The sequence below is a fragment of the Cydia pomonella genome, chromosome 13 (genome assembly GCF_033807575.1).
Source record: "Cydia pomonella isolate Wapato2018A chromosome 13, ilCydPomo1, whole genome shotgun sequence".
Taxonomy (NCBI): Eukaryota; Metazoa; Arthropoda; class Insecta; order Lepidoptera; family Tortricidae; genus Cydia; species Cydia pomonella.
Window position 1 is genome coordinate 2,104,568 of NC_084715.1, and position 121,940 is coordinate 2,226,507.

A 121,940-nucleotide genomic window follows, 5' to 3' on the forward strand; every position below is an offset into this window, starting at 1 on the left:
TAGATTTATCTAAAGTGCAACATGAAAAGCAAATTATACAACTGTTTCGTTTTAGATACAAACCGGCCTGCTTTAAAATTCACAATCTCATTGTTCAATGACTACCAATTATCCGACCACTGAGAACACTGATGTTTTCACATCACCCATTCAAAAAGAGGCTTTTTCTTCCCTGCTAGGAAATATCAAAGTAGCACTTTTCTTCCCTGCCGGAAGGGATCAAAATGGCACTTTTTCTTCCCTGCTAGGAGGGATCAAAATGGCACTTTTCTCCCCTGCTAGGAGGGATCAAAGTGTAAATTTTCTGTTCTAGGACACGATTTTATTTCTTTTTTGTATATATTTTTCTAGCTTAAATAATATTTTAGAATGTAATAATTTCCTCATAGGCGATGTGAAAAGCACCTTGCTCGATAACACTTGAATTCCTCACTACGCTCAGTATTCTATTCTAGAATTCTTCGCTTCGTTCAGGATTCAATGTCCCCCTCGCCGTAAACATGTCATGTGTATACTATTAAGCCATGGTTTCGTCGGAGGTGTACGAGTATTATGTCGTATTCCGATGTCATACATACCTATACTAGAATCAACGGCATAGTATAAAGAATCCAAATGAGCTGGACTAAATCCAAAATATGATCAATGATCATTATTGATCGGGCTGCCTTCATTATCAAAATAATTTGGGATACTTAAGTACTTCTTTTTCCTATATCGTCTTCCTTAGTTTTGAATGATTCACAATTGATGTAACATTCGATTATGTTAAATTTCTGAAAAGCTATTCAATCCAGATAAATGTCAAATACCAATCTGAAACAACTTATAGTGAATGAATTAATAGGAAAGTAAAGATAATTAATGTAAAAAATATTAGAATATTAATTGACATTTTAAAACTGTGCACAAGTCAAGTTAGAGTAGAAGACGATAAAAGAATAAGAATAAAATCATCCGAAATCCTGAACTATAATTCGAGGAATCAACTACACCCGCGTCCTGTTCTGTCAGTAAATCTCCTCCTCCTCTTTGAGCCGCAGGATATCGGACTTGTTCATGAAGTAGTATGAAGGTTGGCGCCCCTTCAGGTCTTTTAGAACGCGCTTCGCACCCGCTCGGATGAGGACACGACTTAATGACTCCATCTTCTCTACTCCCATCGCGTAGTGAAGGGGGGTGCGCTCCAGCTGGAAAGAAAGAAATTATATTTTTTTAAGTATTGTGAGCGTACGTTTCTACAATCGGACGCTCACAATGAGCCGAGAAACTATCGGTCGAGACGACAACACATTTATTCTCACTTACGGGACAACACATTGCTCTGATAAGTCACAGTTTCGTCGGAGTCGTAAAGCCACGGTAGGTTGAGTTGAGGAAAGTAATGACTTTTTCCAACTTGCTGTGTAGTCTAATAAAGCAACCGACAACGTAGGAAAGCACATCAGCCCTTAGCAAGTTGGACAAAAACATCAACTCTACTCTGTGTAGCAATCGATCGGTAAAGGCTATGCACAGCTGACTGAAGCTGCTGGAAGTAAAAGTAGCTTACATTGTCTCCAAATCGCAGCAGCTCTGGACATTTCGAAGCCAGCAACGCTACAATCTCCTCATGTTGCGCCAGCACCGCCACATGTAGAGCTGTTCTGCCGAATGAGCTCTTGCCTCTAGCTAGTGTTCTTCCGCCTTCTGCTGCCAGGGTATTCTCAACTGCAGTGAGGTCTCCTCTTCGTATCGCGCTGTGGAGGGCGTCTCGTGAGTCCTAAAAAAAAGAATTAGAACTACAGCTACAGCAGCAGCAGGCCATAGCTATTTATTACCTAGGCGATTGATACAAGCTTGTATCTATGGAAGGTAGAGGTAAGGAATGAAATCTCCATAGGCAGAACTGTTGCAAAAGTGTTCAGATGTCAGCTATAAATAATAGTTCCAAATCTCTCTAGAATAGCGCTAGAGTAGCTAAGAACCTAGGCGTTATTGACGGAGTGAAGTGCGCCCTGTCTATGATTTGATTTTTTTTCAAGTATTCTAGCTATTGTAGCGCCACCTATTTAAGGTTTTTTGATGGACACTTTTTGGTACATGGAGATTTCATTCCTTACCTCTACCTTCCATACTTGTATCTTCCACCGTACTTTTTTTTAAATACCTAATCATCTAATTCTTATTGAGGTTTTTTTAAACAGCCCAAACAAGGTTTACATGAGTAGTCTATATGCATCGAAAACGACTTGATTCGTGTAATGACATGTACTTGGTGCACAATGTATATGCTTATTTGAGAAAGTAAAAAATAACGAACCTCGAAAGCAGGTATCGAGGCAAGTACGTTGCTCATTTCGCTGTCGCGGCTGGCCACCACATCGGTTATTGGCACTCCCTCGTCGTCAACGACGTCCAGTATGTGATCGTAGCCTTCTAGGAACAACTCCATTATCTTTTCCTTGTTACCTGAACACACGTGAATAGGTATTACAATGGACAGGTTGAAAAAAAAAAAAATAAGAAACATAGCTAACTGACATTTTGTTTCTATCAATATGTCATAGGTAAAGCAAACATACAGTGATACAAAAACACTTAAGTAATTACTTAATCATAGAATTCCGCAGAGGTGAAACATATTTTATTTCTAATTAATTTTGAAATCGTGGTCGGGATTTAATGTGGTTATCCTGCCTGCTATCTGTGCCATTTTCAACTAGGGGGGTAAATGATGCCCAATAAGAAAGACATACCTCTCGCAGCTAGATGCAGCACCCATCGGTCGATCTCAGCTGTATTCTCCGGCACATTCGCCTGCAGAGACACGTCTCTTGCAGTTCGGTACAACTCATCTCTATAGGCAAGGTTGACATCAGACTCTTGGAGTAACTGGAACAGTGCGTTGCGTGTGTGCGTCCTCGCGGCTGCGAAGTGGAGCATCGACTGGCCGTGTTCGTCCTAGAAATTAAGATGATCATATCAACCAAAAATCACTACTGGACATTAAGCTCTTATAAGGCTCTCCAGCTGTAGTAGGGCGTTATCCAGTCTTCTGTTATCTATTAAGCTTAGAAATAAATTAAAAGTGGAATAAATTACTGTCTTGGATGAGACTTGATCTCACGACCACTGGATCACAAGCCCAGTGCTCTGCCATCTGAGCTACCAAGGCCTTACCCAACACAGCAAATATTTCCACCATATGGGCCTCGTTACTAGTGAATTTCCAATATGACTTGTACGAGTATCTTGTTGACTTGTCTTCTAAGACAGTAATTTTTTCCAATTTTAATTTATTTCTAAGCTTAATAGCATCGTTCGCAGACGTTTCTGCTTAAAACATAAATTAACTTCTGTCATCTACGAGTATACCAGATCATCTGTTGTCCATCTTGCTAGGAGCCACTTAAGCTATATCTTCCAGTTCGCGGTGGCTTTTCAATCTTTTTTGCGTCAGAATTTATATATCAATGTGTCCGCTCACTTCTCAAATCAAATCAAGCCAAATATCGTTTATTTTTCAGAAGGGCTAGCTAAGATACCAATCGTTTGCGCCGTAGTGAACGAAACGGTAATGTCTCTCTATCTATATTAGTGCGACAGAGAGATATTATACTATGGCCAATCACTTAGAAAGATAACAAATACTACCACATCAAACATTATAGGAAGTATAACATTAGCGTGCACACACACACCCTCTCATTCATAAGTAATGGTAATAACATAATGACAGTACCGTAGTGACGGATAAATACATAGGTACGGCAGGGAAATGTATCACGAAAAGGAGGAGTAGAACAATAACATATTCAAATCGGTGGTGTCAATCAAACTGCTTATTCTTTGTCCATGCCTATTTTGATCCTGTAGGGCTAAAATGGTCGACTCTATCATTTGTCACCATGCCTGTCACGTTCTAATAAGTATGTAAGCGCGAAAGTGATAAAACTGGAACCATGCTGCCACCGCTGCATCATATCCTTTGTCAGCTTTCATGCTTATTTGTGAATTACGATTCAATTTCACACCAAGTAAAGAGAATTATTTGTGACCGTATAACTATTTAGCTACGTAACATTGAAAAATGTTTATGCAGTTCCATAAAGTTGTAGCCATGAATTTAAAGTCAACTTATCCTGTCAGCACTACTGAAGGCATAGGATTTATTATTTCCTTCTGTGGATCTACAGTGATCAGTGATCACTTCAATAGGCCTCAGCCTTGTTGTCGTATGGGTTGCGCTTCGAGAGTTCTACGTATACGTACTCACAGAACGTGTTAAACAGAAAGCTTTACCCTAACAGCACTACTAAATACCGCCTTGTAGAGCATCAGAACTGCGTTCCGTCCGTGGATGTGGATCCACGGTGGCGTGAGCACGTCAATAGACCTCAGACTTTTAGAGTACCGCACTTCGGACCATATTACCTCCTACTGACAACACAAAGCGCAGACACATAGCCAAATTACCCTATCAGTACTGCTGAACGCTGCCCCCGAGGCATCAGCACTGCTTTCCATCCGTGGATCCACTGTGATCACGTCAATAGACCTCGGTCTCTGTACGTGCTGCACTTCGAAGCTTCTATCTACTGACTGAACATGAATATAACCCAAAATTACCCGATCAGCACTGCTGAACGCTGCCTCCGGGGCATCAGGACTGCTTTCCGTCCGTGGATCCACTGTGATAACGTCAATAGGCCTTGGCCTCGTCGCCGTACGGGTCGCGCTCCGAGACAATGCCGCGTGCATTTCTGGTGGGGGCTGTTCGTTCTCCACCTCGGGCGGCCCGTGCGTCACTAACACATTGGATTCCTGTTTACAGAGTTGTGGCTAAGCATGCAAGTTAGGTGCGAGAGATGCTGCAAGCTATAGGGAGTGATCCGATTTAAATATGCAGACCTAGTTAATAGTTCCACGAGGTACGTGGATAAACTAAGGTCCCATGCAACAATATACTTAATTAAATTATAGAATTCTTAAGCGACAGCAATATAAGCAATGTTTAAGTCATCAGTCAGTCAGTCAATGTTCAGAGACAAAACTAAAGGACTATGTTGTATTTTACCTTAGTATAAAAAAAATACCTAATCAAAACGCGTTTTGCTTACTAGGCAAAATACAACTTAATTTTGCAGCACCGAATCTAGCAGAAGCTAAGGTTATAAAATTAGAAGCGCTCACCTCCGTACCTAATCGTGGTTTCTCATTCTCCGGAAAATTGTGCAAAAAACTCGCGAGGAACGCCACTGGGTCCTTTGGCTTTACATTAGCCACTTCGGTCAACCCTTTGATCAAAGGATCGCCGAGAGCTGTAAAAACAGTGTCCGTGTAAACGTCCTTCGTTTCAATTTCTTCCATTTTAATTCTATTTAAACTACTATAATCTGAGAGCTTACACTTGGCGAGGTATCTGCCCTCGTCGGTCCGAAAGATGGGAATGTCCATATGGCCGTTTGCGACGTGGTCCGTACCTGAAAATGATTTATAATTCAGTAGTCGGCCTTCGATGCGTCTGTGTGCGATACAGCGAACACACACAAACGGTACATATGTAGGCGTAGAGGGGGCAATTTGTGCCGGTAGAAAAAGCGTCGGTAAATAGAAACCCCTCTATTAGCGCTTGAAGCTAATAATTTATATGACGAAGTTATTGATCGTTGATGATATCCCATACAGTTGGCCTACTGCTATGACCTTTTAGTTATGTATACGTGGTAGTCAATTAAATAATTTAGACAGTGAGTCCATAGGTATTATTTAGTAATGGCATCGGGCAACAAATAACTCCTTCCAGTTTTAATAATTAAGGCTCAACAACGTTCATTATACGTTGCTACGTTTTACGTGGAAACGTAAAATAATTAGTTATAATGTTCTTCATCCATTTTCTACAAATATTATATTTGACATAGCCTTCACCTTCATCTATGTTTAGTATTAACACCATCAGTGCGGACACAAACACGAAATTCAGTTGGATCATAAATACTCGTAGAGTCAGACCAAGCTAAGTTGGCAGCTATTTTGATAGCCCAGTCTGTGCAAGTGTAAAGTAAACGTCATAATTTCATAGAAGTTTGACGTTTAAAACAACACCTGCACTGTCTAGGCTGTCAAAATCGCTGCCAACTTATCTTGGTCTAACTAAAATATAAATACAAAATAAAAACTCCCTCCCCGTTACCAAAAGTTAAGGAGGTCGAAGCTAAATTTGCAGTATATCCATAAATAGCGTTTAGAATTAATTTTTTGATGGGTTGATTATTTAGAGCTCCCAAAGAACCCTTAACTCTCGGAGACAGGAAATAAGAAATAAAAGTCTAAGACTTCAATAATGGACACCGTATCTCGTGTGACTTCTCGCAAATCGTGTCGCTGTACTACTAAATAATACTCACATTTATTCATGAACCATTGATTTATATCGCGTGTCCAAAATTAAAAGCCTTAGTCCGTTATGACCCAGTTGATCTAATGTTGGAAAGACTGGCATGGCTAGTGGTGAGTGCAACACATGAACTGCTCGGTGTCAAAGCATCAATGAACAACACTCAGATGTAGTCACACGAACACAACTCACATGTGAGGGTGACTTAGAATTACTGTACTGACCTAAAACATTAACAGCAGTCATGGATACTAACGATGCTCCCACTCCGATGAAAATCTGCACCTACATCTTTCCAACATTCGATTATAATCATTATAAAATAAATTCTAAAGTGGCTTCTAATCTACAAACTTATACATTCAATTCTTTATAGTTTCTCGTAATCCGACGTATCCGCGCCAGATAAACTGCTTCTTTTCCGACGGAAAATATTGGACAGCATTGTAGCGATGTGCGCTGAGTTTTGCATTGATAAATCTTTCTCCAAGTGCAGTAAATTCGAAGCTGCCGTCGTGAAATCGTTGAAACAATTCGATTCCGTAACACTGAGACATTGATAGTTGCTAATTCTAGCTATATCTGGGCTCAAAGTCTCTCTATACTGTAGACCCCTCATAGCACACAAATGCTTCATATTATCAGGATCTTTTGTTAGTCCAGGGAAATTTACTATTAGACTGAAACGGATACCTGATCCCAAAAATGTTGGTCTGCTGGATAAATGCCCGAGTTTATAATCAAATACGAAATCCATTTTCTCATGAAGGTATGCCATGATGGTAAATAGTTTGCTGAACGGGAGGCCTATTTCTCCTGGTGATTCTGCAGGAGAGGACGTTACGACTCGGATGTGGTCGTGTACGTTTATCCAGATGGCTATCGTTTTATCATCACTGATGTAAACTCCGCGACCATAAGGCCAGTGTTTACCGTGCAAACGGGAATAGTCATCGATTTCTTCCCTGTCACAAAGGGCGATAAGAAGTCCAGAGGACGCTAAGGTGGCAGATATTTCGGATGGTTTTTCTAACACCTCATTCAATGTATAATATGTTCCTCCCTTTTGGTCTGACTCTGGATTAGATTGTGCGGTAATTTTAGCAAAATCTTCTCTCATTAAAATTGTGGTTACAATACGTTCTATTGTCTCCAATTTACCGATTTTCAAATTAATGGGTAACTCGAACCCTTGTAGGTTTCTTGTACATTCTATTGTACCCGATAGAACAAACTCATCATTTGGATCTATGTTAAATTCAACGAGGGGCTCCGACGAAGAAGAAGATGATTTTGTCTGTGGTCTTTGATGCGTCACAAAATCAGAAGGGGGATGCAGCGGCAAATCAGAGTGCACATTGATATTGTGCAAATCTTTAACTAAGGGGGTCAAAAATTCATGAAATACTTCGTAGACATAATAGTCCGGGGCAGTCACGCCTCCTGGAAAATCTTCTTCCACTGTTTGGACGACGTTTCGATTGTCTGGCAATTTTTTTACAGCAGGCCAAATTACATCGAATAAATCGTGATCTAATTTTGTTACTCTATACTTGAGTGCATCAAAAACGGGTCTCTTGAGGAATCTCCCTAAAACTAGCGGTGGTGTAGCTCTGTTAGATGAAGCCGAGAGGGGGGTGCGCGCGGGGCGGGCAGACGCCAGCAAACGATAGCACCGCTCAAGCGTTTCCAATGCTTCTGGTCCATCCAATACTCTCCTTGAAGAAACTTGGTCCTCTGGCACTGATTTTTAAACAGATTTTGTACATCCATTTATTAAAAGTAAGCAAGCGCATAAAGTAAAATTTCTACGAAACTAAATCCTTCCTTACCTTTGTCCGATAGCATTTCTTTGGCTGTTTCCTCGTCTATGCCAAAGTCTGCAATTAACTGACTAAACGGCAATAAACTTGGATTTTTGTAATAATCTTCTGCCGATCGACCATTCTGTGTAGAAAAATATGAGTTAGGTCTCCGTTTCTTCAAAATTCAATTAATTTATAGTTTGATAAAATAATCTTACATCATCTAAGTCCTTTGCATTGGCCCCTAGCTGTTGTAGTAAATTATAATAGTGACCGTTGTCAGGCAATACAGCAGCATAATGTAATGCCGTTCTACCTTCAAAATCAACCGCTGAAAGTGTTTCAGGAAATCTGTAATATAGACATCAAATCTTTTGATATTTTTTGAAGATTGGAACATTTGTACTTTCGATATTCGTTTAAGCATTAGTGTTCTATGACATTGGTTTTAAACTTACCTCCCACCTAAATATTTCATAATATTTGTTTTTCCAAAAACTGTTGCTACATGCAAAGGCGTGGCACCATTAGGTGAGATAGAATCTCTTGCTATAGCAAATTTCCGTCGATCTAACGCTGCTTGAAGCTCTCTAATATTTCCTTCCCTGGCTGCCAGGTGAACCTTATTTATTTTTTGCTAAAATCAGAAAGCCAATACTAAGAACGCTGTTACAGAATCAAATATTGTTTAATATCAGGTTGGATTAAACAATTTTACCATGTAAGTTGAAACATTATCTAGAAACGCCTGCAATTCCGAATTTCCTGATCGTCTACCAACTAGTCTTGATCCTTCTCCATTCAAAACCAATGCTGCCAACATTTCCATGTTTGCATTATTTATCAAGTCCGTCACTTCCGGGTCAATTTCACTATCCTGTTAAATATTACACGATTAACGTAAATTTTAACAAAGTGAGTTTGGAAATAATAGAGTGAAAGGCATTCGCGTACTAAGAAGTACTATCAAACATATAGTTTCTAACTAAAAAGCTGGCAAATCAATTTATGACAGTGGTGTTACGTGTGCCTGTGGAAATACACAGTGCTACAATGATGCTTCTATTCTAAACAACACCACAATCAACTAATTAATTTACGTACTCGTTACCTTTATGTTTCGAATGTCTTACGGGGTGGTACGGTATGACTTATACTTACAACAGCGAGCCCGTCCCCGTGTACTGATCCATCTCTTTGTGTAATACTTGCATCTTGGGAGTCCAACTCGGCTTCTCCATTTACTATTCCTTCAATAAGACTGTCTTGCGTACTTCTTCCGTCAGTCAGGTTTCCTTAATCAGCAAAATAATTAAAAATATTGAGCTTGTCAGGGACCCTTTTACAAATGATTAAATAGGTGTTGAGATGATTATGTTTTAATTGTTTCGTGTATGGTACCAGAGGAGATGGCACTTTTACCTCTCTTGGCACTATTCATGTCGGATAGTTCCGCAGTACTTCTGAGATTTGTGTCGCTGTATTCGGAAACAGCGTCCCCTTGTACTTGTACATCATCGTCATCCTCGTTGTGGTCATAGTTATTATTACCTTCTTTCGGAGATTCAATAACTTCCTCTTCTGATTTATTACCAGTATCCTTCGTGTTTTTATGAATGTCATTGTTTTTGTGTGTCAGCTCACCGTTCTCATCAACTTGTGACTCACCATTATGTTCTTCGTGGTTTTCAACAGCAGAATCTTGCTCCTCGTCTTTATTCTCTGCCTTTTCTTCTACATTTGCATGGTTTGTTTCATCGACTTCATTTTTCTCTGAATGTTCATGGTCATGTGGTTCATGGTCTTCAGAGGCATCGCGTGGTTCATTATCTTCAGAGGCATCACGTGGTTCATGGTCTTCAGAGGCATCATGCGTAATCTCTTCAATTTCAGCTTTTTCTTTATCTTTAACATCTTCGTGGCTTTCAACTACATCCGGTAGTTGCTCCTTAGCTTCTGTTTTGTCATCATCATCCTCTACATTATGTGTTTCAGGTTCGTTCTTTTCATCTCTTTGTTCATCTTCTTCATGTTTTTCATCTTTCACTTCTTGTTTGTGGTTAGTATCATTTTCAGTTTCATGTTCATCATTGTTTAGATGTTTCCCGTTTTCAGTTTCATGCTCTACATTATTATCTTCTTCGACATCATCGGCGCTTTCTTCAACTTGTGCTTGTTCAGGTTGCTCTTCATCTGGTTTGTCTTTTTCTTCATGTTCAGTATGGTTTTCAGTTACATCGTCTGTTTCTTCAGCTATTTGTGAATCCTAAAATGCAAAAATAAAATTTCATGCAGATGCTTATCAACAAGCTATGCAAATAAACCATGACAACAACAGGGTAAGCTTGGCATGCAGTCCTCACCTCTAATTTACTATCATTCGTGTCGCCATTATCGTGATTAGGCTTGACATTATCATCTAGATCAGGTAAGTCTTTTATGAATTCATGCGTGCTACTATTTTTCATTGCCCCTGCCTTGTTCTCTATTGTTTCAGAGACGGTGGTTGTATTATTTTTCGAAGAAATATTTTCATTGGAGGCTTTCATTTTCCTCCTCGACTTTTTATTCAGTTCAGCTATGACTTCTATGTCCAGTAACTTCCAATCCCAAGAGGACGGGTAGGAGCTAGACGGGGTTCGAGGTGCATCAGGAAGTGTTTTCAGAATGTTTTTGTCGATTTCCTGAGGTCTGTTTATATAATAACCAGGTGTCTTGTTTTTCTACAAAAATACAATATTTTGATGAATTTTCTCATATTTTTCGATGAAGTTATACGCTTACGAATTTCTGTTGTATTTGATAGCAGTAGGTATATATAAATTAAACTCTAGTGAGTCATATTAACATTAAATTGCTTACTTTTACAGTTTGTCACATATTTACACAATATAAAGAAGTATAATATTGTGTATGTGTATATTATATTTGTATACAGGTATCGTGTTCTGATTAGGAAAAAATAGAAGTTTTTTTTTTCTTTTGACGTCAAATAATATTATTATTTCTGCTAGACAGGCCGTTCAAAACATTTCTAGCCACGAAAATTTTTTTTCTTCTTCTTTACCCTAATCAGAATACAATAACGAATATACCATTAAATGGGATACTATTATAAAAAAATAAAAAAATATAATAAATATAATAAGGACATTCTTACACAAATTGACCAAGTCCCACAGTAAGCTCAATAAGGCTTGTGTTGAGGGTACTTAGACGACGATATATATATAATATATATATTTATAAATACTTAAATACATAGAACACACCCATGACTCAGGAACAAATATCCGTGCTATGGAACCCTTGGAACCGGTGTGAAGGGATATGAACCCGGGACCGTCGGCTTCATAGGCAGGGTCACTACCCACTAGACCAGACCGGTCATCATTTTTGTTACACCTTGTATATATGTTATTATGTACATATGTACTGATGTAGTGAATAATCCTTTCCCATCGTATTTTCTTGGGATCGTTCGTATTTGTCATGCTACTTCAGTCAACCTCAGTACATTTTGTACTGAGACTGACTGAAATAGCATAACGCGTTCGTACGTTTCCGTAAAAAAACGATGGGATGGGATTATTCACTACATCTATATATGTATTTTTATTTGATTTGCTTTTCCTGTTGCAAATGTAGCACTGCACACAATATCTCTGCTTAGCCTTAAGGATAACTGCTAGAGAATTCCTTATGGCATCAAGTCCACCTTTTGTACTGTAAGGTTAATTTTTGCGCTATAAAACTTAAATACACAAAACCTATATCTTTTTTGTCTGTATATTATATAATTGTCCGTGTTTATCTATAACGAAACACACGTTCCTAAAGGTATATCACTCAACATGGTTCTTGGACTACTCGGAGTAGCAATTGAGATTGCCACATTTGTGTCTCCATAACTATCTGCAGTATAACGGAACTGGGTAAAGAGAAGTCTAGAAATATTATTATTATAAATTAATATGTATTTCTTGTATCCCAAGTCAATTTAGTTTGTGGCTTAGTATTGATGTTTTATATTTTATTAAATATATTATATCTCAAAACGTCACGTGAAAGTCCGTCGTCAAAGTACTTTATTGAACTTATTCTGGAACTAGGTTGTTTTATGTAAGATTCTCCCATATTTTTTTCCATAACCTTCTCCTCAATGAGCCCCTTCTTGAAATTGAAATTAGTAATTTTTTTATTGAGTGTGACTGCACAATTTGACCCTATAGAGTCAAAAAAGAACGTGATATACTGATTTAAACTAACACGATTTGTACTCACAATTTAAACTGATTCGGAAATAAAAGCAAGTGCACACGATTAAGTTTAAATTATGACGTCATATGCATTAAGGCAAAAGGGCATCATCGGCTTAAACATAACGGTTGTTGGACAGTAAGTAATGTACTGTCCTGTAGTGCGTTAATTATAAATGTGTGTGTCATGTCTACTGTATGCGTAAAGCATGCAACTCACGTTGTCCACAACCGACTCATCAGCCCCCAATCCCACCAGCGTATTGTACGTATGCTGCTCATCACGTACAATGGCCGCGTAGTGTAAAGGCGTGCGTCCGTCGTTGTCGACGTCGTTGATGCCTTGAGGGTAGCGATCGGCGATGTACTTCATTATGCTGACGTGACCCAAGCCGGCCGCCTGGAAGATATTTATGTTTTTGAGGGTTTAAAGTTTGAAAATGGAATAATGTCTGAATAACAGCTACCTATCAAAAAAAGGTTTGAGAGATACTCAAGTTTAATACTTTCAATATTAAAGACTCATTTATAAAAAATGTTAGTAGTATCAACCATTATCAGCTTAGATACGACCCTATGCTGAGCACAGGCAGAAACCCTTCCTTAGCTATTGGGCATAGTTAATGCACTAGTCTAAATTTAAATAGTAGCATAAATCTGAATTTGATTGACCGGTGGAGTTTTTTAATAACCACAACGTCTATTTAATCGTCATGTTTATTCACAATTGTTAACACTGTCGATCTAACTTCAGCTTGCTCCACTAGATCAATGCCTATCACTCGTTGTATCAGTAGATACACCATTCAGATATTTGGAGCGAAACGAGTAATCGTTATGAGCGTATAATCAGATTCAGACAATCCCTCTATAAAGGAAAGAGAGGTTGCTATCGCCAGCTATCGCTAAATAATAAATTTTGGTGTTTGACGATCCTTTTGTGAAATTCTTATTATTAAGTTTGCCATATCTATAATAATTCAATGTTTTTTGAGAACAATAATAACTGCATCAATAAATTGCTCTGATATTTAGATTAAGATGATATTGATGACAATTTGACGATTTTAAAGTGCTTGTTGCTAGGCCTATTTGAATAAAGAAAATATTGACTTTGACTTTGAATAGATGTTTAGTTTGAACCGTTGCATAAATAAAAACAATGTACGACGGGTATTTGTGAAGATCCTTTGAGAGCCCTACGTCTAGCCGTGGACGTGTTTAGACGTCCTGATATGAGGATCTTCATGAAGATACCTCTCTGTGGATGATGATGAAAGCATCTCCCCTTACGCATAGCAGTCATATTATTGGCGTCTCGACTGGATAGCGCCTATGGCGTAACTGGGTCGCGGGAGTGCTTCATCAGACCTTTAAAGTCGTTTTGATCTGGTCTGATGGTTTGTTTGGGCTGTCACAAAGGACATTGGCAGAAGCCTGTGCTTTTGTCCTGAAAATAAGTCTTTTAGCTGGTATGAGGATAATGATAAAAATATAACCTTATGCATAGCAGTCATATTATTAGCATCCCGGCTGGATAGCGCTTGTGGCGTCACCGGGTCTCCGGAGTGCTTCATCAGACCTTCCAAGTCGTTCTGGATCACTGCCTCGTGGATGTCTCGTATCGTATTCTGGAACATGTGAAAAGGATATTAATACCAAGTTGGATATCTTAGATGTGCGTTTAGGAGCTATGGTTACATCAAGTAAGCGATTAAGCGCTGCAATCCATGTCATAGCTGTGTCGCCATAATAACTTACAATCAATAAGGTACAGCCTTCAGAAACTTCTTCACCACACGTTGGTTGGAGATTTCGCTTAGTAATCTGGCTCCATGACCTGCCTACAGAACGCATTGCAAGCCATATCATAGTTGTGTCTCCTTAACCACTTACCATCAAATAAGGCACAGCCTCCAAAAACTTCTTGACCACAGGTTGGTTGGACACCTCACTGAGTAGTTTGGACCCATGTCCCTCCCACACGACGCGCTGCAGGCGCGCCAGGTCGGAGTCGTGGCACCATATTCGGATGTTGTGCCGTTTTATCACAAGTCCTGAAAGAGACGGGCGGTTTATCAAGTTTTGACAAGTTTCCACATGTAAAAATCAGCGTAGTTTTCGAATTTTTTCGAAGGGACATCAGTTTTTGCACTTTCTGAATGAGGGTAGACGAACAAAGCTCTACGTAGAGGGCGCTCTAACCTTTTGAGCGCTTTTAGAATCCACCGTGGACGTCGACGACAATGGCATGTTTTACCGTCAGGATAAATTTCGAGATCTAAATATTTGAGATTGCAAGTTGCTATCAGCGTGAACTTTGGCGTCCACTAAGTATATTATTACACCGTTTCGTTACCGTCCATGGTACTTAAACTAAAAATCTTGTCTATGGATTATGAACAACTTGGTTATTAAGCAGAGCAATAAATGTAAGTATTATAGATTTTTGTTAAGTTCCAAAAGAAGGCGTCCACTGAAGTGAGTAATTGGTATTTTTAACCGCATTAACCCATTATTATTATGAGAGAGAATTTAATTTAAACCCCTAGTAGTAGTAGTAGTAAAACACTTAATGGTACAAAAAGAGACATAAACCCTAATGTCCCTAACGTAAATATTCCCAGCGTGGTAGAATACTTCGATTACTAATTACGGAAATAGGGCAGCAGTTACCCTAATGATCGTGTTTAAATTTATCTTTACTTAAAAAAAAAGTATAATAATATACATATTTTAAAATATATTTCGGGTACTATCGCGAATTTATTTCGTTACCTTTATATTATTGATTTCGTTACGTTTCGACGCAGGCCGCCACCACCAAGCCCAGTCCGCGACCACGACTAGTAAAAAAAGGATTCGCGATAGAACCTGTTTTAAATATGTTTCAACACATTTCAAAAGTTTTAAATGTTATATAAAATTATATGTTCCAATTCAAATGATTGTGACAACGGAGTTAATAATCTACTTTCGAGGGTCATCGTACACATTATATTCGTGTAGCGTGATGTATGTACACATTACGTGTGTAATCATATACATGACATGCACGAACTTCCATGTAACAGTGCCAGCGACCACAACAATCACGTCACCCACCAACCTAATGTCGAAGCCACAACGTGAAAGAACTAGGCAACATGCAGACAACAAATGTGTATGAGTCGGTGGAAATTGCAATCAATGCTACGGTTCAAGGTAAAACTATTGAAGAAGAAACGTTAAAGTGCGAGTCGTATCGCACCAAGGATTAGGTACCATCACACACTACAATATTTTAATTTTATCTTTAAATCCAACTAATGCTTTACTAGATTTTGTTACTAGTTATGCAACTTCTATGTATGTTCTTTATTTTAGAGATTATACATATCTATTGTATTGTAGTAATTATTTATTTTAAGATTATTATAATGTCATGTTTACCCAGGTATTGGCTGTTGTATTTATAAATGTTGTTTCGTGTTATGCTATTTCAGTCAGTCTCAGTACAAAATGTACTGAGGTTAACTGAAGTAGCATGACAAATACGAACGATCCCGAGAAAATACGATGGGAAAGGATTATTCACTACATCTGTACATATGTACATAATAACATATATACAAGGTGTAACAAAAATGATGACCGGTCTGGCCTAGTGGGTAGTGACCCTGCCTATGAAGCCGACGGTCCCGGGTTCATATCCCTTCACACCGGTTCCAAGGGTTCCATAGCATGGATATTTGTTCCTGAGTCATGGGTGTTTTCTATGTATTTAAGTATTTATATATTATATATATCGTTGTCTAAGTACCCTCAACAGAAGCCTTATTGAGCTTACTGTGGGACTTAGTCAATTTGTGTAATAATGTCCTATGTCCTATAATATTTTATTTATGTTATGTATTTTTCATGTCACTATATGATGTTACTATAAATGTTGTATTGACTTGTAAAAGAGCCCTTGAGGCCTACTTGCAGAATACATTTTTGAATTTTGAATTTTTGTCATACCGAGTTTCGGTACAATAAAATAGGTATGTTTTTACATGGGGGCTCCCTTAGTTTATTTTATAATTATTTGTTTTAAAGATTGTTATATGTCGCAGAACGACTGAACCATGCTATCTAACTATCGCATTTTAGAGACTGATGATTCGGTCAAATGTAAGGTAATGATTACGTTAAGAGGCTGCTCTTAAATGCAATAGATGGCATGATTCAGCCATTATCCGACATACACGTATAATTAAAAGATTTTTATTTATTATGGTTTTTGAGATACAGCCCTGTGATAAACAGAGATATAGACATTGGAGGCGTAGTAATAGCAAAGATAATTTGAAATAAAGGCGGATTGTCAAAGAAAATTTTGTAGCCACAGTAAATTTACTGCCAGCTTTTGACACAATGATTAAATATTTTAGAGCGCCATGGCACCACTTTTTATATTTAACAAATTTAACACATATTGTGAAAGAATAAGAATCAAAGTTGTTAAGTAACCCTCTTTTTTGTTATGAACTCATTAAGTTAGGATCACCCGTGTTTGGGTAATCGTTATAAGAAATGAATTATGTTTGTTTTATATAAATTACTTTTTGTCAAACGCTTACAGATAAAATCCAGAGAAAACTAATAGAACGGCGAATGCTGTTCCACCGTGATACAGTTATATAACTAGTACGGGGAACAGAAGACGCTTACCTACTCCTATGTTTAAACAAATTAAATGATGTGTACCTTTAGCCTTTAGTGCATATATAATATATGTATACCTAAATTAGCGTTGTCCAAATGTAAGCAGTTGTTACTTTTATGGTACTAAATAAAGATTATATTAATATTATATTAAAAGTCAAATGGCGTTCTGAAACTTTTAATCATGTATTGAAACAAATGTCAGTACTTAAATTTAATGTGTCTACAAAGTTTTATTTTGACAGTCCACCTCTATTTCAAATTCTCTTTGGTAATAGCTCCCCTTTCAGTACCGATCCCTAATTAGGAAAGAAGCAATTTAAAAAAGGTTTTTATTGGAGGAATTGCGTGTGAATTTCCAATTCGAGTTACGTAAATGGCTTTTTCTATCGTTAACACGATTGGCTCGTTTGTTGTCCATAATGTTTGAAACAGGATTGATGGGGTGGTATTCAATTAACTAAATTTAGAAATCGATTTTTGATGGAATAACAAGTTGTGGAAGTCAAAATAAGGTTATCGAGGTTACTTGGGTAATTACAATAATTGCTAACAGACATAGATGTCATATACTAAAGAAAAACTCTTAAAGAAGTAAATAAAGTATACTTTCAGCCATATTTTGGCCATAAAATTCTCCTGTAGTTGACCCTGTTCACCAAGCTCAAATCACCTGGATCAATTAAGTAAACTATAAATACACTTTATCCACCTTTACGTCATTGTCAAATTTCGGGTGGCCAAATTATTTCGTTGATTACCAATATTATGATGATTCATTAATGACAATGATTCTACTGAGAGCATTGCGTTCTGTCTGAATTATTCAAAAAACTAATAAAGAATTCTCATTAATCGTCGCTTAATCCAATTAAAAAGCAAAGCCCAACAACAAACTATATTAATTGATATATTTTGTACTGTTATTGAATCTCGAAAAAAAGGATCTTAAAAGCTCTTCTTATATATTTCTTCTATAAAAAAAGTTAATTCTGTAAAGGAAACTTATACGACTCGGGCCTCATGTCCTAAGAAAATTTATCCAAAAATTGTATTTGATTCAAAACAAAAAATATTACTTTGCTAATACGCGAAAAGATAACGTACTATGTAGTCAGTAGTCAATCAGTTCTAAGCCGTTCTACTTACTTGCGTATTTTTACATGCAATTAATGTTCTCACACTCCCACCGCAAAAATAAATACGCAAATAAATATAACAACCCACCACCAAAAGTACAAAACTCGACACGTGTTTCGCCTCTCTACGAGGCATCCTCAGGAGATGTTGACGGTCCGAAGTCCGACGACTGAGACTGTTAGCATGTTGCATGTATAAATACGCAAGTAAATATAACGGGTTAGCACTGATATTTTTTGTTTTGATTAGTATGGATTTCCGCAAAATAACGACTGATTCTATTGTTTTTAATTCTCTTAAATTTGCGTTGTCTACAATAAAGACAAATGAAGAACGAATTAAGCATATAATAAAATACGTATGACCTGCGCCACTCTTAGAAATCCTGATGTCGTGTCCTCACTTTCAATTCTTCAATCAGTCGATAAGACCCGAGTGAAGTGTCAAGGCCGGCCTGTATTATTCAGCGAAGCACAGACAGACAACGGTTTAATGTTTAATGTCGATCGATGCCACACACCTGGATTGTCATTGTTACCGCTGAACAAGCGTATGAATCGTGCCGAGCCGGTATAAGTGACTTTGAATGTCGACGTCGAAATTCATAGTAATTGTATTGTTTAGGAGCCTTTTAATAGTAGGTATCGATAACATATATGGAACCGTCCGAAGTTGACCTCTATAAACTGCTAATGTGGACAAGACAAGCTTCCAAATTTGCGAAATTTCCACATTGAAAAATTTGGGAAACTTCTTTGTATGGGAATTGAAATCCCCGGGGTTTGGAGCTAGGTCAATGTGTGTAAAATTGTCCCCAAAACATTTATTTATTAATTTTTATTTTGTCTGACTCTAGTTGGAGTCGAATGCCTGGTTAGCAGTTGGAACATAAGGCCTGCTTGTTGGAACGTATGTTTCGTTCAATAATTGTCTGCATATCGAACCTTCCAGCGTAAATAGCGTTAATCACAGTTATCAGAAGATTCCATCGAGGACTATAAAGGGTTGATGGGTAATGCAGAAAGAAGAATGCTTATTTTTCTGAGAGAGAGAGAGGGAGAGACAGAGAGAGAGTAGTCTGTAGCAACAAGTCGAAAGAATAGCTAGACCGTAAAAATGTAATTAATTCAATACTAGCTGTTGCCCACGACTTCGTTCGCGTGGATTTATTTCCCGAAACACACTTTCATCCCCCTTTTAACCATATTAAGGGCTGCATTTTGAAAAGCACTATAATTATTTTTTGTATTTTCAAATATTTTATTTTCCTACTAATTTCAAATCCCTACTGAAATCTTTGCCGTTACAATGTTTCAACCCCATTCTAACCATATTTCAAAAATGCTGAAATAACTTTTTTCATATTTTATGAAAATGTTTTATTACAAAGTTTCAAGTTCCTAACATAATATAAGACTTGATCATATACATCTTTATTTCCTTTTTAAATTCATCCCCCAAGGGGGCTTAGGGGATGAATTTCCAAAAACACTGAAATAACATTTCTTCTATGTTCTCTTCACGAAGTTAAAAGTTCCTAGCTTAAAATAAAACTTTAACGCCATACAAACGTTCAACCCCTTATTAACCCCCTTAGGCGTTAAATTTTCCAAATCACTTCTATCTCTTGTACACTTTATAAATGCTACCTAGTGTGAACATTTCAACTTTCTATATTTTGTAGTTTCGGCTGTGCGTTGATGAATCAGTCAGTCAGGACACGCAGTTAATAGTACATTACGATACAAGTTCGAAAAATAGGAAATTCGTAACGAGTGGCGATAAATTAAAACACGACCGAATGGAGTGTTTTTAATCGGCACGAGTTGCGACTTACGTACGCACATGTATCGTACGACGTTTTACAGTATATATGGCCCTTTCAACGTAATGTAATATGCTAATTTTCGCACTAGTGCGGTAAAGTAGCACCATATGTACTGTAAATATATAGATTGCATTGTCATACTACATAATAAGCAGGCATCGGAGTTTTTATCGCATGGTAGGACTAATAGCGAGCTATGGAGTTGACATTAGCAATAAAATTCAATTCATATTCATACTCATACTCATTCATCTATTTAATAGTGATTATCTAGAACTTTGACGAGTTATATACTATACTTTAATTTTGTCTTTGAATATATAAATATTACAAATAAGAATAATTACTATTTTTTGTATTGATTATATTACGAAATTTCATTAAAAAAAACAATATGTATATTAAGAAAGAAAAATGGTCATTATTTTTTATAAGTAATATTTATGTCCTGAAAGACAAAATTAAAGGATTGTTTACAAACGTTCTTGTCCTTGTAAAATTAAAATTACTAATTAAATAAGTGAATGAGTATGAGTATGAATATGAGTTGAATTTTCAAAGATTCAAAGATTCAAAGAATTTATTTGCATAGAACACAGTAATATAAAGGTCTTACAAGATAAAAGAAAATCCGTGCATTCAGTCTGCATGCAGGCGTGCAAATATTTAAAAAAACAGTCAATATATATAAAAATAGAAACAAAAATTTAAAAATATCAAATTTACACAATGTCAAGTAAAATAATAATCGAGGGTCGAATTTAAACAAAATGTCAAAGTTATAATAAATAAAATAGAATTTACAATATTTCCTGAATATGAATGTCAATTATCAACTAGAAATTTCAGCAGCATGTCAGTTGTGATCTAAATATTTTTGTACACTATAGAAACAATTATCAAGAAGCCAAGCAGTCAGTTTATTCTTAAATCTATTTCCTTTCAATAATTTGATGTCATTAGGTAATCGATTATATATTACTATACACATGTTATATACATTTTTTTTGTAAATAATTTTATAAGCTCGTGGTTTATGTAGCAAATTCATAATATTTGGTCGGGTCTGCCTGTGTATCACTTCCCCACGTTTTTTGAAAAAAGGTCTATTGTTATTTACAAACATACATATTTCTTTTTATTGCTAATGTTGACTCCATAGCCCGCTATTAGTCTTACCATGCGATAAAAACTCCGATGCCTAATAAGGTATTCAATTGTATAAAGTCAGTTCACACACCCTGACACCCTGTTAGGACAATCAAATCAATAATACTACAGTTGTATTCTATTAGTAAGGCTAACATAAGGTCATTCACGAGGACGCGTGCCTTGACTTATATTGTCATTATTAAAGGTTAGATTTGACAAATCTGCCAGTCATCGTGGAGGACACGACCTATAATCATTGTAACTAATCAATAACTGAATAAAATGTCAGAAAGTTTCGAAGAGTGAAAAGTTTTATCATCTGCTTCGAATTTGACATTTGATAAGAAGAAGCGCTCAGAAACTTTAACAAATACAAATACGTTTATTCCATTACTTTTTACAGCTGTTCATAGGTATAAATATTAGGTAGGTAAGTGGCGGTGCACACAGGCGGATTTTCCTAAATTTCTGGCCAAAACTAATGGATTGAATTAAAAGTTAGAAACGCTTTAGGAATCAAATAAAAACATGTTTAAATTAAACTACAGCTTTATTAAAGGTCAATTCACTGTTTCTATATTTATTTTAATAGTTTTTTTCTTACATGTCCAGTAAATACTTAAGTTCTTTTGGATAATCATTTACTTTTGAATCCTTCTTGTAATGTTTTCGTGAAATATCTGTTATGTAAGGATCAGATGACACAAGAAGGTTATTAAACACATCCTCTACATTTTGGATCCGACTAAATTTTGTCGAATAACTTTCTCTGTACATTTTTATGTCTTTATTTCTGGATTCTTGAGCTTTTTCTGAAAGTAACCCCAAAGGCACTATACAATTTTTCATTATTTCATGGCCATGAAATAAGATTTTATGTACAGTTGTTGGTAGGGGGTACCATGGATAATGTTTGATAAAGACAACAGCTGTCTAGCAGCAATAAATTTTAAATTTATTTGGATTAACTAGAAACGTACTTGTAAGTGCCAAAAGGATTATAAGAAAGCGATATATAATATTTTTGTTTATGCCAGTAATTTCACCTGAATCTTCGAAACAATGAAAAAATTGTTTGTAGTCGAATACGAACTTAGATAATAATTGTTTTGAGTCATTTGTGAGACCATCCTCAACACCTAAGAAACTTGCTACTTGGTTAAAAAGATTGGTAAATTTTTTCATTATTATCTTTCGAATTGCACGTTCTATAATATTCAAGCAATTGTTGACGACTTATAATGATATTCTCAGAAGATGAACCTAAAAACAAAGAAAAAATAAAAATAAAACTGTTTTCGTGATTTTTACTTCCAACTGATAATTGTCTAATAAAAAACAGATTAGCACGTATTAGCAACCTAAACTATCAAATAGTTTAGCTAATATGTTTGTCTTTACTATAATATTCATTCAGTAGTCAGATTCTATTGAATATTGAACTTTATACACTAATATAAGTAACCAACAGGTAAAAATTCGATTGTAAATTAACTTTTTTTTTCCTGTGTATAAACAAACTGAAAAGTATGAACATTCATGTTAAATATATAGTTACATACCTCCAGCTTCACAATCCATTATATAAATCACACCAAACAACTTCAAAACAATAGAATATGTTATATAAATACACTTAGTTTTAACAAGTAATTAACCTTTGGTCAGAAGTCGATACTTCGTTAATGTGGGTAGTTATGAAAACGTTCGTTTAAATTGTTATGAGGGTTGTCATTAAATCTTAGGAACGATACAGATACAAAAAATAAAGTCACGTGACTATTATAGTTGATTTGGTACATTGGACTTTTGGCCAGAAATTTAGGAAAATCCGCCTGTGTGCGGTGGCGCGCCAGCTCGAATACCATCCTGTGCGCGTTGGCCGACCGTGGCTGAAGCACTGGGTGCAGCTACATGCCCCTTTATGTAGGAATTTGTAGTAATATCTTGTCATACTAACCCTAGATTTAAGTATTTGTATGTTACTAACACAATATGGACATTGTTTGAAATAAATTGTTTTAATTTTTTTGATTTGAAGTAGTCCATCTTAGGTATAATTAAAACAAAATTAAATTTTTTGAAAAAACCCAAGACGGTTAAAACGTAGTTGAAAAAGGATGCACAAATAAATGTTTACTGCAGCGCCGTCTGGTGAGTTGTCACCGTAACACCTATATAAGAACATGCACCAATCAAACCCGAACCCATCACTGAAAACCGCATCAAAATCGGACTAGTAGTTTTGAAGAAAAATGGCAACATTGGTTCGCACAAACATCCTTTCACCCCAAACGCATATACCGTCTCCGTTCCGTCGTGGGTAATAAGTGTAGGTAAGCATTTATCGCAATAATATACAACAATTTGATTATGTAAGTAATGAAAAAGGTGCGGGTACAGCTTGCTGGACTTTAACCCGCTCTTGGTCAGCTAATTGGAGATGTATCGGTATTATTTAGCGAATTATACAATTGACATAAAAAATAAGAACATTTAGTAACTGGAAAATGTGACTATGGAAATATTGGCACGTAAAGCGTTGGTGGAAAGAAGCGGCAGGGTAATGTTGTATAACTCCACTAAGCAGGTGAAAATGGGGTCAAACATTTTAAAAGACTCGGTGGAGTAATGATATATAAATAACGAGTATACAGTAGACAATGCCAGTTTCGGAGCCGCGCCCATGGCGTGACCGCCGGACACAATAAAGCTCATGCGATGACATTATCTAAATATCTACCCTAGCCCGACTAAAAGGATTCTATTTCGCTGATATGCAAATTTTTTGTTTGTTTTGATTACGTATTTTACATAAGATATAGCAGAGTTGCCGGACATAATGTCAGTGGTCAGGGCATGGTGATTAACATAGAATCGATAGTTCTGGAATATTTTTAAGTTTGTTGCCTCAGTACTGTTTTAATGGCGTTAAAAAAACAGCGTGGTTTCTAATAGGCCAGGCAATAAGGTATAGAGGAAAATTCTAGGAACACAATTTTTGACTGCGTAACTATGTTTTGACTGAGGAGGTGAACATATCAAGAGTCCCCAGCCACAGCCCTTGACCCGGGTTACCCCCCCCCCCCCCCCTCGGTTACAAAGTCTCATTTTTCGGTTTTTCACTTATATCTTGGAAACTATATGTCTTATCTACATGATCACTTTTATGAATTAAAATTGATTAAATTTGTTACAAATTTTATTTAGTCAATATTTTCGATATCTTGTAGTTTTTGAGATATCCGCTCTTGAAAGTGTCTACAAAGTTACGAAGTCAAAAATTGTGTTCCATGCATTTCCCACTATAACTTTTTTGAGCAGGTGAGGTTAGAGATGCTATCGTTATCTGACTGCTATCGTATAGTTGCTTTACATTTGTCTACTTCTTTCCAATTTTTAGTTTACTTTCCTCATTCCTTTTTGTTTAATATTCGTACATGTTTATCCTATAAATTATCTATGTATTTAAATCCTTTATCTTTCTGGTACCTTGTTGTACATTACTGCATTTGTCACGCTCTTTTCACTCTGTCTTCTCATCTACTCAAAGGTTAACTGGAAGAGATCCCTCAAAGGCATAAGTTCGCTTTCGTACTTATTACTAATTGTACTGTTGTTGTGTTACTTTTCATATGTATTTTTGTACAATAAGAAGTTTACTACTACTACTACTTGTTGGGAGGTTAAAATCGTAAAAATGATGTTACTTAACACGTTCACAGTGCAGTGCTCCATATATAGGTCACGCTGAACTATCCCTACACGTCCGTACCCCACATGTGGGTCACGAAGATACAACCAGGTACGCACTTGGATTAGTATAACTTCATACTGCGAGATAATACAGGGATAATTTTTATATAGTAATATTTTTAGCTTGTTAGACAACCGCGAAAACCGAAATACGCAAATTGCAGGGATCTTTCTCTTTTACTCTCACTAAGACGTAATTAGAGTAACAGAGAAGAACGCGCCTTCGATTATCGCGGTTATAGCCCTGAAATAAATAATGGCACTACCACTCAAACAAGCCCTTTAGTCAAAAATACATTCCCTCTTACAATAATTCCTAAGACATATCCAACGCAACAAGTTCGCGTGTCGGAACGCTCGAATACTCCGCTCTAACACGAAGGAACTATTCCTTCACGAAATCTACGCAATTTCCCGAACACTTGCCTCTAGATTAATAGTTAAAATTATGTAACGTGTTATACTCGACTTTTTATACTCGTTGAGCTAAGAATAGAATAATTTATTGACGAGCAGATTGGGGAAACAGAAATTTGACGTAGAAAATAACGTAATGAAGTCGGCCTTCCGACTTCAATACAATAATTTGTTATGGGTTTTGATCTTGTTTTCATACGAACATGACGATCATATTAGTGCGCATCTCACGCACGATCATCAAACCAATTTACATAGAGAATTTGAAATGTCAAAGAAAACTTTGCAGCTACAGTAAATTTACTGTCATCTTTCGACATAATGATTAAAACTTTTAGAACGCCATTTGACTTTGATTCTTATCCTTTCATTGATATGTGTATGAATAATATTAATTTGTTAAATATCAAAAAGTGGCGCAATCTAATAGATAAAAGGCCAAAGGTATGGCGGCATCGTTTAGAGCGATAGCGCCACAACCTTTGGCCTATGCACGGTAAAATGACGCCACTTTTTGATATTTAACAAATTTAACACATGTCAGTGAAAGAATGAGGATCAAAGTCAAATGGCGTTCCAAAAGTTTTAATCATGTGTCTAAAGATGGCATTAAATTTACTGTGGCTACAAAATTTTCTTTGAAAATCCACCTTTATTTCAACTTCTCTTTGATTTCACATACACCAATCAGCGTAAACGATCTTCAAGCTCGTGTCAAAACAATATCAAACCATATCAACGTATCGAATCAAAATCGGCCCCGGATCGACTCACTTAAGCTAATCGCTCCTTCGCATGAATTAATAGGTACGTATTTGAGTATTTCATATGTAAATTAGGAGTTATTTAGATAGAGCGTAGATAAGAAAGCTTTTGACAATTTGTGGCACAAAACAAATGGTTTATGAGTTTTCCTAATGTGTCGGTAACTGCGTTATAGTATGATCGATCGGGGGACTTCACTAATAAACATTTTGACATGTTAATATCCCCCTTTTAACCGGCTACAGTATAACCAAAATGATGGTTCATTTTCTTACTAAGCTAACAGTCTATATACGAAGTATGGTGGTGGTGTATGTTTTATGTGTTCCAAGTTCCACCGTGACGAATGAGGCTATTAGTGTATAAAACTTTGTTTACGAAGCACTTATGAGATCAATTTGGTCTTTCAATTGGGTTAAATGCGTCTTTTTAATTAATAAGGTGTTAGTCGATTTGAATGTCACTTAAGTATAACCAACATTTACCAGTAAAAAGTAAAAGTTAATCGCGTCAAATTATTTTCGTTGCCTTGTTTCTGACCACTCTGTGACGCTTGTATTTGTGTATTCTTTCAAATGAATAAAAAAAGTCGAATGCCATATCGTCAGGTGACAAGCAAAACTCAAGGTTGCCAGAGCTCAACGAGGGCGGGGCGGGTTTAGGGTCGGCAACGCGCATGTAACAACTCTGGAGTTGCAGGCGTATATAGGCTACGGAGACTGTTTACCATCAGGCGGGCCGTATGCCACCGACGTAGTATATAATCTCTAATTACTAAATATACTCACTAATTACTAAAAAATAATTAAACAAAAATCAACTTTATGTCAGTAGTTAAATGGTTGATTATAGCTATGAACTTGTGGTGGTAATTGTGGGTAGGTTCTTATTCTTTATATGTATGTGGGTAAGGAGAGAAATAAAGGAGTCAGTCTTGATCTGAGCACGTAGTTTTATTAACGCATTCTAATACGTTTACATGGCGCAGCCGATTTAAAAGAACCTTTAGGTATCTAAATATTCTTTGTGATATTCTTGTGATAGTGAATAATAGAAATATAAATATAAAAAAAAAGAGACTCTTTGGAATGGAATCTATCTTGCCACCGCCGCCGCCTTTTATTTTCGATAATAACCTTGAGAATGTGACCTCTGGTAATTTGTCTGTAGAATGGACTAAGTGGAAGAAAGCGTTTAATATTTACTTCGACGCGTGTGAGTTATCTAAAAAGGAAGAAAAGGTGCAAATTAATATTTTGCTGCATGTTATCGGAGAGCGGGCCCGTGAAGTGTACCAACAGTTTGAATCGGAATGCACGACTTTGAAGAGTTTGATTGCGCGGTTTGATAAGTTCTTTTTGCCGAAGAAAAATTTAACTATAGAACGGCACAGGTTTTTTACACGTTGTCAGCATGATGGTGAGTCTATCGAGCAGTATGCTTTCGAGCTCAGGAAGCTGGCTGCCACTTGTGAGTTTGGCACACTAATGCAGGATTTGATAAAAGATAGGCTGATTTGCGGCATAAAAGAGGACGCACTTCGGGAACGATTGTTACGTGAGCCGGATCTGACGTTGAGTAAATCTTTGGATATTTGTAATTTGGCCCAGATGTCTAAGATGCAAGCGGGGGCTATAAAGCAAGAGGCTGTGGAACATAAAGCGTATGTTGTAGAAAATAATCCCAAGCATAATACGGAGTATAATTGGATTAGTGAAGGTGGTCAACAGAATCAAATTTGGGGGGTAAGTCACCGAGGAGCGCCGGCGCATCGTGGAACGGCGAGGAGTCGGGGGCGCGGTGGCCGTTATCAGACCCCCGCCCGCTACCCCGTGACCCCGCGCCCGGGTCTTGCTCGGCGAAATCAACTGTTTAATCGACAAGTGCGTGATGTCAATAGTGCTAACAACAGCAGTGCTAATTTATCGTGTTCGCGATGTGGTTTGCCTCATGGCAGTTCAAGGTGTCCTGCCATCGGCAGAAGGTGTTTAAAGTGTAACAGTTATGATCATTTTTCGCGTATGTGCAATGTATACGAGGTGCGAGCTGAGGAAAACAATGATCAGGTAAAAAACTGCTGTACTAGTTCGAGTGATTGGTGGGTCGATTTGTTGTTCGAAAAGGGAAATATTAAATTTAAGTTGGACACTGGGGCCGATGTAAATATAATACCACTTCGTTTCTTGAATCAAATTGGTATGAATAAAAACGATTTAAGCTCAACAGGTGATACATTGAGCGCTTACTCTGGCGGTGCTCTCATCGTAGTAGGAAAATGTAGCTTAAAAACAAAATACAAGGAACGTACCTACGTATATTTTAGACTTTACTGTTGTGGACACTACTTCACAGCCGATATTGGGTAGGGATTCGTGTGCGGAGCTAGGTATAATAAAGTTGGTTTTAGATATTGAAAGTAATACCGGTAGTGACATACAAAGGCATGTGTATAGGGAATATTCGGATGTGTTTGAAGGAGTTGGGTGTATGCCGGGAGTGTATAAGATTGAATTAAACAAAAATGTTAGGCCAGTGGTACACGCACCGCGAAAATTGCCGGTAGCTTTGAAAGATAGTGTTAAAAATAAGTTGGATGAGATGGTTGGTGATGGGATTATTGCGAAAGTTGAGGGGCCTACGGATTGGGTCAATAGCATGACCGTTGTGAGGAAGGCTAACGGTGACATAAGGCTATGTTTGGATCCAAGGGACTTGAATCAGGCGATTAGGCGTGAGCATTTTAAATTGCCAACGTTGGATGAAATGTCTGTCAATTTAGGAGGTTCCAAATATTTTAGCACCCTTGATGCCAAGCAAGGATTCTGGCAGCTTCGACTTCACGAGGATAGTACCGATTTAGTTACCTTTAATACGAGTTTTGGAAGGTATAAATTTTTGCGTTTGCCGTTTGGAATAACTTCGGCGTCAGAAGTATTCCACAAAAAAATGTACGAACAGTTTGATGATATGGAAGGTGTTTGTTTATTTATTGATGACCTACTCATTTACGGTCGCACGAAAGAGGAACACGATGCTAGGTTGAAACGAGTACTAGATCGCTGTCGTGAGATTAATTTAAAATTAAATAAAAGCAAGTGTAAGTTTGGCCTATCGGAAATAAAATATTTGGGACATAAGATTACCCCGAATGGCATTTATCCCGACGACTCCTACACGTCGGCAATAAAAAATATGCCTTGCCCAAAAAACACAAAGGACCTTGAACGATTTTTAGGAATGGTCAATTATGTAGGTAATTTTATACCCAATCTGTCCGACAAGAATCATGCACTTAGGCAACTGCTTAAAAAAGATATCGAATGGCATTGGTCGGAGTCGCATGATAAAGCTTTTAATATGTTAAAACAGTGTTTGACGAGTGTACCGGTTTTACAGTATTACAGTTTAAAAAAGCCCGTAGTGATTTCTGTTGACGCTTGTAAGAATGGGCTAGGTGCTTGTTTACTACAAGATAATTTGCCCGTATGTTATGCCTCGAGATCTTTAACGAAGGCTGAACAAGCGTATGCGCAGATAGAAAAAGAACTCCTCGCATGCGTATACGCCTGTGAAAAATTTTATACTTACATTTATGGTCGAAGTGATGTCACGGTTGAAACCGACCATAAACCATTGGTAAGTATTATTTGTAAACCGATCGCCTCTGCTCCAGCCAGGTTGCAAAGGATGCTCCTGCGTTTGCAACCCTACAACTTTAAACTTGTATACAAACCAGGCAAGTATATGTATATGGCGGACACTCTCTCTCGTGCGGTGGATCCGGCGAGTACTCCAGATGTGGTGCCGCGCGACCAGCTGGACGCGCGCGCACAGGTGTGCGCCGTGCTGCTTAGCAACCCGCTCGTCGACTCGCACTTTGTACGTATACAAAAGTTGACCCAGGACGACGGTGAGCTTCAGGCGCTAATAAAATATATTACAGAAGGCTGGCCGGAGCATAAGCAGGATGTCGATGACCAGGTGACACCCTACTGGGGTTATCGTGATGAATTGACGGTCGCGCATGGTATGGCATGGAAGGGTGATCGGATTATTATTCCAGTAGCTATGCGGAAGGAAATGTTAAGGCGGGTGCATATTGGGCATTTAGGGTTAGAGAAATGCAAATTAAAAGTGCGTGAATCCATATTTTGGCCAAATATAAGTAGTCAGTTAGAGGATTTTATTAAAAACTGTCAAGCATGTCTTACTTTTAAAAACCAGAATGGAAGGGAATCATTGATACCACATGAGATACCGGACAGGGCATGGTCAAAGGTTGGGGTAGACGTGTTCCACTTTAAGGAGAAAAAATATTTATTGATAGTAGATTATTTTAGTAAGTTCTTGGAAGTTCTAGAGTTAAATTGTTTACAGTCTAGTCATATTATTGAGCAGTTAAAAATTGTTTTTAGTCATCAGGGTATACCTGACATTGTGATGTCAGATAATGGCCCCGAATTTTCCTCGAGTCAATTCAAACTATTCTCTCAGCAGTGGTGTTTTGAACATATTACTTCTTCTCCATGTTATGCCCAATCCAATGGGCAAGTGGAACGGAGCGTCCAAACGGTGAAAAATATACTTAAAAAAACTAGTTTGGAAAAAACCGACTTCAGGCAAGCACTGTTAGAATATTTAACCACTCCCATCACTAATCAGCTAGCATCTCCATCAGAGTTATTGAATAATAGAAAGTTTCGTGGAATCGTACCGTATGCACCCCAACTTCTTCATCCTAAAATCCAAATTAATGTCACGGCACAGTTAGAAAAGAGACAAAATAAACAAAAACAGCAGTACGACAAGTCGGCCCGTGATTTAAAGCAATTGATGCCCGGTCAAAAAGTTAAGGTTAGAGTAGATAAGAAATGGGTTAGTGGCACAATTTTGTATGTTAGAGGTATCCGATCATATTTAATTCAATTGATGCAGGGTGGTACGTTGGTGAGAAACAGGCGTCATCTTATATTAGATTCGGAATATCGCCCGGAGTTACCTGTGTGTCCCCGACCTTATGACGATATCACAATGTCGAGTGATAATGATAACGCTAGGGCGCATGCGCCCGCCCCGCTACCTCAGTCGCACGCGCAGCGTGCACTTATCGACACGACCCCAGTGTCCGAACATGCTCCAAATAATAATTATTATGTCACTCGTTCTGGCAGGGTGGTGATTCCTCCTGATTGGTATTAATTAGCAGCCGGGTCGAATAGTATGTGCAGTTTCGAAGATGGATTTTTATATATAAGTAAACAATTTGATAGGTACCTATAAACATGAATCAATAGGTTCAACTTGCATTGACATTTCATCATTGTTTTTATACTCGTACAGCACACAATATTAAAACCATTTAATACAGATAACGGATTTATTTTTGTAAAGCAAACCTGTATTAAGTAGTTAAGTACATAATATAGGTATTATTAAATAATGTGTAGCCGTTATAATGAAATGTTGGCATTGTTTACCTACCTGCCTCTAACTGTCGCAGGTCACAAAACACATTCATGATTATGAATGTGTTTTAATAAAATAAAATAAATTATGAAATGTTTGTTGTAAATTTTCGTTTATTTCCTGGTGAAAAGAAATTAGTTTCAATTACATAATGTGTTGCATGATGTTTCATTAGTCATTGTTATCAAATTAAGGATGAAAATAAGCATCTATTTCCGATGCCTGCATTTAAATATTAATGAATGAATGTTATTGATAAGTATATAATCTTTATATAATAAGTATGAAAAAATTATTTCAATGATATGTCGTTTTGTATTCTGCCTACCTATATTGTTCAATAGTTTTGAATGATTATTTACTATGTAATAATATATCTTTATGAAATTATTAACAATCTATTACACTAGAAAAGAAAATATATATATATTATATATATATATATATTTTAACTTGTTCTAGCGATGACATTAAATTTCTTTCAACCTATTACCTAAAAGAACCTACCATAAAAAATGATAATGTAATTATTATAAATTTTTATTGATAGGTTTTAAATATAATTAGTGATTAAAATATTACTATTCTTTGAATGCCTGATTTCTTTTATCTTTAATACCATCACTGTAATTTTGCGAAATATATATTGTAAACATTAGCGAAACATTTTTTTTTTTTTTTGATTTGTGAAAAAGAAAAATGTGTAAGCACTTACCTACTTATATTTGTTCTTGTGAATAAAATGCTTAAATGAAAATTTGAACCAAATACAAAAATTGTAAAATGAAAAGTATAAAAGGGGGTTGTGGGTAGGTTCTTATTCTTTATATGTATGTGGGTAAGGAGAGAAATAAAGGAGTCAGTCTTGATCTGAGCACGTAGTTTTATTTCTGACGATATCATCAGGTGACGAGAAAAACTCACTAATGACCAAAAAAGAATTGAACAAAAATCAACCATATTTTAGTTGTAATATGGTTCAGTATGGCTATGAACTTGTGCTGGTAATTGGTGAGTTTTGCTTGTCGCCTGACGAATTATCTTCTAGCTGTATATTATAATTAACATGAGGAATAATAAAAATAAATTTCGTCTTATACGAAAAGCTACACTCTGTCACATTTTTCGGGGACAAAATACAAGACAACGAATAATGACGATTAAGAATATGGTATTTTTAATTGACGTGTACAAATCTGTATTTTTTTTACCAATAAAAAATCTGAATCTGAACGAAAATAATTTTGACCCAATAACCTTAACCCATTTCCAGGCCGCACCAATCTAGAAGGTTTCCCAAAAAATCCAAATATATTCCAATTAATCCAGCTTTGACGATTAATTTGAAAACAAGTCACATTTCCAGAAACTGCAATCTAATTTGAACCTTAAATCGCAATGCTAAAGTTGAGATTGTAATGCCGCGTATGTGGTCGATAAATCGTACTATGCCTGGAAAACAGTTAAATGTATTTACAGAACTTTAAACGTATCAAAATTATATCGCCTAATTGCTACTTAATAAATATAGAAATCGAGCAACACATATTATTTTATTTCAGGTAAATAAACAACACTAGGAAAGGCCGTTGATGACAGGCCACCAAACAATTTACATACGCAAGTACTAATTTACTGAAAAGCGATACTAAAATACTCACATAGGTCATAAAGTACTATCGCCTATGCAGTATAAAGTAACATAGAATATCGATTCATTTCAACCTAATGGACACATGTTAGCTATAGAAATACGTTTTCTATTGAGTTAAGTTCTACGAAATTTCATAGCAGGTCTACGATGTATCCGTACCGATGGTTCTTTATACTAATTGTTAAGTATGTTACACGGACTTTCGGCCCGATTCGAAGAATGATTAAGACACGTTTAAGATCTTGGAAAGATCGATTACTAAACGACATGTTAAAATTGACGTTTGTTTCGATTCCACTGTGTTCCCAACGTAGTGATTATATGCTCTTTGTTCCCAATCTACGATATTTCAAACGTCAAAGCGACATTGGTTGCCCGAGTCGAGCTGCTTCTGTCAATTATGCGACACACAAGCGATTCTAAATGAGAACTTGTCTAAAACAGAACTTATCGTTATCGTATTTCATTCTTCGAATCGGGCCGTTTAGCTGTTAACACATTCACCGCTGAGCTACGGTTGTAGCCGATAACACGGGTTTCTTGGTATGTAGCGAAAATGTCGTGTTTGTATAGTGTACGGGCCATTTTCGATGTCCGTCGGATTTAAACACGAGCAAAAATACTTAATTGACTTGTTTATGTTTCTAGTTTACAACACCAGCGCCTTTGACCTAGTGTCCGACTGAATTTTCGGTTTCGGCATGAAAATCATGTTTCGGTTGAAGGTTTGGTTTCGGCCAAAAAACTGCCGAACTTCTGGTGGTGCTGAATTAAAAAAAAACTGCATTTTAGGATCACATTCGGCTGTCGTGTTTAGCGCTGAATAGGTTAAGCCTTTTAAGGGTTAAACCTGGAGTTACTTTAGTTACCAGTACAATTTGACAATAGGTTAACGGTTTAATGGCTTAATCACGGGTTAGTGGAATGGTGCAAGTGGCCTTTATGGCTCCTCTACACGATGGCCCAGCACAGGCCAGTCCAAGGGACGCATTTATGCGTTAGAGGGAGTAAGTGATATTGTTTCTATTTAGTAGGTCTATCTATCTTTGAGCAATTCTGCGACACAATTATTTTTAAAAATACTGCGCAATCAATGCCGACAATGAATGTAAGCTTATTTTCATTAGTTTTGTAATTGGGTCGCCTTTGTTTAGAAAAAAAGGTTGCATGCATGGGTACGTGTATATTAAGTATATTTGACTCTAGAAAAATATTAACGAAAGAGCTGTATATGAAACATACACATCTACGTAATTTAATGTGCCAAGGCGAATGAAAAAACCGTGTCAAAAGTACTGAAAATAATGTAGAAAGTTTTAAATTTAGGAAATTTTCATTTGCTCTAAAGAGAAAAGTCGGAGAATAAACAATGGCTGTCCATTCTATGACATGTCCATTCTATGATATTATGAAATCAAACGCTGTACCCGGACGTATACCACTTTTGAACTATAACTCTTTTGAACTATATAAGGCTCTTGTAAAAGAGCCTTTGAGGCCTACTTGCAGAATAAATTTTTGAAATTTGAAATTTTTGAAATTTAAATTTTTGAAATTTGAAATTAAATTTGAAATTTAACATTTTGGGAATGGAGTTAAAAGTCGATTTTGGTTTTTACAGAACTTATTAAATATTTAATATCGTATTTCTTCATCGCTCGAATGTTTGAATTTATAGGCATGTTGAACAACAATATTAAAAAGATTATGTGTAAGAAAAACTTAAGCACGTTTTCAATTAGAAAATATTGTGAAACTTTTTAAACAGACAACTCTCTTTAACACATATTTGTCTTTAGACAGTTTACAATTATAGAAATTCTCATATATTTTGGCACTTGAAATAAAAAAAAACTAATGTAATGTATCTAACCTGGCTTGTCGGGCGGCATGGCGTGGCTGGCTCGCGGACAACTCGCAAGTGCGGCTACGGCGGGCAGCGGCCGGCCGCCCCCCGCGCCCGCGCTTTAGCCCTTGCCCGAGGGCCACGGAACGCAAGTTCCGAGCGTGCACGCTCGCCGCTGTCGGGTGATATTTGTTTTAACCGCTACATGGCGGTCAGCGTCAGCTTGGAGCGCGCACGCTCGAAGCGTGTTTCGTGGCCGAGATGTTAATTACACGTCATGCCTCGATCACGAAAAACGCTTCGCGTGAATCTGCTTGATGCTCACGCTTGAGCGACCACTCTTGTGAATCATAACCAATCATCGGTGACTCGTGGCAATTAAGTTTGTTATCGTGGCAATAATTAAGTTTCACGACCCGGGTACGTCCTTAAACTACGTCAAAAAGAGAGGTATGGGCATTGTGAATGTCATCTCGCTTTGTGTGGTAGGGCACAGCCAGTGGATGTCATTCCAGATCTAGAGCAGAGCCCAACTGGAGAAGTACCTCCACCTTACAGAAAACAGCAGCCAAATAACACTAGACCCTACTCATAGTGTTGTGTTCCTGCCGGTGAGTAAGATTGCCAGAGCTCAATGAGAGGGGGCGGGTTTAGGGTCGGCAACGCGCATGTAACTCCTCTGGAGTTGCAGGCGTACATAGGTTACGGAGGCTGCTTACCATCAGGCGAGCCGTATGCTTGTTTGCCACCGACGTAGTATTAAAAAAAAAAGTTTTTGAAGTCTTCAGATACTTACTTATAAGCAGGGGCCGGAATTCTCGTGGCATTTTTTAATTATCCTAGGGATTTTTCATTTATCGACTAACGATATACGTATATCGATACAATGTAGAACACAACATATTAAAAAATATTAAAAGTAGAGCCAGGCGGCCTTATCGCTAACGAGCGATCTCTTCCAGATAACTTTTGAGTACCTAGTTGAAATTGTGAAATAGAGATATGCAATAAAAACATTGAAAACCTAATAACCAGAAACGTTTTCGTATGGGTGTTAGCGCTTCATTTATCGGCTCCGCGAGCCATGTAAGAATTTTCTACGTATTATAGGAGGGCACGGCACAGGGCTCACGAGGCATTGAGTTGTTATTGTTACGTATTTTTCCGTTACCTTTAAGTTGTCCGCCTTGTTTCTGCTCGTAAAATGCTTGTTGTGTAGGTAGCTGAAGTAGGTAAGGTCCAGTAGATCAGCAGCAGCGCCAGTGGCTCAGGTGCGGTGGAAAACCGCCTTAACGCATCAGTGCTAGCGCGTACTACGCGCTACGAGCGTAGCCGATAACATGCGAAAACCCGTATGTAGCGAAAAGTGACTACGAACAGAGAACGCCTGGCGGGTCGCTGGCAGTGAGTGCTTTAATACTGGAATAGTACTAGGTTACCTATGAAATTGGCGTTTTGTATGGAGAACTTTAACTAAATTAGATTTTTCATAGAATAAATTTTGCGGATTATTTTGTAATGGCATTTTCAAACCAAACAAATTTTTGCCAGTAATCTGAGACATTTTTAAGGCACATTTTCTAACTCATTTTTTTTTATCTGTCCCGTCAGAAAAATATAAGTCATTTAAATACTCGAGCCGGCAGTACATGAAAAGAGCTTTTTAGGGTTTCGTAGTCACCTAGAAACCCAGTTTCGTCATGTCCGTCTCTGTCCGTCCGTCCGCGGCTTTGCTCCGTGATCGTTAGTTCTAGAAAGCCGCAATTTGGCATGCATACATAAGTCAGAAAAAGTTTTTTTTAGGATGTACATTCAATCCCATACAAAATGATTTTTCTTGAAACGTTTGTTTTGACCCAATGGCATGGGGTATCGTTTGGGATAGGTCTTTAAAAACGAACAAGGCTCTCCAAAAACCATATTTTGATAAAAATAATATTTTCTTAAATAGTCGCTCAGAACATTTACCAAACAGATTCTTTTCTGAACTTGTACAGTCAGCATCAAAAGTAACGTATCAAATCAAACAACGCTTCATAAGTACGTACCATTCTGTAAAAAGTAATGTATTTAATACAGAACAACTAAGACTGTAAAAGATATACTTTTGAACGCGAATTTTAGAAATTTATCTTTATTTCGAAAAGTTATCCAAAATATCAGATACTTTTGGCGCGTTGTTTCATCCGCTACTTTTGATGCTGACTGTACAACAGGTTCTAACCTGATTTATCAGGAACAGCAGCAGTCTTTTCCGGTAGCTCTAGCGCAGTGCGCTGCGCACGGTAAAACGCTGGCGTGTGGCCCGCCGCGTCCCGCGCGCCGCGCGCTGCGCCCGCGCGCTCCAGCAGCGCTGCGGCGGCGTCAGCGCGGCGTCCGACTGCGTAGTGAAGCGGTGTGCGGCCGAACTAATAATAATAATAAATAAAAATGTTTATTGAGTTAGCACAAACAAACGTGATTTTGACTGGGCTGGTGCCTCTTTTTAAGCGTACATGACACTTGTGTCAAGAGACACCGCTCTCCCGTAGGTGGTAACAGAATTTTTACATATAGGTACAATAGCTAGGCTTAAGACTTAAAACGAACATTTTTTTTTATAACTTAAAGAATAGAAAGAAATTTAGTAAGTATATAAAACAATTTTTAACAAAAATCTGTTCTTAATAGAGAAAGCGTAGATTTATAATTTTGAAGGTACAATTTGTTGGACTACATTTTTTATAAAGTTTTAATAATCAAGGGAATAAGTGTGTGTGTGTGTGTGTGTGTGTGTGTGTGTGTGTGTTTGTTTGTGTGCGAAAATGAATCTGAAGACCAATGCATTAGCTGATGGAATAAACCGTTTTTTTTTTATATGATGTAGTAATATACAATTAATATTAGACGACTCCAACTAATATGTTTTCAACGTCATTATAGCTTTTAGTTTTAATCCATATATTTAGTTTATTTAAACATTCTTTAGCGCTTACGGGGTAAATATTTAACAACTTATTTATAAAATTATACAATTTAACCGACTGAGCTACATACTGCCTCTTTGCAAAAACAGATTTTGGTACAGGAGCTGTTATCACATCAGGTTTTCTTCGTTTAGATTTATTTTCGTCTGTTTCGGGTGTATATATGGTTTCTTTATGTCTTCGTAAAACTGCATTAATTATATATAACTTTCTAACTGAGAGCAGTTCCGAAATTTGGTAGAGCTCACTGGTAGGGCATGAATAGGGCTCAAAGTACATTACCTTGATTAACGCTCTTTGAGCCCTTTCTAATTCCAAAAACTTTGTTTTTGTGGCACCACCCCAGATTGGAATACAGTATGCAAGAACCGACTGAGCAAGAGAAATGTAAATTTGATTAAGTAGCTTTTTTGTTGCTACGTGTCGAAGATTTTTAAAGATCCACATCATCTTTCGAGTTCGCGACATGATTAGTTCAATATGTACATGCCAGGTAAGTCTCTGATCTATCATGACGCCCAAGTATTTTGTGTACTCAACTTTGTGGATTTCTGGGCAAGTACAATTTACATTGAGGTCATTACATGTATGTATCTTCAAAGTGAAGGTGGAGTTGGGCTGCGTTCTCTTGTATTTAGTGAAGCATATGAAGTTAGTTTTTGCTATGTTTAATGTCAGTAGGTTATTATGTAGCCACTGAGCAATTTTAGCTAGTCCAGACTCAGCGGATCTCCTGACATCTTCCCAGCTATCCCCCCAGAACACAATAGCTGTATCATCAGCGTAAGCAAAGATCGATCCGTCATCGATGTTAAGTTGACATAGTTGGTTGACGTATATTAAGAAGAGAGTTGGGCCGAGAGCACTTCCTTGAGGGACACCATAACTTACGTCACATTCGCCACTAATATATTCACCAATCTTTACTCTTTGCTTACGGTTATAAAGGTAGCTGGTGAGTAGCGACAGCGGTACTCCTCTGATTCCAGTGGCCTCTAAGGTTCTAATTAGTATGGGAACAGAGACAGTATCGAACGCTTTCTTTAGATCTAAAAAGACGGTAAGTGATTTTTTATTTTTGTCTAGCTTGTCTATAATTAGAGAAGATAGAGCTGATACTGCGTCCTCTGTGGAGAGGTTTCGTCTAAACCCATATTGGACGTTTGACAAAATGTTAAATTTATTTAGGAAGTTCAATATTCTGGTATTTATGACTTTTTCTATAATTTTTGAAATCACAGGTAGGACTGATATAGGTCTGTAATCTGAGACACAATTTCTGTTCCCACCCTTATAAATCGGAGTGATGATAGCCTGTTTTAAAGAGTCAGGAAAGACACCACGACTGAAACATAGGTTCACTAGGTGCGTCAAGATTGGAACAACAATACCACTCGCCAGTTTCAAGAATTTTGTAGAGATGTTGTCCCAACCAGGAGCACTAGTCGATTTTAAATTTGAAAGGGTAATATATATCTCATTTGGATCTGTGTCATATAGTACAAAAGAAGGTATACATGTGCTAGTTAGGTTATGATTTATGCGGTTTACAACATTATTACTGGACAATATCGTTTCAGCAAGAGACTTGCCAACGTTAGAAAAGTACTGATTTACTTCATTTAGAGATTCAATGGGGGTATTTTTAATGTCAAGTAGTTCCACGTTTTCTTTTTTATTTATTTTTCTACTTGTTATATTATTTACTGCCTTCCAAAGTGTCTTTGAGTTTTTACTAGAGTTAACTAAGGTATCTTTGTCGTATTTCCTTTTAAGCTTTTTTATAAGGCCATTGCAAAAATTTCGGTATCTTCGATATGTTGTTCTAAGAATTATATTATCCGGATCCAGCCTAAGCTTACGTTGCATATTATTCCGGTTTCTGATGCATCGGAGAACTCCTAGAGTTATCCAGGGTTTTTTAATGCGATTATTTTTAGGTACAAGTGTTGTTGTCTTAGTTGCAGCAAGACATGTTCGAATTGTATTTATTATATAGTCAGTAACATAGTTGGGGTCATCACTTTTATATATGTCTATAAAATTCACTTCTTTTAAGCTATTTATTGCAGTTTCAAAGTTTATTTTGGTACATGTTTTTTTAAGGGTTTTTCTAAAGTTATTGTTACCAAGCCTTAGTAATATGGTGTAGTGATCAGTGATAGTCGTGTTTAAAACTAGTATATTTGCCTGCGAGTTTTCTTTATTTATTTTAATCATAAAGTGGTCTAAACATGTTTTATTTCTGGTCGGTAAGACATGTCCTGGCAGTATCCCTTGCATTGCAAGCATATTTAAATAATTTAACCTGTTAGATCGCTCGTAGGACTGCTGATTTTCTTTATGAATTAGATTAATATTTATATCTCCTGTAATTATAATATTTTTGCATGAGTTTATTGTTTCCAGGTGCATATTTAGTGAGTTAATGAATTCATCAGCATTATTAACAGATGGTGATCGATATAGCCCAATAATTTTTTTATCTAAGAAGCTTATTTCTAGTCCTGATGCATGTGTAAGTTTTATTTCTTTTACTTTAACCTTGTGTGTCATTTTAACATAAGCGACTACACCATCATTTTGGTTTAAATATTGGGTTGTTGAGTAGGTTGAATAATTTTCTAATGATGGAACAGGTTTGTCCGGATGTAATCTACATTCACTAAGTATTATAATATCAACATTAAACTTAAATTGCGCTAGGGTTACTATGAGATTATCTAAGTTACAGTAAATACTTCTTATATTTTGTGCTAAAATAGTAATATCAGATTGTTTGATTTTTATATGTTTTAGAATATCTTCTTCATTGCATTCTACGGATTGTACCACAAGTAATTCGTCAATTTGGTTAAGAGTAGAAAGAGTGTCATTCATTTTGAATATGTTTAAAATCAGTTGTGGTAGCAGTTAATGTTGAGTATAAGTATTTTATTAGGTCTATAATTGGTCTATGAGATAACTTACAATTCATGATTCGTTTGATATAATGTATATGGGGTTTTATGTTATTTTTGTGTAAGATTTTAGTTTCATGTGTATATATTTTTATGTTACAATAAATAGTTATGTGGAGTATGTGTGTGTTGTACGCATAAAGCGAGAACAAGAAAGTAATCCAATCATAAACAGCCAAACATGCAATATAGTAATAATAACAAGATATACCTAGATTTATAGCTAGTCACGATTCTTGAAGAAGTCTCTGCACCTGCGCCTCACTTGTGATGTTAATTATAGGTGCGGATTTAGTTTTTCTAACAAAAACTCTGCCAAAAGAAGTCCAACAGAACTCGTATCCTTTTGAGCTTGCCAAATCTCTTGCTAAAAATCGTAGTCGAGCTGCTTTAACTGTTAAGTTCTCCGTTATGTATATTGGGGTCTCCAGTATGTTATGTCCGAGTAAGCCGAGATGCTTGGCGCGTAATTTGTTGCTAGAGTTTGTCTGGTTGTACTCTTTACATTTCCCTAGAATATCATTTTTCTGTATAGCCGATACCATTTCCACTATAATGGGAGGGTTTTGCTTGTCATTCGGTCGGCTACGTACCCTGTGTATGTCCGAGATGTCCGAGGGAGATAAAGGGAGCCCTATGGTCTCTGACAACTTAGTAACCATGTTAACTAGGTCTCCTCTAGTCTCTTTCTCAAGTTTTGGGACATTTTTAATTTCAATGTTTTTCTTTCGGCTGTCGCGCGACATGTCCTCTAATCTATTTTCGAGGATATTTATGTACTCCTTGTCCTTTCTTCTGTCCTCCTCAAGTTTTTCCATTTTCTTCCTTAGTTCCTCATTTTGCGCTGCTAGAAATTTGACAGTACTGTCTATACTACTGTTGGACTCTTTTATTTCCACAAGCGTGGGATTGATGGTTTTTATTTCTTTCTCTTGTTTTTTCTGTGATAACTTTATTTCTTGTATCATTTGTCTCATTTCCTCCTTAAATTGTTGCAGGTCTGTCCCTGGGCTATCTCTTTGTCTTTTGTTGCCCCGTTGGGCGCTGAAGTTCGGCGGCGTCCGTTCTGCATTAAGCATTTCCTCGCCCGAGCGCGACGCATCATTCTCACCCGCCATTCTTCTCAAGCAGGTTACAACTTACTAGGCGGTAATGAAATAAAGGAGGTTGAGCTTGCGCGTGCGCGCAGAAAGAGAGAGCTATAGATTAGTCACCTCGGTCCGCTTCGCGGGGCGTGTCCTGATGCGTGTGTGCTGCTGACGTCACTGCTAGTCGTTGTGTGCGTGTACCAGGGCAGCAGCAATCGCGCGCAGTAACTGGTGCTATGCGCGTCTATCGCGGCACTCTCGCAACTTATGTGCTCCTATTTTAACGGCTTATTTAATTAGCGATTTAAATTATATAGCGAACTGATGAACATAATTAAATTACTGAAAGTTCTTTCTAAAATCAAACTGCAAATATAGTCAATCAGAATAGTTTAGTTTAGTTTAATCAGTATATATAATAGGTGGTGGTTTCGACTTCGCTGGATCCGTAATTAAAAACAAGTTACCGTTATCGAACGAGCGAGCAAAGCGAAGCGAAGTTCTTACATTCAACTTGGAACACACGGCTGGCTAGGGGCAGCACGTCCCGGCCTTGATGTACAATAACTTAAGTAAATTATGTAGATTTGTTCTAATTTAAATAAAATTGGGTAAACGTGTACCTACATGAGGGCATTATATTTTAGTCATTAAATTATGAGCAGGCTCGATCAAGGGGTTATGGAGCTAGAAGAGCCTAGAAGGCCAAAAAGCTATTTGTGAGGGGTCTTGCTATTCTGGTCATTTATTTGCAAGAAAGAATCGTCGACTTTGGTATCAAATGAAGGTGCCCGGTTTACACATGTATAATTTTTTTATATTATGTCTTTAAACTAGTTTAAACCATTAAACTTAGTAGCGTAGCGTAGTCATCTCTCTCTTTCACTCTTCCATATTAGTGCGACAGTGATAGTTGTGTTTCGTTCGCTACGGAGCGTAAGCGATTGACATGATGGCTACGCACCCTGTTTCTATAGTAATTTAAATTGTATCTTAATGCATGTTAATTATAAGAATATGTTTTGAAAAGATATATAAAGATACCCTCCTCCAATTGAGGGGGGATTTAATTCTTCTCGGATCAGAAGTGTAGGGTTAGAGCCGGTATTGCTCAATGTGACGTTCATAAGCGCATTGTAATATACCTATTTGAAAAACAAACTTTGTCTCTTTATGTTTATTTGATGATGATGATCGACATAGGAGGTGGCCATAAGAATTCTGTGATAAAACAACGCAACCTAACTGTGTTTGGGTTTGTTAGAATTGTCTCTATGAGTATTAGTTGCTCGTTGAATGGTAATTACAGTCCGCGATTAAACTTTCTATCAAAAATTAAAATTTTGACAAAAAAATATTATATATCCGTAAAAACAATGTTTTGGCTAACGTAGCACTAGCAATAATGTGGGAAGCATGTAAATAAATAAGCTAATGATAGTTAGTTAATGATAGTTGGATTAGGAACTACGATGAATTCTGTACTTGAAAACTTGTCTTTTTGGACTTAAAAAATCTCTTGCCAGTCTATTTTGAAATTTCTAATGTGTATGTAACAACCTTAAGGATATTAAGCCTATTATTAATTGAGTTGTCTGTCTTTACCACACACACACACACGCGCACGCATGCACGCATGCACGCATGCACGCACGCACGCACGCACGCACGCACGCACATACACTACATACCACACCGTCCACACTTACACACATACTCATCATCATCATCATTGGCCTTTGAGTCTATTACAGACTATTCAAACAGTGTCAGGTAGGGCGGCAGCGCTTTTCATGGCTGTGTAGGCCAATACGGGAGCGGCAAACACGACCACAAGCCAGGCAGGTGTAGTATGTCCGTGGCGAACAGGTGTCGGGCTGATGACGCTTGGCTCGCTTACTAGCAAGTGTCTTAAACCAAGCCTCATCATGGATTTTACGTCCGTCGAACACCAGTTTGCGCCACTTATCTCTGTCCTCGGCAAGCTCCTCCCATTTATGAACAGGGATGTTGAAGGCGTGCATGTCTCGCTTGGCGCAGTCCTTATGCCGTAACATTGGCCGACCGACGCTTCTCTTGGCATCAGCTATGGCGCCAAGTAAAACACGTCGCGGCAAACGAGAAGGTTGCATTCGATGCACATGCCCCAGCCAACGTAAGCGTCTCTGCTTTAGCAGCGCAAAGAGGCTGGGTAGCTGAGCAATCTCCAGAACCCTCTCGTTCGTAACCTTGTCCTTCCAATTTATATCTAAAATGCGGAAATCGACGTTCGAATCGGAAAAGCCGCGACGATGTTTGGGAAGTTGAGTACAAGAGTATGGCAAAATAAACATCTAACCAGGAAAACCAAGATGATCGTTTACCAAACGTGCATCCTGAGCATACTCTTGTATGGGGCTGAGACTTGGACATCGTACGCCAAGCACGAGCGTCGTCTCAACGCTTTCCACATGCGCTGCATCCGGAACACACATACTACACACTACATAATATACTTTATTTCTTTATTTAAACTTAATTGTAGAAAAGGCGAACTTAATGCCATAAGGGAATTCTCTACCACTCAGCCTTCACTATACTGAGAAACTAAGTATAATTATTAACGTATAATTGTACATATTCTAAATTAGTTACTGAATTGATCGCTATTAAAAATGCAAACTAGCTAACAGTGTGTTTTCTTAAAACAATGGAGTCTAACAGTATATTATTGTTTAACCTTTCTGTTTGGCCTAAATTAAATGTTAACGAATATATTGATGTTTTATTTTCTTTACCAAGTTCCTACACAAATAATGTATATCTAAAAATGTTTTGAACTCGTAACCCTAACTACCAATAAGGAAGCCATAATGTGACGCACGTTCCAACTTTAAACTAGAACTTGATTGTCATCCAATCGATTGGTTGATAGACGCATATAGAACACAGTATGTACCATCAGAGACTAGTAAACATTGAAGACGAACAACCAGTGTCGGCCGCGTTAGGCCCCAGGCCCTGTGTAGTAAGCGCTAGCCACCCCCTTCTCAGCACCCATCGTATAGGTAGACTGCCTAGTGCCGCTCCTAATATCTCGCCGCTCTAGAAGATTTTTCTTTAAAAACTTCAAAGAAAAAGAAAACTCTCTATCTATAATCTCCAAAATTATTATTTTATTAAACTATTCTTTGAAATTTCTAGGATCGGGCCTACTTGGCCTTAGGGTAAATCCACCGTTTCGAACAACCTTCATACAACACTGCGTACCTTGCCTGCCTATTTACTATTTTTCTGAATTTTATGCCGAAACCGAAAGTAAAATCGAAACTTCGATCGGACACTATTGGATAATACAAGTAATTCATTGTAAAGCTAGCAATCTAGCCATTTTAAAATAGGCAGGAACAGCAACACATAACTAAACATCGATAGACTTTATCGCTTTCAAAATAAGGATCACAAATGGTTAGAGTCTGGCTAGCCAAATATTGTTGACAGATTTTTCGTTGTTGTATCACCAATTGTCTATGATTAGAAAAAAACCTAAAAGCTGTTGTCAATTTATGTCATTCATTCAAATTGTTCGCGGGTTATAAGGGGTTTATTTTAAATAATATTAATAATGAATATACCGAGTGGGGCCCGTAAACTATTATTTAAGCTCGTAAATAATTACGACAATGTGCGAAGTTGACGTGAAGCGTTACATACCGAAAAACTTCTTAGAAGTCGTAAACAATTTAATAGGTTGGTGCTCTATTACTATTTTGATACTTTAAGTACCTACTGGAAAATATCAATAAAATCCAAACATTGGAACGTAACGAGTTACTGAAAACCAATATACAGTAGTAATTTGATTTAACAACATAAAATATATAAAAATATCTCGGCAATACATGTCTATATATGTCTTTATATTTTACATAGTGATATAAATTATGTGAGCTGACTTTGAGTGCACGACAACGTATATTTAACTGATTTCCTTAGGTACCTTACGTGTGCACAGAAAATCAAAAATATGTTCTAGTATCAACACTATAACGTCTACTACACAAAGTGTGACCAGCCCAAGATTTTTTTAATTTCCCGCCAAACAATTTTGTAATATTTCGGTAGCCAGACTCCAGGTACTTAATTATTTGTAATGGTACTTGATGGTACGTCACAGATTTTAACTGTTCATCCATTAATGGTTCAAGCAAATTTGGTTGTCAATATACAGTATAAAATCTTCTTCTTCTTACTTGGGTCGGCCTTTCTTGTCCTTTTCCTCTATAATATACGATTTTTGGCTATGTCAGCGTCTGTATTAACATCTTTCAAGTATTTTTCAACTGTCGTCAGCCAAGTGGCGGTGGTCTTCCACTTCCTCGCTTTTGTATCGGCATATTAAAGGCTAACTTGACCGTATGATCTTCTGGGCGACGAATATGCCCGTACCACCGGAGACGATTTTCTTTAAGTTTCTCCGATATACACGGTATAAAATGTCCAATTTAAAGTAAAACCTAAATGGGTCATCAATTAAAGTCAGTAACTGTACCAAAAACTAGGTATTATTCCAGTTCGTACAATTATCAAAACAATTGCACATGTATATTTAATGGGTCTACATTTCTGTCGGCCATTACTGAGAGATAATTGGAAACCGAATTAGGTGCGGACTAAAGCTGTTTTGATATTGTTTTTAATGGATTTTACCTATGGTGGTATTTAACATGGTTTCGATATCAATGATTCAGTTTAATGGTTTTTGTGTTTTGTACTTGAATGTGTTGTACGTATCGCAATGTAATTATATTACGAGTATGTACTTACGTAGATTTTTTTCTAAAACAGTAACATTTTCTGAACATAATCTAAACTAATTTTCTGTTAATGTTGTTCGATGTTGTTCAAAGTGTAGAAAATTATGATTATGGACAAAAATGTAACTTTCAAGTTCGTCTAATTCTCTAGATCACTTGTTCAAGAACAATCCTTCACCACTTTCACATTAGGGTGTCATGTCTCAGCAGTTCCGGGGCAACCTGCCCAATCTGGCGTGGACGGATCACTACCAGATGAACAGCCAGTCAGTGCCAGCGTTCGTAGAGTTTACCCAAACTACATGCGTTTTCCGTGTTCAATTTATTTACCTAATGGTGTATGTATTTTAACAACTAACAGTCTTATCTTATGATTTTCGGAGGTCCTTGCGGATACACTTAGGCCCACCCACAGGGATCTTTTGTGTTGTTGCCCCCTTAGGGCAAATCCGTCAGCTACTCAAGAGCTTTTTTGACCATCTCCATGTGCCGGATGATGCCTCATGGGTAACCTATTGAAATCTTTAGGTTCCAGATAGTCTGCTCCAAACTCTTTCATCCTTTGTCTGGCGAGGGCGTTACATTCACACATTAGGTGTATTACTGTCTCTTCCTCTTCGCGACACATTCGACAATCGGTGTTGTCGGAGTGTCCCGTCACCTAACAGTACTTACAGAGTCTCTCTGATGGACGAGCTGCGGGTAGTTATTAACCAGCCACTCCACGATGTCCGTGTAGTCATAGAACACAGCTTTGTGAAGCAGCCCAGCACCAGCTTCGTCTAGACAAGTGACAGTTTTCTTGCGGTTGTATTCGCCGTCCAGAAGCTCCTGTGAATAAATAGACAGTATTCGATGTATTGGTAGTGTCCCGAAGATTTGTTACTGCAGTATGTTTATTAACTAAAGCCATTTACTCAAACCCGTTAATATTCAGGTGATACTGAGCAACATTTATTATCGGGGCAACTCCAAAATCACGAAAAAAAAATGAGACTCCCATAAACAATTCAACGCCAGACCAATCTAAATATACGATATAGCCAAATTTTATTTCGTGATTTTGGGGTTGGTACCATATCCCGTAGTAAAAGTTACTCATTGTGATCTAAACATATACGGGTTTGAGTAAATGGTTTTAGTTAATAAACATACTGTATAGGAACTATGACATTTTTAAGTAATATAATAAGTAAGTCCTCAATTTGTAACTCTCGGGTCTTTCGAGCCCGGGCTTTTATAGGGTGTGCATGGGGATATACATTCAACACATAATATACGAGTAGGTCGCTTGGAAAACTTTGATCCCATTAAGAACGCTTGCTGGAACCCATTCACAGGTACATCAATCCTCAGCTAGTGATGGAGGCTAATTGTAGATAAATGAAAGGAGAATCGGTCTATGGTTTAAATTAGATTGGACATTGTGAAGTTAACATCGCCACACAACTGACCCTCTCCATACTTTATCGAACCTTAGATGGCTTACCGATAATCGACATTATAACCATCCAATAAGGGTACGTAGTTCTACACGCAATTCATAGATGGCACTATAATCAAATATAATTAATTTAAGCTAACTGATGTACTCATTTAACTTTCCCAATATATTTCATAAGAAGCACACGCAGTTTGTCTCCAACTCCCTCAAAATCCTCCGACATCCGCCCATGTGCCAACAACATCAATGAGACTGTCATACGTAACATTGCGATGCGATACAGTATTATCGAGGCAGGCATTAGTCTTAGCCTCAATATGCATTTTTGCACTGCAACCATCTATTGTGGTTTCAGCCATTATAACACCTCAAATTTTATATACCTATGAGATTATCTTCTCAGGTTTGTTGAACGAACAGTATCCTAGAAGTAGTTCGTCTATTGATATTGTAGACTCATTGTTCCTGCAGTTCCAGCAGCGAGCCCTTCTCCACAGCTTCATGCAGCGCCTCACACTTGTTGACCGAGGCCTCAATGTGCGCCGGCAGCGGCAGCGGCTCGGCCTCCAGCATCCACCGGCCCTGTCCTACGAGCACGGCGCGCTCCAGCCCAAAATGAAGACCTTACACTTACCCTACTACAGTGCCACACCTCTCCTACTTAATACACTAATACACAGCATATACCAACTACTTAGAGTGTTTAACGTCAATTTACCAGTTGTACCTGCAGTTCCAGCAGCGAGCCCTTCTCCACAGCCTCATGCAGCGCCTCACACTTGTTGACTAAGGCCTCAATGTGCGCCGGCAGGTGCAGCGGCTCGGCCTCCAGCAGCAGCCGCCGGCCCTGCCCCGCGAGCACGGCGCGCTCCAGCCCTCCGTCGGCCCCGCCGCGGGCCAGCTGACGAAGTTGGGCTGCAGACACCGCGCCTAACACTGAAGAGACAATGATTATATTTAATATTTAAATAATTGATTAACACCCTTTTTGAGAACAATACTTACCATGAGAAAAGGAATTATGAGAACGGAATCTATAGTGAAATGAGCGAGTGATTTGTGATTTAACGTGAAAATGTGCTGCAAGAGGTTTTCACATACTATGACAAATACATTGCTTGAACTGCGATTACTCAATATGTTTTTTTTTTAATACCACACAAGCATACGGCCCGCCTGATGGTAAGCAGTCACCGCAGCCTATGGACGCCTGCAACTCCAGGCGTCCATAGGCTGTGTTTACAATCAATTCAATTAATTTTATTATGCTCAGTGACTTTTAAATATTGATGTCACTTTAACTGGATAGCATACTAATTGCTAACATACCTGCTATTACTTCATGGATGTTTTTTTTATTAATTTATATTTATTGAAACTGAAATGGAAGTGGGCGGGACACGTCGCGCGCCTTCAAGACCAAAGATGGACAAAAATTGTCACCGCGTGGAGGGGACCACCAGGCAAAAGAAAGCAAGGAAGACCCCGAAATCAGTGGGAGGACGAAATCAAACGTCCAGCGGGTCCAAACTGGATGCAAACTGCAAAATCCAGAGACGATTGGTTCACCTTGGAGGAGAGCTTTACCTGCAGAGGGGTTCTTGCAGAATAACTCACAGGAAAACGAAACAAATAATAATAACGCTATCATAATATTTTTTTATAATAAATTTTTACTTGCCTTAAAAATTCTAACAAACTTTTTTCACGATTCTTACCTACTAACAACAACTACTTTTTGTAATTAAATATAATATTAGTGTAAATTTAACTCTGTAAGAAATAAAGGCTTTTTTATTTTTATTTTATTTATAAAGACGAAGAAAAATTAACTCTGTTACTCACGTCTATTCACATTTAAAGATTGAACCTGACAAAGTCAGAGATTATACAAAACGGTTTTCGCCAGCAAACTGGCGAACTGGCAAACAATAATTATTGGCAATAAAAAATTATCAGGGTTACACAAAGGCATAATTAGATGATTGTTAAGCACTGATATGAGCAGACTAAGAAGTGTTTGTGGCAAAATAAAGTGATTGACAAAATAAAATATCGACATGTCTGTTATCGATGTTACCTTGACGTTTTAGATATTTTTCTTAACATTGTTTTTTTTTTTTATACTACTCCTTGGCAAACAAGCATACGGCCCGCCTGATGGTAAGCAGCCTCCGCAGCCTATGTACGCCTGCAACTCCAGAGGAGCCACATGCGCGTTGCCGACCCTAAATCCGCCCCCCCTCATTGACCTCTGGCAACCTTACTCACCGGTAGGAACACAACACTATGAGTAGGGTATAGTGTTATTTGGCTGCTGTTTTCTGTAAGGTGGAGGTACTTCTCCAGTTGGGCTCTGCTCTAGATCTGGAATGACATCCACTGGCTGTGCCCTACCACACAAAGCGAGATTACATTCACAATGCCCATACCTCTCTTTTGGACGTAGTTTAAGGACGTACCCGGGTCCAAAGGACGTACCCGGGTCCATTGTATAAGAAGATAGAATGTTTGAAGATGATTGATTGTTTGATGTTTTGAAGTCCCTGTATGCGTGACAGACAAGAAGATGCCTAACACCTTCCATGTTTCGATCTGTAAGTTACTATGTATTCTTTTTCAATGGAACTAAAGTTCTGTTTGTTATCACTTAAGCTTATATATATATATTAATATGTGACTGTTTGTTTCCTAAATAAAAAAAAAAAAAAAGATAGCTACCGCGGAATACAAAACACGTTAGATATCTCCTTTGATATATTGGTAGTTTTTTATTATTTTTGGCACTCTATACTATAGTTTCCGTTAATTATTAAGTAAGTACTAACTATATGCCATAGAAAAAGTATGTACTGATTTGTAAATGATTTGCAGTCTTGATATTTCTCGGTATAAGTAATATAATAATATTATAGGACATTATTACACAAAGTCCCACAGTAAGCTCAATAAGGCTTGTGTTGAGGGTACTTAGACAACGATATATATAATATATAAATATTTATAAATACTTAAATACATAGAAAACACCCATGACTCAGGAACAAAATATCCATGCTCATCACACGAATACATGCCCTTACCAGGATTTGAGCCCGGGACCATCAGCTTCCTAGGCAGGGTCACTACCCACGAGGCAAAACCGGTCGTCATCAGTAAGATCTTTTAATTATTAATCTATGACTGACTTATCGGTAACAGATTTATTTAGTAGGTTGTCCTCTAGCTGTATTTTTTATTTTTATATTCTTAATTATTTTGACAAATATTTCTATTTATAGAAAGTGTTTTTATATATATATTTTTTATTTGTTTACTGTTTTATTTTATTCCGATTCGTAGTTATTATTATTATTGTTGTTATTGTGTTGTAACGATCTTTTTGTGATTGCATTTTATTTTGACATATAAAATATTTTTTTTTTATACCACGACGGTGGCAAACAAGCATACGGCCCGCCTGATGGTAAGCAGTCACCGTAGCTTATGGACGCCTGCAACACCAGAGGCATCACATGCGCGTTGCCGACCCTTTAAAAACCTGTACACTCCTTTTTTGAAGAACCCCATACTGTAGCCCCATAATATAATGTACATTTCCAATAAGAAATAAATGAATCTAATCTAATCTATGAAAAATATGCCAAGTTATGCAATGCGGAAACTAGGCAATATATTTAACCTTCAACATCATAAAAATAAGATGCTTTAAGTACTTCAATGAGTGCCGCTGTGTATGCAATATTCCAACTTAATTTTATGCTTTCAACAAATACATGTACTTAATTCTATGCTTTCTACAAATACAGGTACTTAATTTTATGCTTTCAACAAATACATGTACTTAATTTTAGTAATGCTTAAATTCTACAACATATAGATAGTTATGCTGGGCATTTTCCGCAAATCGACAACCATTGTGCCTACTTTGCGTGAAACGAGGTAGCACTACTCTAGCCACCTCAGCTCCTCCACGAAACCTAGCAGTCTTCAGGTTGCTAACTTTCTCCTTCAGTGCCCTAGGATTCCCAAGCCAAGGTATTTGCTCAAAAGCCTGCTAGGCTTATAAATAAATAAATATTATACGACATTATTACACAAATTGACTAAGTCCCACAGTAAGCTCAATAAGGCGTGTGTTGAGGGTACTTAGAAAACGACATATATAATATATAAATATTTATAAATACTTAAATACATAGAAAACACCCATGACTCAGGAACAAATATCCATGATCATCACACAAATACATGCCCTTACCAGGATTTAAACCCGGGACCATCAGCTTTGTAGGCAGGGTCACTACCCACTAGGCTAAACCGGTCATCAAAATATTTACATATACTACATGTAATTATAATTATAATTTATTTATATGACATATGCGAGTGAATATAAACTTCAAGTTATTTAATATAGTTACCAGTATCAAAACGACGTTATTTTAAATCTAGTTGGTCGCGTCAATTGGCTCAATATATTGTGGTTAATCGTGAAAGTATTGTTTTAGAATAAAAGTGATTATTGTGTTTTTATTTCATTAGAGCTGCTGTACTGGATTACTTATTAAGATGCCTTTAATTAAAATCGCTAGTGAGTAATTTTAGAATTCCATAAACACGTACAGAAATCTACTTCAAAAAACCATAATTCTTGAATAGTAGAGGCCGATAGATCGTGTCATTCACGAAGACGTGTGCCTTGACTTGTAAATAATGTCATGTTATTAAAGGTTACATTTGACAAATTTGCGTGTCATCGCGGATGATACGAACTATATCTAGTCACTGCTTCCACCTGTGGAAGTCGAAGATGATTTGCTGAAAGCCTACCTACCGCGAAAACCGAAATTTGCAAATTGCCTTTTTCAGTCCCAGTCTTTTTCTGTCACTCTTATTTCGCCTTAATTGGAATAAAAGAGAGAAAAATGCCGCTGATTTATATTTCGTAAATACGCTTTTCTCGGTAGCAAACTACTACATATAATTAGGTAATCGTTTCATACCATTTACTAGAACTTATTAACGCAAAATACTTTATAAATGCTGTTGCATTCCATTATTTCTACGAACCTCATACCATCGTCCAAACAAATAACAATATGTAGGTAAACCTTATTACAAAGACATAAGGTCTGGATGGTTAGGTTTAGGTTATAATTTCCTGACTTCACTCCTCATAAAAGTGTAGGGAGATTCCAAAAAAAACCGGCCAAGAGCATGTCGGGCCATGCTCAGAGTAGGGTTCCGTAGTTACTCTTCCGTCACAATAAGCTAAACTGGAGCTTAAAGTATGGTAGATTGTTAACCAAGGGATGAACTGTGGGTGTACGTCTTTTTACTATGAAGGGGAAACTTTTTGCGATAACTCAAAAACAGCTAAACTGATCATATCCGCTATAGTTTTCATTTAATGTCTGTCTTAAGCTCTACTTCCAAGATTTTTTCCTATTTTTTGGACCTATGGTTCAAAAGTTAGAAGGGGGGGACACATATTTTTATTTATTTATTTTTTATTTTTTTCTTCTTTCGGAGCAATTCTCTCCTAATATAATAACTTTATCAAGAAATGTTTGTTGAAGACCCCTATTAGTTTTGAAAGACCTTTCCAACGATATCCCACACTGTAGAGTTGAAGCAAAAAAAAATTCACCCCCACTTTACGTGTAGGGGAGGTACCCTAAAAAAAATTAAATTTTTATATTTTATTGTACGACTTTGTCGGCTTTATTGATTTATATATCCATGCCAAATTTCAGCTTTCTAGCACTAACGACCACGGAGCAAAGCTTCGGACAGACAGACAGACAGACAGACGGACATGGCGAAACTATAAGGGTTCCTAGTTGAATACGGAATCTAAAAAAGTAGATTTTCATAGCACAGACTGTAAAAGTGTTAAGTAAACGGCATAATCTCATAGACGTTTGACGTTTAAAATAACACTGGCACAATCTGTGCTATCAAAATCGCTGCCAACTTAGCTTGGTCTGACTTTACTTTGTCGGGCAATAAGTACTTACGCCGTTGAATTTGAAGCTAAGTTATAATTTACCTATTTATCGTATGGCAAATTTACACTGTGTTTAAAGTATTTATTTACATGCAAATCATATTAAATTTAGTATTCCGTAAGTATTCGAAGTTATCAAACGTTATCATGGTTTGTAAATGTCCGCAAGAGTTTTTAACTAATAAAACAAATATCGGCTTCTATTAAACTTTATTAGAAGTGTCACAAATAGAAATGACATTTTTACGGCGTAGGCGTACTTGGAATCCTGAACGAAGCGAAGGATTCATTAATTTAATATGAGGAAGTGATTATGATTCAAAATATTATTAAAGGTAAGAAAATAGCAAACAATTTCTTTTAAAAATCACGCTATTTTTAACAGAACAGAAAAGTGTCACTTTGTTTCCTCCTAGCAGGGAAGAAAAGTGCCATTTTGATCCCTTCTAGCAGGAAAATGACCTTTTCCGAAGGTGATGTGAAAAAGAAATTGCGCCACGTACCCGACACATTCTGGAATGCGCTGAAGCTGGTAACATGAGTGTACTTGTTTTTAAAATATGCCCTTGGCATGTAATATGCAAATGGAGTCTGTTGTTCGCATGTTTATGACCAGCTGAGATTACTGGATTTATGCCCTAACAGCCGGTGGTCGTGGCCTGACATTGTACTTACTACTTGCTTCTATATTGTGTTCCCAGGACAGCATTATATTCGAACCATTGTTTCGTTATGTGCATGAAACTTTTTAACAAATTACCAAAATCTATAAGAGAACTGCCTGTACATAGATTTAGAAACAAATTAATGAAGCTATTATCTGATAAAAGCTATTATACTATAAATGATTTCCTCTCTGAAGATATACGGCCAGATTTGTAGTAGTTTTAAGATTTTTGCATGCTAGTACAATCTGTTTAGTACAAATAGCAGAATAAGCAACCAACTGTTACTTACCACCTAAGACACTTTTGTAGCTACTTATTCTTTGCAAATAAATAAATACAATACAATACAATACAATACAATACAATATACAATACTAGCTGTTGCCCGCGACTTTGTACGCGTGGATTTGAATGTATATTGGTGGTTATATAGTATAGAACATTATGCAGCGGTAGGGACGGTTAATCACTTGTTAATAATTATACAACGCATGAGATTTGTCTGACACATGCTACGAAGTTTCAAGCCCCTAAGTAAAAAAAAAATCTCGATATAATCCCTATTAATCCCTTAAGAAGATTTTCAAGTCCACTATTCCAATCGAATGCAAACTTTAAACCCGTTTTTCACCAATTTAGGGGATTAATACAAACTTGAACGCCATTTTAACTCCCTTGGGGAATTAATTTCTAAAAACGCTGAAATCACTTTTCTTGTTTCCTATTATTGTGTCTTTTTACAATATTTCAAGATCACTATTTACAAAAAAATTCGTTCCCGATGCAAACTTACAACCGTTGGTCGTTGGTTGGTGGTTCACTAACTTAGAGAATCAATTTAAAAAAAGTCGTCTATTTGAATATAGAAGTAATGCCCGTTTACCAAGTTTCAAGTTCCTAGCTTAAAAGAAAACTCGTACCACATATAAACTTCTATCCCCTTTTTAGAAATGTCCACAGCGGAATCGAAATAAACGTCAATTTTGACATGTCGTTTAGTTGTCGATCTTTCCAAGATCTTAAACGTATCTTAATCATTCTTCGAATCGGGCCGATAAGCGGAAATGCATTGGCCGTCTCAACCGCTTTTGACACAGCTCTTGCAACAATCATCCGTCAGGGATGCAGTGGCCACTGATGATGCACGCAAAGGGACGTCAAGTTGTGCCAACCCTAATAGGTTTCGATTTAATGAAAAAAAATTTTTTTTAAGGAAAACCTATAAGTAAACCTAGTTTTTCATTGCGTCAATAACATACTTAAATCATGGAGAATGGAAAATATTTAGAAGTGGAAAAACTTTTTCTCTTTTTGTATGGACGGTCAGGTGGTGTACTTCCATCTTAACACAAAAAGTAGAACTCCAATTTTATAACCGAAATTCGAAAGAAATTAGAGGCGAAGTTTTCTATGTAAAACTTCTATTCGCTTTACTTCTTTGTGTTACAATTTCTGGCAACGAAAACTAACGTATCTCACAGATTGTATGGGAGCGGCTTTATGACGCCGTATACAATGTGTTTATTTAGTCACATGCAATAATTTACGGGGTGAATATATAAGTCATTCTGAGCAACTTTTACTATGGGACTAACCCCTAAATCGTGAAAAAAAAATGGCTGTTTCATACATTTTGGCTGTCTGACCTTGAAATTCTCTAAGGGAGGGGGAGTAAATTTTTTTTCGCGTTTTCGGGGTTGGTCTCATAGTAAAAGTTGCTCAGTATGACCTATACAGGGTGTCCCAAGACTATGGGACATCAAGGGAAAGTACCTTAAATATAAGACATAGGATATTTTGCTAAAAGGAGACTTTATTTTATTTTCAAAACGGAGTAATACTGCATTCAAAGATAAAAAAAATTCAAGATTCGGTTTAATTCCCAAAGCAATTTTCAAAAATATTTCAGAAATTCTTTGAATGCAATATTACTTACTTTTAAAAATAAAATAAAGTCTTCTTTCAGCAAAATATCCTATCTACGATATTTAAGGTACTTTCCCTTGATGTCCCATAGTCTTGGGACGCCCTGTATATTCTGCCCGTAAATTATTGAAGGTGACTAAATAAACATCCTGTGTGATAAATTAATTATTATTTGAAAACTACATCTTCCTGTATATAACAAATTAATTATTGTTGCTTTAAAATAATATTAAGTATAGCGGCAAACTACAATAATGACCATCGACTTTTACAGTAATTTACTTAAGTGAATCGTTTAATTATATCTACACGGAAGGAGGCGTGTATTTATTATGCTAATTTAATTCATTACACTTCACCATAATTATAGGGTATTTCATGTAGGCGTATAGAGTATTCGTACAGTCAGTGGCGGCGTTAGGCGTTCCGAGGGGCCTCGCTCCTCAAATAAATATATCTCGGACAAAACGTAAAAATGTTCGTTATTTTTTTCGCCACCAGAGGGGCTAAATAGACCTTGGTTACATAAAATTTTGGTCTTAACCCGCCACTGCGTACAGTAATAGGTAAATCACAAATAATGGCAGTAATTCATTAAACTAGTAATTCGCTCTGAACTGAGAACTCGCGGTTTGCCAAAAACTATGTAGACCGATTGAAACTAAATAAAAGTTAAATGTAAAAACTTTATAAATGTGTAAACCGAGCACTTTCATTTGGTACCAAACTCGACCATACTTTCTTGCAAGACATATGACCAGTAAAACAAGACTTTCCTACACTACTTTAGGTACAGTCAGCGTCAAATAATTCGTAGCAGTCAAAGTAGCCAAATAGTTCGGTACACCATATATTTAGTATAGTGTACCGAACTATTTGGCCACTTTGACTGCTACGAAGTATTTGACGCTGACTGTAATACTAGCTTTAAGTCCTAATATCCTATATGCCATGACAGAGACAAAGCTCCACAAACAACAGAATATGCCTACCAGAGATATTTATAGTCAGGACTGTCAATCTCCATGTAGTGTGAAAAGTGAGGTGACAAGGGGGGAGATAACCGAACGAGAATGAAAAGGAATTTTTTGTAGCAAAAAAAGCACTTATAGTGAGCGTACATGAACAACGGGAGCAGCATAGGAGCCCCTGTGGCCCCTGTTAATTAATGCGAAGTATAAAATAAATGTCTACTTTAAGACCCCAATGTCGGTCACAAGATGGCAGAACATGCAATGCACAAGAAACGTAGGTGAGTTGTAGAGGGCAGCCCCTGCTTTCGCGTGAAATATCAATGTAAGGTTTAAGTTTCCGGTTCAGGCCACAAGATGGCAGGCCCTCCAACGCGCACGGCCTCTATTGTTTGGCCCTACTTGTCATTGTCCTACTTTTCATTTCTGCCTACTAGGCTAGAAGGCCGTTATACACACAACAGTCATATAGGTACGTGCAACAGTTAGTGCAGGTAGTCAACATTCAATTTTTTTTTTTTCAAATATACATATTTATAAATTTAATTTCGTATAGCTTCAATAGCCAACTAGTATTTTATATGCAAAGATTTTTTTTTAATTTAAACGAATTATGTTTGTGCCAAAAAGGCAGCGGCCATTATCGTAATGACGTCATAATAACAGTTATAAAGAAACTATGGAAAGAAACGTCAAATGTGCAGTGGTACAAATTTAACGCTTGTTTCTGCTATAGTGAAAAAAATGGTAACTGGCGTTTTCAATCACGTGACATACGAATATTAAAACAACAATTTTAATTTTGACATTAAATATACTTTTATAACAGAATAATTATTAAGGAAAAAACTATATAAATAACATACTATACTGAAACGTATCGGTCTAAACTGCCAGTCTATTATTTATCAGTCTCTGGTCTCCATTATCGTGAATAGATCATACTGCGTCCCCAACACCAATGGAACTAGCACAATTTAACTCCTACACGCCTATCTAACCCTTTTTACTATACAAATAGAGGCTAACTCCCCGTAACATTTGTAAAATGCAATGTGGACACGATTAATATTAATGCCGGTTCGACGACACACAGGCGTATTCTAATTTTAATTATAGGATAGGAATTCGATCTGGATTAAATGTAGATCGGATCTGTCAGTATGAAAAGTAACATATCTTTAACAAAAAACGTAAATTATGACACCACATCCTTCCACAAGTTCTAAATATTGTACTGAACATTCTCATCACGTGTCAAAGACTCAAAGTCAATAGCGACATTGGCGAATTCACCCTGTGCAAATTGGCAGGGAAAGCCAGAAGGAAAAAAAAATTGACACTAACAGATCCGATCGTGCGCCATCTTGATATTCACGCTTCGTGATAAATTCCTTTGTTTTTTGCACATTAATATTGTTTAAAGTGTAATATCGATAGCTTATACCTACAGTAAACTAATGTAGTAGTGTGCAGTAAATTGAGAATTAATATTGAAACGCGTATTACCACCATTTTGGAGTCAACGGCCGGTAGTCCACGTGCTACGTGTAAAGTCCAGCTATCGCTTTACAAGAGCTGATAAAATCACCGTACACTGTCTTGTACTAACCGTACAATTTTAATCGTATTTAAAGCTCCTAATACCTTGATACGGCGAAATAGTCCGACTGGACTGAAGCCGTAATTTTAAAAGAATTAATGAATGAGATCCGATCCAGATTGAATTCATATCCTATGATTAAAATTTGAATATGCCTGACAGTTAATTGAATAATCGTGAATCTTATTGCAACGTGTTAAGGTTTATAATGGGGTGTGTGGGTTCGACGACCAATAGGCTGTTCACCTGAGTGGCCTACAAAACTTCTTAATAGGTGGTGCCCTGTAGGGGTATAATAGATTATATCTAGATCGAAAATGAGAATACTATCATAGGTATATAAAATTAGAACCGACGATTATAATTGATATGAAATATTAAATATTTGACCGAAGCGTTTGCGAAGGGGTCCACTTTAACTGGGGCATTTTGCTTCGTATGTCCAGATGTTCTCCTCTACAATTCTTTAACGATTCTCGTGATTTTTTGTGTTCAGAACCCCTAGTGTCAATTTATTCGATATCGCAACGTGACGTACGTATTCGTTATAATAATAACGTTTATTTATTCAGACAATATTATTAAACTTAAAACCACATACGATTTTCATGTGGACTTTTGTAATAGGTATATACATAAAATATACCGGGGTTTTTCGAAAGTTTTGACCCATTTATATTGATACATCTCTGACCAATTTAGCAGTATAAACCTATGTTACAGTCACAGGCATATTCTGATTTTAATAACAGGATATGAAATAGATCTAGATTAGTAATGGATATTAATAAATAATAAATATTACTTATAGGACATTATTACACAAATTGACTAAGTCCCACAGTAAGCTCAATAAGGCTTGTGTTGTGGGTACTTAGACAACGATATATATAATATATATATTTATAAATACTTAAATACATAGAAAACACGACTCTGGAACAGATATCCGTGATCATCACACGAATAAATGCTCTTACCAGGATTTGAACCCGGGACCATCGGCTTTATAGGCAGGGTCACTATCCACTAGGCCAGACAGGACAAAATCGGAACCTGATCCATCAGTGTCAAAACTGACGTTTTTGATTGAAGAAACGTCCATAACTAATCAGTCAAACCATGTTTACCCTGCACAGACTTTGCAATGGCAAAGTCTGGACGTGTCATAATAACAATCAAATTTTCCATGAAAATATAACTATAAATGGTGGCATTCCCACACTCCGTAACGTCAAAGTAGGTGCAAGGTGCAGACCTAGCTAGCTCAGACGGACTCTTTAAAGTCACATTTTGTCATTATACTTACATCTTATTTTATACCTTTAAACAAGCAATTCTTGTATATATATATATATTTCTGTGATCTCGGAAACGGCTCTAACGATTTCGCTGAAATTTGGTATATGGGGGTTAAGACGCGGACTGCTAAACGAGTGTTACGGGTTCGAATCTCGCCCGATGACTAACTTTTTTTTTTTTTTATATGTTCAAGATTATCACCCATACACCACCATATTACAATAAATAGTTATAACCGAGCAAAGCTCGGTCGCCCAGGTACTTTACTTTAAACACCCCAGACATTACTAGGGTGTGCTTCGTAATAAGGTCAGTCGACCCGCCTACAAAAACTCATAAGTGTCAACAATTTTCCACTTAAAAACTTCATTTTGTAAATAAAAATGTTAAAGTATTGCAAAATGCCGCGCATATTTCGTATAATTCACCCCTGAGACAGGGCGCACGCCAAGAATAATATACTCTATATCACTTAACTGATTACTCGCCTCAAACTAAACCATTGTAAGTATGATCCCCGAATAATAATATTTTCATCAGGTCGTAAAGGCTCTTTTTATTCTTCGAAAACTGTTGAGAAAAAGAATCATTTTATCCACAAGAGTAGGTAAGTAAATTGATGTAAATTTTGAGTTTACCTAGCTGGTGGAATTTACTTTTTTAACCACAAACATCACCCAAACGCCGAGCTCCCGGGCGCAAAGAAGCTAATATAAACCTTACTCGAAAGTGTGAAGGTTACTATAACAGCGTCCGCCATAACACCTGTAGGTGTAGATGTAGCTGTAGGCGCGACTAGTAACGACGCCTTTAGGTGTTTTTTCTCTTTATTACGGCACAAACTTCCATTTGAAAATATTACATCTAATATTGACAATACAGTGCCGAAAACGTTATACATTATAATTATTAATTTTGTTGCAATGGACCTGAATTAACTTAACTATAAGAAGATAAAATTGAAAGAAGGAAAACGTCCAAAAAAAACGTGTTCTTGGCGGTCAAAAGGTTAAGTGACGATTTTAAAAGATCATAATCATAAATCATTCATTTCGTGGTAAAACTTAAATTACATACCGTTAACCCGTTAACCCAGTGTCAAATTGTACTGGTAACCAAGGTAACTCCAGGTTTAACCGGTTAACCCCGGGTTAGGCAGTGTCTTACCTGAGCGAATAACTCGCGAACGCGAACGCGAAGCGGCGCGGCGCGGCGCGGGTGAATTCAATCCTTTGATACCTATGGAAGTGTCCTAGGTGGGCGATCTCCGAATGCCGTCGGGCCGCCGCGCCGCACCTCGTCGCGTCGCATTCACGAGTCATCGCCCACGTAAGTCGCGCTGTTAGTGGAATGGTGCAAATGGCACTTAGTCGATTGTACTGTAGCCGGCCAGTGGTGGGAATAGCAAGTCAAAGCGTGCGAAATGTTTACTTCGTTCACGCCATCACGCTAAGGTCGAGTTGTTGATGTGTTGTAGACTTGTAGACTAGCCAGTCACGGCACGGGCGCGGTGTCAGACTTTTCAAATAGTGTCTAGAAATTAGACGCTAAAATCCTGTTAATTTAAGTGAAATTTCTGTAATTTCTTAGACAGCAATAAAGATTCTTTAAACCGAATTACGTAATTTTCGAGGCCTATCAGTAAGATCCGTTGCACACAAACAAACAAACAAACATTTATTGAGCAAATAGGCCGCAGGGGCACTTTTACATGTAACATTTTTACAATCAATAAAAATAACAAATATGGAATCAATGAAATACTAGATACTTTATTAGAGATGTATACAGTCTCTTAATGCCGAATTACACAAAAAAAACTATGATAAAAAAATACAAATAACAAATACTAACATTCTTTAGAGATGGAAAAGTCTCTAAGTGACAGAGATAAAATATAAGTAATTAAAAAAAGATTAATAAAATATCCTTAGGTATGTAAAGGGTCTCCAAGACTTGAATTCTTATATAAATAAGTAAAAGACATGAAATTAAATCAGACAGACAAGAACTGAATGAAGTTTCTCACGTTAATGCCACTCAAAAGTAAAGTTACATACTTATAACATAACATATCATAGTAAAATCAAATATTATTAATAAATGCACCTATAAAAAGCCGTTGTCTATTTTATGACAACAGCATTTCTTGTTCTACAAAAAGATCGTGTCATTCACGAAGACGCGCGCCTTGACTTGTATTGTCGCCACTTATCCCGGTCCTGGGCTAGTCGCATCCAGAAGTGTCCCGCGATTTTTCGGATGACGTCCACCCAACGAGCCAACGGACGCCAGGCGCTTTTCTTCCGAAAGCGGCCACCAATCTGTCAACATTTTGGTCCACCTGCCATCACTCTGCCTAGCAACATGTCCCGCCCAATTCCATTTCAGCTTGGTAATGACCTCACCCACGTCTCGCACCTTGGTGCGGCGTCGGATCTCGACATTCCTCACTCGGTCTTGAAGTCTAATGCCGAGCATATGTATATACACCGTGGGCTAATTAAACCCGACAGATTTCAAAGGTGTATTCTTGGCCGCATTTAGAGACTAAAATGTCATACAATGTTTTCTGAAATCGGTCTTGTTTTAGAGATAATGACAATTTCTGTGAAAATTTGTTTCTTTTATAACTTAGTCAAAAACGCCTTTTTAGCTGTGACGCTGCCACTATGTGACTTGGTTTAGACATACCTACTGACAGATATTAAAGTTTTAAAGTAAACTCGCAATTTTAGTCTGTAAATAAAAAAAAAACTTTACTTATTCGTTGTAATGATTTTTTTTCACCCAAGTGTAAAAATAAATAACGTGTCGTGTACAGAAAACGCAAAAGGAATTTTTTTTTTTCGGCAAAAATTCGGCCAAAACTCATATAACATTTTTTGCTCCTTATGACCTCAGGAATGCGTGATTAAATCTGTCGGGTTTAATTGGCCCACGGTGTATATATGTATGTACTTTATGTTGTCAATATGTATACTAAACAGCCTTAAGAGCCTCAACCGCCGTGAGGTTTCCTTGGATTAATCAATTATCCATATTATAGCAGAAGCCTTGTTGAGAAACCTCCGGTACATCTGCTTGTATTCTCAAGTAAACGAGGACATAGAACACGTTTATAAAATTTATAATAGTTGGCGTTATATTATTTATATTTACTAAATTTAACCGGGTCATAAACGTTCGATGAAACTTAATACCATTTCTGCTACTTATTTTGTCAAACCTCTGTATGTATACACGGTGTAACATGAGGAAACCGAAAGATTTTGACAGTGTATTCCTGATCACATTTAGAGACAAAAATGACATATTTTCTTATAAATAAATTGCCTTTTCTGGATTTCGCCGCAGTTTGAGAGTTAATACGAATAAAAAAAAAACACCTTCTTATTGTAACTTATGATGATGCCATTATGGGGCGTAGTATGGAAGGTGGAGGTAAGGAATTAAATCTCCATGTACCAAAAAGTGTCATCAAAAAACCTTAAATAGGTGGCGCTACAATACCTAGAATACTTGACAAAAAAATCAAATCATAGACAGCGCACAACACTCCGTCAATAACGCCTATTAGGTTCTTAGCTACTCTAGCGCTACTCTAGAGAGATTTGGAACTATTATTTATAGCTGACCGCTGGACACTTTTACAACAATTCTGCCTAAGGAGTTTCTGTTCCTGGCCTGTACCTTCCATAGGGCGTAGTCTAAATATCCTTATTGATAGATTTCAAAAGTGACAAGTCGAAGTAACCTTTGCAAAAACTAGGTTTTACAAAAAAAAATCGTAAAAAAACATTTTCAGTGCCATTTTTACCATAAATGTAACTTAACAAATACATTGAAAAAAAAAAAACATTTTATAAATATACGTATTCATTTATCATATAACATTTTTTCCTCCATTTGGCCTGAGAAGTGCGTGGTTAAATTCTTTCGCGATCCTCGTGTTAAACCGTGTATACTTTGTATTTCCTAATTTTATTTGCAAGGAGTTAATTGTAGTTGTCAAATTACCCGCTAGATGTCACTGTATCGTGCGCGAAAAATCCTAGCTCGCGGTATCAAGATTTTCCCGGGAAACGCGACCTCTGGCCGGTACTTAGTCATGTCAGGGTTTTATAACAGTTGTACCCTATTTATTATTACAGTATTAGATCAATAAGAAAATCCACAATATTGCTAATTCATTTATGGCAGCCATATTGTCATTTAAAAAATTCGCCAAGAGCATGTCGGGCCATGCTCATTGTAGGGTTTCGTAGTTATCATGCTGTCAGAACAGGTCCGTATGGCCTATTAATTAGTAAGAATCATGTATATTACAAGCATAAGGGAGTAGTACAGTCAGCCAAGAAAGTGGTTTAACACATTTCGACTCTATTTGCCAAGTAATAGGGTCGAAAAGTGGTAAACCACTTTCTTGGCTGGCCAAGGTACAGACCTTCGCACTCACAGCGCTTTGTATGCATTTTTACTAAGAGAAGATTTTTTACAATAACTAAAAATGGGCTGGACCCATCATGTTCGCTGTAGTTCTAATTGAAAGTATTTACTAAGCTTTTGTTTCATGATATATTTCATATTTTTTGGACCCATGGTACAAAAGTTAGAGAGGGGACACATTTTTTCTCTTTCGGAGCGATTATTTCCGAAAACATTAATTTTATCAAAAATAGCCCACACTATTGCGTCAAAGCAAAAAAAAAAAATCCAAAAAATATTATTTTGTATGGGAAGTATCCAAAATTTTTGTTGTTTTTATTTTACCGGTCTGCTGCCATTGATGAGCACTAACGATCTGGGAGCAAAGCCGCGGACGGACGGACAGACGGACATGGCGAAACTATAAGGGTTTCTTAATTACTATGAAACTCTAAAAAGCGGTACGTTACAAAAATTTCCCTTTCTGAACCTAAGGCACCTAGCTTAATCTGATTTATTTTCTGCCTAGGTTCCATAAATGCCTGTTACATGCGGAAGAGATCCCTGAAAGGGATAAGTTCGCCTTTGTACAAATGATGTGTGTTCTTTCCTGTTTTATGTTTCTTTTTGTACAATAAAGTGTTTTACTACTACTACATGTAGCTGCATAATCAGTGGTCGTCTAAGCTTTAAAAATTATGCAATCGTTTAAGATAAGAACTGACCTTCGCTTATTAAAATATACAAGTTACATTAAAACAATGTCTACTGCACGAGTGACCTAAAACTGTTTTTTCGTTGAACTTTGTGGCACGAAAATAGCAGTTTATGGCATAATATCGTAGCAACAAATCGATAAAGTGGCATTTTAACTTTTTGGCATGTAGTATAAAATAATAATTGGCATTATATTTCAGAAAATGTTATAAGTTATATTAAATAATACACGCTCTTTTCAAACTTGTGAACATATACACCGTGTTTTTATTGAATTTCGTTAACTTCGGGGTATCGGTAAGTACGTTTAAGGAAACTAAATGGCATAGTTAATTTTCAAAAAAAACTTTTTTTGTTTTTTTTTTACTATTTTTATTTTTATAAAAACTAATAAATGTTGCATATAGCGTTGTTGTAACACGGGCATTACATTTAACTCAACCAAACAATTGAAAACTGTGACATATTAATGTCATTTCGAACGTCGATCGTCCGAGATAGTACTTACGTTTAGTAGCAAATGTATGAACTCGCACTAAACACTAATCAATAAGTAAACAGGCCCTAAGGCACACGCTGTGTACACGCTCGTAAGAGCGTTAATAAGATAAACATTAATGATTGATTATCTCCAAAATCGAGTTAATTAGAATATCGGTGTCTTTGAGAAAGTTACTTAATTTAAGCTCAGGAATGCACCCTCGAAATTAACGCAAATAAAAAAAAAAACACGGCGTATAAAAACATTTTCCGTGCTCAAGTGAAACTATCAACTATTCTCGATAACTATTAATTAATGTTTTGAGCCTTTTACAAATTTAATATCCTGTTCAAGCCTTGGGGCTCCAAGATACATGGTAATTGCATGGATCAATCATGAATGAATTCATTGATAATGTCGCCATGCACTTTTACGGCTGGTGGTACATTTAGATTCGCAGACACCAGTGCACGATGAATAATTTCGTTAATGCTCTGGTGTCTGGAGAACCTACCGGCGCAACGTACGCAGCCCAGTCCGTGGTGACCATTTATTTGGACTACAGCCCCGAACACAGACTGTTGGGGTTCACACACAGCAATACCTAGTCTTAGTGCCACACCCATACGAAGGCGATAACTCCCTTTTTTTTCACAATCCCTAAGAACCAAAGGGAAACGCTACAGAACCGCGATCCGTCCCGCTAATTTGTATGGAACAGAGTGCTGGGCTTCTACAAAGAAACATCTCACTAAGCTGCACACCACTGAGATGCGCATGTTACGCTGGTCAGCGGGCGTCACCAGGCTGGACAAAATCAGAAACGAATATATCAGAGGTAGCTTCAAAATCGCCCCCATTGTTGAATAAGTCCTAGATTTTTTTTTGCGCTGGTATGGACACATCCTCAGGCGTTCTGATGACCACATGGCGCGAGTAGCCCTAGACATACCATCGACGAAGCATGGGCGCGGAAAGACCTCCGCCACTGGCTAAAGACGGTTCAAAACGACCTGAAACAAGCAAATATGAACCCAGATATCGCCTAATATCTCCCAGAATGGAGAAAACGGACAAGGAGACCCCAGATGATGGGAAATGGCGCAGGCAGATGATGATAATGATGATTTCACAATCTGTAACTCCCGTGGGAACAATATAGGCCTTTGTCCTTCAGTATACCTGCATGAATAAGATCTTTTTCGAGCAAATGTGATGAAAAATATATATACAGATATTTAGTCACCTGCCATAAGTAAACATCGTGTATATAAATGACAAAGGGAGCCTAACAACAAGGAATTCACACAATACTTCTTTAATCAATTCTTAGTAAATTCACTGACTCGTATGTACGGCTAAATTTCTTTAAAGATTTATGCATGAAATAGCGATTTCAACCTAATTTCTAAATTATTATCGCATTATAATTATGGATCGCATGTATCTGAAATAAAAGAATTTATTATTATTTATTATTATTATTCAAGTTGTGTTTGCTTTAACTTGACCATTTTAAATAGAGTACTGATCATTGTTAGATCTTATGTCTTAGCAATAAGGCGTAAAATAGAGTTTTTAGGGTTTCGTCTATCATTTCTTAGTACCACATGAAACGTCATTTTATTCCGTAGACTAAAATGACATTTCATGTGGCACTAAGAAATGTCATGTCTTACATATGAAGATTTGTTAGACCTGTACCCCAAAAGCATACAATTGTTGTAGTAATTCACCGAATCGCATTTCACCTCGATCTCATATTTAATTTTCGCATTGTGTCTCAATAGTTTTTTTTTTCTAGTGGCTATAAGTTTTAGTCGCATTTCACCTCGACCGTGCATTTAAACATCACGTTGTGACTCAATCGTTTATTACTTTAGTCGCATTTCACCTCGATCATGTATTGTATTGGCGACGTGATTCAACGCAACGTCAACGTCACATAGATAAAATTTTAATGAGTTTGATAGCACTTGAGGCTTAATCCTACAAGTACAAAACGTGCTTAAAAAAAAACACTTAATTTTAGTGCAAGCATCAAATTAACGTATCAAGTTAAATAGAGTCCCAAACAAACGTCGATCGCGGCGAAATGCCTCTTCGGTAACATACTACACGAAAAATTAAATACTACAAATTAATTAAACTAATGTCAAAGGCTACGGGAAAAAGTGCGTCAAGTAAAAAAATCCAGTGATATCTTTTTCATTCAAGGTGAAATGCGATTCGGTGAATTACTACAACAATTTCATGCTTTTGGGGTACAGGTCTAACAAATCCATATGAAACGTCATTTTAGTCTACGGAATAAAAAAACAGACCTTAGTTTCGCCATGTCCGTCTATCTGTCTGTCCGAGACTTTGCTCCGTGATCTCTAATGCTATAAAGCTGAAATTTGGCGTGGATATATATGTAGACCAACCATGGGTCTACAAATATGAAAAAAAATTGTCAAGTAGGTAAATCTTAATAAAGATTATCAAGGAAAACTATAGCGCACATGATCGGTTGCGCCGTTTTTGAGTATTTGCAAAAGTGCCTACATTGTCATAGTACCTTGTTGGCGTCAAAATGTAATATGGGCCTTTACAGATGTTTGTTCGTAAACGGAACGGGCTAAACATCCACGCTTTACGTCATATATAAATACATTGGGTTATTGCAAAATCAAATTTGATACCTACAAGGTAAGGTTTAAATTTCGAATCAATGTCGAAGGAGTATATGGCGTTAATCGTGGGTATATGTTGCAACACGCGATAGGCTTTTCGGCTGACATAGTGTTTGCACGACACTTTCATACTGGCAGTTCGCGCTGCACACGATCGTCTTTCATTTTAGTTTCTTTTTGGGAATTTTTGCCCTTATCAGTGGGGCGACACTCCTCCTTTCGGCTTTTCCCGCCTCCAGTCGGCTCAGCATTGCTCCGATCAATTATTAAGAGGCTGTCAATGTCAATACCTAAAGTGCGCACACTGTCTATTTGTATCGGAGTAAATGAGATAGCACTGTCGCATGTTACTGGGCCTGGGCAAGGGAATAATAAGAAAAATATTTAAATAAAAAAAGTGGATTATTAGTGTAATATTTTACTCAACAGCGGTTTAGATATAAATGTTTTGAAATTGTGATTTTAATTGCAGACCCATAAGTCAAAACAATAAAGACATAAAACCGTTTAATTGTGATTTTAAGACCAATCTTTGCAATTATTTTCTATCGGGCCGATTTCGTTCAATCATATATCGAGTACAACCACGGTCTTTGAAATATAATTAATATGAACATATATTTTTCTTACTTGACTAAACCAAATAGTCTTTCTTAAAAAACTGTTTAGGTAACATCAATTTCAAGGACATTGGGTGTTGACAGCCTCTTAAGGTTGACACAACTTGACGTCCTTATACGTGCACGACCACAGATAAGATAATGACTTGAATTTTGACAACCCGAAATGCTTAACGGGATAGTGCCATACATTAGAAAGGGACAACACTATTCGTCCCTGAATCGCTGTCAAACTTCGGTTATGTAGGAAATGTCATTTCTGTACCTAAGGTAGTACTAAGACTACTAAGTATTATTTATTCTGTGCCCTTATAACGCCTGCCTTAACAGTGTCAAACTGGCCTATGTCCCTATACCTATATGTAGATATATATAAATAAATAATAATAAATATATAAATATTATAGGACATTATTACACAAATTGACTTAGCCCACAGTAAGCTCAATAAGGCTTGTGTTGAGGGTACTTAGACAACGATATATATAATATATAAATATTTATAAATAAATAAAATAAATAAATAAATATTATAGGACATTATTACACAAATTGACTAAGTCCCACAGTAAGCTCAATAAGGCTTGTGTTGAGGGTACTTAGACAACGATATATATATAATATATAAATATTTATAAATACTTAAATACAAAGAAAACACCCATGACTCAGGAACAAATATCCATGCTCATCACACGAATAAATGCCCTTACCAGGATTTGAACCCGGGACCATCGGCTTCATAGGCAGGGTCACTACCCACTAGGCCAGACCGGTCGCCAAGTGCCTACTTATACCTATGTATGTAGTGCCTATGTACTCGCTAACGTCTGCAGAAGTTCCACTAATATGCGAGTACGAGCAAGATGCACAGAAAGTAAGTTACGCACAAGCTAACGAAAATGTCAGTATGGTACTGGTGGTAGCCATACTGCTCCTGTTTTAAGTTGAACTATTTACCATGCCCTTAAGGTCCCAAGGGGAGGGCAAATGTAGACACGAGGGTATACGTAGTTGGAATTTGAAATTATTATATTTTGACGACCGGTCTGGCCTAGTGGGTAGTGACCCTGCCTATGAAGCTGATGGTCCCGGGTTCAAATCCTGGTAAGAGCATATATTTGTGTGATGAACACGGATATTTGTTTCTGAGTCATGACTCTATGTATTTAAGTATTTATAATTATAATATATTATATATATCGTTGTCTAGGTACATACAACACAAGCCTTATTGAGCTTACTGTGGGACTTAGTCAATTTGTGTAATAATGTCCTATAATATTTATTTATTTATTATATTCCAAATGATATTGAGAGTTCACCAGTAACAGCTAAGATAAATACTTAACTTACGCTTCGGCGGGCTGTGGTGCACGTAGATCCCGTCTTTCCTGGTGCCTCGATCCTGCAGCCACTTCTTGATGCTCTCCATCACCCCCAGCTCTACGATGCTGGTTGATTCTTCACTGAAACATCTGCCGTTTTCATTACAATGTTGTTTAAAATAAACACATGATTTTACTTTAAACTTTTGAACGTCTAGAACCTTCAAAGCGTTGTGAATTGTTATGTCCATAGCATCAAATGCTTAACCCTATTCCAGACCGCATCTATCTATAGTAAACACTCCTATAATGGAACAGGCACCAGTAATGGGATGGTATAGACAAATCCTGTAAAACAAGTATTTACCATCAGTCTTTAATCGCTGGCAATATTTTGCCATAAACAAGAGCCAAGGAGCTGCTTAAGTTTAATCTTTCATTGATATTTGTTAGTCTGAAAATGAATGGCACCATATATCCCATGACTGGAGCAAAAAAACAGTTTTAATTGGTTAATAATATTGAAACCAATTGCAGTAGTTTTCATTCAATATATAGAAAACACAAAAGTTGAATGTCTAATTCGGAGACATTCAACTTTTTAACGTAAGGCACGTAAAAGCGTAAAGCGGTAGAAATTTGTAATGTGTCAGTAAAATATCAAAAATTCTCCAAATTTTCTCTTAAATGTCCCATGATTGGTGCCGTTAACATACAAGGTTTTCCCAAAAATCCAAATATATATTTCAATTTATCCACCTTTAATGATTCATTTGAAGACAAGTCACATTTCCCAACAGTGCAATCTAATTTGAACCTTAAGTCCTAATACTAAAGTTGAAATACTATTGGAGCGTATGTGGTCGATAAATCGTACTATGCCTGGAAAAAAATTAAGCCATTAGCCATCACGTATTCACTATAATAGTTATTTGTGCAACAAGAGAGGAAAGTTGTTTTTTCTTGCGAGTGTTGATTTGCTACGCTCAAGATTCTAACTTAGAATCTTTCGCGTACTCAGGACTCAAAAACACGAGATGTAAAATTACTTTGCTCTCGTGTGACACATACAACTTTTCACCTCAGTAGTGAGAACATATTAAAGGTTACAAAAATTCGATATCAAGTAAACTTAACCACATTTATTTACGTTCATGAATGAAAAGCATCATCATTATGACGAAAGCTTGTCTCACTCCCTGGAGTGAGGAAAGTCGAAATTCTTATATAAGTAATTTTATATTTATATATTTCGGGGAACACGGAAACGTCATCTCTAAAGATTTAGACGAAATTTGCTATATGGGGGTTTTCGGGGGCGAAATCGATCTACCTAGGTCTTATCTCTGGGAAAACGTGCATTTTTGAGTTTTTATGTTTTCCGAGCAAAACATGCTCTCCCAGATATTTACGCTTTAAGGAAGTATAGTAAGAGTACTACATTTTCATCGCTCGAATTTCGTCGATGGGTCAAATTTTTGCTTTAATTTAAAAGTTGCAGTAGTGTTAATTTAACTTGAACTTATTATGTATTTATTCTACATGGTCGCTCTTCCTGCTTAATTCTAAATCGCTACTGAAAAGAAGAATGATAATACCGTTTGCATGACATCTTTATACCTCTTTAGTCCCCGGCAAGTTCGGCAAAATTTTACATTCCCTTACAAACGGAGTTTCGTTATAATTTTAAAACAACGTGTTGGATTATAATGAAACTTTACTTATAAAATGACATGAATCTATGCCTGTAATTAGTTTATTTAGCTCCTGTTTAGAAAACAAACAAAATAGAGCAAAAACAAGTTTTGTATAAAAAACTTAAATTCGCTATGATATCTGAAGCTACATAAACTAATTAGAGGATTAGATATACCTTATACTCTTGTAAGTACAAAGTTTCAGAGCAATCTAGCTTGTTTTAAAATGAGAGCGTACGATTGTATGGAGAACCGACCGGACTGGACGCAAGCGGCGTGCAGCGCGGCGAGCGGCAAACAAGGCCTATTCCTCTTTATTCATTTAAAATCTTAGGTTAGGCTATTTATAATATATATATAAAAGTAAAATATAAAAACACATACAAAACAATACAAAATACATATAAACACATTATAAAAAACCTAACCTAGGGTGCCGCCAGCAGCGGGGCAGGGCCCATGCTGCCGGTGGTCAGGGCCGCAGAGAGAGGAACCGCCGGACTATCCGCGCCGTGTCCAAGATCACCTAGCGAGAGTCTCTCAAGGTGTTGGCGGAGACTCTTCGCTATGAGACCGTTCGCTGAAACGACTATCGGGACAATGATCGTCGAATCAACATCCCATATGGCGGTTATCTCGTAAGCCAAGTCTAGGTACTTGCTGGACTTGTCCTTCTCGGCTTTCACGAGATTCTCATCATGGGGGATGGTGATGTCGACGAGCACGGCCAAGCGTTGCGATGGATCTATTATCACGATGTCAGGCTTATTGGCTACAATAGTCCTGTCAGTGATAATTAGATCGATCCCAATAGAGCGTGGCACGACCATTTTCGAGAACTGGCGCAGTTGAATACCTACTTGTAGTACGGCACTTCGATTTTCGCCGCTTGCGTCCAGTCCGCGACCTAAGTGTCATATACATTCAAAGGTTTATTTCCCAGTATATCATGATGTGGACACATGGCATCGATTGCCGGCCGCCGCGCCGGTCGATAATGTGCCGTATTAAATATTTACCGGCCAGCCGACAGACTGACATCGTTCAACTAGTTGACCTATTACCGAAATATCGGTTCATTTAGACTACATATACTCGTATATGGACGATAATAGGTGCAACAAATGGCTGACATTATGGTTTCCGTATGATGGTAATAGAAATCATGGACACCCGAGGAAAAGGTGGAGGGATGTATTTAAGGAAAAAGTTGGCGATAACTGGATGCAAAAGGTCCGCGTTAGAGAAGTGTGGAAACGCATGGGGGAGGCTTACGCCACAGAGGCGAATTCTATTATAAATAATTGTTATAAGTATAATTATATAATATATGATTTATCATAATTACAAATGTAAGTTTAAGTAATAGTAGAAATAAAGGCTATTTTTATTTTATTTTTCTTTATTTTATATATAGGTACATAGCAGAATAGGTGTACCGTTTAATTAAGGTGGGTGGTAAGAACTGTGAAACATGTAGGTATGGTTAAAAACTCGGCTACTTTCTGCTAGAAAACCACTGTGGAAGTTTTTTCTGCTTTAGATAAATAGTAGACTTTTTAGTTGTTTTAGGGCCACCGCACACTAGCGTCTTTTGAGCGTCGGCGTCTAGTTGTGCCAACGTTTAGTAATTGCGTATAGAGATGAAATGGTAGAACCGGGAGATTACCGAACGAGATACTCTTATGGAACTTTCAGTAGGAGTAGCACGGGAATTAAAGAAAATGAGACTGTGACAAGGACAAACAATAATATGGCTTTCTCTGCTACTCCTTCTGAAAGTCCTATTGTGCCCCTATGGCCGTTAGAGACGGCACGGCATACCGCTCGAGTCACGTGGGCGTGCACAGCTCCATCATTTAAGAGCACGTGTGCGTGCACAGCTCCAACATTTTAGAGCACGTGTGCGTGCACAGCTCCTACATTTTAGAGCATGTGTGCGTGCAAAGCTCCAACATTTTAGAGCACGCTCAGTTTTCATTATATCTACCTATTAATTTAATTGTATTGCCGTAGAGAAATATACTAATTAGTTAAGTGTTTTTATGCTATTCTTAGTTTTGAAAATAATTTTTTTGTCAGTCAATTGCCGAGATACCGGGCATTGTGTCCTGGAGGATAAGTTCTATTGAAATAGATAAAAATGTATTTAACTAATAAAAACCGACCAAGTGCGAGTCGGACTCGCGCACGAAGGGTTCCTTACCATTATTTTTAAAAACGGCAAAAAAACACGTTTGTTGTATGGGAGCCCCCCTTAAAATATTTATTTTATTCTGTTTTTAAGTATTTGTTGTTATTAGCGGCAACAGAAATACATCATCTGTGAATATTTTAACTGTCTAATTATCATGGTTCATGAGATACAGCCTGGTGACAGACGGAGAGACGGACGGACGGACAGCGGAGTTTTAGTAATAGGGTCCCATTTTACCCTTTGGGTACGGAACCCTAAAAATGACAGCCTATCAATATATATTACACACTTTTAATAGATATTAGACGTGCGATGACATTTAAGAAAGTACCTACATTTCGTGTCATCCGCGATGACGCACAGATTTGTCAAATCTAACCTTTAACAACATGAGATTACGAGTCAAAGCATGCGTCTTCATGAATGACACGATCTACCCTCCAAAGCAAAGCAAGATCGATACAAATAATGATTGAATATTGACCTTCGACCGCAAACAGCTGTTCAGATTCGGACATTCGCGACACAAAACACACGTAGTCTAAGGAAAGTACTGTAATATACTGAATTACCTATCAGGTGTGAACTGCAGTCAATAGATGCCTGGCACCATTATGCGCACTCCGAGGTTCACACGAGACAAAGTCTTACCGACAAAAGGTACAGTCAACAGCGGGAATAATTACGGAAAATATGCTTGATAAGCTGGAAGCGCTGGTGGCATAGTGGTAAGAGAGTGCAGCTTTCAATCTGGAGGTCGCGGGTTCAAACCCTGGCTCGTACCAATAAGTTTTTCGGAACTTATGTACGAAATATAATTTGATATTTGGGTGAATAAGCTTTTTCTTGTCTTTTGCAAGTATTGTCCTTAATCATTATTAGTTCAAATTTTGTAAGTTTTAACATGGTCAAAATTAAACAAGATCCTTAATATATATGCCAGATCTGGCAGAAATAAAAATACGTTAAATTTTTATTAAAACAATTGGGTGAACCAGAGGACGGAACCTTATTTTTTTTAAATGGATGACAGCTTTGTCCCGTGGTGTATCAGCAATGCTCTTAAACAAAGTATCAAATAATGATAAGCTTTGTTTATCTGTTTTATGTTAATAAGAAAAAAAGAATTATATATAATCCGATTTTTTTTTATCACTTTTAGGTCTGATTTTTCCAAGATCAGTACCCCTGGTGTAAATTTAATCGACATCATAACGTGACGAACGCGTTTGCGTTAAGTGTCATTTTGTATAGGATTTTGAGTTTCCAAAACGTCCCGCTTGGCGCGCTCTTTCTAAATCACATACAAAATGAGACTAAACGCAAACGCGTACGTCACGTTTAGAAATCGAATTTATTTACACTAGGGGTACTGATAAAGTTATCTGTCAGAAGAATATGACACTCCCTTTTTCTTCTTGCATGTGAAAGAAAGGGAGGGTGCTATATTATCTGACAGATAACTTTATCTAATGTTTGAAAAATCAGACCTTAATCAAAGTAAGTCAAAAGTTCTTGGCGTTCAAAAGGTTAAATTTAACCCTTGGTGCATTTGACGACCGACCCTGCCTACGAAGCTGATGGTCCCGGTTTCAAATCCTGGTAACGGCATGTATTTGTGTGATGAGCATGGATATTTGTTCCTGAGTCATGGTTTTTTCTATGTATTTAAGTATTTATAAATATTTATATATTATATATATCATTGTCTAAGTACCCGCAACACAAGCCTTATTGAGCTTACTGTGGGACTTAAGTCAATTTGTGTAATAATGTCCTATAATAGGTATTTATTATTTATTTATTACGGTATCAAAAATGATACCTTGTGTTGTATCCGCACCAACATTCATATTTTTTTTATCAGCATGGTCTATTGACGTTTTAATTGTTTAAATTATTATTATTTTATGGGCAAGCTACTAATTATTTTTGTATATTTATATTTTTTGGTACATCGATAATCTGTTCGTGAATTGAGTTCTAGCAGAATTATCAGTGCTTCACCCGAAAGAGTGGAGCGTATTACTTGGTATTACTGAGCCAGAACCCTTTTGTTTTGCTGCAACGCACACAGAAAACCTACCTTTTATCGATGCTTTTTGTTCTTTATTTCATTTGTATTTTGGTGTTGCTATCGTTTCTATTTTTTGTTTATATGTGTATATCTAAGTAAATAAATTCTTAATTTAAAGTTGGCTATTTTGTTTATTTTATTCATCCAACAGATTGTTGTAATTATTTATTTGGTATCTAGAAAATAAGAATTACATGGGACAATACAACAATAAATAAATAACTAAAAACCACCAACAAATAAAAAATATTATTTGATTATTTAATATCTAATGATGTTACAAGAAGTATTTTTAGTACTTACTCCATGGAGTATCAAATATGATACCAACGGATTTTTTTATCTAAAAAATATATTCAAATATGGCTATAAAAATCATAGTCATATTTGAACTGACACATTTGAATCATAGTCAAATTTTACCATCATTGACATACTTACATTTTCTTATCACATTTTTTTTTTGTTTGCAAAAAAAACATGTATCTAAGGGTTAACTCTGTCAAATTAACAAATTCTCAAAACTTGATTGGGGCCTATACTACATATAGGACGCCGGTCGTCAGGAGGTTTAATCTCACACAGTGAAATACCCATGTATTTTCCCATGTTTTAACCCATTCCGCGTTAATCACGACACGTTGTCGTTTTACCATTACGAAGCATTTTCGCTACATACCGAGAAATCCATATTATCGGCTACGACGTAGCGCTACGACCGTACAGCGATGAATGTGTTAAAAGGGACGTTTCCCCAGGTTAAACTTAGCGTTTCATCCAGTTTTTTTTTTCCAACAAGTCTGATTTTTCAGCACGACTATACCTTGACTCAGCGAAAATAAAAATAAAAATAAAATCATGTTCGCAAAAGGCTTGCCGACAGCATAATTAATGATCGTTCGGAACGTTTTTAATTCAGCTAATTGCCCCAAAACTAGGTTTCCGTGTGATAAAATTGAGGTATAGACAGATGAATAGTCGAAAGGGGCATTTCACAAAAACGTTTACTTTGTCGCGGACGTGACGCGTATGGTACCTTAATAATCCGCAGCAATCTGTATGATGAGGCGAGATGGTATGCCTAAATATCCACCCAGATGGACATCACACTAAGCAACGCTTTCCACAAAGCAACCGACAGCTAGAAGTGGAGAGCTGTCACAACAAAAATTAGCAAGCAGAGTCACGATTCTCAGCAGTGAGGGTCCGACTTGGAAGATATCTTTTTTTAACCTAAACTGTAGATATATAGGTATATGTAACGTTAGGGTCATGGGGGCCCAGCGCCCGGCGTTTTTACAAGGGTTTAGCGTCGCGTTTGGTGGATGCCACGGTTGACCAGACCAGCCCGTTAGTATTTTGCCCAAAGAATTAGCATCGCAATTCAACGGGGAAATGCGGCCAGCCTACTGGGCACACTGCCTGCTGGTGGCGACTTAGAGGGTGTTTTCTATTTGTAGGAGTTTTTTTAAAAATGTATACTTCTAGAGTAAGTTGACGAAGCCTGTTGCGGATTTTACCGTTGTATTGTATTGTGACGACGCCTGTGGCTGATTATGACTTTGTGTTCACCTGACGAAGCCTGCGTTGTGGATATACAATTATGGTCCCTGAATATTTTTTATGTCGATTTGGTAAGTATTTCAGGAAGGAAGAAGAGCCTTAGTTCCATCCGGTACAATTGAAGCTGATTGCACTATTGTAAAGTTAAACCAGATAACTTCGGTGATCTTAATAATTTATTTTACTCATTCCGTTACATACACATGATTAGAATGAACGAATGAAGTATATATTAGAATGAACAGTTCAGATCTTACTTTTAATTCAGTTATGTTACTTGTTTTTTCCATGATCCATTGATGTCACCGAGTCCTTACAGTTGCGATGAGAATGAGAGTCTGTTTGATCTCTAGACCCGCTGTTTTGCTCTGAAAATAAATGAATATTTCATTAATCTTTCATATGTGTGTACCTTATTATACACCAACAAGAAGTTAATATATGAATAGAAAAGTACTAAGAATTTATGGTAATAAATAAGGGTTTTAAACTCTGTATTCGCCATTTACCATGTCAAAAGTCAAAAGTCAATATATTCTTTATTCAAATAGGCCTAGCAACAAGCACTTTTAAATCGTCAAATTTTACAAATATCATCTTAATCTAAATATCAGAGCAATTTATTGATGCAGTTATTATTGTTCTCAAAAAAAACATTGAATTATTATAGATATGGCAAACTTAATAATAAAAAATTCACAAAAGGATCGTCATCGTCGTCGTCGTCGAACATGCTGTAAAGGGTCGATTATACGTTAAATTCATTCGCATCAGCAAGCCAAAATCCTTACTTGACAGCATGAAGGTGACTTTGATAGTGACGCCATCATTTGACAGAAAGAGCGCACGAAATAATTATTGTATTGGTGTAGTGTTGCATCCACAACATGACAGCCCTGTCAAAAGTAACACCCCTCAAGTTTTACGCAAGAGGACAACATTAAGGAACAACCTGCATAAAATTCCGTATTGAGTTTTAACAACTATAAGTTTACTTACCAAGAAGATAAACTACTACTATGAATAAATGAACACTCACCAGTGCTTAATTGATTTAGAATACGATGGTACAATTCATTAAATTTCTTCTGACGTCTCACGTTAGAGGGCGTGCGAACCACCAAAGTTGGAAGTAAAATAAAATGTTCCAGGTTTAGTTCTTTCTCGTGGTATTTTTTGCGCGAAGAGTCTTTTTTTACAATCAACCGAGGATTTTTTCTATGTTTCTCTGCCGAAGAAGTGCTACTGCTGGAATATCTTTCCTTAGTATATTCGCAATTGTTTCTAGATCTTTCAGATTGTCTAGACGGGCCAGCCGCGTGGTAGCAGCAGGTTGGTTCGCGTCTGCTCCGTGGAATTGCGTAGCTCGGGCCTGGTGTGCATTCCTCTTGCACCACTCGTCGTCTCTCAGGTGATGTCAATCGATCATCACTTCTGTGACTTCGATGCTCGGGCCACTTATTACTGGAGAACATCAAACCAGAGGCATGATGAGTATGACCAGTCGGTGCGTCTTCATCTCGATGTTTGTGCTTACCACTGGCCACGATAATATCGCCAGTTTTGCCGACCCGCCCCGCACTGTGCTGCGTGTGCTTGACTATTCTGTAGTGGCGTCGTCGTCTGCGTTCTACGTGAGCCACACGCTCTCTAAGCAGACTGTCTATTAGCCGCTGCAGTTCGCTTCTCGTGTTATTCCTTTCCTGCTGTGTATGTCGGCGCCCCAAGCGGGCCGTCGGCCAATGCGTGCGGCAGACGTCCTCCCATATGATATCACTTAGCACGGCTTCCCGAGACGGAGTTAGCTTTATACCGTCATTGCGTGGAGCAAACTCGCCCTGCGCTAGGTAATGTACGGTATCCATCAGTCTATAATCGCGAACCGGGTTGAGTTTATGCCGTATCTTGGTCATCCTTTCGGCGGCTTGCGGCACATCGTCTCTCTTAGAAGTCGCAGAAGCGCATTGCCGTCTCCCTCGCGCCGTGAGCCCATCGTAAGTCGTAAAGTCCCGTCCGTATTGCTCTGAATTATGTTCTTTTTCTATAGTTGCACCTTTGCTAGGTGATAATGAGCTTGATTGTTGAGCATATCTTTGAAACGCTGATGTTTCTGGAATGTGACTATAATGCTCTGTGTAACTGCACCCTGGTCGAGCCGGCCCAGAGTGACGGCTAGGCATGTTGTCCCTGGACTCTTCATCTGACGAGGACAGAGAATTATGAGAATCGCAATCACCTAGGACCATTTCTTGTGTTTTTGCTAAATTTTTTAAAATCTCTATTCTGTTATTCAACTTGATTATTGAGGCAGATAAATTTTTGTCGTTCGAACAGTTGGCATCTATAAATTTACGGTTTTTACTCTCAAAATTAAATTCTTTATTAAAATTTTGCTTCACTTTGTGATGGTTTGTTTCGTGACGGTGCGCATGGACACAACATTTTTCCTCTGGCCTGAATTTCGTCTTATCATCATTAGGATTATCAGGAGTACTTTCTACCTGTTGGTAGTATGCTTCATCGAAGTTCTTGACAGGTATTTCTTGCTGCTTTGACTGTTTTTTGTCAGCAACAATCGGTCTAGCAGAATTTGGATGTATTTCGGCAAAATCTGTCGAAAAGACTAAGCAATGAATACATCCAATACTTACTTTAAATAATATTTGCTACAGATAATTATTGAAAGTTTTGCCTAGAAATAGAAAATAACATATACTTACGAGTAATGAAAGACAGATGGTCTCCGATTGCAAGTACCGACCTAGATTTCTCTGATCCCTGAAAAAAGATAGACTTAAAGTCAAACATTGGAAACACAAACGTCCATTACCGGACGCCAGGCCATTAATATCTTCAGCGTCTTCCGATAATACCTCGTAGAGAGGCGAAACACGTGTCGAATTTTGGGCTTTTTTATGGTGATTTGTTTTATTCACTTTCGCTAATTTTGCTTTGCGTAATTATTTTCGCGGTGGGAGGGTGCACACATAAATTTCATGCATAATGGGTTAGCACTGCGTTATTTTTTCGTGGATTACCCAAGTAATATTTTTGTAAGCCAACTAGCGCCTGATTCTATAATTTGTTGAAGACAATCATTATAACAATGTTAGTAACCTTTTTTGAATTGAATCGGCTTTTTTCGGCAAGGAAGAGAGTCTTAATGGCAGGACTTCGAGGGTGGATTGTGACTTGTAGTTGTTGCAATGGCTGTTGGTTTGTTTTATTCAGGAGTGTTCCTAAGTCTGAAAAAAATGTATACTAATAATATTCAAGATGCGTCATAAAATGTTGAGGTTAGAATGTAAGAATGAAAAAGAAACCTTTTTTAAAATCTTGAAAGTTTATGCCTTTCCAATAAGATTTACGAATAGTAAAGTTAACAGAGCGTAGGAGCACTAGGTGGTAAACAATCTCTTTAAATATTTAGTTCGAAAGTATACTAATGTTACCTAGAAGAAGTCGTTTTTTGGACGAGCCAAGGGCAGCTCGGAAATCACACTTTACTTGACGAACTTTTTCTTCTTGGTTATGTAATAACTTTTTCTTTGATGGTGATTTTCTATTTTCCATCACATTTTATTTTTCTCTTCCCCGGCATACTTTTAAATTTATCACCAAAAGTATAGAAAACAGTAAAATTACAACAAGAATTTGGTGTTGTGTGCAAAGACGAAAATTCTACATTGTGACAGGTAAAGAAGAATGACTTGTCAAAAAGATTAAACGATGACAGATAATTACCTCAACCAGTTCTTACTTTGAAAATATAATAATTCATAATAAAAGTTTATATTCTATGCCAACTAAAAAAATTTTAATATCCAATTTAAACCGTACCAAGCTGTTTTGTAATTACATAGAACTGATTACCAAGTAATTCGACGTAAATACAAGTATCATTCTACGCAGGTTTGATATACCAAAAGACAATGCAATAAAAAGAGTAATTATTCTGTCAAAATTAAAACAGAGTGACATTTCACACTTTTGTTTCCTTTATATAATTTCATAGCCGATTTTCTGATGGCTTAACTTTGTGATTTTTGTACGATTGAGGTCCAGTAAAATGGCGGACCAGGAGGAAGATAGGCTCAAGAATGCCGGGGAGGCTCTAGTTGTGGTGGATCGGCAGGCGTCATCCGAGAGTAGGAACAAGCGCTCGGGACAAGATGGGCCAAGTGACGGCCTCCACAAAAGGCCAAAAGTACCTGACATCCCTTGTACGAACTTTAATTTATAAAACTCTTAAGAAAATCTCATCTTTGCTGACGCGATTCACTTTCCGCGGCGAGCGGGATGACAGATAAATCATTTCTTGTTGTTATAGTCCTAACAGGCTAACTTTTCACGACTTTGTCTGCCGGACTACCTACCAAACTGGTATACTTTTAAACTTACATTCATCATAAAAACTCGCTAGTGGTTCACCTTGGTGGATTTTATAATTGTCTCTTATTTAAAACTGTTATTTCTTTGTCAGCCGTAGCAGAGAAGGTAAAAGAAGATTTAGAAGAGAAGAGTCACATAATTTCAAAGCCATCTGAACAAAATAAAGGTAAGCTTTCTATTAAAATTAACCTTTTTTTTTGTGTATCATGAGGATCCTGACCGAATTCTTAGTCATCTTTATTAAATATTTTTCGAGAACGATTTTTACACAGTAGAGGTTTTTAATCTATTTCTAGACATAGTACCAACGAATTATCAACCGCAAACGCGCCAATAGAAATTCAACTTTAGCATTCCGATTTAAGGGGAGTAGGGGAGGATCACATACGAAAGATTACAGTTGTACAAACTGAAGATAATTACAATATTTGACGTTTATTTGCAGTGCCTAAGGAAATCATCAATCAACCGGCAGCCAAGGTGCAATCCACGACTTCTAAGGCACCAGCTATGAAACCTTTTGAGACCATAGAACTGACCAAAATAGAATCAGGATCTACCATACCAGTAATTAAACAATGTCCCACAATGACATTATCAACAAAAAAGATTGATCCTAACGTTGAAAAGCGTTTCGAGACCACATTTCCAGCAGAAATGGGATCTGAGCCTACAGTGTCAGAAGTTACTAGACGTTTTGAGGGCACGGCTTCGAAAAAGGAATTGGAACCTGTTGTATCAGGTGCCGTTAATCGTTTGAAAGATAAAGGATCTGAAACTATAGAATCGGTGTTTACCGCTGTAAGTTTTCAATTACACATTTTATATTTAGATTTTTGTTACTTAAGTCCAACTCACGTTTTTTTTTTTCGAAAAGCACTAGGTATAAATACCTCACATCACTCTGGTGCCAGTTTCTTCTTACTGACCTTTTCAGTGATGCACTGTATTATTTAAAAACAATTAAAATTTTCAGAAAGTAAAACAATCCCAACCAATTGCTCAGGAGGTAAAGCCTATGATCACGAAAGCTTCCCTGAGCTTGAAGAAGGCAGATGAGAAGTTAGACGTAGACAGTATCCCAGACGATATCGTAGTGTTACCTACTCGCGAAGAAACCAGGCTCTCTGTTAGTCAGGACTGGGTAAGTGGAATTATGATATGAAATTTTATTAAATATGTGCTTCTCTTTTTTACCGTGTAGATAAAAAAATGGTGTTATTAAATGACGTGTACCTAACCCATAAATCTTAAGTGGAGGCTATGCGTTTTAAATTCAAATTTTTACAACAGACTCAGATCTCAACAAGAACTCAAATTTCAACTTGAAATTGAGTCTAGTCTTACAGTAGTTACAGTAGAGGACTCAAGTAAAACTAATATTCGTTCCAACCAATACGTATATAAGGACAAAACTTTTTTATCGCTAAGGCGCGGTAGCCCGCACGAGATTGTTATCATCATTTATAACGTAGAGAGTTATTCAGAAGTTCATTTTAACAACAACACCAAATTAATTCTCTTAGTTATAAATAAAGTCTTAAAACCTGAGGGCTGCTTTACCTATAGACAACCATATTTGTAAAGTCACAGCCAGTTTTGGTGATGTCGTTGGCAATTAACAGAATAGTCAGCATCACGTAGATAGTGACGGTCAAAAGGGCCTACCGAGGCGGAAAAAAAGGCGTGCGGGAACCAACCCATTGGCTATTAAACCAGCGGAGGGGAGAACGGTTGTGGAATACAACCAATGTCCAATGGTTGATTCCCGTACGTCTTCTTTCATAGGTGGAAGTTAAACCTGAGACACTAGACTTATATCAAGCTGGATATTGACAATAATTAACTTTTGTATAGTTTTTGAGCTCCCGATAAGTCGACGCAGTTACATGCATCTTGTTCACGGGTAACTCAAGATAGCAGTGATAAAAATAATACAAAAGGTAATCACAGACAATATCCCGGTCGATATAAGTGAGTGATAAAACTTTTAAGCCTGAGACATCTTTATTACCAAAATAGAATGTGCATTGATACATTTAGCAACTTTGGTTGTCACTATCTATTTGGACTAGCTGAACATTGGTTTAATCTCTGCATATTGTTATAGTCCGATGAGCAAGAAGCCGGCGGGCTGCCGCGCACCGAGTCCATATCCTCGAGAATGTCCCGCGCCGTTCGTCAGCTGTTCTGCTGTGGCGTCACATACTCCCCCCCGTCCGAGGACGATATCTTCACTACACGGCTCTCGTCAGGCATCTGAAGATCCGTTAAGGCCACACGTATGCGTAATGCAGCTCCGTCAACTTGACTATCTGTAAAAATGTTGTCTTTACAATACGTTTTAACAATCGTAGTTAGCAGTTTGAATGATGGTAGGTTACGCTTGCGTTGCGTAGGTTCTCGTAACTAGGTTTGCCCTATGAAAAAGTGGAATATTCAGCAAATCCTGACATCTCCAAGAGAAAAACTTAACAGGATATGGTCATTACTCCAAAACCCTAACCCCGAACTCAACCTGTTTTTAAGTAGACCTCGATATCTCAAAGTTGTTGAAACCAGTAAATATTACCAAGCACTTGTTTTCCCATGAAAACTTCGAGCTTCTACCGTTCATCTTCCTTAACTCCAAACTGTTTTCCCATGAAAACTTCGAGCTTCTACCGTTCATCTTCCTTAACTCCAAACTGTTTTCCCATGAAAACTTCGAGCTTCTACCGTTCATCTTCCTTAACTCCAAACTTCTACAGCTTCTAGTAGTTGGTTGAGGTTCAGGAAATCCTGACACTTACCAAGTTCGACCGCAACCCTGACCAAAAGTCCTTATGTCAGGGGACATCCTGACATATGGGCAACCCAGTAGGCCTACGAGTACGTAACGAATGGACGCAACGTAAGCGATTTACGATCAAAGAATTTGATTTCTGTACCATTTCTTACCTTGTTACAGTGATAAGTATTCATTGTGACTGACGTATCCCATATTATTGTCACAGGGACAAAGTACGAAATGGAGATGACGATGTGACGTGCTGCATACGGATCCAGTGTGGTCTGGCCTTTGCTTTGGTCTCCAATTGTGTCTGCAACGTAATGAATAACTTTTATAAAGATATGTCTTTGCATTTAATGTGCCGTTGTACGCATCATAAGGTACGACGGTAACCCGGAGACCAATGCCTAACTTCCATGTTAACCACCTATATTTTATTTAGGAGTTCCTTGGTTATGTTTATGTTTACTAATACAGGTGTAGGTAATTATATAGATGTTGACAGCTAAGAAACTCAATTTATTGAAACGTGTAAATCTGTAAATGAGTCTTGAACATAATATATACACCGTGGGCTCGAATAACCCGACAGACTTTAAAAGTATATTCTTAGCCACATTTAGGGACTAAAATATTATACAAAGATTTCTGAAATCGGTCTTGTTTTTGAGATAATGACAAATCTTTTGAAAATTAAAAATTAGTTTTTGTAATAACTCAGCGAAAACGCCTTTTTGTTTGCTATTCTGCGACTATGTCACTTGGTTTAGTCATACTTACTGACACACACAAAATTTATCTGTAAATTAAAGAAAAAACTACTTACTAATTGTAATGTTTTTTTTCGCTTAGTGGTAAAAATAAATAGCGTGTAATGCAGAAGAACAGCATGCATACATATTTTTTTCCGAATTTGACCAAAAGTCATTAATATAACATTTTACAGTACATATGGTGCTACTTTACCGCACTAGTGCGCAAATTAGCATATTACGTTACTGTGTCAAACATTTAAAGGGCCATATGTACTGTAAAACGTTGTACGATACATGTGCGAATAGGTAATTCGCAACTCGTGTCGATTTAAAACACTCCCTTCGGTCGTGTTTTAATTTATCGCCACTCATTTTGAATTTCCTATTTTTCGCACTTGTATCGTAATGTATCATTACGCTCGTTATGACCTCAGGAATGCGTGATTAAAACAGTCTGTCAGGTTATTATTATTGCGTGTTGTAGGGTTTTTTGAGTGCCACGTGCCACGTCGACCAAACAATCTATTGTGGCGGTTCAAGTTCATTACTATTTCTGTCGTGGTACCAAAGTTCTGTCGGTTTACTCGAGCTCACTGTGTATAGACAGTCACATGAACACACATACACACAGAGAAAACTTGCGCTTACATCTGTTAAGCCTTTCATATTTAAGATGCCTCTGTTAGCTTTCTTCTCTTCATCTTTATTGTACAAAAACCGATGCTTCAGCATTCTCTGCCCGTCTACATTGGTGCTCCATTTTTATATCTTTTAACTGAAAGTGCCTTTTTGCAATAATGTAGGTACTAACCTAACATAGGTTTTGCAATAAGCCCACACTGGTGAAATAACTAACAAATTTATCAACAGTGGCGGTCCCTAAAGCTCTCACTTTGCTCCAAGTAGATTTATATATTACGCAGGGAAATAGATTGTGTCATTTACGATGACGCGCGCTAACTAACTAACCTTTAATGCATGACAATTCGAACCAAGGCACGACTCCTCGTGAATGACACGATCTATATATTTTAAAATATAAATAGGACTGCTCACTGATAAGAATAGGTAGGTACATGTATTGTAATGTACATAATATTTATTGCAATAAAAATTTGGTTTTGGTTTTTAAGTAGTGGTTTTAGTTATTCTGCTAATTTAGTGCTGGCAGTGGCGGATTAACCGAACAGCAGAAAAAGCATATGCTAAGGGCCCCGCGCCCAGGGGGGCCCCGCACTCCGACCCTGACCATGCGACTTCGGCACGCGGAACCGGCCAAGTTCAAGTAGAACTCGCACTCCGCGGATCCTGTACTATCACATTTTATTTACAATGTATTTGTTTCGTAAGTCAGTAACAACATTGATCAATTATTATTATTTGTTATTATCATATATTTTTCTTTATGACGATACCAAATTAAAATAATTTTTAGGCTTACGCAAAGACTAAGAGCAGAGTTTAGCAGTTCCCAACAGAGAATAAAAAAAATCTCTATTTACAGAGAAATTTCCCGAGTTTCCTTTAAAACGTATGTCTGTCTTTTGCGTACTTCGCTGTACGCCTTAAGCTTGTGGACTAGGTACACCCAATGGGCATTTAACGCCATGCGCGTACAATAGGGAGCGTGCATGAACTGTAGGAGGCAGCACAGGAGGCGTCAGATTTTTGGCGCGAGGCGTAAATGTGATGTTTTTTGTTCCGATTTAGCCCACAAGATGGCAGAACCTACTATGCACAAGAAAACCCGTGACGTGTACATGTGCATAAACATGCACATGCATGCTTGTAGCCTGAATCGGAACCATGAACATGGTTCCGATTCAGGCCACAAGATGGCAGACCCTCCAACGCGCACGGTCCCTATACAATGACGCCGCCAGTCTCCTGGCCGTCGTAGCTGATAGGTGGGACAGTGGCTTGATAAGGCACTGGTCTCATCTGCACTTAAGTTTAGGTTCTAAAATAGTTTTAAGTTAACCTTAGTTGCAAGTTTAAATTTTAAGTGTAAAATTGTATAAACAAAATATGGGCCCAAACTGTAGTCTGAATGCATTTTATTTTCATTTCATTTTATTTATATTTTTAATAAGCAGTGCTGAGAATCAGGCATTCTCAGAACTGCTTATTAAAACACATTAAAGGCAAAGTCTACGAGTATAAAACCGCCGTACAGCCAGCTCTAACCAGTGGCGGATTAACCGAACAGCAGAAAAAGCATATGCTAAGGGCCCCGCGCCCAGGGGGGCCCCGCACTCCGACCCTGACCATGCGACTTCGGCACGCGGAACCGGCCAAGTTCAAGTAGAACTCGCACTCCGCGGATCCTGTACTATCACATTTTATTTACAATGTATTTGTTTCGTAAGTCAGTAACAACATTGATCAATTATTATTATTTGTTATTATCATATATTTTTCTTTATGACGATACCAAATTAAAATAATTTTTAGGCTTACGCAAAGACTAAGAGCAGAGTTTAGCATAAAACCGAATGTGCAGTGTCTCAAAACTTTTGTGCATGGCTAAGCTGCAGGAAACATTAGAGCTCGGAAACGAACAAAAGAAGATACTGTGTTAAAAACATATTAGTGAAAAGCAAGGAAGGATGATTTATTTATTTATTATTTCAAGTTTAGCAGTTCCCAACAGAGAATAAAAAAAATCTCTATTTACAGAGAAATTTCCCGAGTTTCCTTTAAAACGTATGTCTGTCTTTTGCGTACTTCGCTGTACGCCTTAAGCTTGTGGACTAGGTACACCCAATGGGCATTTAACGCCATGCGCGTACAATAGGGAGCGTGCATGAACTGTAGGAGGCAGCACAGGAGGCCTCAGATTTTTGGCGCGAGGCGTAAATAATTTTTAGGCTTACGCAAAGACTAAGAGCAGAGTTTAGCATAAAACCGAATGTGCAGTGTCTCAAAACTTTTGTGCATGGCTAAGCTGCAGGAAACATTAGAGCTCGGAAACGAACAAAAGAAGATACTGTGTTAAAAACATATTAGTGAAAAGCAAGGAAGGATGATTTATTTATTTATTATTTCAAATTACACATTGCACCTTACAGCTAATGCCTAATGATGATCAGCTTTGAGCCCGTAGTAGGCCAAAGGACGCGCTCTTCTAAGGCTGGCCGAGCGCCTAAAATATGCCGAGTTGCTGCAAAGCCGTTATAAAAAGAAAACAGCGGGGCCCCTATGCAGGGCTTTGAATTCGCGTAGGCCGGGTGTAAAGCCCTACATAGGGCCCGATACCCAAAGCATCCCAGCAAGTCGCACTTTCGAGCAAGAACTAAGGCCGAGCATCAGGCGAGCCGAGATCACATTGGTTCAATTCCAAACTCTGTTCTCCTGCAATTCCGCCTTTGCATGGTGGCGCGCCGCGATAGAACGCTCCGGGCCTCCGCCCTTATACGGAACTCGGCCTACGGCCTCGTTCACACTCTGGCATTGGTTTCATTCTAGGCTCTGCTTTCATGCAGCTTGGCCTTCAGCTTCGCACGGGAACGCTACGAAATCGTTTGGTCCGGATATTCAGCTCGTGGGGCTCAGCCTTCGGCCTTGTTTTTTGGCTCACTTAGCCATTAGTTCCCACTTCTTATTGTAGATCCGACTCACGTTTCACCTATTATTACAAGCTTTTATTAAACTTAATACCTAATATTGATGTTGTTAAACAGTATCCCTACATGCTTTTATTTAACTTGGAATACTCGTAAGTTGTTCAAAATCTGCAAACTATTTTTTTGACCATTTGTCAAAATTTGTTGTTAAAAATTCACTTACTAGGGAAAAATCGGTGACAATACAATGTTGATGAAAACCGAAGGTTAGGAGGGAACCTATATAGAACAAAGGAACTGTGATAAAATAACAACAACTAACAACTTCATTAAGATTAGGCACTTTTATAATGGCTAACTAAAATAAATAAAAAAAATTCTTTCGGAGCGATTATTTCCGAAAGTAATAACTAATAAAAAAGGTTTTTGGAGACCGTTATTCGTTTTGAAAGACCTTATCCAACCATATGCCACACTATAGGGTCAAAGAAAAAATATTTTGTATGGGAGGTACCCTAATTTTTGTATAGTTTTTATTTAACCGTTCTGTCGCAATGCATGATTTATGTATCCATGCCAAATTACGGCTATCTAGCACTAACGATCGCGGAGCAAACCCTCGGACAGACGGACATGGTGAAACTAAAAGTTTCCAGGAGACTACGAAACCCTAAAAATACACTGCATAATATGTTAAAAACTAATCGAGAACGAGTCGAAAAATATTAAGACATCGTAAAAATGTTGTGATGGTACTGAATCCTCGGGGTGCGAGTCCGACTCGCACTTAATCATTTTTTTTTTCGAACCAGGGGGCCCCGCAAGCTATTGTGCTAAGGGCCCCGCGCCTTCTTAATCCGCCCCTGAGTGCTGGGTCAAATTTCTTTCCGTTGTCTTGTTTCTGACCACTTTCTAACGCTTCTATTTTTGTCTTTTATGCTTTTATCCATAGAGAGGTAATAAGTAACATAGAGTGCTCACTCCATACATCAGTACCCCTAGTGTAAATTTGATCGACATCATAACGTGACGAACGCGTTTGCGTTAAGTCTCATTTTGTATAGGATTTTGAGTTTCCAAAACGTCCCGCTTGGCGCGCTCTTTCTAAATCCAATACAAAATGAGACTAAACGCAAACGCGTACGTCACGTTTCGAAATCGAATTTATTTACACTAGGGGTACAGTTTTGGTACCAAAACGAGTATTATTTTCGTAGTCGACATCTAGCATCGAGTAGCGGAATTATTAGTAATGTCTTGTAGACGGTGCACTGGTTTTCAGGGCACCCAAAATTAAAATCTAAAACTTAAATAGAACAGAATAGCAAGAGAACAGGAACAAAACACGTGTAAGAAAGGAAGAGAGAGAGAGAGAGAGATTTAACAAATATTTATTTTTGATTATGTCCACTTAGTTATAAACAGAGATCGGACAAATTTGCGTCATTGCTCGCAAGAATGTGGACATGACTCCAAAATTAATCAAATATGTAATCATTTAATTAATTTCTTACTTGACTTAAATTTTAATTCCTAGTCAATAAATACAAAAGTTTGTTAAAGTATAGATTTATTAAGAAAATGATCAGTATTTTTACCAAATTTTCTGCAGTCAGTCTATTTCTTTTTACATCAAAAATATACTTAAGTGCTGAAAAACTCCGCTCGCACTCCACTGATGTTAATGGGGCAAACTTAAGTAGTTTTATAGGAATATTATTATTCCAGTATAATTCAGAGTTTATTTTCTGTTCTAAGTTGTGGGCGATAACCTCAAAATCGGGATAAACTAGACAAAAAACAGAAAATATATATAAAACTACTTAAGTTTGCCTCATTAACATCAGTGGAGTGCGAGCGAAGTTTTTCAGCACTTAAGTATATTTTTGATGTAAAAAGAAATAGACTGACTGCAGAAATTTTGGAAAAAATACTGATTATTTTCGTTAATAAATCTATACTTTAACAAACTTTTGTATTTATTGACTAGGAATTAAAATTTATGTCAAGTAAGAAATTAATTAAATGATTACATATTTGATTAATTTTGGAGTCATGTCCACATTATTGCGAGCAATGACGCAAATTTGTCCGATCTCTGGTTATAAAACTTGTTGGGTTACGAGTAAATACTTTTTACAGTACATATGGTGCTACTTTACCGCACTAGTGCGAAAATTAGCATATTACGTTACTGTATCGAACATTTAAAGGACCATATGTACTGTAAAACGTACGATACATGTGCGAATAGGTAATTCGCAACTCATGTCAATTTAAAACACACCCTTCGGTCGTGTTTTAATTTATCGCCACTCGTTTCGAATTTTCTATTTTACCGTAATGTACTATTAAGGTTGTACATAAAAGAGGTAATGGATTTTTCATATCATCATACTAGTTGCACTAAATAAGTTATTTTTGCACTATAACATAAAGTCCTAGTCCGGCCGTTATATACAAACCCGATAAGAGCTTCGTTAGCGAGATGTACAAATCGACGCGGCCGGCACAGCGCCATCTAGCATGATATTTGGTAAACCTTTTTGTATGAAGTTACTCTACACGCGAATAGGGACCGTGCGCGTTGGAGGGTCTGCCATCTTGTGACCTGGATCGGAACCATAAACATGTACATTTTCACGTCACGTGTTTTCTTGTGCATAGTAGGTTCTGCCATCTTGTGGGCTACATCGGAACAATAAACATCACATTTACGCCTCGCGCCAAAAATCTGACGGCTCCTGTGCTGCCTCCTACAGTTCATGCACGCTCCCTATAATATAAGCCCTAAAAGAAACATATAATCATTGTCAAGAGGGCGCTGTTACGCTCATGTTCAGTTTAGTATGAAAAATTTAGTTCCAGTGAAATTCCGCAATATGGCGCGTGATCATATATTACTGGTCAGGTTTTAGTTATTCCGATTTTCAATCGTGAGTAAAATTTGTCACTTTTCCTGGCATCAAAAATGATAAGGCTAGTTTACTTTACATTTTCTCATGTATAATTATTAGACCCTACTCATAGTGTTGTGAGAAGGTTGCCAGAACTCAACGAGGGGTTGTTAGGGTCGGCAACGCGCATGTAACTCCTCTGGAGTTGCAGGCGTACATAGGCTACGGAGAATGCTTACCATCAGGCGGGCCGTATGCTTGTTTGACACCGACGTAGTATAAAAAAAATTAGACCCTTCCTTTCTCACTTATGAATAATTATTGTTCGTTCTGTTCAGTAATAACATATACTAATCTATGGTTCTGCTAACCCTTTTCCCCCATTTTCCATATCTTCCAATGCGCTTCTATGTCTGATCCCATCGAAAAGAAATACTGCGAGCTAGATTATCATAGTCTTTTAACAGAGGCGGATATAAGTGGAGATGTGAGGAATCAACCAATAGCATTGATTATAATCCACGTATCTTCTCCGCTCTGCTGAATTACAACCAACGATATTGGTTAATTTCTCTCATGTGCTCTGTGGGAAGGCTGCCTAAGGCCCTGGAATTGACGTGCGGTAATCATGTGTTTTTGATCTGGCAGTCGAATATGGTTTCTATTTATTTGGTATTAAAAATATTTCAGACGACAAATATTGATACATCACAGAAGAGAGAAATTTCATGGGATGATCCTGAATATCTTGATAAAGTGCAATTACAGGTACGATTCATCATCAATCATATAATTCACTACCTATAGCAATTGCTAAATAAGAAATATATTACTCGCCTCGGGAAAACTTGCAATATGTAAAACAGTTAGGCTGCTATGGTAGATTTTCTAAGCGGGCTCCACATTCTCGACGAAACAACAAGAGACTTGCCGAATATGAGAGTATAAAGTGAGTATTCGTCTATGTTCGTATTTACTCGCCTATATTCGTGTCGGTAAAAAGGCCAAACATCAAAGAGGTCTCGTGAAGTTTTGTGTTTGCGCCAAACTATTCCTCTACACTCTCTGCGCGCTCCCATCAGTCCTCCGGCGGAAAGCTGCAGCGACAGAGGTTTCTAACATGTCCATCTTGTATGAAAGTCAAATAACAACTGCACAAAGTGGGAATGTGGAGGGGCGGTCTCAGTTTGGCACGGTCTCGGCAAATGTCCCGGCAAAATCGGTCTCGTGTAGTTTTGCCGAGAATGTGGAGCGGCCTTATATCAAAAAATAAATATTTTAGACATACCTTAACGCACGCGCTGATTCAGTTAAGCTAATATTTTTATAGACGGAGATTAAGAATGTCATATTAAGATAACATTTATTGTATATATGGAATACATTCGACTAAGTACGTAACATATTACTCATCTGCCGCTGCCCCTAAAGTCTACTGGTTAAAATAAAACATTGCATTGCAGATACTGAGCGACACACCCTCGACCTCCAGAGCTGGCATGCCATACGCAAAACCATGCGGCATCGCTCTATGCTTACCTCGGGTCAGTCACAGACAGACACATCGATATCAGGGCTCGGAACCGGTTTATTTTTAAATCCCGAAATAGCAAAATATTGTTAATGATTTTATACTCTTTACGAAGGACTGGATCATGTATTTAGGTAACAACTTCGCATTATTATATAGTCCCATTAAAAATGAAATAATAAACCAAAGAACGAAAAAGAACGTAATAATACCGGTATTTTTTGTATGAAGAAAAAACCGGTTCCGAGCCTTGATCGATATAATGCGTTTACAAAAACACGAGGTGTTCGCTGAAACGTTAATAAAAAAATATTTTGCTAAATATGCGAAAAGATAACGTGCTAGTCAATCAGTGCTTACCCGTTATACTTACTTGCATTTTTTGTATTAATTGCATATAAAAATACGCAAGTAACGGGATAGCAGTGATTGACTAGCGCTTTATCTTTTCGCGGATTAGTAAAGTAATATTTTTGATTTCCGCAAAGTAACTTAAGTAACGCCTGATTCTATTCATTATTCGAAACTTTAATGCAATTGATCATTAGCCATTACAAATTGAATCGTAAACTGTATCCGTCCGTTACAGGCTGTAATGTCGGGTTGCCAGAGAACATGACGTGGCCACCACACATATGTGACGTTATCTATGAAAAGGGACCTTATTGTCGATGGCGCTTCCGGCGACATAAACGATGCTCCGATAAAAAAAACAACGCTGGGCGACGCAATGCGGCGTAAGCGTCATCGACAATTAGGTCCCTTTTCATAGATTAATGCCACATGTATGCAATCTTATTTTTTACAAGCTTTTTATTAACTTGCAATTTGTACCTATGTATGTACTGGTCAAATCTTACAAGTTAAATTTGACCCACTTCCCGGTTTCCGATGAAGCTGAAAATTTGCATACATATGTAAGTCGGGTGACAATGCAATATTATGGTACCATCGAGCTGATCTGATGATGAAGACAGGCGGTGGTAGGAACTCTGTGATAAAACAACGCAACCTAATTGTGTTTGGGGTTCGTAGAATTTGCTCGATGAGTAATAGTGGCCTGTGGAAAGAAGAGTATAAATAGCGATAAAAGCTTTTGCCAATAACTTATTAAAATGTAAAGATTCAAGAAGCACCACATCAAGTCGAAATACTATCCAACAAATAGATAAGAAACAACACTTGTTAGCGCTGAGGCAACACCGCTAGTTTTGTCTACAACCAATTGATGGAGATACGGCTCCAATCTGCCAACATAGACGACAGAACGGCGGCCAACCAGAGAGCGCGATGCCAGCGCCGGAGTTTCGCACATGCGACACATCGACGTGCAACGCGACCCGAGCATCGACCTCTTGCATTTTAACCACTGAACTGAACGCGCGTGTCCTAGACAAAGAACCTATCAGTTGTAACTTGTAATACACCATTTAAACAATGGTACTATTTTAATATATTGATTTATTTAAATAACGCGCTAACACACTTTTTCAGAGATCTCAGACACCTTTTAACAGCACAGCTAAAACAGGAATCCATATCGAAATATCTAAGGTAATCGCCATTCCGTACCTATTATAGCATCCTTATGTTATTTATCATCATTGCATGTATAGGAGTTTCTTTTTTGTGACAAATGGTCAAAAATATGGCCAGAAATATAATTCGTCAAAAAAATGCGTTGGTAACGTGGAATGCTTCTTATTCTATCTTCGACTTATTGCCTTGGATAAAATGCTTGTTGTATAGTCGCCATCGGATATATCGGAGCGGCCGAGGTGCTCAAAAATATCTGAACACGCAGTAACGCCTTAGCCGCACTAATATACCTAATGGCGTGGCGACTGTATGTAATTATATTGTATTTTATGTAATCTACTACATATTTCTATGCATTTTTAAGTCACAAAAATTCATAACTCGCAATAAAAACCTACGTAGTCGCACTGCGCTCTATACTATACCGGTAGCTTATCATTTGCTTAAAAAATATTTGTGTGTAAGCTTATTTAACACGTTCACTGTCCCAATCTAAATTGTTAACCTTACGACATTGTAATAGAGGCTTGCTGTGACCCATGTACGGGGCACGGACATTGAACGTGTTAATATAATTTATTTTGTTTTAGAACGGATCTTTAATAGGATCTAAAAGCCAATTTACTATTTCTGAAATGGAGGACATAGAATGCGAAAAGATTCCGACAGCAAAATCCGCTGAGGTACCTACTTTTCACCTTTAAGTCAGCAGCTTTTTGCCTTTTAAATACTTGCAGAAATATATACATTAAGCGCTTTATAGAGCCAAAATAATCAACATCTAAATGATAATGACTTACTTATTTGACAGAAAATAATGTGTTAAAATCAATGTTATTTCTGAAGACTATCAAAAATAAATGTACTACCTACCCAAACTTAATACGGAAATTGTGAAATTCACATGTCAGACGCCAACTTATAGTGGTGCCGACCCTTTAAAAACTAATTTTTTTATGAATCCCATACTATAGTTCCTCTAGAAACCTCCCCCCCCCCTCACTCCACAGCCGGAGCGTTCGTGGGAGGAAAAATTCATCTGAACTTTTTCTTAAATTCCACCACATGACGATGAACGCCCTGCCAACGGCGAATGGTGCGGTAATAGAAAACGGTCGTTAACATCATGTCAAATAACTCTAGTTTTCTTTGTTTTTTCTTCAATAACTTTTTGATTTTGTTATAGCAATTTTCAACAACACCGCATTGCTTGAGCGTGATACGAGAGAAACTTGATACAATACGCGACAAAATAATACATTATTTCAACAAGTGAAATTCTCATATATTTTTATACATTTACAAAAACATTATAAACCTTTTATTTTTCTAAACAGTGACTTTCATTTAACAATCAACAATAATACTTCAATTTGGTTTATCTTCAGTTCTATTGATTTTTATCTTAGGTGTTACAACCAGCAGGCAAGTTGTTAGAGAATAATAATCCAAATATTCAGCAAAATCTTGAGGCTCTCACCTCATGCCACGCGCTTCGCTGCTTATCGTTTAGTTAGGTATAGTCAAATAGTATATAAGGTATAAGTACTAGTGCTCAACGCTGCACTAGTCACCGACATGGACACTTAGAAATATAGGTTAAATTTGAACAACGAAGATTTTTCTGTGCCCATGTCGAGTACTGGTGCAGCGTCGAGCACTAGTACTTCTACCTTAATTGATTATTATAAAGAAGGTAAAGTCGAAGAAAAAAACGTGCTTCCCTTGTTTCATATTCGAAACGGATAGCGCTGTACTGCGCCAGGCGACACCAAAGTTGGCGGGGGGGGAGATCGAACCCTTTTAATTGTTGTGTCGGATCGGTTGCCTGCTTGTAGGTATCCAAGATTGATTAACTGTATAAAGAAGCGCCGGACGAACTGGTAATCAGTGGACCCCTTAAGAGAGAAGTATAGGGAGCGTGCATGAACTGTAGGAGGCAGCACAGAAGCCGTCAGAATTTTGGTGCGAGGCATAAATGTGATGTTTATTGTTCCGATGTAGCCCACAAGATGGCAGCACTTACTATGCACAACAAAACACGTGACGTGTACATGTACATGTTTATGGTTCCGATTCAGGGCACAAGATGGCAGACCCTCCAACGCGCACGGTCCATATACCCAGTGACCGTCCATACAAAAAGAGAAAACTGTTTTCCACTTCTAAATATTTTACATTCTCCATGATTTTTTAGAATGTTATTGACACAATGAAAAACTAGGTTTATAGGTTTTCCTTTTTATCACAATTTGCAAAACAAATAAATCCCAAAAAGCGAAACCTATAAACCTAAAACATATTATGCTGAAGCGATCGACATCAAAATCAAAGTGATATGTTAAGATTTAGTTAGTGGAAACCATTTCCTCCCGAAATGGAATTTCATAGAAACATTACCGTTATTTCGTCAGATTCAAAATGCTATAGGGAGCGTGCTAGAACTATAGGAGGCAGCACAGGAGCCGTCAGATTTTTGGCGCGAGGCGTAAATGTGATGTTTATTGTTCCGATGTAGCCCACAAGATGGCACAACCTACTATGCACAAGAAAACACTTGACGTGTAAATGTGCCTGTTTATGGTTCGGATTCAGACCACAAGATGGCAGACCCTCCAACGCGCACGGTCCCTATTAAGTTGTGGAATGTCTACAACAATTTCGTTCTTCAAATTTGACAGCTATAATTATATTTGTCGCTGTATGGCTCCATGGATTATGCCAAAGAGATACAATAATGTAAAGATGAAATGGGCCAGGGGGCCTACCGCGAAAACGGAAATTCGCAAATTGCGGGGATCTTTCTCTTTTACACTCACTAAGACGTAATTAGAGTGCCAGAGAAAAATACCCACAATTGACGAACTTCAATTTTCGCGGTTATAGCCCAGATGACCGAACGATGAAATGCACTTATGGAACTTCCAGTAGGAGTAGCCGAGAAACCGCTATTATTGTTTGTCCTTGTCACAACCTCACATTTTTTTATTCCCCACCGTAAATATAGGGGAAGGTGGGGAGGGTCGATCCCTAGGGGACACTTGGTAATCTTCATTTCAAGTTTAACCAGACGTCATACAGTTTTTTACGCTAGCAACACTCATTAATTCGTTCCTAACTTCACGTTCTGTCATGGCGCCGTTTGGAACAAGTCAGTGGTTTGCAAGTGGCGGATTATGAAAAATTTGCTGCGTGCTGTATTTAATTTTCGGTAAGTTTTAACTGGATTTATTAAGTAAAATGTGATAGAAATGCTGTTAGTGAGTATGATAATTCTATTTGTTGTTTATTGAAGTGTTAATTAACTTTGATTTCATTGAAATACGCGAACGTAAGTTTCGATCACGCCATGTTTTATAATCTGAGTATGTATGGGGAGACTTCGACTTTTTCTTTGGGGGAGACATGATCCCGGGATCATGTCACCCCTAAAGGGCTCAAGTCTACTTAGTAATGAACAAAACGTTTCATAATGCTGTAATTTTTTATTGTTTTAGGATGCTTCGATTCATGCGTCGAAAATACACGACCAGAGAAGGTTAAAAACAAAGAATACTGATAGATAAGGAAAGATTAAAAAATGCTGTATCAGAAGTATTAGCTGGTATTACCATTGAAGTGTTTAAGGCCAAATAGTAACTTATTTTTGATGAAGACTGATTAATATAATATAGCTAAGTATTAGCTATTGTTGTTGATTATTACTTAGATGTTTAATTTCGCAAATTAGGCATTTCTAGACTGTTAAAACTTTTGAGATTATAGTTAGCTTGTTACTTGAGTCTCCAAATGTGGTAATGATAAATAAGAGCAATTTACAGTAATCATTATGATTGTTTGGAAGTTTGTTTATAAACAATTAAACTTTTTTTAATTATTATTATACAGACAAGTGTACTTGTTAGAAGAAATTTTATGTTTGCTACTTCTTTTTGATTTTTTGATGGCGCAATAGTTATTTACGATACAAGTGCGAAAAATAGGAAATTTTACACGAGTTACGAATTACCTATTCGCACATGTATCCTACAACGTTTTACAGTACATATGACCCTTTAAATTTTCGACATAGTTACATAATGTGCTAATTTACGCACTATGGGGGAAAAGTAGCACCATATGTACTGTAAAATTGATTACCAGTTTGGTGTTCTTTTTTCGAAAATATAACTAGTTTCTTCTTAAAAATTGAAAGATACGGATCATTATGTGTTTGATTTCTTAATAGATTAAATTCCTGTTGATCAACTCAATAAATTAACGTGAAATCAACCCTCAAAGTATGGCATTGTCACTTAAAATCTATTTACCATGTGTCCCCAAGCATAGGAGACTTGATCCCTTTCGCATCAAGACATCTTATTGGCGGAAATATAACTACTAAGTATGGAAGATACAGTATATATATGTTCGTTGTGTGTTTACCTAATTCTAGATGCATTGCTAGTTCCGATTTGGGTTATATAATCTGTGAGAATCTGGTATGGGGAGACACGGTAAAAATCTGTTTACCATGTGTCCCCAGAACCTGGGAGACTTGATCCCCCAGGATCAAGGCTCCCAACCAGGGGTAAACATGTCTCCCTTATACAGGGGACACATGGTAAAAGTCTACATTATGGCATTTCTTTAAATAATGGTCTAAATTGTTGCACAATTCTGTTCTAATTCAAAGTATTCATAAATAGATAAATTCTGAATCGTATGGTCTATAAAGCTTTTCAATACTGCTAATAGTTTAAAAAATTTAGTCTAAAATCAAAATGGGTGATCAACCCTCCCCAGTTTCCCCTAGCCTATTTTATGCTGGGTAACAAATAACCCGACCAAATTACTTAAGTTGTTTCGGTGTGTTACAGTGTTTTTAATTTTGTCGCATTGCGTATGTTCTGTCCCTCACGGGCGCACGCGTATAGCGATCCATAGGATCCTACCATCTATGCATTATGCGGTAACTTTGGTTGTCAAAAGTTGACTTTTGACAATTCAGTGACTACAAAATATATGGATCAGCGTGCAGCTCCATCTATCTCTTTTTACTGTCAAACTAGGGGTCACGTTTTTTTCTTAGACTATCTCTCTATTATAATCAATAACTTTTTGCTTATATGTACAGCAGAAGCTTCATTGAGACAAGTCTACACGTTTCGTCCACAACACGGGTCCCTGTGCCTCTCTAAGTAATCCTGTACATAGCGCACGCTCCGAGGGACCTTGCAAGTACTGCAAGCGCAGCTCTTCAGTGACGCGAGATGCTTGAAGCTGAGCGCCCGCGCCTGGTCGTAGTCTTGCGGACGAGGCCGCCAGCACAGGTCGTAGGGCCCGTCGATGCAGGTCATTTTGCGGCAAATCTGGAAACATTTAGGAATACAAATTAATTTAATGTAATATGCACTGCCCGTTTGATAGGCCAATGGAATGGACATTTGCTTAAAGTTCGTAAGACCTGGGGCCTATTGCATAATAAAATTCTAGCTATTAGTGAAATTTACATACAAAGACAGTAATAGTATTAGCTTGTACTTTATAGTTCACTAACACCTGGAGTACACCTGGCTTACACCTGGATTACTCCTGGAACGCTAACCGATACTAGATAATTGTCACGACAGGCGTCCGGACAGACACAAGTTCAATTCACAAGTGGCACGCAGGGCTGATTCAGCCCCAGAAGCACGAACACTTCTAACTACAATTGAAGTACATCTGGAAGGTTACTTACAGACGCTAGATAATCATCACGGCAAGCGTCCGGACAGTCACAAGTCCAATTCACAGGTGGTACGCAGGGCCGGTACGGCGGCTGGTAGCACGTGCACGGATGCACGCAGCACTCCGGCGTGCAGCAGGAATTACAAATCGAATACACCTGGAAGCCATCATCAACTGCATTCGCTTATAAGAATTATAAGCAAAGTAAGGGTTCAGTCAGCGTCAAATACTTCGTAGCAGTCAAAGTAGCCAAATAGTTCGGTACACCATATATTTAGTATGGTGTACCGAACTATTTGGCCACTTTGACTGCTACGAAGTATTTGACGCTGACTGTTCATAGTTCTATATCAGGTTTTCATGGTTCTGTATTACGCAAGGATAACTCGATATAGTTTGTGTCATCAACGATGACGCGCAGATTTATCAAATCTAACCTTTAGTAATATGACAATAAGTAAGAGACAAGACACGAGTCTTCGTGAATGACACGATCTTATACCGTGTATAATTTGCACCGACTGCGACGTGACAGAGTGTGAGAGTAAACGTAATAAGTCACTTTAAAAATAGCATGATTTAATAAACGATTGTTTTTAATATGTAGAAAATAACGAGTGTTACTGCAATGTTGTGCCGCCAGAGTGCAGCACTATAACCATAGAGTAACTTATATATACTATGCCTTGAACAGTTTTTTGAGAAGTCGCTCGAATATGCAAGATTGATAAAGAGGCAGATTACGAAATTTCGACGTGCAAGACTAAGAAAATATATAAGAAGTTATACACCGTGGGCCTAGCGTCAATTCGTTGGTTATCGCATCTCGGGAATCCACGAGAACGTCAGCTGCCCCTCCGTTGGTGGGTTGAGGAACGGTTGCCACCCAAATATGTAAAAAAAATGCACCCCGATTTGAAACTTTTTAGCTGCTGACAGTCTTCCCACTGCGATAAAGCCAGATCAATACAATACAATACAATACAAATACTCTTTATTGCACACCTCAATACAGAAACAATACAAATAATACAGCACATTAGGAGTGTTAGGGTCGGCAACGCGTATGTAACTCCTTTGGAGTTGCAGGCGTACATAGGCTAACAACAAAAACAAAAAACAAAAAACATATTTTTACAAGCAAACCCTTGAGTGATCACTAGTATATAGAACTAGCATCGATAGTTGAGTTTATCGATACAGGAACTCCCTACTTGTCAAACAGTTTTGCCCCACGGATTCCTATGCCTGCTAATGACAATAAATAAAATAATCTTACACTGGTTCCAGGTCTTCGCACCAACTGCTACATCGACGCCAGCTTGGCTGTGCGCAGCCCATATACCCTCACCTGGAACCAGTGTAGGATGTTTCAGTTTATTTGGAATTTAGGTTTCGCGCACACGCTGAACAGAGGCGTGTGTTAAACAATAGGTAGCATATTTGCCAGAAAATAGAAGGAGCCAGAAGTGGCTTCTAGAAATTTCCGATTTAGGTTATGAGATCGCAGACGCTCCGAGAAGAATGAATGCGTGAAAGATAGGGAGCAGTATCTGCTGGCTTATTGACGTGAAGGGTTATTGTCAAGTTTAAGTTATAGATTTAGGCCACAAGGCGACAGAACATTCCACGAACACAGTTCCTATATCATCTTATACCGGGCGAGCGTACCCAAATGAGTCTATTCTAGACTCGAGTCTAGTCTATTATGTCATTAGTTTTGGTTCCCGTGTTTTTTTTTTGCCGATTCCTCAGTTTTGGTCCTGAAGTCAATGATGGTTACGTGTTATTACTTGATGGTTCCTACTTCGGCCTACTCGTACTACTCACATGATAAAGATATGGAATTCTACTGTGAGAATCAAATATGGGCACCTAATCGTTGATTTAATTCTATCTAACAGTCAGTATCTACCAGTGGCGGATCGTTCACAGAACTCGATTCCCACCGGCTTGTCTAATATCAGCCCATTGAGTACTTTAACGATCGGTTAATGGAGAACAGGGAAGCAAATTTAGCTACGGGTTCCCTACGAATATTTGTGACGCGCCGCCTCTGGTATCTACCAATACTATGAAAGCAAAACATATATAAAATACGTATATCTGATTTAGGTATGTATTTGGCAATATATATTTTAACTAGCTTCTGCCGATCTGCGATAGCACTTCGTCTGCGTACAATGATAAAAACCGTCCTTCCCCGGGACTCAGACTATTTCCATTCCAAATTTCATCGAAATAGGTTGAACAGTTTAATCATGAAGAGGTATAACAGACATACAACTGACAACTGATGAGGAACTGAGGTACAACTGACAGACAGATAGGCAGACAAATTTACTTTCACATAAGTATTGATTGAAACTCCTTTCAAAAGGTTAAAAAAAATTACCAGCCAAATGGCGCGTGCTATTTCATTACGAATATAGGGGAGGCAGTGTAGCAGGAGACAGTGTTCGAATTTGGACAGCTCCGGAACACCAAAGTTTTTCGTCACGCCTGACGCTGCCAACAGCACCTGAAAAGAATAATGTTACTGATAGTATATTATGGTAGAATTTGGATCAAAAATTGCTGACATCTCTTAATTCTCTCGGTGAAATTTATCGGAAAATGGTAACAGTTTTTATTTAGTAGTATTTTGTTGCGATACATTCTACACAAAAACCGCTCATAGTAAAAGTTCTAAATAATGACGTCTAGCGTAAGATTTAAAAAAAATAAGTGTTCGAGACATCTCACCCTGCAGTGAAGTCAATGTCCGTGACGGATGACCCGATTCAAACTTTAATATACGCTAAATATTAGGTATTTGACATATCTTTAAGTCCTGATTAAATAAATGTATTCTCTTTCTTTCTTTCTAATAGGGTTGTTTCCATCTACAAATCTTAGGGCAGAATTGTATCCCAATAAATTCTTTTGGATTATAAGAACATGTTAAACTACTTTTAGGGGACCTGTAATGATCATATTTTTGTAAATATTGAATTTAAAATATCTTTTGGCACACGTCACGTGACCAAACTCGAAACGTCATTGAAGATTCTGATGACGTCATAACTCTCGGATTGACACTGTTGACAGTTAGGCGATAAACAACAAATGATAAATGTCAGTTGACAGTTCGTATCTTCTACGTGTGTATGTAGTTGTGTCCAACCGTAAACTGTGACGTCACACAATTTTCAAAGAGCGTTTTGGGCGCGAAAGCATCTGTCAAAATATATTTTGTCAATTTAACATATTTAAAGCCGTTTTTAGTATAAAAGTTGAATTTTAGGGCAACTTTTAGTTAATATAGAACGTAATACAAGCGTTTCAAAAAATTGGAAACAACCCTTTTGGGCCGGGAGTGATTGTAACAGTTTGACAATACGAGTCTGTGACTCCACGAATCGATTTTAGAGAAAACACTAGGTTTTTAGTTTTTAGGAAGGTGCAAAAACTGAGAGCATTTGTTACATGCCAATCAACACATTGAGTGATACGGCTTGCGATGTACTAAGGTCTGTTTTTTTTATTCCGTAGACTAAAATGACGTTTCATATGTAAGACATGACATTTCTGAGTAACACATGAAATGTCATTTTAGTCTAGGGAATAAAAAAACAGAATATACAGTACCTATTATTGCTACTTTTGCACTGCATATCACATTCATGCAAGTAGTTAGCGACTCTTTTACCATCAGCTGCATTAATGCTTTATAATAAAGGTACTTAAGCGGTGGTGGCCGAGTGGATATGACGTCCGACTTCAATCCGGAGGTCGCGGGTTCAAATCCTGGCTCGTACCAATGAGTTTTTCGGAACTTATGTACGAAATATCATTTGATATTTACCACTAGCTTTTCGGTGAAGGAAAACATCGTGAGGAAACCTGTATACATCTGCGAAGAAATTCAAAGGTGTATGTGAAGTCCCCAATCCGCATTGGGCTAGCGTGGGGACTATAGCCCGAGCCCTCTCGCACATGAGAGGAGGCCTGTGCCCAGCAGTGGGACGTGTATAGGCTGAAAAAAAAAAATTAAGGTACTTACTTCACTAGCAAAAAACTGACAGCACGGCGCACAAGTATTCAGACTATCGACGTAAGCGCACTGCACCACCCCTCCCTGCCCCTGCAGCCCGCGCGCCACGTTGATGGTGGTGCGCGCGACGGCGTAGGCCCCGGCGAGGCAGGCGGACTCCTTGCAGCAGCCTTTGGCAGCGCAGACGGCTTCGCCTCCGCTCATTATGCAGGCGGTTAAACATTCAACCTGGAACATAATGTTGATAAGATTTAAGATCCACACCGAAGTCCAACAAGGACGTTCAAAATCATCGTGATTTTTGCGCACAGGGCCAAGAAATGTATAGAATAGAATAGAATAGAATAATTTTTATTCGTAGACACAAACAAGACACATTAAATTACATGATATAACAAAAATAAAGGAAGTATAAAGTGCCGCGAAATGGCCTCATCTCAGCACGTTGCTGGTGGCTTCCAGCGCTGATCTTCCGATGAGACCATCAAGTGAAAAAAATCACGAAAGGTAACAGACAAGAAGGAAAAAGACATAAAATAATATAGAGTGAACAAATTGAAAAATAGATAAAAGATAACGACTAAATTAAGTAAAGATTATTTTTATATCAAGCATCGTAAACATAACACTGTATCGGTCCGGTCCAACCATACCTTGGCTGAACATTACAGCTGCATACGCAGCAAGCGCCAACGGTAGCTACACGAACTAAAAGGCAATGACAGACCAGACCAATATCGAGCGTCCATTTTATCAACTTACAAGATTTTTATATTATGAAAACAGCATCAGAGGAAGACGAATGTATAAGTGCTAAGCGTTCAAGTAAGGTTTATATCGGCTGGCTTATGATTGAATGAATGAAATAAATGAAAGTCTTTATTTCAGGCAACTAGTGGCCCTTATACTCGTAAATACCTTAAGAGTAACATACACATTATAACAATATATTTTAAAAGTAAATACGCAACTCCACAGTGTCAGGGAGCCGGCCGCGGAACCGCCGAAACTTGACACCCTTCGGCCATAACTCCTCCTTATGGTCATAATTTTGACATATGAGAGACTTTTTGAATATTTCGTTCAAAAGGCTAATTAATAAAGTTTAATGCACTCGCTAATTACTTCGTGATTTGTCAGACGATGTTTTGTATTGTATTTGACGACCACTTTAGCCTAGAGGGTAGTGACCCTGCCTACGAAGTGATGGTCCCGGGTTCAAATCCTGGTAAGGGCATTTATTCGTGTGATGAGCATTCACAACGCATCTGATTAAAGTAAGCCGAAGACGGGGAAGTCCCGTCCCGTGTCCCATGCCCGCTAGTTTCGAATATATTTATAATAGTGCATGACGTGATTTAAGCAAAAAAATCCTAAAAATTTACACCGGGACGTATGTGATACTGAAAGTAAAAAAATAACGTAATTACGGATTTCAACATTTAAATAACGTAATTATGAGAAGCTTAAAAATCGTCCGTAATTCCGTTATTACGTAATTACGGAATGGAAGCCCTAATGAGCATGGATATTTGTTCCTGAGTCATGGGTGTTTTCTATGTATTTAAGTATTTATAAATATTTATATATTATATATATCGTTGTCTAAGTACCCTCAACACAAGCCTTATTGAGCTTGCTGTGGGACTTAGTCAATTTGTGTCCTATAATATTTATTTATTTATTTAAATACACATCTTATAAAAATTGCTAAAGATTTGGTGTGCTTAACTTGAAAAGCATTACGGTACCTAAAATAACTTGAAACCTCACACCTACTAACAATTCTATGCCACCCTGATATGACAGAAAGTATTTTTTCTCATATTACACCGCATCACGATACGGAATCACAAAATTTAAAAAAAATGAAAAAATAATTACGTTAAATTTCGTTATCAAGCTCTGCTGTGTATAGAATTTTGCTCATCTTAGAAAATGTTCCAGGTTACCTGTTCTTCAGTGAGCAAGCAAGGATGCACGGCAGACGAGAGAATCGGCACCATCGTCTGTGGGGTGGCTCCTCCAATAACGGGGACGCGCACCTAAACATGTATTAAAAGATTTTATGATACAGGAGACAAACGAGCAGACGGATCACCTGATGGTAAGCGATTACCACCGCCCATGGACACCTGCAACACCAGAGAGTTGTAAGTGCATTGCCGGCATTTAAGATGGGAGTACGCTCTTAATTCCTTGAATACCTCAAGAATGCATGCCATTATCTACACTGTTAACTGTCCATCGGTGAACCTTATTACAAAGGGCATAAGGTCCACCGAAAGACAGTTAAGGGTGTTCCTGTTTATACATGAACGTATAATGGAGTTCAATAGAAAAGACAAATAATGATAAAGAACCAGAGCAATTTAAACGTCATAATCATAATTATTTAAGGTAGAGGTTAGGAATATAATCTCCATGTACCAAAAAGTGTCCGTCAAAAACCTTAATAATTAAAGAATACTTAAAAAAATCATAGACAGCGCACTTCACTCGGTCAATAACGCCAAGGTTCTTAGTCAAATGCTAACAAAATCTGTCATATTTGTTTACATTATTTATCTTTTCTATTAAACTATGATGTAGTGTAACTCCACTTTAGCTGCATGTCCGTTACACGTACAAGAAGGACCGAAATCTGATTGCTTAAATTAATATTGTATATAGTACGTGTCATCCACGATGACGCGCTAATTTGTCAAATCTAACCTTTAATAACATGATATTAAGAGTGAAAGTACTCGTCTTCGTGAATGATTCGATCTATATTTTACTCACCGTCTCGGGTGGCACACGCAGAAAATCCGCCATCACCGTATTAGCGCGCACGCAGTTCAGCTCAACACAGCCGAGAAGCTTGCGCGGGTCGTAACACCCCCGCAGCCGCTGGATCTCCGCCACGATCGGGACCATACTCTCTACCGGCTCTGTTGCTACTATTGTGAATGCCTGGAAAACGTCATTATTATCACCTCCATCATATTCATGACCTTCTTCTTCCTTCTTCTTCCTCCTGCCCTTATCCCACGTTATGTGGGGTCGGCACAACATGTTCTTCTCTTCCATTCTCCTCTATCTTTCGTCACCTCAGCACTCACTCCTTTCTTTCTCATATCCTCTTTCACACAATCCGTCCATATTCATGACCATAATAATTATTAGCCTATTTCCAAATCATCCATCATAACCTATAGTATAACTTTTGACATCATCATCATCATCAATAATATCATAATCATCGGCATCTTCCTCACTACTGTCATCACCACAAACAACCAACCAACCATCATTATGAGTAATATCATCGACATAATTATCACCACCATCATTATTATTAGCTTTACACAGCCGAGAAGCTTACGCGTATCGTAACAGCCCCACAGCGGCTGGATTTCAGCCAAGATTGGCACCATACTCTCTACCCCGTTGCTACTATTGTGAACACCTGGAAATGCATCATAGTTATAATATTTCTTCTCATAATAATTAGCTCTATCCCCAAAACAATCATCATCACTATTATCATCATGATCATTAACAACACCACAACCATCATTCATATATCAATATCACCATCTACATCATCACAACTATTATCAACACAACCAGCACCATCATTTCTTATTTTCATTATCATTATCCGCTCCATCCAGCCGAGCATTTGCCGCTGTATGTACGAGCAATACGTAAAGCTTATTTATTGCAAATACATCAGATGAATAATCAGTTATTAAAGCATTTCTATTTAAAACACGCATTTTAGATCGTGGTATTTTCAAATATTTTCCACACAGAAACACAAGCTCTTGCGATCCTAATACTCGTACGAAAGAAAGTGTCCCTTAAAGTTCATACATGTCCGTTTTGTTACGTTCATGTAAGGTTGTATTTAAAACGCAACCAAATGAACCAAATATGGGACATTCTTTCTCGGTAAGGATAGAAAGAGGCAATTCTGAGTATAAATAATATGAAAATTCCCAATTTTAACACAAAAGTTTGGAATACAACTTTAAACAGAAATGCCCAATAGCTTTGCTGAAAATAGTGTGAGCGTATTCAATTGGTATAAATCTGTTGTTGTTCATATAGCAGCTTACTGTTGGACATGCGTTGCAAATTTGAATAGCGATGTCAGAGACGGCGGGGGCGTTGTTCTCGAAGGAGTCGCACTGGTTCCGTACCACAATCACCACAATCTTGGAGTCCTGTAAAATGTAATAAGTAATCCTTAATGTTAAAGAAAAATATAAGATAAAATATTCAACAATTTATCGTTTTAGCCACAGAACGCACGCTTTGAACGTGCACACTCGTCGCTGATGCCAATCCGTCTGCCATAACGCTAATCAAATATATGGCCGCCGGCATCAGCGTCTAGCATGCACGCTGGAACCGTGCTTTTAAGACCTTTGGGTTACCGAGATTTTTCACTATCCCCGTCAACTGCAGCAACGAGTGGAGCATTTTTTGTGGAGGTTTTCCTTAACGTATTAGGTGTATTTACGGTACCTACCATCAACGCATCGCACAGCATATGACGTCCAGAATAAGAGGACACTTTGCACTTAGTGTCGACGTGGCTCAGCTCCATGCCACAGCCACAGGTGGCGCATTGGTCGTACAGCGCTATCTCGTCCAGTAGTGGGCATTGTTTTAGAAGTAGGGCAAGCGGCTGGCCTGGAAGGCACCAATTGGATTACATTTTCTAGTAATATTTTACAACATGGACATAAACCATATTAGCTTAGTAAATCCTCGCGAAATTGTAATAAAAAAAAAAATCTGCAAGTAGGCCTCGGGGCTCTTTTGTAAAAGGACAAACTCATTTAAAGCTTTTATAGATAGAAAAGACTGTTCCAAATCATAAGCATGAAAATTGCCCTAGGTCTAACGAGGTTAAAGTTACCCTGAGAGTTACTCTAAATGCCTATGAATTAACTTGTCTTCGTTTAAGAATATGTCGTTAACTTGAGCCTCCGTGTGAATGATAAATTAAAGCATGCAAACCTTATCCTATGGTATCGTTTTTTAGGTAATAAGTATGGTTTATTTTCATAAATCTTCGTGAATAAAATCGAGTATTTCAGTCACACAAAAACGGCACCAATACCAGACCGCTTAACATGACTTACATTGTCGTGCGCTACCAGCGTGTCTTCATACTTGAAGTCGATAATGACATGCTGGGGTCAGAACTAAAGTAGTCTTCGAGAGTATACATAACATACCAGTATACCGTAATTCAGTAAAGGATTCGTATATAAGGTGCAAGCACAGACTGCTAGATTTGGTCAAAGGCGCCTAGTCTTTTAAAGATAACATACACCAGAGAATTTGGAACAGATACCTCCGTGGCCAGGTGGCTGAGGTCAGGACGTTAGCCGCCTTAGCATCGATTCCCGCCTCGGCCACCGGTGGACTTACCAGTGCAACCGGCCGCCCCGCAAATAGTAACTTTCATTCCAGCAGGACAAGTGCTGTACCGGGGACACCCGGAATGGTTAAAGCCTTTAACCCAGTCTGCCTTCGCATTGTTGACTTGCCTGATACCTCGACATAACACTCTTAAAACACACAAAACCATTATTCGTACTTGGAATTTTAAATGTTTTTTTGCATGATTTATATTTTACTACCGAAAATTTAACATTAATTTGACATTTTTGAAGTTTCGACAGTTCTTCTTTCTTTTGAGAGTAATATCGAAACTTTTTGCTTACTTACTTAATTCAGGGTTTGGTTGAATTATACCCGTACCGTAAGTTTGTCAGTTCGTGCGTGTCAATAATTCGTATGGCAAATGTTAATATTTTTGATGATTTAGAATTAAAATACGGCTAGAACGTAGTGAACGAGTTTTTATTTACCAATAATAGTCTACTTTTCAAGTTGTGTTGTGTGTTTACTGTTTAGTGAACGTGTTTGAATATATTCTGGACATCGTCTGCATTGCTTCGACGTGTAAGTAAAAATTAACAAGGGCAGATAGAAGATTGGCGACGATATACATACGTATATAGATAAACACCAATGACCCAGGAACAAATACCTGTGTCCGTCACACAAATAAATGCTCTTACCGGGGTTCGAACACGGGACCATCGGCTTCATAGGCACTAGGCCAGACCGGTCGTCATTTGACAGAGAGGAATCATCCAATAGTAATGGTTGGAATACACTGGATTACAATACATTTAACATGTCTACCCAATATTTAACTAGTTCTGGTCTCGCATGCCTATCCAACCCGGCCAGCCAACGTAAAGCTGAGTAGTAGTAGTAGTACTTAATTTAACAGCTATCCAATTTTCCCCCCAATAGCACAAAGACTGTTTGTTTGTTAATTTGTGCACACGAATAAATGTTTCCAATTATCCAACTTGGACTACATTTGGGAAGATGTTAATAGCCACGTAAACTGAAGACGCGGTCTCGATTCCCGTCTCGGCCACCGGTGGACTTGGTCTTTTCTTTAGTGTATAATATCTATTACAGTTTATAATTTCAATGGTCTGCAAAAATTAACTACCGAATTTTGCGGTTTTCATTGAAGGATTTGCGATACACCAGTGATATCAAAACTTTATATGTTGACGCGTTTACCAAATGATTAGTTATGCATTCGGGAGGGTATTTAAACTTATCTGTGTTTTAAAGTCACTATAATGTATTTGATAAAATATAATTCGTATAATTAAATGCTATAACTAAAGCCGTAAAAATTACACGGAGATACCAATCTATATTACAAATTGATCACGCACACATGAGCACTCAGTAAATATTTCAGTAGGCGATAAAACCTATGGGGTTTTTCCTTCGTTACGACGCAGTTACAGCTGCTAATAACACTAAATTTTAATGCTTTCAAGTTAAGGTTGATTTTTGATTGCATTATACCATTAGCAGTCAGCATTTTTTTCTACTATAGTACCATCGTCCTCACTGTAAATCGACAATTCGTGAACTTTATTGTCAACACATAAGCTCTATCTATAGACAGTTAATTCTGTTGCTGTTAGTTATTCACGCTGCAACTATCATCAAAAATATCGAAACCATTAATCTTAAAACAGTAAGGCAGTACATTAGTTCATTGAATGTAATGCAACAGAGTTAACCATGTCATATTTCAAAAAATATACAAGTACTAAAAGCGGGAAAATTAATATTTGGAGTGCATTTAAGCCCTTATATATTATATTAACTCTGTTTGGGTTATTACCGTACTCGCTTAAGTTTCCAAAGGGCGCTGGAGGCGCTGTAATTATCCAAAAGTCTATATACTTCAACTCACTTTGTTCGGTCTCAATGATTTTAATTCTTTACACCTTTTTCGTTCTTCACACGCAGCAAGTGTTCGCTTCAACCGAAAGCAACACGATGACTGAAGTTCTAACAACCAAGTTTAACTACATGTTGGAAATGCTCGCGTTCATATTATTTGCTACGATCAGTTATTTTAGCGCTTATAAAAATAGATTCACTTATGTGAAAATATTTAATGTTATAGTTTCATCGAGTAACAAGTTTGTTGATCACAAAGTTACCCGTCAATTGCAAGTGCAGATTAAGATAATCACTTTATGTCTGTTTTTATTATTATTGATACAAATTACAATTAATTTCACAAGATTTGACACTGTAAGGAAGATGATGTTGGTGACTTCAAGCTTTATTTTACCACACATGATACAATTTACTGTGATCAGTTTCTACTACGTCTTAGTTTTGATGGTTGTTGGAGTACTGAAGAACATTAACGAACAAATGAAAAGTATATATTGCAGCAATAGGGTTAATGCTCAATTTATAAAAGTGGAAAAAATAATTACTTTGAATCAGATAGAAGTTGTTTATGTGCATATGTTGGAGATGAAACGAGAGATAAATAGAGCATTTCAAGCATCTATTTTGGCGACTGCGATCCAATGTTTCCATTCATAGTGAGTGAATCGCACATTCTGTACCACGGGCTGGTTGTAGAACATACCCTGACGACTCATGACGTGTGTAACTGCTCGATTTGGATTGTATATCAGTTGATAAAGATTTATATTATATCATGTTCTGGGAGCATGTTGAAAGAGCAAGTAAGTGTCATTTTTGACGAAGTTTCTTAGGAAATTAATTAATTAAAAGACAAAATAATTGCTGTATTTTTTTGCAAATTAAATATTTTGTACAGGCAGCTTCAATAGTAGCGGATGTAACAACGCGCCAAAAGTATCTGACATCCCGGATAACTTTTCCAAAAGTAGATAAATTTCTAAAATTCACATTTAAAACTATATCTTTTACGGTATTAGTTGTTCTATATTAAAGACATCACTTTTTGTTAAGCCGTTACAGAATGGTATAGATACTTATGATTATGAAGTGTTATTTGATCCGCTACTTTTGATGCTGACTGTACTGTAGAGTCAGACCAAGATAAGTTGACAGCCATTTTGATAGCCCAGACGGTGCAAGTGTCAAGTAAACGTCATAATTTGATATAAATTTGACGTTTAAAATAACCCGTACACCGTCTGGGCTATCAACATCGCTGCAAACTTATCTTGGTTTGGCTCTACCTGTGTTCCACACAAGACCAGGTATTTATTTGCATCTTGTGTGTTTTAAGTGTCTGGTTACTACGAAACCCTGATAAAAACGACCCTATTACTCTCTTTTCACAAATAACAGCATAAAGATTATATTAGAGTAATTAAAAGTTACTCTAATACTGTGAGTAGACCTCCCCAACGCCCATGGCTCCGTCATTTTGATAAATTTCCAAAAAATCAATCGACAAAAAAATCTATACAAATATCGAACCTGCTAACCAATTTCACGAGAATCGGTAGAGAAATGCGAAGGAGAACATCCGGGCATACGAAAGAATTTTCACCCAAGTTGAAACGAAGATCTACGCTTTCGCTCAGTCAAAAAAGGTTTTGTCTGTAACTTATTCCTCTAACACCCCCTTATCCCTAGAGAATGCCTGGCTTAACGAGTGGCAATCCAATCAAACTTCAACACCGAGTGAGGAATGTCGAGATCCGACGTCGCACCAAGGTGCAAGACGTCGGAGACGTCATTACCAAATTAAAATGGAGCTGGGTGGGACATGTTGCCAGGCAGAGTGATGGCAGGTGGGCCAAAAAGTTAACGGAATGGTGGCCGCTTTCAGATGAAACGAGTGCCTGGCGTCCGTTGGCTCGTTGGGTGGACGACATTCGGAAGATTGCGGATGAGATTGGCACTTCTGAATGAGATTGGCTCAGGACCGGGATAAATGGCGTACTGGAAGAGAGGCCTATGCTCAGCAGTGGGCTGATATGATGATGGTGATGAATCCAATAAGGCGCCAACCGACTTCTTCGAACTAAGCCCCCGTATCAGAACTGGCGTGGGCAACTCCGCATACCACAGGAATAAATGGGGATCGTATGAATCGGCGGCATGCGGATGTGGAAAACCGAAACAAATAATCCGTCACATGGCGCTAGAATGCCCCAACACCAAATACGGTGGCAACATTGAAGAGGTCAAGACCTTGACTAGGAAAAACGTGGACTTTATAGAATTCTAGTTTTAAATGTTACTTTTATAATGCAGTGAAATGTAAAGTTATGCTTTTACTCTTACAGGTATCAAAAATTGGACGTAGCTTACATAATATACTTCCTGGCAAAGATGACGCTAGACTGTATCTGGAGGTGCAGCATTTCTCTTCGATGATATTGTACCAAAATGCGGAGATGACTGTTTATGATTTCTTCCCGCTGGATGCTACCTTCACTTTTAATGTAAGTACCATTGTACATTTGCTTGTACCTCATTCGACACTTTTGCATGGGTGTGAGGGGTCTCGTCCACATTTCTGCTACGGAGACTGTCTCATCGTCGTTTTTGGGACGATTGATCGTTAGATGTAGACCAGTTTTATTGCTACCACAGCTAAAAGTAGTGCAGCTGCAGCGAAATCTCATTGAAGTGCAGATCCTGACGGGGTGCGGCGCCGCAGAAGTCGTGTTCATCCCGCGCATCCCCCTCATCCTGAGCAATTTCCCGTTCCACTTCAAGCGCCTACAGTTCTCCGTGAGCGTCTGCTTCGCCATGAACATCAACAAGTCGCAGAGGCAGACGCTGCGCGCCGCTGGCGTGGACCTGCGCACGGGCTGCTTCTCGCACGGGCAGCTCCACGTGGCGTGCTCGCGCGTTACCAGCTGCACGGAACTATTCGTGCTGATGCCCGCCGGGGAGACTCGCAATGTGGTGTACAAATAAATATTGTAAAATGTCAAGCCAGCAGTTATGCAAGCCCGCGACCCCTAGCCTGGTGATACCGTTTGAGCGGGGCCAGGTTTCAGGGCCGTAGTGAAGGCGATCGGCAGCTTAGGCTGGACTTCATTGTATACAGTGTAAAGTACACTTTGTTATACTACGTTGGTAGAAAACACGCATACGGCGCGCCTGATGGTTATGCTTATGTACGCCTGCAACTCCGCGGAGGAGTTACATGCGCGTTGTCGACCTTAACACTCCTCACCCTTGTTGAGCTCTGGCAACCTTACTCAACGGCAGGAACACAACACTATCACACTTATTGATAATTACGGCCCGATTCGAACTTCAAAATACGTCAAACATTTGCTAAAGATACAATAATTAGGTATGGATTAGATATGTCAATGTCAAAAGTGACGATTCTTCAAACAAAAACGTCACTTTTGACAGTGACACATTTTTATAAGTATCTTAAAGTTCGAACCAGGCCGTTAATCATTAATCTCTTTAAAAATCTTTACAAAAGTGAAGCAAAAATATATATCTAAAAATCTAAATCGTGAAGGCTTACCGACTTGTCGAAAGAAAGTCCACACTTACACCAACATATCTTACAACAATCTTAATAAATTCTGACAATCTATATATCCCACAATCCATATCAAAAGTGACCATATGGAGGTCACCGCTTACGTCGCGTAGTACCGCTTTAGTATTGGCGCGCCGCTAAGAATGTCGTAAGCGCCGACCGCCATAAGGTCCCTTTAGATATGGATTGTCACATATAATTTTTTTTTTTTTTTTTAATTTATTTAGAACACAAACAGTCACATATACAAATGAATTTGAAGTACAATGTAGAGTACTTAACATACTTAAGAATCATAGACCTGGAGGTTCATTATTAAGTACATAATGTTAACATACATACTAACAGCATAAAGAATACATACTAACAGCATAAAGAATACATACTAACAGCATAAAGAAAATGAAATCATGAGCCATACTTAAAATCTATTTACTAGTCTTCAGAGGAGAAAAAAAAAATACAATAAGTAGTAATACAGTAAGCAGGTTTGACATTACTGTCTGTTTCATTAATATGTTGTATTTTTTTAAATAATAATAATGAAAGAAAGATACTTTAAATTATAGGTAGAAATTGTGACAAAATGGCATAATATAATAAGTGTTGGTATTCGTTATGACTCCCAGGAGTACTTAACAAGTTTGTACTTTAAATAAATGTACTGTAAGTACTTTATTCATGTTGCCGCCAAAGGAGCAAAGCTCATTTCCACTTCTTAGATGCATGGCATACCAAGAATAAGCAGGCATCTCGGTCGCTTCTTCCCAGAACGTCCAAAAGTTGGAATAGGTTACCTCCTGAGGTATTTTCTTTGCAATACGACAAGGGGTTCTTCGAGTAGCGAGTATGGGTTCCGAACAGTCCCCGGAAAATTCAAAAAACTTAAATTCGCTGTATTTTTTAAATATGGTATCTGGAGCGACATAAACTAATTACAGGAATAGATTATTGGGACCGTGCGAAGTGCGTGGTGGGGATAAGTAAAGCGATCCCAGCGCATAAGGTGGTAAAAATTTGAACTAACTGCGGATAGCGTCTTTAACATTTCGTACAATTATATGGCTCGAAATGAAACTTTGATTTACGATTACTCCTGAAATATTCATTTAAATTGTATGGTGTAAGGGACCATTGTAATCTGTATGAAATGCTTAATATAACTAACGTATTCATTTTGATAATTGTTAATAATGTATCCATGTAAATAGCTTTGCAAATGCCACATATTACGTGATCTTTTTCTAGAAGTTAAGAATGGATATAGTAAGATATCCTTAAAAGATAGACATTTCACATCGCGGACTTTTTTGTAGACCTATGAATGAGAAACAACCCCACCATACATTGTGTTGTTATAGCTCAAACGGATTAGGCAGCGTTTTCGATTAAAGCTCCTAGCCAGCGTGATTTTTTCCGACAACATCGTTGTATTTCAAACAATTTACACAAAACCTTAACAAGTTATATACTTAAGCCTTCCTCAAGAATCACTCTATTGATAGATGAAAGTCGTATGAAAATCCGTTCAGTAGTTTTTAGTTTTGGAGTAGTTTTATAAGATGTAGTGAATTGACGTTTTCCCCTAGAATTGCGGACACTAGGTTGCGTGACAGTCGTGCACGCTCCCAATACCTTAGCCTATTGTAGGTAACAAAGTTCCAGAACAATCTAGCTAGTCGTTTTAAAATGAGAGCGTTTGTATGGAGAATCGAGCTTGCTGGGGACCCTTTAAGATCGGCAACGCTTAAGAGGCTCCTCTGATGTTACTTATGTCCATAGACGACGGTGACGGCTCCCTTAACTGTACTGATGCCCGTTTACTTTTTCAGGTAGTTTCAGCAGCTGTTATGTACATAGTGATGCTTGTACAATTTGATGCAACGAAGAAGTCTTAATTCAAATGATAAGAATCGATGTTTTAAGATGGCTGCGAATATTCAAGATATATAGTTTATGGACATTTTAAACTTGTACTTTAAAGCGTGACTTAAGTAGTGTTTAAGTCTCGATTAACTGTCACTTTTCTGACAAATTGTATGGGATTTGGGACGATTGCTAACCAGCCGTTAATGGTACATAGTTAAGACGAAACACCCTTATATTCAGCTCTATCGGTCAAACCATATTGGAGTGACAGAGATAATCAGACCAATTCGAATGTGATATTCAGGGTCGCCATGAAGTGTACGGCGTAAGGGGTGTATAATAACAACTCACAAGTCGGGTAAATACTGAATGTTTTATTGGGTAAATGTTTGCCTTATAAATAATAGTACATTTCGATGCTAGTGCGGAAAGTATTCACGAGTACCGAACGACGTTTTTTAATACAGTTGCGAGAAAATAAGAAAAACAATAAGTACTTTTTTATGCATGTTTCATTTCTGCAGACAGAAACAATTGTACATATAAAATATTATACTATTATTACCTAAGTATCGTTATTTACGATTATTTGTGTATCGTATATTTAAATTGTATGAAAACAATATCGAATGTTTCCTTTGGAAACTTAAAACATTCTTGCAGTAAAAAACGCCTCTGCTTTGACAGGCGTTTCGGCAGCTATTCCGTTCCAATCAGACAACTTATTAAGAACGGTTTTTCAATATTCAATATTAAAAAAATAAACGTGTTATAATGATGAAGAGGTAAGTAATAAAATATGAAATATGCTTATATTTACTATTTTTACATTAACAGTAGGTTTCTATGTTGATTACGATTTTAAAAGGAAACTAACATTAACACTCATCAATAAGTAGTCATGAATTGGAACAAGTGGAAAAGTAAAAAGCACTAGTTCGCGAAATACAACTTTCCGCACGCTAAACAGCTACGTAAAGTAGCACTTTTTGAGCAACTGTATTAAAAAACCATTATTTGTTTATGTGCAATACACGGAAGTAATCTAAAAACAAAGAATCGCTATTAAATATTATATTTATGCATGATTCATTAGAATGTCTTTTATTTGTGATTATTGGACCGTGAAAGATAATTAAGCGTAAATGATGCGTTGAAAAGAATTATTATTATGTTTGTCAACTGATCAGCTGTTATCAGGTGTGTGGACCTCACTACATAATGTTGATTATGATTGATGTCATTCAGTTATCGTGCATTTCGCTCGTACTTGTTCGTACATGTATAGGCGCGGGCGAGACGCACGATGACTAAATAACATGATTTAAATATAATCCTGATGTCAGTGTACGTTCAAATTGGCCTGGAAGACACAAAAATACAACAGTTGTTGTAATTTCGTAGACAGCTATATTCTTACTACGATTTTGATACTGATATACGGCCTGATTCTAATTTTAATATACGTCAAAAATTAGATCTAGATTCGATATGGATCGCATCTGTCAGTGTCAAAAGTGACGTTTCTAAAACGTCGCTTTTTGAAACTCTGTCTGTCTATCTGGCCGTCAGTCTGTCTGTCTGTCCGTCTGTTAGGGTAGACCGGGGACAATAGAAACACGTCATGATTGAAACAAGTCAAATTTCTCGAAAACTATAATACCTACGCGTCTGACGTAACACTCGGAACACGCGGTCGGCTATGTTTGAATCCTTGGCCAGTAGCGCTCGAGCGCCGATGCGAGACGGGAGTGTCCACGAGCCAAACCAGTTTTTCGCGGTAAAAAGTAAGTATTTGTGCTCTCGTATATTTTCTTATAACTTCTTTTACTCTTGTATTTTGACTAATCAAATTATTTTGGTGTTATAGTTAGGAATAAACGAATGTTTTTAATGGTCGTTGATCAGCGTTCGAGTCTTTTTTATACATAATATTTGACCTTGAAGTGAAAAACGTGGTGTGGGGACGATAGAAACAACTTGCTTGTGGACGATTGAAACGTTTCAATCGTCCTCGTGTTTTAATCGTCCCCAAAAGTAACCGACTTCAAAATATAAGGTTCTGTATTCGATGCACATGTTTATTCTATTAATGTTGACATTTATTTGAAGATATACGAAGATACACGAAGTTTTTTTTTAATCTGCAGTTTTTTTATTCGAGATAATGTAAACATTTGTTTTTAACCGACTTCATTAAAAAGGAGGTTCTCAGTTTGACCCGTATATTTGTATGTATGTTTGTCCACGATTATCTCGCGTTCATCTTAACCGATTTTGATGCGGTTTTCAGAAAAGTTTTTGTCATATTCTGGAGAAATTTTTTGTGTATAGACCAAATGATTATTAACAGGTTTAAAAAAAGAAGGATCTCTGTTTGACCCGTATGTTTGTAGGTATACAATTTAGTGAAAAAAAAATTTAGTGATTGTGACGATAAAAGCAAAAGATTAAATTTTTTAACTAAAAAAAAGAATGAAACTTAGATAAAATCAAAAATAAATGAACGGGTTCATGTAGATACAGATTACATTTGAATCACCTTTTAAAGTCGGTGACAAACCTTACGTAATTTTTTTTTATCCAACAAGCACCGCGATCTAAATTAAACTAAAATATTGCAAATAATGCTAATTAAAAATATAATACTATACTACTACATCCTATTTCTGTACAATACATTTATTTAACTGTTTTTTTTAGATGCCCCGAAAACGGAAGCATGTTACGGAGAGAACCTCAAAAAGCATGTTTGCCTATCAACAGGCTACATACATTTTAGCAACAACCGACTGCTGCCAACCGGCTGATTAAACAGGTCGGCCACTGCTAAAATTTATATCAGAGAGAGTTAAGGATTTTTTTTTGATAGGCATATCGCCATGTTTTTGTTTACGTAATAAAACAATTTATACTGATTATTTTATTGCGTCTATTATTTCATTTTACATCCCGATGTCTGCAACACTCGTTGTCACAGAGTGTGTGGGAATGGTTATGATTGAAACATTGTTATAGTTGAAACAAGCACTTTTGTATGAAACATAATTATGCTTGTTTTCTGCGATTCTATATCGTTATATCTTATAATTGCATTGAAACTACTTTGGTTAAGGTAAATTTCAAAGGTAGCAGCGACAAAGACAACTAAAAGTCGTATTTTCTTTTTTTTTTCTCAAGTTTTTTAGTCGAGATGTTCAGATGCTCATAAATTGAGAAATTTTTATGTTATGCTTGCGGACTTTTGATGAGCTCATTGTATGCCGAGGTAGTGATGAAAAAAATTAAAACAGATATAAGTACTTTCATTGTGCCGAA

At 37.5% G+C, this 121,940-nt stretch overlaps 6 protein-coding genes, 1 non-coding gene and 1 pseudogene across 17 annotated transcripts; 3 read left to right on the forward strand and 5 right to left on the reverse strand.

Moving 5' to 3' along the window:
- Positions 1–726: 726 nt before the first annotated feature.
- On the reverse strand, positions 727–6,746 carry LOC133523978 (E3 ubiquitin-protein ligase mind-bomb). Its single transcript, XM_061859726.1, has 8 exons — positions 6,607–6,746; positions 5,391–5,465; positions 5,176–5,303; positions 4,612–4,806; positions 2,739–2,943; positions 2,303–2,451; positions 1,553–1,762; positions 727–1,190 (listed from the first exon to the last, which is right to left on the reverse strand). Exons 1-8 carry the CDS (start codon positions 6,626–6,628, stop codon positions 1,011–1,013), a joined length of 1,164 nt encoding a protein of 387 aa, XP_061715710.1. The 5' UTR covers positions 6,629–6,746; the 3' UTR covers positions 727–1,010.
- Positions 3,085–3,157, reverse strand: Trnat-ugu (transfer RNA threonine (anticodon UGU)). The gene has a single exon. It is a non-coding gene; the product is annotated as a tRNA-Thr (tRNA).
- Positions 6,747–6,752: 6 nt separating the features above from the next.
- On the reverse strand, positions 6,753–75,647 carry LOC133523975 (uncharacterized). 7 transcript variants are annotated; one of them, XM_061859717.1, is made up of 16 exons: positions 75,524–75,647; positions 71,174–71,286; positions 49,132–49,349; positions 47,645–47,800; positions 37,384–37,567; positions 14,343–14,503; positions 13,946–14,077; positions 12,667–12,846; positions 10,551–10,910; positions 9,610–10,453; positions 9,349–9,482; positions 8,906–9,064; positions 8,646–8,824; positions 8,406–8,538; positions 8,215–8,329; positions 6,753–8,125 (listed from the first exon to the last, which is right to left on the reverse strand). In XM_061859717.1, the coding sequence occupies exons 2-16, from the start codon at positions 71,250–71,252 to the stop codon at positions 6,753–6,755; spliced, it is 4,407 nt and encodes a 1,468-aa protein (XP_061715701.1). In that variant the 5' UTR covers positions 71,253–71,286; positions 75,524–75,647. The 7 variants fall into 7 exon arrangements, with proteins under 7 accessions (XP_061715701.1, XP_061715700.1, XP_061715699.1 ...); XM_061859716.1 differs by having other exon boundaries at positions 71,174–71,295; positions 75,524–75,644; XM_061859715.1 differs by having other exon boundaries at positions 49,141–49,349; positions 71,174–71,281; positions 75,524–75,587.
- Positions 27,068–32,061, forward strand: LOC133523969 (uncharacterized). Its single transcript, XM_061859707.1, has 2 exons — positions 27,068–28,259; positions 31,365–32,061. The coding sequence occupies exons 1-2, from the start codon at positions 27,282–27,284 to the stop codon at positions 31,380–31,382; spliced, it is 996 nt and encodes a 331-aa protein (XP_061715691.1). The 5' UTR covers positions 27,068–27,281; the 3' UTR covers positions 31,383–32,061.
- On the forward strand, positions 52,807–97,466 carry LOC133523979 (uncharacterized). 3 transcript variants are annotated; one of them, XM_061859729.1, is made up of 9 exons: positions 52,807–53,007; positions 83,163–83,237; positions 83,517–83,872; positions 84,048–84,215; positions 93,753–93,830; positions 94,526–94,606; positions 96,088–96,147; positions 96,723–96,815; positions 97,319–97,466. In XM_061859729.1, exons 1-9 carry the CDS (start codon positions 52,986–52,988, stop codon positions 97,406–97,408), a joined length of 1,023 nt encoding a protein of 340 aa, XP_061715713.1. In that variant the 5' UTR covers positions 52,807–52,985; the 3' UTR covers positions 97,409–97,466. The 3 variants fall into 3 exon arrangements, with proteins under 3 accessions (XP_061715713.1, XP_061715712.1, XP_061715711.1); XM_061859727.1 differs by lacking the exon at positions 52,807–53,007 and adding an exon at positions 82,657–82,902; XM_061859728.1 differs by lacking the exons at positions 52,807–53,007; positions 96,723–96,815 and adding an exon at positions 82,562–82,902.
- LOC133523976 (uncharacterized) lies at positions 78,838–82,284 on the reverse strand. The gene is made up of 5 exons (XM_061859722.1): positions 82,132–82,284; positions 81,797–81,924; positions 81,400–81,457; positions 79,719–81,290; positions 78,838–79,047 (listed from the first exon to the last, which is right to left on the reverse strand). Exons 1-5 carry the CDS (start codon positions 82,250–82,252, stop codon positions 78,953–78,955), a joined length of 1,974 nt encoding a protein of 657 aa, XP_061715706.1. The 5' UTR covers positions 82,253–82,284; the 3' UTR covers positions 78,838–78,952.
- A 340-nt stretch (positions 97,467–97,806) lies between the features above and the next one.
- On the reverse strand, positions 97,807–113,322 carry LOC133523977 (malate dehydrogenase, mitochondrial-like). 3 transcript variants are annotated; one of them, XM_061859724.1, is made up of 9 exons: positions 113,187–113,322; positions 110,403–110,566; positions 109,987–110,094; positions 108,665–108,835; positions 107,833–107,925; positions 105,890–106,108; positions 104,240–104,365; positions 101,855–102,001; positions 97,807–101,483 (listed from the first exon to the last, which is right to left on the reverse strand). In XM_061859724.1, the coding sequence occupies exons 2-9, from the start codon at positions 110,478–110,480 to the stop codon at positions 101,271–101,273; spliced, it is 1,155 nt and encodes a 384-aa protein (XP_061715708.1). In that variant the 5' UTR covers positions 110,481–110,566; positions 113,187–113,322; the 3' UTR covers positions 97,807–101,270. The 3 variants fall into 3 exon arrangements, with proteins under 3 accessions (XP_061715708.1, XP_061715709.1, XP_061715707.1); XM_061859725.1 differs by having other exon boundaries at positions 113,115–113,254; XM_061859723.1 differs by lacking the exon at positions 113,187–113,322 and adding an exon at positions 111,314–111,746.
- LOC133523981 (gustatory receptor 68a-like) lies at positions 111,743–120,160 on the forward strand (annotated as a pseudogene).
- The last annotated feature ends 1,780 nt before the right edge of the window (positions 120,161–121,940 follow it).

Excerpts from the sequence above, each read along its gene's own strand:
- LOC133523978 (XM_061859726.1), bottom strand. The coding sequence starts at position 6,628 with ATGACTGCTGTTAATGTTTTAG. Across the intron at positions 5,466-6,606 it reads GACTGCTGTTAATGTTTTAG|GTACGGACCACGTCGCAAAC; the intron begins GTCAGTACAGTA and ends AATCATTTTCAG. Across the intron at positions 1,191-1,552 it reads TGCTGCGATTTGGAGACAAT|CTGGAGCGCACCCCCCTTCA; the intron begins GTAAGCTACTTT and ends CTTTCTTTCCAG.
- LOC133523969 (XM_061859707.1), top strand. The coding sequence starts at position 27,282 with ATGGAATCTATCTTGCCACCGCCGCCGCCTTTTATTTTCGATAATAAC.
- LOC133523975 (XM_061859714.1), bottom strand. The coding sequence starts at position 75,557 with ATGTCCGAATCTGAACAGCTGTTTGCGGTCGAAG. Across the intron at positions 10,911-12,666 it reads ATGAGTCGGTTGTGGACAAC|AAAAACAAGACACCTGGTTA; the intron begins GTGAGTTGCATG and ends GTATTTTTGTAG. Across the intron at positions 8,539-8,645 it reads ATGAAATATTTAGGTGGGAG|ATTTCCTGAAACACTTTCAG; the intron begins GTAAGTTTAAAA and ends TCTATATTACAG.
- LOC133523976 (XM_061859722.1), bottom strand. The coding sequence starts at position 82,252 with ATGGAAAATAGAAAATCACCATCAAAGAAAAAGTTATTACATAACCAA. Across the intron at positions 81,291-81,399 it reads CCATCTGTCTTTCATTACTC|ATTTTGCCGAAATACATCCA; the intron begins GTAAGTATATGT and ends TCTTTTCGACAG. Across the intron at positions 79,048-79,718 it reads TCTAAATCAATTAAGCACTG|AGCAAAACAGCGGGTCTAGA; the intron begins GTGAGTGTTCAT and ends ATTTATTTTCAG.
- LOC133523979 (XM_061859727.1), top strand. The coding sequence starts at position 82,749 with ATGGCGGACCAGGAGGAAGATAGGCTCAAGAATGCCGGGGAGGCTCTA. Across the intron at positions 84,216-93,752 it reads TCTCTGTTAGTCAGGACTGG|ACGACAAATATTGATACATC; the intron begins GTAAGTGGAATT and ends AAAATATTTCAG. Across the intron at positions 93,831-94,525 it reads TTGATAAAGTGCAATTACAG|ATACTGAGCGACACACCCTC; the intron begins GTACGATTCATC and ends ATTGCATTGCAG.
- LOC133523977 (XM_061859723.1), bottom strand. The coding sequence starts at position 111,473 with ATGGTTTTGTGTGTTTTAAGAGTGTTATGTCGAGGTATCAGGCAAGTC. Across the intron at positions 110,095-110,402 it reads TGCTGTGCGATGCGTTGATG|GACTCCAAGATTGTGGTGAT; the intron begins GTAGGTACCGTA and ends TACATTTTACAG. Across the intron at positions 104,366-105,889 it reads GTCAGTTTTTTGCTAGTGAA|GTGCTGTTGGCAGCGTCAGG; the intron begins GTAAGTACCTTA and ends TATTCTTTTCAG.